General features: G+C 38.0%; 6 protein-coding genes across 25 annotated transcripts; 3 read left to right on the top strand and 3 right to left on the bottom strand.

The window, feature by feature from the left end:
- Window positions 1-11,390: 11,390 nt before the first annotated feature.
- Window positions 11,391-37,759, top strand: STK38 (serine/threonine kinase 38). Its single transcript, XM_081948327.1, has 14 exons — window positions 11,391-11,661; window positions 12,740-12,875; window positions 20,267-20,318; window positions 20,424-20,546; window positions 21,909-21,992; window positions 23,648-23,771; window positions 24,754-24,908; window positions 26,314-26,416; window positions 28,268-28,329; window positions 29,564-29,681; window positions 29,911-30,034; window positions 32,919-33,014; window positions 33,203-33,297; window positions 34,459-37,759. The coding sequence occupies exons 2-14, from the start codon at window positions 12,745-12,747 to the stop codon at window positions 34,587-34,589; spliced, it is 1,398 nt and encodes a 465-aa protein (XP_081804453.1). The 5' UTR covers window positions 11,391-11,661; window positions 12,740-12,744; the 3' UTR covers window positions 34,590-37,759.
- Window positions 37,760-38,281: 522 nt separating this feature from the next.
- Window positions 38,282-58,276, bottom strand: KCTD20 (potassium channel tetramerization domain containing 20). 5 transcript variants are annotated; one of them, XM_081946144.1, is made up of 9 exons: window positions 58,260-58,276; window positions 54,516-54,603; window positions 50,194-50,352; window positions 48,710-48,890; window positions 48,301-48,403; window positions 47,247-47,367; window positions 45,752-45,949; window positions 42,839-42,949; window positions 38,282-41,978 (listed from the first exon to the last, which is right to left on the bottom strand). In XM_081946144.1, exons 3-9 carry the CDS (start codon window positions 50,312-50,314, stop codon window positions 41,686-41,688), a joined length of 1,128 nt encoding a protein of 375 aa, XP_081802270.1. In that variant the 5' UTR covers window positions 50,315-50,352; window positions 54,516-54,603; window positions 58,260-58,276; the 3' UTR covers window positions 38,282-41,685. The 5 variants fall into 5 exon arrangements, with proteins under 5 accessions (XP_081802270.1, XP_081802269.1, XP_081802271.1 ...); XM_081946143.1 differs by lacking the exon at window positions 58,260-58,276 and adding an exon at window positions 57,407-57,519; XM_081946145.1 differs by lacking the exon at window positions 58,260-58,276 and adding an exon at window positions 52,083-52,162 and having other exon boundaries at window positions 54,516-55,056.
- Window positions 58,277-63,924: 5,648 nt separating this feature from the next.
- Window positions 63,925-75,575, top strand: ETV7 (ETS variant transcription factor 7). Of its 3 annotated transcripts, XM_081949472.1 has the most exons (8): window positions 63,925-64,150; window positions 67,399-67,528; window positions 68,401-68,565; window positions 69,142-69,264; window positions 70,900-71,133; window positions 71,405-71,547; window positions 72,308-72,408; window positions 73,670-75,575. In XM_081949472.1, exons 1-8 carry the CDS (start codon window positions 64,145-64,147, stop codon window positions 73,722-73,724), a joined length of 957 nt encoding a protein of 318 aa, XP_081805598.1. In that variant the 5' UTR covers window positions 63,925-64,144; the 3' UTR covers window positions 73,725-75,575. The 3 variants fall into 3 exon arrangements, with proteins under 3 accessions (XP_081805598.1, XP_081805599.1, XP_081805597.1); XM_081949473.1 differs by lacking the exon at window positions 72,308-72,408; XM_081949471.1 differs by lacking the exon at window positions 68,401-68,565.
- A 2,772-nt stretch (window positions 75,576-78,347) lies between these two features.
- On the bottom strand, window positions 78,348-97,585 carry NFYA (nuclear transcription factor Y subunit alpha). 6 transcript variants are annotated; one of them, XM_081947269.1, is made up of 10 exons: window positions 97,454-97,585; window positions 95,232-95,348; window positions 94,313-94,393; window positions 91,360-91,506; window positions 89,792-89,923; window positions 89,507-89,612; window positions 88,393-88,559; window positions 87,289-87,462; window positions 85,552-85,653; window positions 78,348-81,278 (listed from the first exon to the last, which is right to left on the bottom strand). In XM_081947269.1, exons 2-10 carry the CDS (start codon window positions 95,304-95,306, stop codon window positions 81,225-81,227), a joined length of 1,038 nt encoding a protein of 345 aa, XP_081803395.1. In that variant the 5' UTR covers window positions 95,307-95,348; window positions 97,454-97,585; the 3' UTR covers window positions 78,348-81,224. The 6 variants fall into 6 exon arrangements, with proteins under 6 accessions (XP_081803395.1, XP_081803393.1, XP_081803394.1 ...); XM_081947267.1 differs by having other exon boundaries at window positions 94,310-94,393; XM_081947268.1 differs by having other exon boundaries at window positions 94,313-94,396.
- OARD1 (O-acyl-ADP-ribose deacylase 1) lies at window positions 97,550-106,125 on the top strand. 9 transcript variants are annotated; one of them, XM_081947275.1, is made up of 6 exons: window positions 97,695-97,747; window positions 98,509-98,584; window positions 101,498-101,642; window positions 102,671-102,729; window positions 104,104-104,216; window positions 105,078-106,125. In XM_081947275.1, exons 1-6 carry the CDS (start codon window positions 97,731-97,733, stop codon window positions 105,178-105,180), a joined length of 513 nt encoding a protein of 170 aa, XP_081803401.1. In that variant the 5' UTR covers window positions 97,695-97,730; the 3' UTR covers window positions 105,181-106,125. The 9 variants fall into 9 exon arrangements, with proteins under 9 accessions (XP_081803409.1, XP_081803401.1, XP_081803406.1 ...); XM_081947276.1 differs by lacking the exon at window positions 97,695-97,747 and adding an exon at window positions 97,795-97,988; XM_081947277.1 differs by lacking the exon at window positions 97,695-97,747 and adding an exon at window positions 97,795-97,973.
- APOBEC2 (apolipoprotein B mRNA editing enzyme catalytic subunit 2) lies at window positions 105,529-115,235 on the bottom strand. Its single transcript, XM_081947272.1, has 3 exons — window positions 114,924-115,235; window positions 107,993-108,528; window positions 105,529-106,249 (listed from the first exon to the last, which is right to left on the bottom strand). Exons 1-2 carry the CDS (start codon window positions 115,067-115,069, stop codon window positions 107,994-107,996), a joined length of 681 nt encoding a protein of 226 aa, XP_081803398.1. The 5' UTR covers window positions 115,070-115,235; the 3' UTR covers window positions 105,529-106,249; window position 107,993.
- Window positions 115,236-133,427: the final 18,192 nt, after the last annotated feature.

Here is a 133,427-nt window from a genome sequence, read left to right on the forward strand (position 1 = left end):
CTGAGAAATTAGTTCTTGAAATTCAGAATGGAGATTTTGGGGGGGATTATGACAGTTAATGCTAGCTTTAAAGAAATCTAGTCTATGTGGTTGTCAATTCTTACAGAAGGGTTACATATGAACTGTTTTACAGTACTACCAGTTACTATAACCAACTGAACCTCTGGTATACAATTTGGACTAATTTAATTGGGTTTAGGAACCCTATTATATTAAATTGTATATTTGAAAAATCAAGTTTTAAAACCATTTTATTGTCTATCCATTTAATATTTTTTCTGATGGTAATCTATATTTTCATTTGAGCCACTACAATGTACAGAAATGAACAGCAAATACTTTGCGGAGAAGCAAGACATTTTTTGCCCAGCATAGGAATCCAAAACTGGGAATCATTAGGCTTTCATTTTTGCCTGGCTGTTCTTGGTCTAATAGGAATATCACCAGTGGTGGGTTTCAATTTCATTTACTACCGGTTCACTCATGTGTGCAAGCAATGCTTCTGCTCATGCACAGAAGTGTCCAGGTGGGTGAGTGGAGCCTCCCAGCACCGCCACTACCGGTTGTCCGATCCGGGCCGAACCGGGAGCAACCCACCCCTAAATATTACCACATTGTGAAGCATCCATAATTTCTTTAGTACAGAAATTAAAAATGCTGGACAGACCCAGTCTCTGAATCTGGAACTATTTTGATCTTTCCTTGAATGCATTTTCTCAAATATAACAAAAGAGTAGCCATGGCAGTGCATTTGGCCCATGATAGAATGCATGACGTGGTCAGCATCTTCCAGTTTCTCCAGTTGACACGCAGTTGCTCAGATGAATGGAAACATAATTCTTAAAATAATTGCTGTTTTCTTTCAATTCATCTCCATTAAACGAAGGCAATCATAAAGCTGAACAGCAAATTAGATCAGATGTTTTCGACTTGACTTTATCTACTGCTGATTAGTCTGTGAACATGTAACTAGGTAGTTCTTTTTCACAAAGAAAGAATTTATCTTTATGGGTACCCTGGAAACTAAAGAGAAATAACAAAATTAACCATTTTTTTGCAAGTACCAATTTAGCCATTTTTATTTAAAAGTTTTAATTGGTTACAGTTTTTAACCTTTTCAATAAATGGCTTTTATGCCAACAGCTGACAATTGGGCTACAATATTAGAACCCTTAAGTGACGTTAAGAAGCATGATGTCAAGAAATATAAAAAATCCTATGCTACCAGGCCTGGGTTGCAAAATTAAGTTTATCACAAGATATCAAGAAGTTATGTATCCCGTACCCCTTTGCTGTCATCTATAGATTGTCTGGGGTTTGGGAACCCAGATCTGATAGCCCTATCTAAACAAAGGGAAGAAGATGAAGTTATACACATATTAATATTTATTTATTTTGTTTCTTTTTTGCCTCTTTCATTTAATAATCTGAATTTAAAATTTCATCATAAAGTGAACTTATTTACTGTGTGAAGTTAGTTTGCTTAAACATGGTTTACTATGTAAACAATGAGTGGCTACAAATTACGCTATAAACTATGGTTTACAAAGTGTAATAGCTCTCATTTTTCTCTTGCTGTCTCACATTTATTGGTACCTTTAAAAAGAACCCACTCAACTGATCAATATGCAGTGGGCAAGCCTTTGGTGGCTAGAGTCTACATGTTATAGAAGGCTGAGAGGAAGGGGGACTTCTGTGTTGTAATGAGATGGAGAGTGGCTTCTCCTTGTCTCTTGATCTAGGAAGAATAGGGCATTGCTGTTTATGTAATTTAAGTCTCATTGTGGGGCTTACACTATAATTACTCTATTTGTTCATCTCAAAATCATACTACTGATTTTCAATATTATGACAGGGGTCCATAACCCCCAGGCTGCAGCCCACTATCAGACCGTGGCCTATTCAAAACCAGGCCCCATGAGTAGGGGGCTGGCATGCACTTATACAGCTTGGTTCTCTCTCCCCCACCAGGACACCAAGCCACAAAAAGCTGGGGACCAGGGGTGAAATTCAGCAGGTTCTGGAGAACTGTTAGTGGAAACTTTGAGTAGTTCTGCGAACCGGCAAATACCACTTCTGGCTGGCCCCAGAGTGGGGAGGGAATGGGGATTTTGCAGTATCCTTCCCCTGCCATCTCTACCAAGCCAAACCCACAGAACCGGTAGTAAAATATTTGAATTTCACCACTGCTGAGGACCACTGTATTATGACACACCAAAATCTAGTAGCACAAATAATGAGAATGCAAGGGGTATGAAACTCAGAGAATATGGACTGCCTTCCCTTACTCTTAACACATGCCTTATATAGCATTCATTGATACTGATTTTGAAATACATGTCAAAAGGTGTCCAACATTTTTTTCCAGTTAATTTATTTATTAATTTTTTTATTCTCCCTTTCACTCTCACAAGGTGACTCTGGGCAGTTTACAAGTTATAAGAATAACAAGAAGAATAAAATAGAACAAGAATAATTAAAATATGAAAATATGAAAAACTACTCAGATTAACTCATTGTTAAAAACTGTACTAAAAGTACAGTTCTAAACTGTACTAAGTGAGCTAAGAGATGGATGAGATGGGGGTGAAGTCCTTCTTATTCCCATTTGACTGAATTGTGTACTCCATGATTAAAACAAAAAAAAATCACCCATGACTTGTTATTGACTCACTTATTGTACTATTTTATGATCCTATAAAAAACAATATTGCAGTATCAAATATTTGGTAATATTTCAAACTAATGATAGCCTAATGCCTCAATCACTAATAAGGGTATATAAGTATTTTTTTTCCTTCTGGATTGACTGACTTCAGACAAAACACGTATTTCATTTATAAAAGGGCAGGGGGGAAGGTCTTATGGAATATGATGCACAGCACAGCTCATACCTATTGTTCATGAGGCACAGAGTAAGTATAAAAACAGCTCTGAAGAATTATTCTGCAGTGTGGAGCAAGTTCACTGGAGTCTCAGTAGCATCAATAGACTCCATCAGGTCAGCCTGATATACTTCAGTAGAAGACATATATTGGTGAGTATTGATATAAATCATTTACAAAATTCATCAATAAGTGTTTAGTATTCTTTAAAATTTGAACTATTATCTTGTATTGTTCATCAAGACTGTTTTTTGGGGGGGATGCAAATCATTGCATTTGCTTTATGCTTTTTGAAGCATAATTGTTTTATAGGCATCTGTACTTGGTTTTCCTCTACGATATGATCCTTTCCTAATTTGACTATGCCGGCTGGCAATGGGTGCTGAATTTGAAATAAATCTGGGCAGTATTTACATGAGGAAGTCTGTAACCAAGTAAATATATACATTTTTTTAATGAAAGGAATAATAGGAATGTATTTAATAACTGCTTTATTTTGTCTTAAATACCAATAACATATAAATCAAATGTGATGGTTTTGTAATATTGAAGTGATACTGTCATTTATGGTACTAGTGTTACTTGATTGATATACATTAAAGCAATATGAAAGATCAATTACCTTTACCTCTTTTTGATTGATATATATATTTATTCTTATTATTAGTTATTTAAAGATGGCATGTTATAATTGTACTTCAATGATTATAATTTCATCTCATTGAAAAGTTTGCAGGACCGAAAAAAGATTTCCTTGCCAGAAAAGCATCTACAAATGGCAAAAATTATATCCATCTTTTTTCTTGCTTGCTTTGCAACATGTCAAGAAACAGAAAAGTAAGAATTTCATATAGTATTACATAATGTATTTTCTCTTGTTTTGCCTCTTGCATGTGAAATTAACCGTTAAAATGTAATGATACCAGTATTTTACTAGTTAAAATTGTAGAAAAAAAAATTAAAGCAGGAATTTAATGTTATGTTTTTCAAAGTTATTTTTCATTTTAAAATTGGTGACATTTTCTTTTTAAGGCAAAGTTATCCTGTAGCCAGAAAATAGCAAAAATACGGTAAATGTAAGACTCTTCTGGTATTCTGTTAATTCAAGAGAGGATTTGGAGAGCATCAAAATGAATCATAGGTACTGATGCTGAATAATTTGAGTCAGACTGAAAGCTCACATTTAACCTTCTGAATTCAGAACCCAACTAGACGTGATGCATTAAGAGGCTGAGATTTCTAATTCTTCCAGCCATTCTTTCTCAGCTTAGCCCAGCTAACTTCAAAGGGTTGCCATTGTGGGGAAGATAGCAGGAAGGAGCATTATGTAGACCCCTTTGAATTGTACAGAAGCAAAGCTAAAAGTTTCATTTCAACCTAAATGAAACAATCAACAACATACAGTATTTCCATTTGAAATTTTTGGAAGGCCATTAAATGCTTAAGCAAGGAGCTGGATGGAATATGACAGTGATGGTGAACCTTTTCGGCACGAAGTGCCCAAACTGGAATGTGTGGGCATGTGTACGTGTGCCAGAGTGCCGGAAATCCGAAGACCAACTGGCTGGCACGTGCATGTCTGGTTTTTCCTGACATTTTTTGGACCCTTTTCAGGCCATTTTTGGCACAAAATGGCCCGACAAACAGCCTGAAAACAGCCCGATAAACAGTTTGTGTTTTGCCATTTTCAGGCCCTTTTAAGGGCTTTTTCAGGTCATTTTTTGCTTGTTTTTGGCCATTTTCAGGCCATTTTCCATCACTCCAGCGCCTGCGAAGACATAACACACCAGAAATGAGAAGAGTAGCTTGCAATGGCGCATGTGCCCATAGAGAAGGCTCTGCGTGCCACCTCTGGCATGAGGGCCAAAGGTTCGTCATCACGGTAATATGACAACAGAATGCAATGCTGTGTTCTTCTGCGTTCAGTCTTAATCTTTTCATCTTCTTTTGTTAAGAAGTCTGTAGCAGAAAGTGCAAGAGACTGGAAATGTTTTGTCCATTCTAAATATGCTTCTGCTTCTCAAGGTACTGATTTTTCATGTTTCAGTAAAAGAACTGTGACAGAACACCAGCTGCTGAACGACAGAGGTAGAAGCCTTCAAAGTTTAAAGCGACTCATGTGGCTCCATAATGCCATGGGGGGAGTGCATACTGCTAGTGGCCGAGACCTCTCCCAAGCACATGTCCTGCTGACCTCAAAGGAGCAAGATCTCTCAGATCTCTATGACACCATGGATAGAGAAGAAATGCCTGATATGATGGAGCCTTTACTGCTAGAGCTCCTGGGGAGGGACACACCTTTTACCAAAATACCTAAAGTAAATCTCCTGCACTATCTTAAGAATGGAAAAGGCCACCAGTTCCTGCAAGATCTTTCTGATTTATTTCAAATGGAAAGCCAAGATGGCAAAAGAATGTAGATTTCTAACCCCAGCTGCTGTCTCTTTGTCTGTGTCTATTGCATCACCTGAATTATGTACTTATGCACTGAGTTAGGACAGAAATAAAGTTATGCTGTAATTAGACATGCATGTTTCTGCCATTTATTACTTCTTCTCAGTTTTTACAAACAGTAAGGATTAGAATACTTCACATTTCTAATTTAAGACAATGGGCCTACTATGAGAGTTTCCTTCTACTGGTTGCACTCAAGAAAAAGTGAACAGATTTTAAATAAAATTACTGGAATAATCAATTGAATCAAAAATAATTGGAACTACTTCTGTATAAAGAAACCATTGAAATATATTTGTGGAGGAATTACTTTGAATTAATTGGGTGTAATTTTCCAAATTGTTAAAAGTTAAAAAAAATGATATCCAAGAGTTGTTGAGTCTTAGTTCCATGAAAAAAGGCATGATTTTACATGTTCCAATGATAGAAATACTGAATGGAATGTGAAATGACAGGAGAAACAGAACATGTGTTATGTTCACCATTCAAATAAAGATAATATTCAGCTTTCTGGGCTTTCACTCAAATAGGAATTTAGGCTTGTTTTCTCATCTAAGACAAAAGCAACTTATACTTAATGGGAGAGAATCAATTGGGTTTGATTATCAGTCAAGAATAGTGCTTTGCTTAATGTTAATACTGTAGATGCTTCATAACCATTATAACATTTATAACACAAGTAACCTAATTCTGATTAATGTATTGGACGTATATGTGACCAAACTGCTTGCTAGGTCTATTGTGCACGGCAATATTTTTCAGGAGTCTAGCTGAATGGCTATTAGATGGTGTTAAGCATAAATCTGTTTCTTACTTTTAGGACATTGCATATAGTTTTGGCACCTTTTCAGAGAATCTCTTGACATACATCACAATTAGATTAAACATCTGTGTTTCTTTGTGCTAATAATAAAGATTGGGGTTTCTCAGTTTCTAGTTTATTTGGAAATAGACTAATAATGTGCTCCATGGTACTCATCAGAATTTATTTCACATAAACAGAGAAAAATTAACTCTTGGCATTTTATTTTGAGACAAGAAAACATACAAGACCAGTTCCATACATTCTGAAGGACTAATAAAAGGCACGAGCACATAATAAGCTAATATGTCTGAGTAATGCACACTCTACAATTGCTAAAATATATACATCAAGTAAAAATGTATTATTGGTATAGTTCAGTTTTTATGGACAATAAAAATAACACAAAATGTACCTTTATTATAGCTTGCCAAAGTGTCACAAAAAAGCATCTTCAATTTTAAAAAAATTAAGAGATGATACAAAAACAGTGAAGTGGAAAATGAATTCTAGATGTAATTGCTGTGATAGTTCACACTCAGTGAGCTAGTTGAAGATGTTACAGTCGTCAGGTGATACCATTCTGGAATTTTTAAAAAAATCAGGTTTTAACCCTTTGGCTTTTCAACTTTTTGCTGAAGATTGGGTGCAATGTATGGCATGTGTGTAATCCTTCATTTCCAGATAGAAAGGCCTGTCATATCATGAACATGCACATTTTTGGAAGATTTTGCTTGGTCCCTAATAATGGAACTGCCCCTCTATGAAGTTTGGATTTATTTTTCTTCATGCACCAAGAGATCTCTCTATTATTATGCAACCAAAAATATAAATGTTCTGTTATTATACATGTAATAGACAAACTCTATTTAAGTCACATATTTGTCATAAGAAAATGTCAATAAAGATTCTAAGTGGTATTGTGAAATATGTAAACTTACTTGCTCTTTATGTAGAACATATCATAAAAACATTATTCTTCTGTAAATTGAGAAAATAAAGCAAGTTTCAAAAATGTTAATGTGGAATTCCTGTCAAAATGCTCTAAGAAAATGTCTCCTGACAAAAAGGATGAGAGGATGGCTACCCCAGCAACATGTGTGTTTTGTCTTACAGTTATTATAAGCATATTGAACTTTAGGTAGATTTATCCAAAGAATTTTTCATCTAAGTGTTACATTCTATTCAGAATGTCAGCAACTTTGTGGTACCAAAAAGAAACAGAATTAACAGGCATACTTTTACCAGACTAGCTAATAGTAAAACATAGTAAAATAGTAAAACATTTTAAAAGCTTTTTCAAAAAATGACATTACAATTGCATCCTATTTTTTAAGTCTAGTTTAATAGTTACCTGATCGATGGATAAAGTAACTAAACCTTGTTTAAAAATGATCCAGAAGAAGTGCTTTGGATTTCAGGTGAGCACAAGTGCAGCATCTCATTGAAAGCCCATTGGAAGCATTAAGGAAGCCCAACATCTGTGTGAGCTAGAAAGAAAACATGCATCTTGGAATTTGCTGCATTATGTTAAGTCCAAAGTACTTCTTAATTATTTCTGAACTGCACACAACTTAATAATAAATCACTTTATTATTTATAAATGTTTGCTCTGATTAAATAGTTATTTTGATACAGCCAACGTATGATACATGATTCTGCCTTATATGTTATTTATAGTTGTTATATAGAGAAGTTATACTAATATGACCTAGCAGTTAATAACCTGGGGCCAGAATTTCTTTTCTTTACTGATGAGATCCTTGAATTGGATCCATTCATCTACAGATTGGAGAAATCTGCTGTTGTCCATTGAGTCATTTCCTTAAATGTCTATCTTGGAAAGAAAATTACCACATGAAAAAATGATAATTCTATGTTCTTCCAAGGATATCAATCTGTGTTTTAATGAAGTGATATTTTTAAATTCTAAGGTAATAGTCATATTCATCCATTGCAAAAAAATACAATAACAACTAAATGCTGTAGCAAGTTTAAAACTATAGCTTTTTCTATCTGGGCATAATTTTACATCAGGATTCACTGCATATGATATCCACCAATCACTCTTACTAACGTGTGGTGGGTAATTGGAGTTTTTACAGTTTGTGGTAGAATGAGCCATCTGTTAAAATTTAATCCACAGAATGGGTGGGAGTTTCCCACTTCTGCTTTATTGGATTTAATCTTGTTGACCTGTTGACAAACCAAGTGAGTTGAATCTTAACCCATGGATTAAGTGCTGAGGCTTCTCAATGAAAAATAACAGGGTCTGTTATGTGTGGAAATCTTGATCACATACCTATGAAAGTCCAGATGACAGCAAGTATGATGGTATACACTAATTTACATGGTGCTGTTCTATTTTATTTTGCTTTGTTTTGCCTGAGGACAATTCTGCACTGCTCAACTTGTTCTTGAGGACTAGAACAAGCTGTTATGGATCAGGGCTGAAAACAATACATAGCATTAGTGTGCTTTGTGGCTCATTGATTGCTAGAAAGGAACTTTCCCTTCACCTATCAGATGAAAGCAGACTGTAATGTGAACTTTGCTGTACCTATTGCAGCAGTGACTGGGTCTCTAGCACAACTGTACTGGAGATGATTCCTCCGGCTTAAGGCCATGGCAACAATTTTGTGTGATCCATGAGACACAGATTTTAACGTACTTTCCTTCCTCTAGTGGCTACTCCTCAACCCCTGGGGATACTGTGCTCATTGGAGACTGGTCTGTTTGTACTTTTTGGAAGCAAATCTCTGCTGGACACCAGGCACTCTCTGTACTTGAGGGGTAGTGGTAAGAGATGGAAGTACAATGAATAGGTTATGGAAGACTTTTGATAAGATTGACAACGGCATGCATCTTGACTTCCTGGGAACATTGATACCTCTGCAAATTGCTTCCTTGTCAGGTTGTCTGGGATCTGTCCATGGATGGCAAGACACATAACGATCTAAGGCAGCTATTCATAAAATGGCTGGTTGCCATGTAGCAAGTGTCCACCTGGATTACAATCAATTTCGAAGTACACCAAGCACTTTTAAGCTTAGCGGTACTATCGACACAACTCATCCATGCTTTACAATCCTACTATGACAGATCCAAAGGTCTACACCATGTATTCTCCAGAACTGTCCTCCTTTCCCCATTAGGTTATATTTAGTCCAGCTGTCCATGCTGACCTTTTTTCACAGGTGATTCATCATTTGTCTCTAAATGATAAGTTTCATGCATACTAAACTTGCTATATGAGGAAGATACTCAGTAACACAACAATCCAAACATCAGAATTGTAACTTGCATAAGGTTGGAACTTCAACATTAGCCAGGTCCCCTGTTCAGCATCCTCAACATCCACTTCTTCCTTTGACAGTTGTGCCTACACATCCACCACTTCATACAGTAGTGTGATTGGTTGTTTCCCAACATTTCCTGCAAGCTGCTGTCTAGGTCTCACATCAGGGGAAAGAAAAGTGTTTCAGTCATTGCTATACACCAACCTCATTTGGCTAAACCACTTGGTAGTGTTTTCTGAAGTACATGTTTAGTCAGAGAACAGCTGGAGAACGTATCAGAATATATGAAAACTGGAAAACTCAAGTTGCAATTATGGTCTTTCAACCATCTGCAAAAGTATGTTTGGGGAAGAGAGCTGTATAATTGTCCCAAATACTCTGTAATGCTGTGTTCCCACACACACCAGTGGTTGAAAGCAGCCCAGTAGATGGTTTCCTGTGCAAACCAGGTGTCCTCTCAGTCCAACAGTAAAAACCACAATGGCAATCTGCTAGGGCAAATCAGATAAGATGCAAGTCAATGAGCTTGTAGTATTTAAGAGCAGCTGGCTAGATCCCACCCAATAGAGAATAAGGAAGATGACATTAGTGAAGATAAGCAGGCCCTTTGCCTAGGAAATAGAGCCTGAATATATCCCTCAAGGCCATCTTCCTTACCCTCTACATACCTCCTGGCCATAACATTAACATGAAAGCCTTTGAAGTGGCAGATTAACAGTGTTTATCCAAATTTGCCACTTCAGCTTCAGTTCAAAATTTAGGAAGCTGGTTGGCCTTGGCTGGGATGAAAGGAAGACTGTCATGCAGAATTAGGGAGATGCCAGAATGCATGCAAAGGTTAACATGGCTTCTTTTCTGGACACAAGTCTTTGTATTTCCCTCAAGTTTCACCTTTTTACTTTGGGGTTTTTCACAAAATGCATATGGGGGAAATCTCTTGATGAGGCTTTCTTGTGAAATTGTTTAGCTTTCTTTTACCAGACATCATTTTATGCTTTTCCACCATTTCAGCCTGCAGCTTTCTTTTCATAAAATAAATCCAGGGTGTGTGGATGTCGAGTGAGAGTCAAAAAAGTCAAAATGGCAGCCAACCATGAAATTGAAGCCATGCTCTTCTTATCTGTATTACCCTTTCTGGACACTCCAGAACTTTTTAGGGGGGGAAAAGCCACATGAATGAAAACATATGATGTCTTTGTATTTTTAGATGTCCATTTGGAAGGGGGGGGAATAGTTGTATTATTTGTTCTGATTTACAGCATTAAATGCTGCTCATTTGCAAACTTAATAAGGTAGTTAAATTAGGTACTCCTTGGAGATTGCTTCTGATAAGAGACATAACTATAGAACTGCTAGTTCCAGAACTATTGTCCTGAGAATTAAGACAATAATATCTTGTCTGGTTTCCAGATAAAAACTTCACTTCATTCCTATATCCATTTTCATATATTGTATTCCACTCAGTCTCCGGACTGTAGCAATGAATAAGTACCTAACTGCGTGCTCTGCATTTCAGGTTCATTAACTTGATCGGACTTTGCGGCACTTCTGAATTGATAGTGGAGGTTAGAGCCGTCTCCTTAAAATTAGCGACACACACTTTTGAACAACTGTATATGCAAGAACAGACAGATGTTTTCAGCATCGCCATCCTATGTAGAGATGGGAATCACACTTTTAACCTACCAGTTTAACATTACCATTGAGTTTAATAATTGCTAACGCTGCAACTTGGAAACACATTCATATTTACTCGGGAGCAAGTACTGCCCTGGAAAATACATATATATTTATATATATATATAAAAGAAAATCGCCAAATTCTTCATACGCTCAAAAGCGGATTTTATCACAACTTCGCAATAGCCGGAGAGGCAACCGGCGCACGCGCGCCTCTGCACTCGTCTAAACAAATTGAACGACCCCGCCTCCGCCAAGACCCCGGCCAGCCAGCCAGCCAGCCGCGCCTCCCAAAGAAGGCGGAACCTGGAGAGCTTTTGCGCATGCGGATGAGGCCAGGCTTTTGAGCTGGCTCTTGTCCCGTCGCAGGCTCCGGCTTTCTTCAGAGGGGGAGGCGGGGTTAGGCCTCCGGAGCGGCTTTCTGTCTGTCTCTCTCTCACTCTTTCTCTCTCTCTCTCTCGTGTCCGGGGCCTGAGCGGGAATTCATCGGCGAGGCTTCTTCTTTCGATTCCCGGGCTGCCCCATTTGGAAGAGGGCGCTGGTAAGTAACTCTCCTCCCCGCGCCTCCTTGTCCTTCTTCCGTCTTCAGGGTCCACCTTTCTACTTCCCTGAAAAAAAGTTGTGCCCGGCGGGCGAAGACCTCTCCTCCGGTGCCCATCGTGCTGGGCTGGGCTCGTCCCCTTTCTGGTGGCGTGGCCGTATTCGGCGGAAGAAGGGGGGCTCTGCTTCCTCGCCCCCTTTTTCTAGACTGGCTCTGTCGATCTTTAGCGGGTCGCGCACCTGGCGGCTTCCTCCTCTGCTTTCTTTTGTCCGCACCTGCGGTCTTTTGTTTCCTTTCCGGGGAACTTTCTTTTTTCTTTTTTTTTAGGGAGGAAAGCGTACCCGACTCCTTTTATTTGTGCCCAAGTTATGGTTGGCACGCGCAAGACTTTGATTTTTTTGGGAGGGGGATTTAAATGATCTAGGGATGGTTTATTAGGATTCCTACGGTACATGAACAATGGCTGAGTAGCAGCTGCAAATAGTTCAGGAAACTTTTTCGGATGTCAAATCAAGGGGAAAAAAACATGCTAGTGGTTTTTGAATATCCCTTCAAAGACTCTTTTTGGGTCGAACTAAGGAGAAATTTCAACTGCATTCTAAGCAACTGCATACCATTTCTTGTAAAGAGCACTGAAGGTGGTTCCAGATTGGCTAATTATGTTGGCGTGAAAATAGGCACAGGAACTTCACTAAAACTGCTTTTTAAACGTTTTTAAAGTACTGGCAGCTTTGCAACAAATTCTGCTGCCTTTGCTACCTTTAATTTCCAGTAATTTGAGTCATCTTTTACGTGTTGTTTTAAAAGAAAGAAGGAGGGAGCTGAACATTATTTAGTGACATATATACTGCATTTCTTTCTGCCTTGTTTATAACTCGGGTAAAAAAAAAAGAGGAAGTCCAGTGTGTGAAATTATTTTGTAACAATATGGTCTTCTAATGTGCTTCCAGTTTGGATTACTACCTGTTATTGTATTGCATTTCTGTGTGTTCAGTATGAATCTTCCCTTCAATTAAGCATAAAGAATGTAAAGAACCTAGCCTCAAAATCTGTTTATTTTTCTTCCCCTCTTCTAAAGTAATTATGGCAATGACGGGTCCAGCACCTTGTTCATCTATGAGTAACCATACTAAGGAGCGAGTTACAATGACAAAAGTGACATTAGAAAACTTCTACAGTAATCTGATTGCCCAGCATGAAGAAAGAGAAATGAGGTAAAATATTGTTAGATGAATATGGGATACTTTCTTAATTTCAAGATTAAAAACATGAATGCCTCAAGTGCACTGATCTTTTATTATGCTGAACAGTTTTTGTAACATTTCTTTAAAATGCCCAACAGTAAATATTTCTTGACTACCCTACTAGTCTGGCTTATGAAAATGAGTGGAAAGTTTTTCCTAAATTAAAAGCTGTTTCTCTTCCCCTAGCTTAATGTTTTCTTTCTTTTGATTTCAGGGTGTCCAGTATAAGCATAACTTGTGTTGCGAAATATGCTTGGCTTGATTGAGCATGATAATCAAAACCAGCCTTTCTAAGTACATTTTTTGTCTTTCCTGCAAATCTCACCCTTTAAATCATATATTTTTATTTTTTTAAAAAAAACTTTTTTGCTATGGAAGGTCCTTAGCCGCTTTCTGTATTTTTTTAGATAGCTGTCAGAAAATACTTTTTTGTAAATGCATTCCAGTACATGCACATTTTATTTCATTTGCAGTATTTAATACATATCTCAATTTTCAGTTTAGAAGTTATTGCATAAACTAAAGACCATAAAACATTTTTACATGGCACTAGGAACAGAAGAGAAGCACAATATTAAATATAGTAGTTGGGAAAGTAAGTATAGACAATGAAAAGCTCCTTGCGGTGTCACTATGACAGCAGCCCCCAACCTTTTGAGCTCCAGGGACCGGTTCCATGGAAGGCAGTTTTTGGCGTGGTCTTGCACATTGCTTATATCCTGCGCATGCATGCATGGGACTTCACTTGTTTGCATGGCCTGTTTCCTGGTGGACCACAGACCCATGCTGGTCCATAGCCTGGAGATTGGGATCCCCTGCAGTATGATAATGGATGTGATGTTGCTCATCACTTCCTTTACTTCAAAGATGGGGAACAAGGCCAATAAAGAATACTTCCTAGTGACGGGGAAATTCTTAAGGTACATGTGTGCCAGGAGTGGTTTCTGGCTGCTGCTACTGCCGGTTCACTCAGGGATATGCTGTGTGCACTTTGCGCATACGTGCACTTGATGCGCACTATGCATGCATACACAGTATTAAAAAAAAACCTGCACAGAAGCCAAAAACAAGACGCCGAGAGAACTGGTTCGGTGGCATGGCAGGCCAAGTTACTACCTATTTGGCTGAACCGAACCAAACCGGTAGGAACCCTGATGTGTATTGAGCTACTTAAATTAGCTCTATAAATTATTAAAATTAAATTTTATTGGTGGAGGAATAAAAGATTAAGTTTTCAGATTGTGGGGGAGTAGAAGAGAATAATAGTAATTAAGATGCAATGGCTGAGCCTGTTGTCTTATCTCATAAATGGTAATTAAGACCCGGTGAAAAGAAACCAGGAAGAACTATTTCGGATTATTCAGAGCGACTCTGATTTAATTAATCCTCTTGAACTGAGGCTGGGAATTTACAAATTACATTGGATTCTAGAATTCATTTGTAAGTTTGATTAACATAATCAAGAAACTTGATAGAAAGTTAAGATTCTGTGTTTAAAAATGTAAGGTTGCATGCTGTTTATAAAGGAGTTGTAATAAAATGAGATGGCAGTAGAAATATCTATGAAATGATTGAGTGTATAAAATTGTTCTAAATTCCAGGATTTTCAGATTGTTACTGAAATAGTAGACAAAATGTAATGTAATGCAAACATTTCCACATTTTGCTCAAATCTGCTGGACTCTGTTCTTTAAAATGACATATTCTAAACTCTGTTTTTATTATCATGTACTCCATGTTTCTATGCCCCTCGTGACATAATGCTAGTTTCTTTCATAGTTTAAATAACTAAACTGTATTACATTGCACAATACATTAACTAAATGTAGTTTAAATAACTACATTTGCTACCTTTTTTTATAGTCACTTTCTGAGGCAGAGCTCAGATTCACATTGGACTAATGTGAATGCTTTTGAAAGACATATTTTGCACAAATACAGAGTGTGCTAGACATAATGTACAAAGTGATTGAATACTCCAACTAGTTGTAGGTTATATTGCTTATTCCTATACTCTTTCTATATTATTGCTAAATATACTTGAAGACAATGTTGTATGAACAATTGCATTATAACTCCATATGTCATGTTAGCTAGAAGGTTGGGGGAAAGAAGTCCCACACAAAACAAATTTTGGCATCTTAAAACAACTATAACTTTCCAAATACCATCTTAGCAGCTGAATACCATGTGTATTAAGGTCAATGGAAAGAAAACCATTTCCAGTACATAACACATTTTAGTATGCAATAAGCAGACACTTACACCCTCAGCCCCATTCAGTCTTCATCAGTAGCAAAGGAAGCACAAAATAATTATTTTGCCATCATACTTATTCCTGATATACTTTCTGCATTATGTGTTTTCCATTTCTTCAATTTTCTTGTGAGGAAATATTTAATTATATTTACCCCCACCTTGTTATCCTCAATTTTAAAAGAGGCTGACAAACATTAGTTATATAGACAATGAGTTAAAGATGTGTATTCGATGTTGAGGTAGCTATATATTAAAAAGACTTTGTTATAGGAAGTAGAGATGATCAGGTTCTGTCAGCCCTTTGAAGTAATCTGGACAAGAAACACAAACCATGAACCCTAATATACTATATTTATTGTAAGGTGTTACAATGACAGAATCTTGCATGTCTGAAAGCAGTTTACTTTTATTTTCCAGAAAACTAGAGAGAGCCCCTTCTGACATACTTCCCATGCCCCTTTCTTCTGTGGACTAAGATACCTTTTGCATGATCGTTATTTACACTGCAGCTCTTCCTCTTGTCTCCCAATGTTATTCTAATACAACATTACATGTTCTGAATTCTGGTGTAATTTCACTTAGTTCTCCTCTTGGAGGTTAAAGTGATATTGTGGTTAAGATGTTGGAGTGGAGATCCTTATTCTATTCTATTCCACATTCAGCTGAAGCTCAGTAGATAACTTTGGGCTGGCCAGTTTCTCCTAATTCCACCTATATGGTAGAGCTGTTGGGAAAAATTATTGTGTACATTGACTTGAAATCTTCAAAGGAAGATGGAATCGAGACCTAATAAATATGTTCCCATTATGGAAAGACTAAAGTTTTATAGCTGTGTCTTAAGCCACAAAACCTTTCAGTTGTTTTTGTAATAACTCTTGAGTGGGTACTTTCCTCCCCCACCCCCTTCTGCTTCAGTTCAAATGGTAGGTTGACTCTTTTAAAAAGCAAGTATACCTGTAAATAATACAAATAACTTAGCATTCATTTTGCATAGCTAATAGTCTTCAGTGAATGAAACCTTTAACAGTATTTTCTATCTCTTTCCCTCTTTTTCTATTTTGAAGCCAGTAATGAATGAAGTAGCCATCGATCAGGCAGTCTAATATTAGGTTTTTATTGATGGACTAACTTTTGTACCTGGAATGCAGTATTAAAAATTTAAGATGCTCTGTTCAGTCCATTAGTATATGGAAAGTAGATAAGCTATTTTGAATAGGAGACTAAAAGTAACAGCCTAAATTGAAAAGGAGGGTAGTGCATAACTCAATAATGGAAACATTTAAGCCAATGGTTATGCTTATCTTTCAGTTCAGTTATTATGGAATCAGTTTTATTTTTTACGTTATTCACCCAAATAAGTGTATTAATAAGATGAATAAACCAGGATAATGGATCTTTCATTACCTTTTACTAATAATTTGACTTTTCAAGAGTCACCGGGTTGAGATGAGTGACTGTAAAAACTAACTAAATAAATGAAAAAATGAAGAAAAAAAAAAGATCTGTGCATACATACAGATTGTGAAGGTAGAAAGCCTGTAGTTTCTTTGGCAGTTTTCAGAAGTGATTTGTCATTGTCTTCTTGATTTTCTCTCTATGGCTGAGAGAAAAATGATTCGCTTGGAGCTTAAAGTGAGGTACCAAGAGGCTGTTTTGCCAAAGGCAGGACTAGAATGCCCAATCTCCTGGTTTCTAGCTGAATGCCTTAACCATTATACCAATTATCTCAAGTTATATATACGTTGTTTTTTAAACATTTTTCTCCCATTAATCCAATCTGTTGGGTCTTCATAATTCTAAAATCAATTTTACAGCTGATTATCAATCAGTCCAATCCTAATGGTAGATGTCAGAGTAATATTCATCCAATTAATTTTGACTGTGATACGATGCAGACAACAGTGGAGGCTATGCTGTTACACACTTTTTCCTTCCATAACATATCTGCTCTCATGGGGCATACTACAGTACATAGTATACATCTGATGCAAAAGGTAAAGTCTTTGGAAACCTATTTCCATGCTCTCATTTTTTTCCCATTAGATACACTGTAGGGGGTGGGCATTAATATGTGAAATAGTTTTCAGTATATACAAGTACAAAATGGTCTTTCTTTGCAAAGAAGATTCCAATGTTCCATGAATGCTGAGGTGTTTTACTTCACCAGTAAATAACCAAAAAAAAAAGATTTTGGGATTCTGAAGAATAGCTTAATGCAGGGGTGTCCAAACTTGGGAACTTTAAGACTTGTGGACTTCAACTCCCAGAATTCCCCAGCCAGCATGGGTGGGGAATTCTGGCTGGCTGGGGAATTCTGGGAGTTGAAGTCCACAAGTCTTAAAGTTCCCAAGTTTGGACACCCCTGGCTTAATGAAACACAGTGTAGTGTTTTGTTGCTATGAAGGACATACATTGTACAAAGACAATTAGAAGTTCCAGGCTTCTTTTTAATAAATTTTGGAATGGAAAATAACTCATTTCTGAGGGAGACGCTGCATTTATATAAAGCTAATTAGTTCATTCATTCTAGTCAGAAATTGAAAATTATAATGCCAGCTTTCCCTTTAATCACAGTTGTCTATTTACCCACCCTTTCCTTCCTTTTGCTACTTATTGCTGTGATAGAGGTATTTCCTTGATAAGAAATTTCATTGGGGCCCATAATGGAACAGAATACAAAGCTGTGTTTCTACTAAAGGCCTATTCCCACAGGAGAAGAAAATGTGAGGATCCTCTACTGGCTTTATTAGTTTTAAAGGACCATGTCAGATCATATTAGTTTTGCATTACTGAATAGTCTTTTGGAAGTTGGCTGTTCCTTGTCTTTGCAGTTAAACATGGTAGATGTAGTTGTGATGACCTCTGATCACTTAAAGAGGAGGGGGGAGTCAGTAATCTTTTCAGTTAGAAGATCAGTTATGGGGGAAAAGATTTCTTAAAAAGTGGTGGACAATCGTCTTCTGCAGTGTATAGCCAGGCCATTTGTAAGTTGTGAATTAAAGATCTGTAAAAATTGTATGCAATAAATAGCAATAGCACTTAGACTTATATACCGCTTTACAGTGCTTTATAGCCCTCTCTAAGCGGTTTACAGAGTCAGCATATTGCCCCCAACAATTTGAGTCCTCATTCTACTCACCTCGGAAGGATGGAAAGCTAAGTCAGTCTTGAGCCTGGTGAGATTTGAACTGTCAAATATATTTAGCAGATACCTTTTAATTATAACAACTAAGAACGGTTGTAGTTTAACTCAATTTAACTCTTGGGATTGAATTTATCTTTGTCAGCTTGATTCTGGATATATAGCCAGAAAGGGCTATAATTTTCTATTTACTGCTTTTGACCTTCTAGAATTGTAGAGAGCTGGAGGCATTTATATTATAGAGACTTTGCTCTTATTTGCAAGCTGTTTATGAAAATATTTTATGCCCTTTAGTAGTTATATTAAAGGAGCCTGCGTAAATTTACATTTTTTCCTACATAGTTCAGTATTTATATGAAGCCAGTGAATGGAGTCAACAGATGAAAAAGCTAAGTTACAATGATGCTGAAGGTGCCTATGCTCTATTTCTCTTGTCCATCAAGATCAGATGGAACTATACAGATGTTTGAAGGCAGTAATAGGATCAATAAGGCAATAAATTGAAAATCAACAAGTGTTGTGGATTATTTGTTCCTCAATCTAGAGATTATGGAAGTAAGACTGTTCTGACAGTCTTAAGGTTTACTCTGCATTGTCATTGGAGGCTAGTAAATGACAGTGGCACGATCCACTTAATTTTAGCCTTTAAAGAACAGAACTGGATCCCAATTTATTACCAATCCTAGTTCAAAATATTAATTTTAACACATACATCTCTGAAACTCAGATTAATTAAATTAGTACCTTTACCTATATTGTTTGCTAGTGCCAGTGCAAATGTGTTCATATTATCATCAAATGAAACCAGGGTGTTTGATGTTTATAGCAATACACCCCTTTTTTGCAGTAATGTGTTGTATTCTAATGGGTTTTTAAATACTTTGAATCTATACCGAGATCGTTTTTATAAGGATAGGACTATCCTGCTTTTTATAGAAAGAAAGGTAATAGTATAATACAGGTAGTCCTCAATTTACAACAGTTCGTTTACTGACCGTTCAAAGTTACAACACTGAAAAAAGTGACCTATGATAGTTTTTCACACTTATGACCGTTGTAGCATCCCCATGGTCACGAGATTTACATTTGTATGCTTCACAACTTGACTCACATTTATGATGGTTGCAGTGTCCTGGAGTCAGGCCTTTTGAGACCTGACAAGCAAAATCAATGAGGAAACCAGATTCAATTAGTAATTTGTGTTTGTAATTTAACAGCTGCAGTGATTCTCTTAACAAATGTGGCAAGAGAAGTCATAAAATGGGACAAAACTCACTTAACAAATTTCTCACTTAACATAAATTTTTGGACTCAATTGTGATTGTAAGTTGAGGACTGCCTGTATGAGAAGTTTGAATGCTCTTTCAAATTATTCTTTAATTTCTCTTTTGTTTTGTCATACTTACTTTTACTTTTAAAAATTGAGAATTAATGTGGAAGTATATGATGTGTGCTTTTCACATTTACTCTGTAGTATGGTAAAATTATTTTGTGCATTGAGGATCAAATATTAGATGGGGTTTGATATGAAGCTTCTACATTTTCCCTGTTCCCTCAACTATTTGTTTTTTTAAATCACAAACCTGTATTGATCAAAGTAGTAAGATGTTTTATAATTGACTTATATTGGGTTGCATAATATCTAAAACTTGTTTTGCCTGTAATCACATCATTTTTGTACTTTGGTGTGATGTTCTTTAATAAATAAAAAGATAATGACTTAGTTATATATACCAAGCAGAATATTGACAAATAACAGATTCTGAATTTAATTTTTTAATTTAATTCTGAAATTAGATCAGTTTTAGTCCTAATGAAGGAATGTAGTGAAAGTACAAACTCTAAATTCCTCACATTGTTTCTTGTTTCTTCAAATGACTTTGTTCAATATAGAAATTGTATGCATCTAGACAAAGATAGGGATTTCCTAATCCATGGTATTTTTATTTTTTATTTTTAGACAAAAGAAGCTGGAAAAAGTGATGGAAGAAGAAGGCTTAAAAGATGAAGAGGTATTATTGCATGTGCTAAAACTTGTTGGTGATTATGAACCAAAGCTATCACTGTGAATGACTATACTCTAATTGTTGTTGTTTCTTCCTTTAAAAATATATTAGAAAAGACTAAGAAGATCAGCACATGCCCGAAAGGAGACAGAGTTTCTGCGACTGAAAAGAACAAGGCTTGGACTAGAGGATTTTGAGTCTTTAAAAGTAATAGGCAGAGGAGCATTTGGGGAGGTACGATTTTGAGACTAATAATGTTAGAGGAACTAATGATTTGAAGTTTTAGCAAATGGCAGAGCTGTTCCATGTGCTCTGGGCTTGGAAAATAATCAAGGTCATTCCTGACTAGTACTTCGTTGGGGTCTGTACCAGTTCTAAAACCTAAATTGAGAAGCTGAAAAAATATCCTGAAAGAAGACAATGGCAATTTCTTGTCCAAAAATCATGCTGATTTACATAAAAAGATACACAGCTTTCAGTACTCTGCTTTTAGTGCATGTGTTATGATTAGCAGTCAATAATACAGTATGCCTTCTAAAACAATTGGCAAAAAAATCAACTAGGCAATAGTTGATTTTAACATTATTCTATTTTACCAAATGATGTGGAGTTTCATGTTGATCTCCATAATAATCTACTAATTTCTGCATCCTAATATATTCTTTTTTTAAAAAAACTTTTATTTTATTTTAATTAGAAGACAGTAATTGGCTAATTTGAAAATCAGCTAACATCAGTTAGCTTCATTTTTTCAACTGTTTAAAAGTTTTAAATTTATCCACTAGGAAAGCATACTGCTTGCACCTTAGATTGGATTCATACATCATAATATGTTTCTGTTTGGTATTAATTTAGACCAATGAATCCGTCAGTCATAGTGGTTTATAAACCATGTTTTATATCTTGTTATATTGCTTTATTAAACCATTTTAACCATTTGCTTTATTAAACCATTATGCCATGGTTTAGCATAACGAGTGAATGGAGCCTCCTTTTTGTTTTGTTTGAAGTTTCATCATGGTGTTGTAGTCCTGTTACAGATTATTCAAAATCTTTGTTTATCTCTTGGTAATCATGTCCCCAATATTATTTTTTGGAGATAGTTTTGAAGACACTTCTGATTGCATCTGTCCTAGGGAGTGAACACATCTTTGCAATGTAACGCTGCCTCCTCATAACTGTTTTTTTTAAAAAGGAATTGTTTTAAAGTTACAATCATTTTTATAAATCATGTAAACAGCTTCAGGATTTTTACATTGCGAAGTGATACACAAATATTTAAAATAGTACCACCATCCATGTTGGCTAGTGTTCATTATTAGATAGCATTTTTACCGCAATGAAACAGAAGTAGGTAACCCAGTGTCCTAGATTATATTTTGGACATCAAGTTTTATACGTCCTGGAAGTTTTGATTAGGACTTATGGGAGTAGCAGCTGAAAACATGTGGAGGGCACAAGATTTCTTCCTGTTGATACAGATGCATATGCTGTTATAAAGAAAGCGATCAGTTTCTGTCACTATTAACCTTAGCAGAGAAAAACTGAAATATCTAAAATGTATTAACACAAAAACAATTGGTGTCTAACTTCTAGGTGCGGCTTGTTCAGAAGAAAGACACAGGGCATGTATATGCAATGAAAATCCTACGAAAAGCTGACATGCTAGAAAAAGAGCAGGTAAACGCAGTTTTCAAAAGATTTATGCCACCTAATTCTTGCTATTGAAGTTTGGGGGATGAAACATGTTTTTTGATCAAGCCTTTAGACTGGTAATTGGATTTCTTGAATTACCACTCTAAAAATAACTGGAATTGCTGGAAGGTAAGTGATACTTTTCTTGAGGAAACAAAAACAGTCATTTTAGTCACTACATTGACTGAGTATTAATTCTGATATTTTTGGAACTTTACTCTAGCAAAAATGTATGCTTGTAAAGGAGCTCCTCTTGAATTTGTATCCTTTCCATCTTCATTTAGATGCTGTTGAATTTTTAACATTCATTTTACAAAAACTATTTACATGGGAGTAACTCTCATTCAACTTAACTGAACATTTATAGAAATTCTAAAGAAATTGTTCTGAAAGTCATTTTAATTGTGAATAATGAATGAGGGATATGTAAAGAACCAGAGTTGAATGAATAGTGGTTATTTTATACTAATAGCAGTTACACTTACATACCGCTTTACCATGCTTTACAGCCCCGTCTAAGCGGCTTACAGTGTCAGCATATTGTCCCCAACAATCAATTTTATTGACCTCCGAAGGTTGGAAGGCTGAGTCAGCCTTGAGCCCATCAGGATCAAACTGCTGGCAATCAGTAGAAGCAGCCTGCAGTACTGCATTCTAAGTAACTACAAGGCAAATTGACCAATGAAGAACAATTTTAAGTTTATTTCTATGTGTTTATATGTTTCCAGCTAATCATTTCAGCTTTTGATTCTTTAAATAGATACGCCTTTAATGGAAACTACAGTGGGTCACGAATGCAGTAGCCAGGCTTCTGTTGGGTGTCCCTCACTGAAGGCACATAACATCAGTCCTGGCTCATTTCCAACAATCACCCATTGTGTTCCAAACCAAATTCAAAAGTGTCTAACATATAAATACCTTTCCTTTATGTGGGCAGGTCCTAACTATAATGATTCATCATTCTTTAACCAGGAGCTCTGTTTATCTACTAAGGATCTGCTGAAGATGTTGAAGGAGACCCAGCTAGGAGGATATTCTGATCACTTTTAAAATGTAATTTGAAAATGTAATTTGAAAGTCCTTCTGAAAGGACTTACGAATGCAGATTTTCCAACTGCATGTTATTTAAAATATTCTTTGGCTACATCATTAGTATTGATTTTGCAATTTACAGACTACTCTTTGCACAGTGGAAATGCAAGTGATTAACAAAATAAATACTGAATTAACAATGAAAAGAATATCTGCCAGAAATTATGATTCAAAAGTTTAAAAAGACTAATGCTAAAGCAGTGGAGGATAGTGCGGCCCTGCATATATTTTTCTTAATAAGCCAGTCAGTATGGCCAACAGTAGATCATTATTTTTGCTGTAACTCAGCAATATATGAAGGACCACATGCTTCCCATCTAGTCACCAAAGATTTTAATAAGTATATTGTACAGAAAAGTATCTGTATTAGACTATGGTTTGTTATTTTCATGATGGCTTATGTGTCCCAAATGGCAGTCATGCTACTGGGTATTCATAAAAATAATTCATTTTAAAATTATAACAAGTAGAAATGCCTGAATGCCTTTTACAAATATCTGAAAATGGTACCTGTAACTAAACACATTCATTTATATATCCATCTCCAGGTTGGTCATATTCGAGCAGAACGAGACGTTCTAGTGGAGGCAGATAGTTTGTGGGTTGTAAAAATGTTTTATAGCTTTCAAGATAAGCTAAACCTCTATCTTATCATGGAGTTTCTACCTGGAGGTAATTATTCATTGTTGTTTGTTTTTGAATTGTTTACTTTTAAGCTGTTTATTTGAAGCAGTTGGGGATATACATTCTGATATCTGAATTTAGTTCTTGTTAATAGGTGAAAACTCTTTGGAAAAATGAAGTAGTATGTGAGAGTTTTGGCCTGTCAAAAACTTGTTGCTTGTGCTGGAATTCCTACTGAAGTAATGATTGCGCTCCATTTTGCATATTTGCTAGGGGGGGAAGGAAGCGTAATCAAAGCCTGTCAGCTTATTGCTCAACATCTATCTTTTTAGAGTCTTAGCTAAACTTGCAGTTACTAGTTTTCTTAGCTACAAAATAATATGAAGCTTGTTTTAAAAAGAAATAGTAGGAATCAAGAGTATATTCAAAAGTTAATGTTGATATCACAGACAACTATAATTGTGATGGGATGGTTATCCGTAGTAGTGGTATTTTATATATCCTTACTGATAACTTACTTTAAAACAGCATTGATTAGGGTAAAACATCCTGAAGTAATCCGTGGTAGGTTTTTGGAATGTGAAGATATTTTTTGCTCTCTCTCTCTCTCTCTCTCTCTCTCTCTCTCTCTCTCTCTCTCTCTCTCTCTCTCTCTCTCTCTCTCTCTCTCTCTCTCTCTCTCTCTCTCTCTCTCTCCCTCTCTCCATCCCTCCCCCCCCCTCTCTCTCCATCCCTCCCTCTCCCTCTCTCTCCCTCTCCCAAACCCCTATCTCAAGGGGTTTTTTAATGTGGAAAAAATAGGAAGAGGAAGGTATCTTGGATATATTTGCTACTTTGAGTTATTTGTAAAAATAATAAAGTCAGGATGCAAATAAACAAAAAGTAATAGATGAAATTGTTCTAGAGAAAAAAAGATTTTGTAAAGAATACAGAGTACTTTTTATAATATAAACTCAGTTAAATGAAGTGCCGATACTGTGTTTATAAAAGAGGTGAATTAGCTTGCCTTCACTTTCCTTTGTGCATGCAGGTGATATGATGACATTATTAATGAAAAAAGATACCCTTACAGAAGAAGAGACTCAGTTTTACATAGCAGAGACTGTGTTAGCTATAGATTCAATTCATCAGCTGGGTTTTATTCATCGTGACATCAAGCCAGATAATCTTCTCTTGGACAGTAAAGTATGAGTGCTATTTATTGGCTAGCTTTTCTTTAACATTTGCTATTAGAATGCTCTTTTAATTATTTAGATTCATTCTAAATAAAATTATCTAGAATAAAACTAATATTCTAATACAGAATAAAACTATTCTAGGTTTGAAATCTATATACTACTAAAACTCTCATGTCTGCTTGGTTGTTTGTGTAACCTTCAGTTGAGCAAAATGGTGTGTCACAGAGCAACAATTTTTGAATCAATATATCTCAGATGGGTTAACTTAGAGAATGTGGCCAAAATCTGGGACCCATCTGTCCAATAGGATTGAAATTTGGCAATGTTGTGGCCACTTCAGTGCTACCACAGCATTGCACTGCTGTGGCACACGATCAACATTTCCAGCGCTCTTGCCAGCTTCCCATAGGGAAATCCAATGGGGAAACTGGCAGGAAGTTGAAAATCATTCCTGCTCTGACTTTTTTTTTTTGCCTGCCCATGGTTATTCTGTTTCTCTGTTTAGGTAAAGATATATCTCTCAAACGATGACTCAGTGAATCATGTGGTTGTCTACTGGAAGTCTGTTGTTATCACCTGTGACTTAGCTCTTACTTGAAATATTGTAATTGGCACTTGAAATACTGTGCAGGGGGCACAATAAATAAGTAAGGAAAAGATGCAGTTCTGTTAGCTAGTATGCTTTCTTTGGCCTTCAAGAAAGAACATATTGAAATGGGGTTGCTTCTTCGGAGCTTTATGTATAGAAGTGGACTCATGACAACGAAATGATTTTGATTGAAAGCAAACTATGCTTTTGAAATACTTTTTAAACATTCTTCCACAATATCTTAACTAAATACCTGCATTTATAGAACATGTAACATGCATGTTTGCATTCTGTCATAATGGCCCAAGATGCAAGCCAGTTAAAGGGCATTCTGCAGCCTGGGCAATCCTGATCATTCTAATTTTTCTGAAAATGGAAATATATATGGTTTTTCTCAGGGAAGATTCCCGAACAATAATCGGCTGGCCTCTAATAGAGCTTTCTTTTTTATTTATTTTTTAAGTGTTCCTTCTTTTGCATGGTATACACTTCTGTGCACTGTAACAGAAAAAGGATGGATGCCTATCGTGAAATGACACAATGTGATTGAATCCTTGCATGATCCTATTGATTTGATTAAGAATTCCTTGGATGCTTACTTATATTGCATTTTATTTTCCTAATGTATTTAAAGAATTCACCTGATTCTGCATATCTGATTATGTGATTAATATACAAAGAGTGTAGTATACAGAAACTTTCTTTTTTTTAATGTAAAAGTTTATCTAAAAAGAACACCAAATGTGTGATATTTGCTAAGTATTTAGTGTTTGAAGGCTATGCTCTTATTGATTTCTCCTATTTTTGCATTGTTTACTTTCAGGGCCATGTGAAGCTGTCAGACTTTGGTCTTTGCACAGGACTGAAGAAAGCACACAGAACAGAATTCTATAGGAATTTGAGCTATAATCTCCCTAGTGATTTCAGTAAGCCTTTTTATATCGTTTAAACAAAATTGTAATCACCCAAATAATAAGTGCCCTCAAATATTCTTTTGTTCTTATCCACTCTGAGTCTACCTGGTGGTCTATATGTTTAGAAGAGTTTGTTTCCTTTGTGGGTGGCTCTCACATGCTTATTTAATTTTAAGTATTTTTATCTTGCTGTTTAGCAGAAAAGTAAGTTACATAATGTAAGTAACATACAAAACATTTTCTGCTTTCAGGCAGGCTATGTTCAGGCACAATATACACACATAAAAGAAAGATACTGACTAGAAAAGAAAAAAACCAGCAAACCTGAGCATTATTTCATAAAGCTCTTATAAACAGGCATACTGTTACTCTTGCCTGTCATGATATACATGTAGTCATTGGTTAATAACCAGTCACTTAATGACTGTTTAAACTTACAACCCATCCCTAAACTACTTCTGCACAGGTACAGTATAGGTGATACCTTACTCAGTAGTAGTAACTGTGAAAGGGATCTTGGAGTCCTAGTGGACAACCATTTAAATATGAGCCAGCAGTGTGCAGCAGCTGCCAAAAAAGCCAACACAGTTCTAGGCTGCATCAACAGAGGGATAGAATCAAGATCACGTGAAGTGTTAATACCACTTTATAATGCCTTGGTAAGGCCACACTTGGAATACTGCATTCAGTTCTGGTCGCCACGATGTAAAAAAGATGTGGAGACTCTAGAAAGAGTGCAGAGAAGAGCAACAAAGATGATTAGGGGACTGGAGACTAAAACATATGAAGAACGGTTGCAGGAACTGGGTATGTTTAGCTTAAGAGAAAGAAGGACTAGGGGAGACATGATAGCATTATTCCAATATCTCAGAGGTTGCCACAAAGAAGAGGGAGTCAAACTATTCTCCAAAGCACCTGAGGGTAGAACAAGAAGCAATGGGTGGAAACTGATCAAGGAGAGAAGCAACTTAGAACTGAGGAGAAATTTCCTGACAGTGAGAACAATTAATCAGTGGAACAGCTTGCCTCCAGAAGTTGTGAATGCCCCAACACTGGAAGTCTTTAAGAAGATGATGGATAGCTATTTGTCTGAAACGGTATAGGGTTTCCTGCCTAGGCAGGGGGTTGGACTAGAAGACCTCCAAGGTCCCTTCCAACTCTACTATTGTATTGTATTATTGTATTATTGTATTATTGTACTTCTGTCTGATCCCCCCCCCCTCTCAGAATTGCATTTGCAATAAAAAAGATTCTGCTCATTTAAAAGTAATGCTTTGCTGATTGTCTGCTGCATAACAGAACTGGTCTCTGTATAAAAAAAATAAGCATTGCTAGTGTGATTTAAATGTCCTTTATAAAACTTGCTTAGCTTTATCTTATGCCTAAGGACAACCCCATTAAGCTTAGATATTGAAATGCTTTTATCTTGGAATTGTATCTTCAGTTCAGCATGTAGATACCCTTTTAGCAGTAATTGATAAATAAAGCAGGTGAGATGCTGCCTTCCTATAATACTTTTGTGACGTTGGGTAGCTTGTTCAGAATTTATGTACATGTTTTTGACTTCTTGGTGTTTCTAGCTTCAAAATACCTATAATATATATATAATTCTTGTGTATATATATGTATAAAAGAAATATTTATTAATGCTATTCATTTATATACAGCAACTTTCTTCTAGTTTATTCTTCCCATTTTTGGGGAAGGAGAGGAGAGAGAATGTGAGCCATTAGAATTCAGAGCAAATATATAAAAAGACATTAACCATGTTATAAATATTTCTTGTTTTCAGTGTATCAGTATATTAAAACAGTTCAACATGGAAAACATCAATGTCATTTATCTTTGGTTATTTATCTTCAGCTTTTCAGAATATGAACTCCAAAAGAAAAGCAGAAACTTGGAAAAGAAACAGAAGACAATTGGTAGGTAATGTTCTCTGGATAATTATATTATATTGCTTCATTTGAAGGAATACTCTCTGCTGTTCAACCAAGAAAGAAAGAAATTCCTTTAGTGGCTCACATAAGGTTAGTTACAAACAGGACAGTCCTTGGAAATAAGTACGTGATCGTAAATAACACCAAAACAAACAAAAAGGAGATAAGGGAAGAGTGAAGGAAAACAAACTTGGATTCTAGTTGTTAAACCAATTGGAAATAGTTGAAAAGGGAAGTGGAAATGAATGGAACTGGGGGGGGGGGGGGAGACACCCTTTCTGGTATAATTACTTCTTCTGCAATTATTTCTCTGTTCTGTTAGTGCAGGTTAGATAAAGCTCATACATTTATAGAAAGAGTACAGGTGGTAAGCATTGCTAATGTTTGTACTAGACCTGATTCGGGAGTCTGAGAAAATCTTTAGCTGTTCGAGGTAAGGAGGGACTTTCATCTAATCTGTACTCCTCTCCTGTGGAGGAAACTTTTACATATATAGATGATATATAGATGATATAATGCCAGAAAGCAGTGTTGTGACTAGTCTAGAAGATCCTACAAACCCCTTGAGGGCGTTGGAATTTGGAGTAAAATAACCTGCATTCTAATATTATCATATAAAAAGGCTGATATTGATAGAGGACATGGCCCAGTAGCATATTAGATTTTCCTCCATTGATAAATCATACTGTTCCTCACAGGTATTCAGGTCGAGCTTCAGATGTGATTTTTGAAAGATCTGACAAAATGCACAAGTGAAACTTTTTGTCAATTTTTAGTGCTGTAAAGCAAACACATCTTGTCTCAGGATTATGAAATCCTGGAGAAAGGAACAGCTGCTTTAAGGTATTGCAGACAGATGCCAGATATACGTACTTGGGAAAAGCTTTGGGGGATAGAGTGCAAACAACAGCACAGTCTCAATATTTGTTGACATTACACTTGATATTAAGTATTGCAACTGTTAGCCAAACTGACTTAGCAAATAGAAATGCTATGTTTGCATTAATAAATAATTCAGTCTGCAGTAAACTGCTCACCAGAAGTACATTTGTGTTAAATATTGACTTAGAAAGAAAATGCCACCCCATCTCCAAGTTTCACATCCCAAGATTGTTTCAGGGAATTATTACAAAAGCATTATGTCTTGCATAATTTTCTAGTCCTTTATTTACAGATGGAATATTTCTAAAATCATTAAATAAATACTGTTTCATTTCAGGCTTTCTCCACCGTGGGAACGCCAGATTACATTGCTCCAGAGGTCTTCATGCAGACAGGGTACAATAAGCTTTGTGACTGGTGGTCCCTTGGAGTCATAATGTATGAGATGCTAATTGGTAAGGGATAACATAGTAGATCCAAATTAGAGCTATAATATGGTCTTAATCTGCTCCTTGATTTCTAAACAGAATACAACTTGAGGTGTAATGTTATCTTGATCTTTATTTGAAGTTGTAATGTTTAATTTTCAAATGAAATGTATGGAGCTAGGAATTGGTAACCAGTATAGGCTTGCTTCAGTAATAGGCATGCTCACTGATCTAACATTTATAATGTTTTTCTTAGGTTACCCTCCTTTCTGTTCAGAGACGCCTCAAGAAACATACAAGAAAGTAATGAATTGGAAAGAGACTTTAATATTCCCCCCAGAAGTTCCTATTTCTGAGAGAGCCAAAGATCTCATTTTAAGGTACCTAAAACTATAATTGCTAACCTTGAAGTCTTGGAGAGTGTTGAAACTGATATTTTGGTTTTCATTGCACAAACTTTAATATTCAGTCTTCAATGATTTGGGTTGTCGTTTTCTGAAAGTATAAAATTGTGCTTTATACACTATCCCAAGCTGGGCACTGATATTCAAGAGTATAAGTAGAGATGTTCAAGAAATGAAAAAAATAGCTCCGTTTTGAGCTAGAAACAAGCCATGTCATGTTCTAGACATTTTCCTGAACTGTTGGGTAAGCCATGAGGCAGAAATTGAATTTAAAATATTTAGGTTGATCCACATTTTCAGAAGAACAAAATCTGGATTGGAAAGCAAATGTGGCCTGCCAGCAGCCAGCAGAGCTGGCAGCAGAGTCAGACAGTAAGAGGTTGGGGAGGAACATGGGCCAGTCCTGGGGGCTGAGGAAAGCTCAGACGGGGGCTTTGCATCAGAGGCAGAGTGGGAACTAGAAAGCATTGAGGCAGATAAGCCTTTTCCCAGTGTGTGCATGTGCAGAGCTGCCAGAAGACAAGGACAACTAAAAAAAATCTAAAGAAAGCAGGATCAACTTGGGAGTAAAGCCACACCTTGGAGGGGATTGGCCCCTCCCATAGGAAACAAAAGAGGAGTGAACGGGGAGTGGGCTTTTGCAGAAAACAATTGGTTCCTTCGATCATTTCAAGAGAGGAAAGTTCTGTTTGTGATTATAAGAAACTGTGCCAAGTGAGGCCTTGCCCTGTGTTTGGAAACTAATTATCTGGCAGCCAAGCGAGGTAAGGTTCGTGTTGATAAATATTCCTCTGAAAGACTGTTTGCCAAGCCTTGCTGACTGTGAATGAAAGGAATTCACACTCGTGTAAATAAAAGAGGTTTTGCTGGGACCCAGGCTCTGCTTCATGCTTGTTAAGGAAGCCTAGCTCAGAACCGCAAATCTAGCACGGTTGGTGTGCATTGTCCTCTACCTTGCTTCCAGCAGTAATCTGTTGGCCCACCTGCCTTCTTTCCAGCTTCATCATTTCCATCCCTCCCCTCAGCCAATGCTTTCAGCCCCCTCCTCCTACCCCCATCTGGTTCACCTAGCACTTTCCCCTATACTTTGTATTGCATAGAAGCTGGGTGTATTCCAGAACATGCACTCCATTTCCTTCAAGCAAGAGATGTGGTCCATATTCCGCATAAACTGAAAATCCTATATTCAAGAGAGTTGCCTACAATTTGATGCTTTTTAAAATGGTACCTTGCCTTTTCTTTGTTTTTTGACGATGTTCTTTCGTGTTTAATTCTCCACCACCACCCCCAAACAGTGCATAGATTTGGTTGTACCTATGCAATTAACATTTCATGAATAAATGCATGGAATGTATAGCTAACATGGCTACAATCATGATTGTATGTAATATTCAGTCCAGGTGATGGCCTGATTCTGAATACTATTCCTGAGGAACCTGAGTAGGTGGATGCTGTTTCACCTGTGTCTCCACTTGTGGGATTCCCTTAGGTATCCGACTGATTATTAAGGAAGGAAATAGAATACTAGTGCTCTTAATACCTTAGCATAGAATTGTGTTGGGCTGAGTCCACCTTCACCATCCAATGGGGGCTTAAACTGTTTCCTATTTTTTTGAAATGCCAATGTTACAATGAGAAAATATGCATCCTGATCACATTGAATAAAGGGGGGGAGGGGTTGTATTCCTGTGTGTATTACTTTCTAGAAATAGAAAGTTTCGAATCTCTCAAGTGGAAAGGTTGGGGGGTGGGGAGGGACAGTGTTTTTCATACAAAAACAGTATTTAATTAGTATGTTGATTTCGTTCATTTCGTAATTTGATACATCATATCAAAAACGATATTTTCTCGGTACGTTCTCTAGCTCCCTGGAAAGCTGTACGGTCCTGCACTTCCCCCCCCCCCCCCCCGTTTGTTTATAGCAGTAGTGTTAGGGATGTAACCCTCGTCTTGGCTTGGGAATGTATTATAAGCCATGATTGTAACAAATGCATCTGTTACTTTAAATGCTAGAGAGATGTAATTGGATGCTAATTGCTTTAAGCAGCCATATAAGGAGGAAGGAACTATTATGGTCCTTCCCCCCCCCCTCCCCATGGCTACTGATGTTCCTGATTGTTCCTGACTGTTACTATAGGAGCTTTGTATTGGAGAGAAGACCGTGTATTGGATGGTGGCTAGTCTGTAACTAAGTTACCTGTCTACATGGTGAATTGTGAGTTGAGCAACTGTAACTTCAACGAGTTGTAAATAGACTGTATATATTTCAAGACTGCTTATAGTCTGTTTGGAGACTATTTATCCTATTTTTGTTACGCAAGTAAAGCTATTCTTTGTTTTATCTTCGGTGGCTGTGAGTGACTATTCAGCGGCTTATTCGTTACTACATTCTGCTGCTGAACTCTAGTCTCCTAACGAGGATAGACTTAACAAGTAGTATTGTATCAGCACTAGTACTCTATTTTTTTAGGTTATTCAGGCTTGCCTCAGAAACAGTTGTGCTGTCTTGGAATTGGGTGGGTTCCAGCAGGCACTACTGTTGGTTCACTCGTGGGGCGTGGGCGTTTCATGCAGTGCAATAAAAATTGTTCTGCGCATGTGCAGAAGCAAAAAGCAAGATGGCGGCGCCTATGGTGCTGCACGGAGAACCAGTTCAAGGCATGGCAGGCCTGGGTCGCTGCTGGTTCCAGTGGCCCAGGCCGCCAAACCACTATTGGTTCGGCCGAATCAGACCGAACTAGTAGGAACCCACCACTGCTTGGAATGAATATATGTATTTGTCCACTGCAGATACTTTCTTTTCTAGTTAGTAGTTCATATTTAAATACTTCTGAATCCTCCATGGTGTCTTTGTCTCCAGATTTTGCTGTGAATGGGAACATCGAATCGGTGCCCCAGGTGTTGAAGAAATTAAAACAAATCCCTTTTTTGAAGGAGTTGACTGGGAGCATATCAGGTACAGTATTTTCTTCTCAGCTTTTGTTCAGTTTTATAATTGAATCACACAGTAGGAAAAGACTGCGACAACTATGAGTGTGGTCAGGATTGAGTTTCAAAAACGCTCACGATGTATATTCGGTTTGCAGTAGAACAGAATATTTTCCCTTGCAAGACCACTTATTTAACCCTGATTCTCTTTCACAGGGAGAGACCTGCGGCAATTTCCATAGAAATCAAAAGTATTGATGACACATCAAACTTTGATGAATTTCCGGAATCTGATATCCTTAAATCTGCAGGTATATTATTAATCTTTTTGCTTTTATTTTATTTTTAAGTGAGACGCTAGCTTTCACTGATTCTCTCAAGTAATAGCCTTTTCATAGAAAAAAACCACTGCAAATCCTTAGGCTTCTTCACTTAGGAGCAGGGTGGATCTGTGACAGAGACTAGAGTCTCTACTTTGGGGGTGTCATATCTACTCTTAAATTGTATGCAAAGTTTCTCCTCCAGAGACTGAGGATTCTGGGAACATTAGAATGTTCCATTTTTCTTCTGACAAAACAGTAGCTTCATAATACAGTAGTAGATACTATTTCCCATTACAGAAGATTTATTTCCAGGAAATGAGCAGACCAGTTCTGAAATGTCCAGATGGACATTATCAGAAAGAAAATTAGAATGTTGCAGTGAAGGGCTGTCAAACTCCTGGTTTGCATCACGTGCTGGAATGCGTCACGTGCTGGCCATGCCCAGGCCGTTTAGCGAAGGGGGGGGAGTCCTGATACGTCACGTGACACCGCCATGAGGACTTGAGTTTGATACCTCTGTTGTAGCGTTTCTTAGAATTGTATGTTTTGCATATCCCTGCTGTTAATTTTGCCTTAGCTGATGGCAATACTTAGCTGGCCTTGGCTGATCTCAGAAGCTAAGCAGAGATTATCCATATTAATGCCTGGTTACAGTAGATGAATCCCAGAAATGGGAGCTTAAAAAGAAAAAGAAACTCTAAATTTAGAGGTGTTTACTGCAGTCCAGTTTTAATATTACAACTAAAAGAAGGCTAGCCAGGATAGAAGGCTAGTAAGTATGATATAAAGCAGCTGGCATCTTTGTGATCTTAAAGTCTTTTTTCACCTCCTTTTTGATATTTTTTTATACAAAATGCATTGTCATGAATCTCTTTTTCATACATGATTAAATGCTTGAATGTTTTTAAAAAACTAGTTCTCAGAGTTTAAATGGATTTAATTTGTCTCCTCGTTCTTTGACAGGGTTGATGTCATGCTCTTTAATGATCTTCCTTCCTTCCTTCTAGATTTTTAATTCTTTCTTTCTCTTCTTTATAATACATTCAAGCTGAATGACAATATTCTCCCATCTTGCAACTCTCTAATATTCACAATTAATTTCTGTCCTGTATTAAATGGTTTAATATTCTGAATTTTGTTTTTCATCAGTGACCACAGGTAACCATCCAGAAACAGACTACAAGAACAAAGACTGGGTCTTTATCAATTATACCTACAAACGTTTTGAAGGCTTGACTGCTCGAGGGGCAATACCATCCTACATGAAGTCAGGAAAATAACAGCTCTTTGCTAGATGGTTTACTTTTGTCTCGAAACTTTTACCCCGGGGGCTGTGAAAGTTTGAAGAATGCAAAATGACATCTTATGCTCTGTTTACATTACAAGTGATGGAACGGGGAAAATTCCACAAATCGCACTTACGGATGCATTTGCAGATTTTATTAATTAAGCTTTGGTCTTTAGGTAATTTTTTTAAGACTGTTACTTCACCAACAAAGGAAAGAGCAGGCTTTTAATTACGAGTATGATGTGTTCTGTCTTACAAGTGCTGTCTGAAAATACAGCTCAGTTCTAAGGGCTAAGGCATTACAGAAGAGGCAGAGCAGTAATTACTATGGTGAGAGAGCTGATTCTCAGTAGTTTATCCCATAGGATGGCAAGAAATCTCTTTTGCTAAATACTGTATAGGGCTAATCGCATTTTTTTGATAGCTTTTCACTCCAGTAATGGCTTCAAAACCTGCGGCACTTTACTGCTGGTACTAAAATTAGTCATCTGGAAATATTATGCCTTTTAATAAATTTCTGGTATGTATAACATTATGTATTATGTAAGCAATGTTATGAGCAATGGTGGCAATTTCTATAAAACCTGTTTAAAAGAACATTTTTTTTCTATTTGGTAAAAAAAAGCAGATCACTAGTAATAACATTAACACTTTGTAGGCAATATTAAGGAAATAGGAAACAATGTCACCCTTCCTTCCCTTCTTTCAGATTTTTTACATATGAAAGCCAATTCATAGTTACAAAAAGAAGATGATTCTAAGATTTCGAGCTTCTATAGTTTTGTGATGCAAATTACATGAATTCATATTGTTTAATCAAAGTTTCTATTTTGTTGTAGTAGTTGCATCCACTGGGCTCTTTGACACTGTTACGATATCCAGGCAAATCCCAACTCTACACAATGTACATTACTGATCTCTGCCTGTAATTTAATTTTTAAGTATGTAGGATGATTTATTCTCCGTCACGGCACAATTGATTATAAAGAAATATACACGTAATGCATTTGGAAACAGAAAAAGCAAAGAGGATTGACCTGAAAATTATGTCCTAGAATACTTTTAAGTACATTAAATTTTTTAATCAAATATTTGAATACAATTATGAAGCTTTAATATATTCTGGCTCTTTTCTTATAAATTAATAGACAAAGAGCACCTAAAGTATTCTGCTCAAATTCAGGAAGGATATGTCAGTTCCAGGATTATTCAAAAGCCTTTGTTCCTTCTGAAAGATCTGAAGCAGCTTGCAATAATATCAGCCTTTTATATTGACCATAAATCGTTTCATTCTGTTTCATCTGTTCTTACCCACTGGACTTTTAAAAAAACAAACTTTTTTTTACTGTAGCTATATACATGCCATAGGGACGTACATGTTCTCCCAGAGTGCACCATGTGCCTTTTTACCATATAAAGCAGTAATGTAAACTCTTTCTCCTCATCCTTATTTACAATGCCACACATTTTGCTCTCTATCTGAAAGCCTGCTACTCCAAGTAGCTTTCTAGATGGGAATCTACACAAGAAACGTCAGTGAGGAAGAAGCAAATGAAATATTTGCATTTAACTTAAGAGAAGCCTAAAGGGAAGCAAGGTTTGCTTCTGCTTTTAAGTATCTATGTGCCTAAGTTTTACAATTAACCATGTTGGACGTGTCTCATCTGTAATGAGGCTAGGGTTTTGCTTACTTGCTAGATAATGATGGATTTGAAGTTAAATTCTGGTGCTTGCTAAATATTGAAAACATGTAGCATATATAACTGGTGCTTAATAAGCCTTAAATAAAAAAAAGCTGTAGAAAACCCTCAGGGTAACCAAATAGCTTAAGAGATGAGTTGACCAGCCAACAACTTTTCAAAGGGAAGAACATTGCGTTACATTCTGTCTGCATTACAGTAATGTGTTTCTTTTGCATTATGACAATATAGTACATAGTAGTTGTGCAGTGTGATAGATTATGAATGCAAGGATAGTATGCATGTGGGTAAATTGAATTTACAGTACAAGGTTTAATTCTGCTTGTCTTTTGTAATTAGGAAATACCTTAGAGCGATTGTGGGTTTTTTTTTGTTTTTAGTGAAGTTGAATAAAGAATATTGCTATAAGCAAAAGACTAACTCTGAGCTCTGCAATCTGGACAGTGGCCAAGATCTCAGTAGACTGTCCTGATATTATGTAGGGTGCTTGTTTGCCACACTCACAAACAAGGATAGTATATGAACAAGCTTACGAAAATTAAATTGTTTCATTCCTTTAAAAAAAAACACTGCCATTTCCCCTTGCATGGAAGCATTAACATTTGGATTCCAGTGGCATGTTTGGGAACACTAAAGGGTTGTCACCGAATAGATTATATATTTGAATGCATAATGTTGGCACCTAACCCACAGTTTAGAGTGGTCCATATGAACTTGATTCCTTATTTCCTCTCATCTTGACCCCAGCTCCATTGGTATTGATCTCAAAGTGAATTAAAAACGTCCCAGTTAATTAAAATTTAAAAGTATTAAGTTCTAATTTGAAAGGAACCTCATTAAAGCTTAATTGCCATGACTGTCAATGTTATTATGAACTCATAACCATAATCGGGCTGCACTGAAGCGTATAATCCCCATAGGCTGCCACTTTCATATTGCTGGCTCTTGACATCTTGCATAAGCTCATAGTACTTTTTGAAAGTCACTTTTCTAGGATGACACTTCCTTGTTCTAAAGCAATTTTTAGATCTAATTGGCCAAGCAATTTTACTGGTAAATGCAAGTTGCTGTATTTTACTGAGCTGAATTATTAAATAATCACTGATGTATATTTCACATACCCCCAAAACTGCCAAAATTTTGGATTTTGACCTGCTGGGGTATGGGAGAAAATAAAAATCCTGGCTTAAGGTAAAATATAAGCAACACACTGCTGGTTGTGTATGATTCCTAGCAGGTTATACTACACTTAGGTACTGACTAGCCGCTGTGCCTGGGTTCTGCCTTATTTTGGTAGATGACAATTATTTTGTATCTGCATATGGCTGTTCCTAAATGCAATGTACAATTTAGTACACTTTGTATGTGATTTGTTGGTTTTATTTGGAGACCAATTCTATGTGGAACAACCTTTGCATTCTGAAATGTATAAAATTCATTTTCAATAAATGTAGTTTTGCTATTTCTTGTGGTGGTTTTCTGAATTTGAAAAGTTACTAAAAGTTGTTTCATTGTAACTTATGATCAGTATGTGACTACATGTATTTTTGTTCAGCCTATTTTTCAAATGCATTTGATGCACAACTTTATTCCAGTTACTAAATTTATATACGTGCAAAAAAAAAATCAACAAATAATTTAGGAAAGGGAGACAGGAAGAAAAGAATACATGGCATCAGGATGTTGATTAAAGGGAAACTATAGTTGTCCATACACCGGTAAACCTTTTTTGTTACAATGAGAGTGAGGGAATTTATAGAGGCATATTGTGTAAACCATTTTGATTATAACCAAATCTGGTTCACATGTGATGGAAATTATACGGCAGCATTTAGACTTTGTAACATCAATGGTAGATATATTGTACTTTGTTTCTATGTGCACCCCTAGGTGGAGCCTATTAAGTGAGTATAGATACACATATATGCAATTTCTACTGATGCTCCATGGTTGAGAAGGCATAAAAAGAAAAGTCATAGGAAAATAGATTAAAAAGTACTTTAATAAAGTCTATGAAGAAGTATATAAAATAACTTTTACAAAAAACACTGAAACAGCATGATCTTGTAAATGCTAAGCATTGAATTAAATTATAAACTAAATCACAATAATAAACTAATAAGGTTGTGATTACTCCTGAATTGAAATTTTCCATTTGCTCAAATGCAATGGGAGGAGAAAAGAAAAACTTGCATCAATTAAGAAATATTTTTTTAGAATAAATCTGTGTGAAAAACTTTTGAACTGTACTGCCTCTAATGCTCACTCTACTGATCGGAGTGGTTCTACAAGAAATGCCGCTGGCCTTTGCATACGAAATAGGTGATTATTCAGTTCACTGGGATACAATGAGCCTAAACTTCACAGACCTGAATTTGTCATTGTTTTAATTAAAAAGTTACTTTTTTATTTTATCTATCCAGTGAGTTAATTTCAGGTATGGTCTGTACCCACTGAAACCATGATTTTCCTAACATTGTGCTTTGGATCTGGGTGCAATGGCACAATCATTGCTTTTTATCTGCTATAGCAATTTTTTTCTTGGTCCAAAAAAGCTATGGCCTCCAGATGTTGCTGAACCAGATGTTTCTGCACCCTTCATCAATCATACTTTCTGGGACACTGTAGCCCATCAACATGTAAATACCATGGAGTACATAAGATATCTTAACCAAATTTGCATTACTCGCTTTGGAAAATTGGGAAAAAATGTCAATCAATTTAGAAGTTGCCAAATTTAAAACAAATTTGTCTAGATGATTGGCCTCCAAGAAAATATTTAATCTTAGCTAATTGTACTCCATATTCAAACTTAGTTTATAATGTGGCTTGCATAAGATTTTGCACTCACTGGTCCCAATATTGATTACGGCATCTATTTCTAGGTACCAGAGTTTAAAAAAGATTTAGATAAACTGATTCAGAAAGGGAAATTAGAATTAGCAGCGGATTAGAAACCAAGTCTTATTACAAAAGAGGATTTAGGAATTAGGAATGCTTAGCTGTGGAAAAAAAAGAAAAGGAGGCAGGGAGGTATGACAATATTCTTGTACCTGAAGGAATACTGTACCTGAATGAAAAGGACAAGACTGGTTCTCCATCATTCCAGAGTGCAAGACGCTCTATAATCATTTCAAATTGTAAGAAGGCAAATTATAATTGAACGGAAAGAAAAAAAAAACTTTTCCCCTTAATATTAACTTTGGCATTTATTATTAGAAGTGGGGATCTCCTTACTGTTCTGACAGTATACAGATGGTATTCAGCCGGTTTGGACCAGTTCACCCAAACTGGTATCGCCGAACTGCCAAAACATCCCTTGTAGCCTCGTTTTTGACACCGTACATGCATGTACAACGTGCGCGAGCAAAGCGCATGCTTAGAAGGCTGCACGCATGCGTGGAAGGCGCATGCACAACGTGGGCCTGCACGCTCACAGTTGCAAACCAGTGGTAAACCTAAGTGAATCCCACCGCTGGTTCTGACTATAAATGTCAAGTTTTATCATGGCTTGATTTGATACATGAATTCAATTTTAATCATTAAAAGGTTTTATTATTTATTGCCCAACCAGAATCCCAATGAAATGAGTTGTTAATGGGGGGAGGGGATCACAAAAACTCATCATTTTTGTGAATTGCGGAATACAAATCTGAGGAGCCCTGCGATATATAATTTTCTACTGATCCTACTGATTATGTTTCCCAATCGATTATTTCAAGGGCCAGCCTCAAGCAGCCTGATTGTCCCACGATGCTGAGACAGCTATTGTGTTTCCCCAAAAATAAGACAGGGTCTTATTTTCTTTTCAACCTCGAAATAAGTGCTTGGCCTTATTTTCAGGGGAGTCTTATTATTTTTGAGGTGCAAGAGGCATGGTCACCTCATGGCTGCTGCTGTGTTGCAATATGTTCAGGGAGGACTTATTTTCAGGGTGGGCTTACTTTAGCGCATGCGCTCAAAAGCCTGGCTGGGCTTATTATCCAGGGAAGTCTTATTTTTGGGAAAACAGGGTAGGAAACTTACTCCTGCAATTGATCTTAGCCAAAATGCTGAGAAGTGATGACAAAGCTGACATCCTTGCTAGTATCAAAGATCAGTATCTTTAGCCTAGAGGACGGATTATAGGGAACAACCACAAAGTGTTTTCCAGACTCGAGACTCAAATGATAGCTGCTGTAGCTGCTCTTCCTGCAAGAGTCACTTTCTTAAAAAAACGCTGTGGAATACTTCCACAAGAAAGTTCTTTCCATTCAAGAAATGCTGCTTTGCAGCCTTTGCTTTGAGGGGAGGGAATGTTCAGCCATCTTCGTTCCTCCAGTGTTACTGCTTGAATGTTTGAGCCCAAGATTACGCATTATTTTCTGCAAGTGGTACTTTCTTTTGTATCCCAGTAGCTTATTTCCAGTAAGTAAGCACAACTCAGGCATATGTGTAAAGTAGCACTGGTTGTTTCCTTGCAAATAATTTGAGTGGTTCATTGGTCATCCACAGATTCTAATTTCTCCCTGTTGGTGCTTACCTTGTTAAGTGTGTCTGATCTTCTTTTCCGAGCTGTTATGTCAATATTAGGAAACTGAACAGAAAGGTGACAAAAGTGCATGCATCATAGGTGTGATGTTTGTCTATAAATATCTACTTCAGCCAGGTAATGGAGGATGAAGGGTTACCAAACACATTGCTATGATACTGATAATGACTGTAATACCACAATGGAATCCTTTATGATATGGTACCTTTTAAAACTGAGTCTGTGTACACTAATGTTAATGAAGACTTTAACACATTTTTTTATGTTGCATTCCTTCCAATTCAATGGAACATCAAACAGCTCAACGTAGACTTTATCACTTGAGGCACAAATGACCAGCGTCAAACTATGCCACTTCTAATATTTTACACAAAGTTTTTCGAGAAAAAGCTCTAATGCTGGGAAAGCAGGAAGGAAAAGAGAAGAGGAGGGCAACCATCAGCAAGATGGATGGGCAGTTGCAGGGGCATTGGGAGTGCACTGTTGGAAGACTTGAACAAACAAATTTGGGACGGAGAAAATCTAAGTGGTAGGAATCAAAAATGACTTGATGTCACATAATCAATCCTTTCAATTCAAGTGAGTTGAAAATAGGTTCTCATTCTTTCAGTTCCAATGCAATTATTTAGCCACAGGGATAAATGTTAGCTCAATCCTCAGATTTCCAATCCTCCTAAGAGAATGCTTGGGACCCTCAAGAAGCAAATTTGTTTTTTTAAAAAAAGTCCTCTGGGCTTGAAGAGACTATATTTGGAAACTATAGCAACCGTGACAAGAAAATTCGGCTCTGAGTTGGGCATTAAGTCCCCACCCAAAAGCTCAAGGAAGTCCATTTGAGAGCCATTTGTGCTGCTTAATTAATCTGCCCCTTCATTAGCATCCATTTGAGAGAGTGGTGCGTTTAATCGATCAAGCTCGTCTACCTGGGGAGGGTGATGCAACATAACCTCTTGGTCTTCTGCTATGTCTTCACCTGCCATTACAAGGTTTGTTAGAGATTTGCTTCTAACACACTGGAAATCAACATGCCGACTTTTTCCTTCTTCCTTTTCCCAAGACATCTGGATGAATGGACGTTGAACATAGTTGTAGATAACTTCAGAGCGCCCTCCAGGCCTCTTTTTCACTTTCTCCTTACAAGTGGGGTAACCTGAAACGCAGTTAAAAGGTAAAAGTAAAGGTTCCCCTCTCACATACAGTAGGTGCTAGTCGTTCCTGACCCTAAGGGGCGGTGCTCATCTCCATTCCTAAGCCGAAGAGTCAGCACTATCCGGAGACGTCTCTGTGGTCATGTGGCCGGCATGACTAAACGTCGAAGGTGCACAGAATGTAGTTACCATCAAGGGTGGTCCCTATTTTTCTACTTGCATTTTTACGTGCTTTTGAACTGCCGAACTTTCTGATTGACAAGCTCAGCGTCTTAGCCACTGAGCCACTGCATGCCTTTGAAACACAGTTATTCAGGTATAATTATCCTCCCAAACTCCCCCCGGCCAATTCCCATCCCTATGTGTAAGCTTAATTATTTCTTCAAGTAATAAATATTCCTAAAAGGATAATATCCTAAAAAGGAGGCCATTTGGCCTGGGAGGACTGATCCCAAGACATCTTGAGGCTTAAAAAGACTGACACAAAGAAGAGACTTTCTCAGCACTGAAAATATAAATGGAACTGATTCATGTGTTCAGTACACAAAATTGAACTATATGTCTAGCTTGGCCTTGAGTCAGGTTGCTGCTGCTAATTTCAGAAGGGAGGAGCAGACTTTAAATAACATCCACCCACTCCACCCTCATGGAAAACTTCAGAAATAGGCAAGGAATGTTAAGGGTTTGTCAGGAACTGACTGGGTGGGTCATTCCAAAGACCTCAGCAAAATGTATCATTTAAGGAATCAGCAAAACTACGTAGGGCTAACTAATAAAAACAGTAAATAGATGTTTTGAAAAGGAAAGTGCAGCTGCTTTCCTTTTTTAACAGTTTGTATTACTTAGAAAACACTTTACATACCTTCAATGCCAATTCTTATGTTTTTGAGGCCTCGTTCTTTCAAAACAGTTTTTGCAACATCCCGATTCTCAATGTACTTGAAGAATCTGTAGAGTTTAGAACTATACAGAACTTGGAGGTGAGAAAAAAAGCCACATTAATTAATGAACATGAGTACAACAGCTATTCTTAAATTTGCTGAGACAAACAATAATTGGGCAACTTTTTATCAAAAATTTTCAAAAATAGTTGAAAATACAGGTGATTTTCAAAGACCCTATACCTGGGATGGCGAACCTATGGCATGCGTTCAGCCTTTTTTAAAGCCATTTTTCGCCCTCCCTAGGCTCCAGATGCTTTATAGGAGCCTGGGGAGAGGAAAACAGCTTCCCCGCCCCCCGGAGGCTCTCCGGAGGCTTCAGCTTCTTTCTTGAAGCCTCCGGAGCGCAAAAAACCAGCCCTATGGGCAAACCGGAAGTTCGGGAACAGACTTCCAGTTTGTTCGTAGGGTTGATTTAAGCCTTCAGGAGACTTCCTTGAAGGCTCTGAAGCACTAAAAACGACCCTACAAGCAAACCGGAAGTCACTTCCAGTTGGCTCGTAGAGTCATCTTTAGTCCTCCGGAGCCTTAAGGGAAGCCTCTTGAAGGTCCCTGAGGATTCCGGAGGGCCTCTGGGGGGGGCGGGGGAGACTTTTTTCGCCCTTCCCAGACTCCTATAAAGCCTTTGGAGCCTGGGGAGGGTGAAAAAAGCATGCAAAAAATGGGGGGAGCGCCTGTCATGAGCGCATGCACACTGGAGGGGATTGCGCATTGCATTATGGGTGCAGCATGCCCACGCATGACCCCTTGCGCTGCCGCCGCTTATGGCACGTGAGCCAAAAAGGGTTTGCCATTGCTGCCCTATACTAACAAGGAAGACTGGCAGCTTCATAATGTCAAAAGGCTATTTGTTCCCTTGCTCTTATTTCTGTAAAAGCAGAAATGTTTACTTCTTTCCCTTAAATTAGGAAGTTCCTGCTTTTCTCAGAAAAGTCTTGCTGTGGTTCAGCAGCCACAATGTGATTTATTTTCCCTGGAGCAAATTCTTGCCTCAACCTCCTTCTGCTCTGCCAACAATACTGCCGCCCTGATGAAGTTTCTCTCTCATTCCCTTCCCATTCCGTTGATTTTGCATCTTGCTCATGGAGCTTGTTATAGCCTTTAGTTTGTGAATGTTTTACTTAGAATTTATCTTTTTTTTAATTCTCCAAAGTGGTTTAAGCATCTTATTTGTCATCTTGTTTTTCAAGCTGCTAGTGTTCTACGGGAACTCTCATCCCTCACTCACCATCCATCATTCAATGGGTTAGTAACTTTCTGCCAAGGTCACATCTGGAAAGGCATCTGAACAGATGCCACTACTATGTCTTTGCTACCCTGCTGTTTCCTTTGCAATGCAATGTAGACACTGTCAGGGTTCCAAGTAACACCCCCAACTTTCAGATTCGGGTTAATGTCAGGGTTCCAAGGAACACCCCCAACAAAAGAAGAATCGGAGGCTTGAGTTTCCTCAAAGTTCCACTTTATTAGAGATGTCATATTGGCACATCTGGAAAAACCCGAATCTGAAAGTTCCCAGGTTTTCCCCACCCAACAAAAAGTTCAAGTCCCTGCCCAGCCTCTACATGTCCATCACATGATCCAATCAGGCACTATCCAAAACTGGAGATGCCTCCCAGTCACGTCATTGCAGCTGCACAGGCAAGGTGGCCTTGACTCTCTGAGAAAAGAATGTTATTTTGACTATATATCACCCCTACTCTAAATAATCCCCCTTCCCATTTTCCCCACAGTAGAAAATGGGGCAGGCCTGAAGGCCCAAATTTAAAAGATGGCTTCCAGGTCTGACAGACATGGCACCATATCCACTAAAAGCCTATGAAGTTTTTCAATGCATTGATTTATATATTCATATTTCTTCATTGCTCCACTCGGGTATGGCTTTTTATTATTTATTTGCATCCAATAGGCAAGAGGCACCTTCTTCCTCTTATTTCCTCACAACAACAACCCTGTAATGTGGGCTAGACTGAGAGAGAATGACTGGGCCAAAGACACCTAGCTGGCCTTCATGGATAAGGCAGCACTTGAACTTACAATCTCCTACTTTCTAGCCTGGTGCTTTGTTCGGTTGATTGGTTCATATGCTACCCATCTCCCTGTCTGATTGTAAGGCATTTCATACTCATATCACTTTTATTATCATATTTTATAAAGCATTTAAAATACCAGTGCAGAAACTTCAGGAAGCACTGCATTTTTCCCATGGAAAAATACTGCTGTTAAAAGAAACATTGTAATATTCCTGTAGCAAGGAAATATCTATCACCCAAGCAATTAATAAACTAAAATTGCACATTTATTTCAAGGATTCTATTAGTAATTTATAATGGTATATGGCAGTGATGGCTAACCTTTTTGGCCCAGAGTGTTGAAAGCGCATGCGTGCACCAACACCCATAATGCAATGCGGGTACAACCCCACGTGCGTGCCCGCCCGTGCATGTGTACACGCCTGTGTGCATCCCGACCCCCCCGCATGCACACGTGACTCCCCCCGCACATGCCCCTGCATGTGCGTCCTGCCCCCCCATGCATGCATGCGCATCTCTCAAATGTGCCCCAGCCCCCTAGCATTCGCAGCAGACCCAAAAACACATGCCATAGGTTCACCATCACTGGTATATGGACTTAAACATACAGTTTTACATTCAGCAGTGTAGTATGTCACAATCAATATGATTTTTATATACTTAAATGTATATTGGGATGCACAGACCCGTGGAAATTGATATTTGCACAAGACACTAACAGAGATTTTCTTTATAAAAGCGCAATATTATTTTTACTTTAAAATGTATTTTATGTAACATTTAAAAATATTTAAAACTTACTTTGTGAATATTCTTCTCCCATTGGAGGTGGATAATCTTCATCCCAGTCCACTATGTCTTCATCCGTTAATACGACAATATGACATTCACGCTCTCCTTTTTTAGCACTACTAACCATTATTGGCAGGATTAACTCTTCCAAATAGCCATCAAACTGCTTATGAGCCCCATCATTGGACAGTTCATGCAATAATGCACCTAAGGAAATAAGATATATGGCTTTCCTGAATATGGCTGAATGTTATACATCTAACTCTATCAATCGCATACCATATCACAGCGATGGCGAACCTTTTTTGGCTCGCGTGCCACAAGTGGGGGGAGCGCACGGGGGTCATGTGCGGGCGTGCCGCACCCATAATGCAATGCGCGACCCCCCAGTGCGCATGTGCACACAATGCACGCCCCCCTCATTTTTACATGCTTTTTTCGCCCTCCCCAGGCTCCAGAGGCTTTATAGGAGCCTGGGGAGGGCGAAAAGAGCCTCCCCCGCCCCCCCCGGAGGCCCTCCGGAGGCTTCAGGGACCATCCGGAGGCTTCCCTGAAGCCTTCGGAACGCTTAAAACGACCCCCCGAGCAGAGTTTTCCGTTTGCTCGGAGGGTGGTTTTAAGCACTCCGAAGGTGTCCGGGAAGCTTCTGGACGGTCCCCTGAAGCCTCCGGGGGGGCGGGGGAGGCTCTTTTCACTCTCCCCAGGCTGCTATAAAGCCTCTGGAGCCTGGGGAGGGTGGAAAATGGCTTTTAAAAAGGTGAACTCAGCTGGCCAGTGCGTGCATGTGCGCTGGCCAGCTGACAGGGCAGTGCCTCGCGTGCCCTGACAAATGGCTCCGCGTGCCACCTGTGGCACGCGTGCCATAGGCTCGCCATCACTGCCATATCATCTCAACAGCAAGATCTAGCACAAAATCTAAAAGCATATAAATGTATAAGGAATTGATACATTTCTCCCTTAGGCAAGTGTTCCTTACTTTAAATCTCTCCAAAAGGGACTGGGCTTTAATTTTCAAAATGCTGGCCAGTATGATCAATGGACCATGATGGAGATAAGATTCTGGAACTGAAGATAGCATATCTGGAGAGCATTTGTGTGGGGAAGGCCGTTATAAATGCTGTTAAAGGTAAAGGTTTCCCTTGCACATATGTGCTAGTCGTTCCCAATTCTAGTGGGCAGTGCTCATCTCCGTTTCAAAGCCAAAGAGCCAGCGCTGTCCGAAGATGTCTCCATGGTCATGTGGCCGGCATGACTAAATGCCAAAGGCACTTGGAACGCTGTTACATTCCCACCAAAGGTGGTCCCTATTTTTCTACTTGCATTTTTTATATGCTTTTGAACTGCCAGGTTGGCAGAAGCTGGGACAAGTAACGGGACCTCACCCCATTACGTGACACTAGGGATTCGAACTGCCGAACTGCCGAACTGCTGACCTTTCTGATCAACAAGCTCAGCGTCTTAGCCACTGAGCCACCGCGTTCCTTATAAATGCTGTTATACTTACTTAAATCTTGACACTTGATTGTGTTGAAATCAAAATTGATGCAAAGATAGTCACAAGTGTCTCTGAGATCAGGAATAGAAATTCCATCAGGACAGTGAATGATTCCAGTTTTGTAATAATCCTGAAATGTCAAGGGATAAAATATTATTATTAATACATTTCTCCATCAAAAACATTCAAAATAGCATGCACAGGCAATCAGTCATCTACTGATAGTTTAGGCATATTGTTATGCTTTACATACAGTTGGTAGATAATGGCAATTGTTTTTTATATTATTTTTAAAAGCTGACCATTAATAGGATTATATTCTTCCTTCTCCCTGAATAATAAATACAGAATAAATCATTTGATAAAAATGTGAGATTATATATGTGTGTATGTCTGTGTGTGTGTGTGCGCGCACACATATCATGTTCAACTTTGACTTTGTGTTTGCTAGATGAGTTGAATTCTACTCCCAGAATTCCAAGTCTTTTTTCCTATGTGAATTTGGGATTCAAAGCCCAATATATCATGGGCAGCAATTCATCTAATGTATTAGGAGCAGACAGATCCAGGTTCAGGTTTGCTCTTAACCACTGTAACTCACTGAGTGATTTTGGATCAGTTACTCTACCTCAGCCTAACCTACCTAATAGGGTTGGTTTTGTGGAAATAAAATGTACCAAGATCCCTAAGCAATTTTGTGAGCTCTTAGAGCAGGGGTGTCCAAACCTGGCAACTTTAAGACTTGTGGACTTCAACTCCCAGAATTCCCTAGCCAGCAGAGCTAGCAGAGCTGGCTGGGGAATTCTGGGAGTTGAAGTCCACAAGTCTTAAAGTTGCCAAGTTTGGACACCCCTGTCTTAGAGGGAAGATATAAATTATTTGTTAGATATAAATCTATCAAATAAAATGATATGGACTCCCTTAAATGGAGAAAAATGAAAGAGAAAATGAAGTCTAAATAGAATAAAATATACTTATCAAGAAAATCAGAATTCCCTTAAAGTTGAAAGCAAGAATAGGAACTTTACAAATAGGAGAAATAGCTCTGCTTCTGCATCCTCACCAGCACAATCCGAAAAACAGCAGAACTGATGCCTTCTGCAATTTCATATTCACCCTTTTCATTTGGACGCGTAAAGTTATATTCTCGTCCTGGTCCAAACATTCTGCAAAGCAGAAAGAACTTAAGGTAGGTAGATCAGATTAAGACCACTTAAGCAAAGAATAATATCTATATTAGCAAGCTGTTATTGGGGACTATCGTGAAAATTATCTAGCTCTTACAAAGTTTTTATTTTTTGAAGCCTAGAAATTGTGATTGAATTGCTAACACTGAATAGAAAAACTAGATCTAAGCACTTGATATAATTTTACACATACCATTCAGAATCCTGCTTAGTCTGGCCATACCTCTACGATAGGAAAGCATGTCAAACAGCTTCTGGAATTCTTTAGATCTCGGAGTCACTTACCTTCCCAACATTGTATCAGGATGGGCTATGAAAATTTGTGGGTTTACAACAAATCTTGCTCCATCTACAATAAGAGTCACTTTCTCTGGGGCTTGGAGTTGTGGACTATTGCTCATGTTGTTAGGACTGTTCCCAGACTGTTCTTGTGTACTGTAGTAGCCTGGATTTCGTTTGCTCCCTCCTGGGAAGAAAATAATAATATTGACATATTCAAAGCCATTAGAACATAGAGAACTTGCTGGGTGAAAAGCAGATCTGAGCTGTTCTTCTAAAGAACCAGATATGAGCAGCATCTGAATAATTGGCATCAACGATTAGATTTAAAAAGTTCACCTATAACTCAAAGTGATTGTTTTATTTATATCCTACCTTTATTATTTTTATAAATAACAAGGCGGAAAGAATACCCAATTACACCTTCCTCCTCCTATTTCCCCACAATTGCAACATTGTGAGGTGGGTTAGGCTGAGAGAGAGCTAGAGAGCTGAGAGAGAGTTACCCAGCTGACTTTTATAGCTAAGACAAACTAAAACTAAAACTCAATCTCTGGCTTTCTAACCTGATGCCTTAATTACTAGACCAAACTGGTTAACGAGGTTAATTATATTTAATACATGTTTTTTCTTTCAACAACCCTGTTATCCCCTGCATCAGGGTGGAGTTGGGGTGACTGAATGGAGCTGAGCATTTACTGGCCAGATGCCCTTCCTTATGCCTATGTGGAGCTCACAGTAGATATGTTCTCTTTGTGTCCAGAGAGATAAATATCTCCCACTACCTAGGACTGAAATCACAGCCTCCTGATTTTGAGGCGGAGTTCAATCTCTATCCACCATTGAGCTCAACCTCATCCATCAAACTATATTTAATACATTGATTGTGGGTTAATACAGAAATGCCCCAATGTCATAAGAAAAAGCATCACTGGTTTAGAATACCTATAGGCAGATTATTCTAGATGAATTAATATAAAACAATGCAAAATTGTTCCACACTTTCTTCTTATGATATAAAAAAGATGGAAGAGTCCAGATGGAGATTGTGAATGGCTCAATCTTTGGTACAGTTCATGTCCTAGGCAGGTTGATTACATAATAAACGTATTGTGTTTAAGGATCTGTAGTAGTTTGATCAGACAGAAGACTGATTCACACTCTGCATTCATGTGTCTATAGTTATCTGAATTTTCACACAGCTGGTATGAATGTATCTAGGGATAGAACTGCAATCTCTTTGTTTTCACACTTGGCTCATTTTATTTGATTACAATTTATCTATTTAGGTTTTACCCTATCCAGAAGAGACAAATATAACCTAATGGGCTATGCACACCTCAGTGCATTTTATTCACAGTATGGTAACAACTGGTTAAAAATTCTGTGGAAATGCAGCCATTAATAACTTGATCCCAAAGAGCTACGCAAGACCACGTTTTGTGGTACATTTTAATTTTTTCTTTAAAAAAACCTGGTTTTGTCCTTACCATGATTTCTGCACAAAGGAAACATGTTAATGCTGTAACTGCCCTGCTTCACACTGCCTTTGTCCTGATCATGGGTTGAAGAAGCTAAATTCTCAAGCTCTTGATTACTCAATTTCTCCATTCCACCGGCATGACTAATATTCAGCTGGAAAAGCAGTCCTACAGGAAAGAAAGAAAAAAAAAAAGATCTACATCACCACAAAATCTCTCGGTCTATTCTTTCTTCGAGCAACATGCTTAAGGCCATAGGCATCCCCTGGAGGTCCTTCGGCATGCTTTGCTAATACAAAAGAGGTAGAAAATATATGAAGATGCAGTATAGACCCTAGAATCTCATATCACCCATAAAAACAAAGACAAGGTGCCAAAGTCTCTTAGCGATCATATATGTGTGATATGTTCCTACTCACTTTCTCTGCCTTCATTCCACTATCCAAATTTTAACAGCAGCTCATGGCTTCCAACAATAGATGGCCAAAATCATCAACTAATAAAACAAGAACTTAGACTGTGGTCTCAGCAGCATATTCTTTTCTCAGCTTGACTCAATTTGGTGCCCATGAAATATGTTTAGCCTGCACAAGGTACAGTATATGTGGAAACTGGAAGGCAGCAAGCTGGGGAAGCCTCTCTAATCACTTCACCATGCGGACTATGACTTCATATGACTTTTTTCCTCTTAGAATTTCAATATTTTTCTTTCATACTTGGCCTTGACATTTACCAAAACATTTTACAAAGATCTAGCTCTCTGAAGAAAACTCTAATGTTGTGCAAGGGGCTAGAAAGAGAAGAAAAGGATGGCTAGCAACAATGTGGACAGTCTGTGTTACATTGATACTGAGTGCATCATTGGAAGATCTGAAAGATCATCCTAGAGAAAATCTATCCATGTGGTTGCTAGGAGTCAGCAGTGACGTGGTGGCATCTAATCAATCAAACAAGCAGGTACCTATGAACATTGATTTCATACAAGATCTTGTTCTACGTACACACATGAATGGGGAGAAGAACATCAATGCAGTGGCTCATATGTTCAGGTAGTGAAAATATCTATTCTGCTAGATGTGTTCTTATTGGAAAGCTTACCGGCAGATTCTCAACAGTTTACACACAGCAAACTAAACAAGAGACATGGACACTAGTATTCAGATTTGCATACCTTCCAAAAGAAAGTGACTTTTGTGAAGCAGCCTCATTAATCTTATGTCCCTGGCTGTTTGAAGAAATAGCACATGGGAATAATAAATATCTAAATTAAATAAATGCAAATCAATTCCCTTTTTTGTGATGAATTCACTTTTCTGTTACATATAATGCTGCCTATACCTTCTTAGCCCAAGTCCTTGGCTCTAAGAAATCAAAATGGCAAACAGTGTCTTTTGGGGAGATAGGTGGCTTGAGTTAGTTTTGACTCTTAACAAGAAGATTTTAGAAATGACTTGCCATTGCCAACTTCTTAGGGCTGAGAGTGGGTGACTGACCCAAGGTCACACAACTGGCTTTGTACTGAAAGCAGGACTATAACTCACAATCAACCAGTTTCTAGCCTGGTGCTTTAATCATCACACTAAACTGACTCTTTTAACTAGAACACCAAATAACATCTAAGTTTCTAAGTTAGCAGCTTTAAAAAAAAGTGCAATACTGTTAAACAATATTTAAGATCATACCGTAAATCTAATGAAATATCTATTTGTTTTTCCAATCCTCCAGTTAACCATTTTTATTAGCAACCTAAAACTGCCCTATTGACATACTCACATTTAAAAATAAATCCAGTTCTGTAAATAGTATCACGAGACAGTAGCTGACATATGAATGTGTTTAATTTCTTTTCTCAACACAGCACATTTCACTGCATGACTCAGAAACAACATGCAACTTACATAGATTTTGGTCCAGGGATTTGCCTTTCTGGCTCTTCATCTTCCTACTTAAAATCATGGCTTAAGTATGGCTTAACCAGCTACAGAAATTGAGAGATATTTTTTGTCAATGAAACCCTAATATTGCTTGATGAAGTTCCAACAAACCCAAAATTTTCATTTTTTTTGCAACTTGACTTAAGGAAGATATGTGCTTAATGTATTTTGGAATTCTACTTATGATTAACATATTACATTCAGTCTTTATATGTATACTTTGTACCCGTGATGGAGAACCTATGGCACACGTGCCAGAGGTGGCACACAGAGCCCTCTCTGTGGGCACATGTGACGTTGCCAGCTGCTCGTCCAGGTTCCATTGCACGCATGCCAGCCAGCTGCTCTCTTCCGGGTTCCGGTGTGCGTGTGCATACCGGCCAGCTGGTCTTCATGCCGGAGCTCCAGAACCTGGAAGAGAGCAGCTGGCCGGTGCACATGCGCACAGCGGCCAGCTACTTTTCTGGGTTCTGTCATGCGCATGCATGACAGACAGCTGTTCTCTTCGGGTTCTGGTGCTCTGGTGCATGCATGCCCGCGCACACACACACACTCCAGTTTCGGCACTCGGTGCCTAAAAGGTTAACCACCACTGCTATATACAATAGTGCCGGATTTCGCGCATAATGCCAAACCTTGATCAATTATGGTTTATTGAACCACAATTGCTATGTTTGAACAACAAGCTGAACCAAAATCACATCAAGGCATGTGGCAACTTAGTTTGAACAATGTGTACAGGGAAATGGTTGCTAGGTCTGTGCGTGCTTCCAAAAATGATTTGAAGGAAATGCTTTGGAACATGCAGAGGCCTGGAAAAAAAATGCAGGTATTTCAAAATATCTACTATTAAAGTTAATACAACGGCATTTGGGAGAGGAGGCGGGGGGGGGGGGAGGCTGCATAGAACTCTGGAAAAAATCATTTTGCTTTATTTCTGAAGTATATACAGTTCTAAGTTCTACCATAAAAACTGAATGCGATTTGTTTTGCCCTCTCACGATATACTTTCTCCCAATATGGAAATATTAAAGGCATGCTCGTGTTTCATTATGAAATATTACATTTCTATCAGGATATGTTTCTAACCACTACAGAATTGGTTCCAGAGCTCAGTGCTTCTGTTTTGAATAGTTTTCAGATTGACAAGGATTCAGGAGATATTTTTTTAAAAAAGAATCACCTTCCAGCTTTCCTGACGGAGACAGGCAAGAAAAAAACAACACAGGGTCTGGCATTGTTTTTGCTTCTCTTATTTGGAGAATAAGAGGGTATTAGTAGAGAAAATTGGAGAGGGTAATAAATTGGTGATGAACTTACATATCCTTAGATCAATGGTGGGTTTCAAAATTTTTTAGAACCTCTTCTGTATGTGTGGCCTGCTTTGTGGGAGTGGCTTGCAGCCATGTGACTGGGTGGGCGTTGCTTGCCAGCCATGTGACTGGGTGGGCGTTGCTTACCAGCCATGTGACTGGGTGGGCGTTGCTTGCCAGCCATGTGACTGGGTGGGTGTGGCCAACTTGTAAAATGTGGTGAAACTCACTTAACAATGCTCTTGCTTAGCAACCAAAATGTTGGCTCAGAAACTCTGGCATTTGAAGCACGCAAGTCTTAAAGCTGTCAAGTTACAAGACCCTTGCACCCTAACCCTTTAGAAAAAAAAACCCTAAGGGTGTTCAAACTTGACAGCTTTTAAGACTTGTGGACTTCAACTCCCAGAATTCCTCCTCCAGTCATGTTGGCTCAGGAACTCTGGCATTGAAGTGTGCAAGTCTTAAAGCTGTCAAGTTACAAGACCCTTGCACCCCTAACCTTTTAGAAAAAAAACCCAGGGATGTTCAAACTTGACAGTTTTAAGGTTTAGATAGGACTCTTAGAGGCAGGCGGGGCGATTGGTGAGCCTGCCAATCAGTGAGTGTCGGGCGGGGCAAGCATGGTGCAGACGGGCGGGGAGAGGGAGCTGGAACCGGTTCTAAATGGCACGGTAGATTTGTGGAACCTCTTCTGTAGAAGGTTAGAACTGGCAGGAACCCACCCCTGGACCAGGGAGGCTCCATCCTTTTCAACCCAAGAAAGCCATTTACATCTCGTTCTTCCAAGAAGGTCCCTCTAGAGCACGGGTGTCAAACTTGTCACCATCGCGTGACGTATCACGACATTTTTCCATTCGCAGAGTGGGCGTGGCCTGCATGTGACGCATCCGGCCCGTGGGCCGACAGTTTGACACCCCTGCGCCTAGAGACCAGGACTGTTTATATTAGAAAAAGGTTTTCTTGGTGCACTAAGATTTCTTTATAATGATTTTATTAAACATTACAACTAAAAAGATAAAAACTAACACAAACTAAAAGAAACCCTGCAAGAATAAAAAGAAAGAAATAGAAATGCAAAGCTCACCTAACTATAGAAAGAAAAGTAAGCAATTCAGGCCACTGTATAATGGATGGATAATGGCTGCTCTTCTAGCCTTCTAGCATCATTCACTCTGCAACCACAGAAGCAAAGAAGATGATTCCTTTTGTTCTCCTGGTATTTTCCATACTGTTGATATATAATTAGAAGGAAGAGCCCTACCAAACCACCAACTCTTCCAGAACAACATTAAAACTTAAACAGCAACAGCTATGGACAGGTGAATTAAAAAAACATCCGGAGAAAACTTTTTTTGCTTCAAGCAACTTGTAGCATGGCAAACATATTTCCAGACGTGTAATGCTTTTTTCATATTTATTTGGAAGACAAGAAGGTTTGAGGAATAGTCATTTTTCACCAAGAAAGTTTTAATTGTCAGAAAGCAGAAATTATTAACTTCCTCTTTTTCAGAAGACTAGATGGAAATTTTTGAGCATTGAAAATAACTTGGAAAGCGTGAATGTTTCCCCTTCTGCCACATTAATGTATTAGGAGAGGTGTAGCATGCAGCTCCCATTTGATCCTCAAAGATTTACCTATAGGGAATCCAAATCACAAAACAGCAAGAAAATGCTTTTATTTGAGAAATGGGAGTGGGCTATGAAGTGAATATCTTAAATCTATTTATTGGGATAAGTGATCAATTGTTGCAATTTTTAATGTAAATATCACTGCAGAGTGGCAATGTTCTCAGCCAAACTAGCATGTGAAATCCAAGTTTGAGGTGGCAGCTGTAAGGGCTTCAAAATCCTCTGTAGTATACTACTAGAAAATCCTTTACAGACATTATTTACAAATGTAATAACAGCAATTTAGAATTCATTTTTAGAATATGCAAAATCATATGCTAAAAAAAATCTAAGGAGTCATGGAAAATGAAATGGGAATGTCTAGTACGTGAATATCAATAGAAGACTATCTTGGCATTTATTTATTATTCATGATTTACATAGACACTGGGGATTTAAAACTACATTAGTGCAGCACAAAATATCACTGTATTTAATATGCACTCGCCGGTGGGTCTTTTCCTGGAAGAAACTAATGGGTCCAACTGATGATTAGAGATGTGGTACTCTAGATCCTGATTCATATGTTACAGTGACGTGTGATACTGCATTTCCTTTTGTACAGAAAATATTTTACTTAACAGTGAGACTAGATCAGCTCCAAATCTATTCCAACCATTTAATCTAATGATTCTATAAAAAAAGATGACTCTCCAGCCTCTGCTTGAGCACATCTAATAAAAGAAAAACCATCTTTGTATTTTAACAACAAAACAAAACAAAACCCAACACTGATTTTCCACGCCTGTTCTATAACTAAAACATCATATGGCAATGTTCTATCATTTTGTGGAGTAAAAACTAGATTCACCAAAAGTGATGTTGTGTCTGCTCTGTTCAAATGTGTAATTAATGACCTGGATGACACAGGGGAGGTAAGACTGTTTTAGGAAAAAGTGCAAAATTCTTGATCTCATCAATTCAGAAGACACTTGAGGCAAGGATAGGCAATTATGACAGCTTTATGACCTGTGGACTTCAACTCCCAGAATTCCAGAGCCAGTCCTGTTCAGACAGGAATTCTGGGACTTGAAGTCCTCAGGTTGTAAAGTTGCCATACCTAGTTGTCCACCCTTGCATTAAAGATTAAATCTATTACCTGTTAACCAGGACCTGAGGCATAGTTCTTCTCAGGTGGGAGAAAGCAGAGTAATGTGCCAAGCACGACATTTTTAATGTTTCCTTTCAATTTTGTTGAATTTGGACTCTGAAACCTGATTCATCGTTTTGATTCTGATTTATTTCTCAGATTTCACAGCACCAAGCAATTTGGGAATATGGTACACTTAGTTTATCACAACACAGCAGATTTCGCTACTATTCCTTAGTCTGCATTGACAATTTAAAAAAAAAACAGATTACTTTTGATTTTTAAAATGCTTAACTTTTGTTTTGCCAGATTAGTTTATGTTCACATAACAGAAAAGACACATATTTTAAAATATCCCCACATAATTTACATTAATGTAAATCAATTGTTAAAATAGTGTTGGAAAACCTCCGTCTTAAATTATATTTGTTCACTGCTAGAAAAAAACAACAACCTAATATCCAAAGCAGTTTATCTGAATATCGGATGAATAACACCGCCAAATTGACAAGATAATTCGCCCTAGAAAAATGAATGAGCCCCTTTGAATCCGAATATAGTATCCCCCCCCCCCCTGCATCTCGGAATTACGTGAGAGTAAATCTCTATGGAGACGACCATGAAAAGAAGAACGATACCAGTAAAGCTGCAATGTACGATATCATTAACCTTGGGAAGGGCTTTCTTTCTTCATGGAGGAGCATCGCCCTGGAAGAAGGGATGCCATTGCTGAGTCCAGACTCTGCCCAACCCCGGGAATCTTTTAAGGAGGGATCGCAAGAAAAACGAACTCAAGATCCTTGCTCGCTTGGAGCTTCTCCTTGAAGCCCCCCACCCCACCCCTGCAAAGCCCCCACCCCCTTGCAAGAAACATTGCAAGATAATCCCTCCCACCGAGAACCATGGGCATTTCCCCCCCCCCCCCCCGCCACTATAACTTATTTATTTTTTCTTTTTGATGGCCGCTTTCAACCGTCCTGGGGAGATTTCTACCTTGTGATATTTAGCCTTTCCGCCGATACTTTTTCCATGCCTCAATTACGTAATGCGATCGAGCTTTTAAAGAGCAGAAATCTCAAAAAGATTGAGAAACACTTTCCTTTCCTTTCAGGCCGCAATTAAATATATGCATGGGAAACTTTGGTCTGATAGACATTCATTTCTATGCTGGACTATACAGAAAAATGCAGAGGCCATTATTTGCATGGTCTACTTACCGACATTCACCGAAGGATCCCTGTTAATGAATCAGCGCTGCAGCTTGGAAATCTACTTTTAATAACAATGTGGATAAATCCAAGCGGCGGAAGAGCTGATATATCCCCACCCCTTCTAAATCCAAACGATTATTCATGAGCATTATTTCAAATTAAGAGTCCCTGCCCAGTAAAAGAAAAGAAGAGAGAATATGCTCATACTTGTACGGTAAGCACCTTTGCTCTGGGAATACTGCCCTGCAAAGGATGTGAGTTCAAACTGCATGCCTTAAAAATCGCAATAACCACTGTTGTAGTTATTAATTTTTATTTTTATTTGTTAAATTAGTGCTTTTTATGCCCCCTATTTCCCTTACAAGGAGGATTTTTTTTCCTAATTGTTCAATATGTTCAATATATTTTAATAATTTATTATTTCATAAATATATTATTAAATATATTTAACAATGATAAAATATTTTATTCCCTAATTATATATTGCTCTATTAATCCATTATTGCCCCTCTCTAACTGAGGGGTTCCCAGTGTTTCTCAATCTTGACAAGTTTAAGATCAGTGGACTTCAACGCCCAGAATTCCCAAGCTAATATGACATTTTCAGGGAGTAGATTCACTAATAAAGTTGCCACTTCTAATTCTGATTCTGGTGTGCCTCTGCAAGCCACATACATAGTGAAATAGGTATTTGGAGAACTACAGTAAGAGTCCTTCACTCCTCTGCTTGCAACAGAATACCTTATGGCAACAGAATACCTTATGACACCAGACTTGAAATTTTGGGCTTAGACAATTTAGAACATTGCTGTCTCCGATTTAAACGTAGTACATAAAATTATATGCTACAATGTCCTACCTGTCAATGAATACTTCCCTTCAACCACAACAACACACGAACTGACAAGAGATACAAACTTATGGTAAATCACTCCAAACTTGATTGCAGAAAATACGACTTCAGTAACAGAATTGTCAATGTCTGGAATGCACTACCTGACAATGTAGTTTCTTCCCCAAACCCTCAAAACTTTAACCTTAGACTGTCTACTGTTGACTTCACCCCATTCCTAAGAGGTCTTTAAGGGGCATGCATAAGCGCACCAGAGTGCCTACTGTTAGATTGGGTAATGGATAGGCACACACAGGTTTAATGGTAACAACAGCTCTTTATTAACAAGTGAGAACAATCCAGCGAAGGTTGAGTCTGACAGCAGCCCTTTTATAGGAAGCTGTCAGATCCTTCAACCAATAGGATTAAACCTCTGTTCCCACCGGAACAGAGGACCTTGGTGGAAATCACTGCAGTTAGTACAAGTATCTAACACCACTCCCCTCTTAGATGGGACAATCCTACTGGTAACATAGTCACGCAGGTAGGTGGGCTTTTGGGTAGCTCTGCCTGACCTGCGCAGTTCAGTAGGAGGGGTTTCCTTGGACAGGTCGGACAGACCTGTTTGCTCCGCAGCTCCGCTTGGTAAAAGCTCCTGGAACCTTTCACAGGCCACTGCTGGAGCTTCTAGAGCCGGTTCGCTCGGAGCTTGCTGCGGGCCTACAACAAAACCAGATAAGTTTCCCGGTACCCTCGGGCTTGAGCTGACTGTGGAAGGAGTGAGTGTTTGCTCCATTTGGGTAGGGCTTTGGCTAACTCGTGCAGGAGTTACCTCTGGTTGTCTAAGAGTGGAGTTGGAGAGGCAGCCACGGAGTTGGTCAATATGCCTTCTCCAATTCCTACCATCCTTGAGCTCTAGGAGGTAAGAGCTAGGGCCGGAGATGCCTATCACTGTCTGGAATCCACAGAGTTCCCCCGGCGTAGTTGTGGGCGTACACCGAATCCCCTATGCTAAAAGTCAGAATCTTGCTTGTGGAGTCTGGGGGTGATGAGGCAGAATAATTGGGGTGTAGCCGGTGACCCATGAGAAGCTCGGAGGGGCTTTTCCCAGTAGTGGCACTGGGTGTGATGTGCTGAATTAGCAAGTAATGGTCAATCTGATCACCCGGGCCCATCCTAGAGAGGGCCTCTTTTGCAGATCTCACTATTCTCTCCACCTGAACATTGGACGCTGGATGGAATGGCGCGACCAGGGAATGCCTGATTCCCTGATCTACTAGGAAGGTCTCAAATTGCATGGCCGTGAATTGGGGCCCGTTGTCAGAGACCAAGATGTCGGGCAGGCCGTGCGTGGAGAAAAGTCTCCGTAGTACCTTGATGACCGCTTCTGCCGTTGTGGAGGTCATCAGGACTACCTCTAACCACTTCAAGTAAGCGTCCACAACTACTAAGAATGACTGGCTATGAACTGGGCCAGCAAAGCCAATGTGCACCCTAGACCAGGGTGGATGAGGTCGCTCCCACTTAGCGGGTGCCTCTGGGGAAGCTGGTTTGGACTCCTGGCACGGTGTGCAGGTAGCCACCCATTCTTCGGTTTCCCTGTCCATGTTAGGCCACCACACATAACTCCTAGCCAAAGACTTCATCCTGACAATTCCAGGATGCCCTACATGTAAGGCCTCTAATACTGCAATGCGCAGTTTGGGTGGAACAACACTCAGGTCCCCTCGCAATAGACAGCCATTTACCACCGATAACTCATCGCGTTTAGCAAAATACATTTTAAAATCAGCTCCAATAGGCCCCTTGGGCCACTCACTCCACACCCAGTTCAAAATTTGCTTGATTGTGGAGTCCTTCGCAGAGTGATGGGCAACGTCAGTGGATGAGACAGGCCCAGTCTCCAGGCAGGCAATAAGGAGGACTGGCGTCTCGGGGATAGGGTCAGCAAGAAGTTCAGGCAGTGGGCAACGGCTGAGAGCGTCAGCATGCCCCAAAGTGGAGCCAGGTCGGTGGATGAGGCGGTAGGAGTAGGCAGCAAGGAAAATGGTCCATCTTGTCATGCGGGGTGATAAAGACACTGGGGTAGGTCGGTCCCCAGCCAGTAAGCCCAACAACAGCTTGTGGTCTGTAATCAGTTCGAAGTCCCGCCCATAAAGGTACTCGTGGAACCTTTTTACTCCAGCCACAGCAGCCAAAGCCTCATGGTCCATCTGGCTGTAGTTCTGCTCTGTGGCGGATAAGGTCCTGGAATAAAATGCAATAGGGGCTTCGGTGCCGTTGGGCATATGGTGGTTGAGGACGGCGTCGATGCCGAACAGTGAAGCGTTGCAGGTCAGCACCAACAGCAGGGTCTGGCTGTATTGGACGAGGAAAGAATCCGCCGACAGGAGTCGTTTTTACCGTGGCAAATGCAGCAGCCTCGGCTTTTCCCCAGGACCACTTCGCGTTCTTAGCAGGAGACGGTGTAGGGGCTTAGCAACGGTGGCTTTCTTTTCTCGGTTTGATTGAGAGGTGTGGGGGCGTCCTGAATTGCTTTGATTTGGTGGTCAGGTGAATCCCAGAGCCGTTGATTAGGTACCCTAGGAATTCAACCCTTCGCACGTTAATTTGGCATTTCTCCTTTTTGAGACGGAGGACTTTGTCTCTAATTCGAGCCAAAACTGTTCGTACACATTTTAAAAGTTGGGCCTAGGTAGCTTCTCTCCTTGGTTAGTTTCCATCCATTGTTTCTTCTCTTGCCTTTTGGTGCTTTGGAAAATAGTTTAACCCCCTCGTCTTTGTAGGAGCCTCTCAGATATTGGAACATTGCTCTCATGTCACCCCTAGTTCTTCTTTTCACTAGACTAGACATGCCCAATTCCTGTAACAGTTCTTCCTACGTTTTAGCCTCCAGCCCCCTGATCATTCTTGTTACTCTTCTCTGCACTCTTTCCAGAGTCTCAATGTCTTTTTTATATTTGGTGACTAGAACTGTATGCAGTAGTCCAAGTGTGGTCTTACTAAGGCTTGTAAAGTGGTAGTAGAATTTCACATGATCTTGATTCTGTCTGTCCCTCTATTAATGCAGCCTAGGTATTACCATAAACACATTAAAGAGCCTTTGAGAAGACTATGTAGTGTTTTCAGTTCACAGTTTCATCCCAGCTTGTGTTGTGTCCGCCGGTGGCCTGCGGAACTGGCAGCAGAGTCGGACAGTGAGGAGGTTGGGGAGGAACATGGGCCAGTCCTGGAGTTTGGGGAAGACTCAGACGAGGGCTCTGCATCAGAGGCAGAGAGGGGGGCTGGGCCATCTGGGAGTTATGTGCTGCCTCCAGAGCCTCAAGAGTCAGACATCAGCAAGGCAGAGGAACAGAAGGAATCTGTTCCCAGTGTGCGCATGCGCAGAGCTGCCAGAAGGCAAGAGCAGTTAAGACAAAAGGGGCAACTCGGGAGTAAGGCTTGGAGATGATTGGCCCCTCCCATAAGACATAAAGGAGGAACAAAGGCACGTGAGCCTTTGCAGGAAGCAACTTTGTTCGTTCTGATCAGTTTAAACTCTGAAGCTCTATTTTTACTCTGCGCTCCATGTGGCCTTGCAAAGCTAATTGGCAATTAGGTCTTTGGCAGTGTTTCAAGGGAGATAAAGGTGGGTACTTATCAGCCTTATCCCGAAAGACTGTGGCAGACTTCTGTCAGACTCTTCACAAACTATTTGTGACTCATTACGGGCTGTGAATGAACATAATTCACAGCTGTTGAAATAAAAAGAGGGGTTTTGGGACTAAGCATGTGATTTTTACTGTCTCAGGAAGCCTAGGTCAGAACAGTTTGTAAGTTGAGGACTGCATGTATTGAGGACTCATCAGAGCCTAAGGTTTGGGTCCCATAGAATAAATTAACTCTATCTGATGTGTCCTCGGTAAGAGGAGATCAGTCACATAGTGCTTGCCTCCTGGTGACTCGTAAACCCGAAAACACTTCATGGAATATGCACTGTGTAATAAAGAAATACACCTATTTGGAGGTAAGGTCTAAGAGCTTGATGGGGGGTGGACTATATATGGCATTCTTAGGAAACACAAAGGTATTTAATACAGAGATCTCAAGCTTTAAAGTGAACAGAAAGTGAAAGAAAATAAAAAGACCAGGAATAGCATACATAAGTCATTGTACCATGCCTGCCATCTTATAAATGTTGACATACTGTATCCCTGTGATCATTGAATATTTTTCTCCCCCCCCCCCTTGACATTTTTGGGGTTAGTGGGTACATTTGAAATTTATTTTATTTTTTATTTTATTTATTGAATGCATATGCTGCCCTTCTCACTGTCAAGGGACCCTGGTTGAGAAAACATCTTAAATGTTGGATACATCATTTCCTTTCATCAGACTGTTTTTTTTTTTCATGGTTCAGAAGAGTTTCCTATTTACCATCTTTATTCTGCTACTGTTATGTACATAAAAAGATTAAAGCTGGAATAAGCAAAGGCTGTTCCCTTTGAGATTCTTCATGCTAACATCCACAGCTTTATTTTCAGTGGTGCTGGAAAATCCTGTTCCTCTTGATAAATATACTGTACACATATAATGTAAATTGTTGCCTGTTGTTTGTTGTTGTTGCCGTCTATTTTTCTTGCTTTTTATCCTGGTTTTGCCAGTTAACTCTGTTTGACATTGGCTGGGTGTTTAATAAATAAAGATCAGGCTAGTTATTTTGCTAGCCAAACTGAGTGGCTTCCGTGTTTGCTCTGATCTGGGTAGAGAGAATGACTGAAAATATGCTGGATACAAACTAAACTGGAAATTCCCCTCAGTAATTTCCAGCAATAAGCGTGAGTACCAATGGCTGGTCACAAACTAGTGAAATTACTTCCTGCTATCCATTGTTCCTCACAAGGTCTTCTCTACTAGCTCAATTTACTTTTATTTTCCAAAGAAAGCCTTGAGTTTTAGTCACCTACAATATTTATCTTCTGTTTCTGAGGCTTAATTATGGTGCGTTTAACTAGATTTAGTTTTGCCCTAGCCTCACCTATTTAAAAAGTGAAACGGACTTGGCACACACCCCCAGCCAGAAAAAGTTGTGCAGGCCTGCCTGCCCTAGACTGAAGAAGACTCTGACCTGGTTGGCTATCATGGAGTTTTGTTTACATAACTTCGGGGAAGAAGTAAAACACAATTTCCCCCCCCCCCTCCATTTTTAACACTTCTCAGGAATACTGCGATGCACGATTGGCATACAAGTTATTTAAATTGTTTTGTCTGTATGACTCTGAACGTAAAGTGGCCGTGCGCCAGCGGTTTGTTCAGAGGCACCAGGTGATATTGCAAATGTTCCTTGGAATTAAATACGACAAATATTAGCACGCCGGCTTGGTTTGACTCCAAGCCATAAACCAACGTTTGGGGGGGGGGGGGAGCGATTAGCTTTCCCGCAAGAGGGGGGGCTCTTTCGTCCCGCAAGGTTTCGCTTGGGCTCTCCTGCCTCGAGGCAGTGAGTGGCCCTAGTTTTGAGAGTGCGAAATCCCAACCCCGTCCTATCGAGCGGGCACGTGAGGTCAACCCAACCCCGTCTGGACTGGGTTTACGAGAGGGAAAAGGCGTCGTCGGAGTGCAGTGCGGGTCTTTGAAAACGCCGCCAATCCCGCGGGCGGTTCGCCAAGGGGCGGAATAAACCAGCACTGAGGCGACACACACACACAGAGAGAGAGATACTCAGAAGTTGCTCCGAGCGCGGACGGCGGTTGTGTGGCGGGCCAAGCTCCAGCACCTTTCGGAGCCGCCTTTCGTTTTCGTTTTCCGGAAGGACAGCGAACACCGCCTGGGCTGAAAGAAGAAGGCTGGTGGGGAATTAGATTGGCTTTTGGGCGCATCCGGACCCATCACCGGCCCCGCGGTTGCCTCCCCTCCCCTCGACTCTCCTTGTAATGCAGGTAAGGACCTGGGGAGAGCAGCAGGCGCTCTGATCCCTCGATCTTCCTTGCTCCCCCTGCCCTGCCCCAGCGCTCTCGATTCCCTTTTTTCACGTCCTCTCGCCCACTGTTCATCCATGCCTGCCGAGATCTGACCCACCCAGGCGGCGTTTTCGCCAGGCGGCTTCCCTGATCTCCACATGCCTCTCCTTCATACGGTCTGGAAACACGGGATGCATAAATTGAGGCGTTTGGAGGAGGGCAGCGTCTCTGAGTGCTTCCCTCGCTTCGGAAAGTGTTGGGGTTCTCTGGACTGAATCCACGGAAAGCTTTTCTCTGGTGGTTCAAAAGCAAATCGTTTCAAAATGGACAAAGTCCGGAATTCCCCAGATTTTTCGCAAGAAAAGTTAAGCAACCAGCTAAGACACTGAGCTTGCCGATCGGCAGTTCGGATCCATAGCACAGGTTTCTGCGCGAGAAGGGGGTTGGACTAGATGACCTCCATGGTCTCTTCCAACTCTTGTTACTGTTTGTTGGCCAAAATTAATTCGGGCGTGAGTGAATGAAGCTCTTTCAAATGGGAAAATAGGGGATCGCTTATTCTAAGGCTCGATTCATGCAAGCAATGCTTAAAGGCTTTTCTTTTTTAACCTGGGCTGTATCCTTCCCTTTATCTTTAAACTCTGAGGTGGAAAGTGGAAGAGAGCTATTTTAAGCCTACATTTTCAACCAGCCTTCCTTAACCTGGGGTCTTCGGTTGTGCTGCAGTGTGATTCCCATTCAGCATTGCTTCAGGGCATGTTTATTTATTCACTTATTCATTCAACCAATCAAGTTCTATAGCTGCCAATCTCAAATAAGTATTCAAGGCTTTTAGAAAGGCTGAAAGAGTCTGGATCATCCTCAGTTCTGAAAGAAGAATGATCCAGAGCAGGGGTCTCCAACCTTGGCAATTTTAAGCATGGAGGACTTCAACTTCAACTCCCCAAAGTTGCCAACGTTGGAGACTTCTGATTTAGAGGGCAGGAGCTATGGCAGAAGGCAAATCTCTTAGGAATGCTGCAAGCCAGCATTCCTTAACCCATGGGATTCATAACATGCCATTGTTGGGAAATATGGGTACTGTACTTTAACACAAGCAATAGTGCCTGATTGGGAAAATTTACTTCCGATAAGGGTAACCTTATTCCCTCCTTGTATTTCCCATTCTTTTCCCATTTAGCCCTCTGCTTTACACCAGCGTTTTTCAGATTTGGCAACTTTAAGATGTGTGGACTTCAACTCCCAGAATTCCGCGGCCAGCAAATGGAGTTGAACCTCTGCACATCTTAAAGTTGCCATGTCTGAAAAACGCTGGTCTAGAAGGTCATGTGTGTTATGCATTCCTGTATGAGAAGCTGTAGAAGCCTTATCTTTTGTAAGTCAAAATACATTTCTCCACACTCAGAGAAGGAGGACAGCTGAACACCATCTATGGGAATACTTGTTTAAACCATTGTTGTGTACACTGACATGGAATGCTACTCTTTCTTTTCCAAGAAAGATCTTTGGAAATCATTTACTTATTTAAAGGCAGGTTGCACGAATTAATATACTGCTTGGCATTACGGAGCAATTTACAGTCAAATTAAAAGTGGGTACATGTATAAATATAGATATATAAAACATCAAACCAGTAAAAGTGACACCTCTTATGCTATACACCTCTTATGCTATACCATTATAAGTACTAAAAATATTTTTTAAAAACAAGCTATCAGAACAAAACTGAAATGAAAAGGATGTAGGGATCTTTCACTTTCGTTTTCTTTATCGCCTGGTGTTTAAGAATGAATCTGAAACTTTTGTTTATGTCAATCTGAATAAGATATGCATGCAATGGTAAAAGAATTGCAGCTGCAAAATCAACAGTGGTTCTTGTGATACGATGAAGAATAAACATAATTTGTTTATTATGGAATGTACATTCAGGAATTAAGAGTTTGCTTCAGCAAATACTTGGTGAACTCTGCTCTTAAGTACAGTACCTAAACTTAGGTATTTATTAATTTGTGAATTTTAACAATCTGCAGCTGCTTTCTTTCCAGATTCCAGTAGTGTCTGCAGAGTGTGGGCAAATAAATTAAGATGGTGGTTTTAATGGTGAGATGTGACACAAAAATCAGTGGCGCTTTCATCTCACCATCATAGCCATCTTGCCTCCGCCTCCCCCCCCCCCCCATGCCCTGCACATGCCTCTGCTAGGTAGGTGTGTGTTTGTGTTTGTTTAACTTCCCATACTCAACAATCTTGGGATTTAGCAGTGATCACCCTTGCAAACACTAATCAACTCCAGTTTACGTTACCTGAGAGCTCACTTCATATGCTTAATCTCAGCTCCTAATTTCTACAGAGAGAGAGAGAGAGAGATAGAGATCCCAATTTACAGAGTTCTCAATTTACAGCAATGTATAATATATATCATGGGCTTCGTTTAAAAAGATACACATAAACAGTTTAATGTAGACAGGGGTGTCAAACTCGATTTCATTGAGGGTTGCATCAGGTTGTATTTGACTTTGTTGGGCCAAGGTGGGCGTGGCCAGCTCAACATCGCTTGGGAGTGTCGTGAGCACCTGTGGTGGCCCTAGCGCTCTGCCAGCAACGTCTGTTTTGGGCTGCGATTGCGTCCTGCAATCCTCTGCCAGTGAAAATGGAGCTTGGGAGCCAATTTCACTAGCCAATTTGTCCAGCAGATCTCTCTCTGTCTCCCTCCCTCCCTCTCTCTCTTTCTCACCCTTGCCCTTTCCCCTCCCCCTCTCTTTCTCTTGTCTTGCTTGCCATTGTAGTCACCCCAATTGCATATCTCTCCTTGATAAACACAGTTTCATTAAACCACAGTCTTCAAAAATGGTTCTAGTGATGCCCAACAACTTTTTCTTAATTACTTAATGCTTCTCCCCTTTTATATGTCTGCAGCTTTTATCTCATCTTTTTTTCTGTGTAGTTGATCCATTTTATCCACATAGCAATTCTAGGGTATACTTTAGCTTTGGAGACAATTGTTAATCCAAGTTTTCCCACAAAGAGTAGGGACAATTTTTCACCTGGGTCTCTCTCCTGCCTATTCAGCAGACTTTCTGCTGAAGCGTATTGGTTCTAGTTACATTATAAACATTTTCCTTCATAGATTCTTATCCAGCTTCTAGGCAGTGCAGAGTAACAGAAGAGGCACTGGGGAAATACATCTGAGTTCCTATACAGTTTCAGTGTCTTTCTCCTCCCTTAAGGTTGAAGTGACAGCTGGCTCTTTGACTCCTGTGGCCACATCATCTTTGCCCTTACAATTGCACTCCACTTCGAAGACGTCAGTAAAGTCGCTCTATGATGGACAAATCTGCACATTGCCAGGCCGACTAAGTGAGTAGAAGAGGTCTTATTTAAGGCAGCTTTTCAAAGGTGGTCCCTTAAAGCTTTGGATATGTGCTCTACGGGCTTCTCTAGGCAGGGCCACCAAATTGTAGTTTTAATGTGACACTAACAGAAGGATGGTGTGTGTGTGTGTGTGTATGTGTATGTATATGTGTATGTATGTATGTGTGTGTGTGAGTGTGTGTGTGTATATATATATATATATATATATATATATATATATATATATATATATATATATATATGCGCTGTATATTCTGATTATCTGTATTAAATGAGTTTATTTTTATTTTGATTACATTTAAATTAAATCTAATTTAAATTTTAGCTTGGTTCTCCTACTTTGTGGCGTGCAGTTCTGCTATACCGTTTGCAGTTAAGAAATCTTGGCTTAGAAAGTGTTACCTGCCCCTAACGTAAGGACAACACTATACAGATTAGTTGTCTTCTGCAACTCCAGTATTCCCCAGCTGTAGTCATAGTCCAGCACATCATGAGTTGCAGTCTATCAGATCAGGCAAAAAATTGCCTGCAGTTGGTGGGATTGTAGGCTGATACATCTTGTAGACATCTGGTTGAGGAAACAAGGAGTAGATAATCAGTTAGTTGGACCTCGTGTAAGGTTGCTTCCTATGACAGAGAATATTCTTTTTTTTAAAAAAAATCTCCTTTTGAAAAGTTATTATCCTATCTTTAAAATCTATGGAGAGTGTTATTTGTTGGAGTGAATGAATTCTAATAATAATTGCTGAGATGCCCTTTATTTGTTTTTTTGAGACATTTTATGCTTCTTCCAAAAGAAGGGCAAAAAACTGACTAGGTAGATATGTTAATTTACATGTAACCTGGTTTGATTTCAGGAATCCAACCCTTTCTATGGAGCAAAGATGATGTGATTCATTGGCTAAGATGGGCTGAAAAAGAATACTCACTCAGGAAATCTGATGATAGTAACTTTGAAATGAATGGAAAAGCACTTTGCATTCTCACCAAGGAAGATTTCAAATTTCGGGCTCCTAATTCAGGTTAGAGGTGTTGCCCTCCTTGGTCAAGGCTTTCTGTGTTTGCATTCTTATCTTGGAATTATCCCACGTAGCAAGTATAAATGAGGAATAATTCAAAGACTATGAGATGCATGAAGTCTCTAATGTCCTTTGAAATAGATTTGCCTTCCAAATTGTGTTTTATTATTGACAATAACTTATTGGTTGAACCAAAGCCCATGGATCCAGCATCTTTACAATGTGATAGATGCCTGATGGAAAGAACCAGGTAGTGGCTGTTTGATCATGCTTATATTAATGCATTTTTTTTCAAATTGTGCTTCCTTGGGGCAGGAGGTAAAGTAATTCAAATTAAATGTGCTGATTGCATTGCAAGTTTTAACATAAAATTTCAGATTCCCACAAACGTGTGCAACAAAACTATATTTCTGGTTTGCAAACATTAGAAATTCCCCAAGTTGAAATAGTTGAAATAGTCCTTTTGAAATAAACAGTAAATGGAGGGGGTGAAAGTACTCAAAAATTGCATCATTTTTGTCATCAGTTTGTATTGATACCAATGGAGAGGGATTGGCATTTGTGTTTCTTTTCTCACAGGAGATGTATTATATGAATTACTCCAATACATAAAGACCCAGAGAAGAGCCCTTGTGTGTAGCCCTCTCTTTAACATTTCCTTTTGGGATATAGACCATAACCTGACTCAGAACACTGCAGAAGGTGAGTGCTGTGGAACAATGGTTATATGCATCATGCTAGATAAACTTTGGCTCACATTTTGGGCCAGTATCTACAGTATACAGGAGAATACACAGGCAAAAATCCATACTGATCCTCCAGAGCAGGGGTCTCCAACCTTGACAATTTTAAGACTTGTGGACTTCAACTCCCAGAGTTCCTCAGCCAGCAAAGCTGGGAGTTGAAGTCCACAAGTCTTAAAGTTGCCAAGGTTGGAGATCCCTGCTCCAGAGGGTTCCATATAAAGTCTTCAGCACCTCATTTCCTAAATTAGGAATTACCTCTTCCTGAGATCTTGCAATGTTAATGCTCGAGCTTATTGGTTACCATACTGGTTACCACTACTTACCATTGCTGACGAAATTGAGTCAGTCCAACTTGCTTCTGGTCATTTCTTCATTTATTTTCTTCTATCTTTTCCAACATTATAAATTTCACAAGGGAACGGATACTTTGCATAATGTACTCAAAATATTATCTGAGCCTGGTTGTGCCTCAGGTGGAACTCTGGATTGATGTATTCATTGAGCCATTTGCTTGTATTCTTTATCTAAGTTATTCTTATTTTATATATATATTTTTATTGTTTTTACATTTAAAACAATGCAATGCCGCGGAGTCGGGGTGATCATATATTCACATTATGTACAGCTGGTTTCAACCATTAACAGTCATTCTACTTAATACATGGTCTGTCCTTCTGTTCGATCACAATATATACATTTGTTCCAGTCTTGTCATCTTAACTTATACCAATCATAAAATCTATTCCATACCTCGAAATATTCTGATTCCCCTTTATTTTTAAGTTCCAAAGTGAGCCTATCTGCTTCTGCACAGGCCAACACTTTTCTGATTATATCTAGCTCTGATGGTGTATTTTCTTTTTTCCAATGCTGTGCATAGGTTATGCACGCTGCAGTCAGTATATGTATAATTAGTTTATCTAAGTTATTCTTAGGAGTCTTCTCCAACTAGAGCAGCTTATGGGAGGTTAACTATAGTTCTGTAGGCAAAGCATTCCTTCACATAATTTTCTAATTTAAAGATATGACTCAAAAGGAAAAAAAAAAAACGGTTGGGGAGTTCAGATGAAAATCAACTTAGTGATCTTTAGAGCAAAGCCCCAGGAAGTGGCTCCTGCTATACTGCTATGTCTTTTCCCTTGATACATCAGTTAGGATGGCATTAGCTTAAGCAAACCAGTATTCTGACTCAGTCAGTTGAATCTATCTGTCTCTCTGCTGCCTGTCTGCCTACAGTAAAGTTTAGGTAAATAAATAATGAATTTGTATGGATCACTATCATAAACATTTACAAAATATTCAATTATTGGTCTTGGCACAAATAACCTGGGACAGAGATTTCTTCCTATAAAAGAAATATATGACCAAACAGACTTCAAAGATGAGCATGTTCATAGCAAAACAACCACAGCTAATGTATCTAACTGCAGTACCTTTTGTTACATCAATTTCCAGTTGATTAGGTATAGACCTGCCTTTCCCAACCTGGTATTTTTCAGATTGTTACACTGTACTTAGTGAGCTCCAGATTGAAGAGGGCTGGCTTAGAAAATGTCAAAAGCTCTGTTTTGTATCTGGTCTTCTCTCACAGGTACCAAGTGCAATTTAAAAGATTCCACAGATAAGGCCCCTGCATTGCCTTTGGAATATCCAACAATCTTCACTAGTCCTGCAGGTTACTCAGACTCATCTCAGTCTTCTGCCAAGACACCCTGTACTCCTGGGATGACACCTCTTGCTTGTAGCAACCCAGAGATCAGCCATTGTGGAAACATTTGCTCTTTTCCTGTAAAATCTGCTGCTCCAGTCAGCGGGAAAATATCAGGTAAGGGTAAGGTTACCCAGATGGTATTCTTTTGCTATTCAGTTGACAGGAATGCTTACCTGTTCTTGTACATCAAGAGCATTTGCTGCCCTCTCCTCACTGGTTAACAGCATAGATTTCGAAGCATGGGAATCCAACTTTATTCACTACTCAGCTATGGTCACTTGCAAATGCATCCTACAGCTGTCTTTAACAGTGGTGCAGTGTAGCAGGAACTAACCCATGTTATTCTGTCTTGAACAACATTTCTCTCAATGTAACTAATTCTCAGACTGTAGGTTACTTTTGGATTACATCTATCGGCTCCTCTCTGATAGCCAGTATGAATCATTTATCAAGTGGGAAGACAAAGAAACCAACATCTTTCGGGTTGTAGATCCCAATGGCCTTGCTGGACTCTGGGGTAATCACAAGGTACTAAATAAGGCGATCCTTCTAAACTCCATAAGTAGGGATACATTTCTGTTCAGATGCACTGATTAGGACTAGCACTCTCAGGCTACCTGGAGGGCACCAATTTGTACATCTTCTATAGTCCCCATGTTCTTTGGAGATAATTTAACAAAGTTATATTCCCAAGGTGCAGGTAAATGTGCCTCTTCATTTGCCATAACCTTGGCCAGACTTCCTAAAAGTAGAGCTGGGAGTAGAGCTATCCTGATCTCATAATGAACTATTATAATAACAGATTAAATGGGAGCACAGGAGATGATTTGATACAGTCTGGGACAAGGGGAGTACTTGCATGTATTTATTATACAGTATGTCTGCCTTGACTTTCCTATAGGAATTCAAGGCAGCATGCACCGGCACTCCTCATTTAATCGTCAAAACAATTTGGCATAATAAGTTGGGCCGAAATATTACGACTGGCCAGAGTCAGCTAGCAATTGAATGGGGATTTAAATCTGGGTTTCCTAGGTCTTAGTTTGCTGTCTTATCATTGCACCAGAGTACTTCCCTTTTACATTCTTTTAATTCTAAATTAATTCATAAAGCTAGTACTTTAACTATATGTAAAACAAGGTATTTATGTTTGGTTACACAATTCCCATCCCATCTCCACTGAAAGAGATGCATGCAGGCTTCCTGACAACTCTTTTCTAATTCAAATTAGTAATTAGGCAAGAGAAAGCAAACTGATGTTATAATCATAATTTTAAACAATTTTCAGAACCGAAGAAATATGACATATGAGAAGATGTCAAGAGCGTTGAGGCATTATTATAAACTCAACATCATCAAAAAGGAAACTGGACAGAAATTATTATTCAGGTGAGGTCAGGATGTATCCCTGAGCCTTCCCTGAGCATTTCCTCTCCCACAGTCCTTGTTCAGTAGGCGCTCTCTGCAACTTTACTTAAGAGAAACAGAGTAAAAATTCTTGTCTCAAATGGTTTGTTCATTAAATGATTGAGATGTGTAAACGGCCAGGTTTCCTGTTTGAATGACCCTATTGATACCAGAAATGAGAAGATGATACAAATCTTTTATTATGTAGATTAAGCTTATGAAACCTATTCGGAATTGAAAACAGTGGCAAAGGAGTAAAAAGAAAGGATAACTCCTGGAAGCTTTCACTCAACAGGAATCTTTCAGGAACAGCCACACACCCAAAATACAGCGCAAGAAAAACACAGCACAAAAATCAGCCCATAAATTAAATGTAAGAAAGGATTCTAAACTGTATCTAGTTCCACATTTCAAAGGATAGCTATTTTCTTTCAATCTCCAACCTTTCTCTGGGTTGAGTTGCTTTTCCTTTCCTAATAAAAAGCCAGACTGAAGAGATCTCTCTTCTCTGGGAATGTAAAGCAAAAATACAAAAAAAAAAGGGTGGGTGGGAAACAGGATTTCCCCATCTTATTTCTAAAGCTCTTCTGATGGGGAGAACCTTCCTACCCGTGCTTGGTTGCTCAGAGTTCATGTTTTTCAGGCCTTGCTGATTTTTGCCCAAAGGGTTGAGTCAAAGGATTAACAATATCTGTTATCTTGATAGGAAAGATGTGATATGTTTTTATGTTGATATTTTTCCTGGTTGCCATGAGCTGCCTAGGAATACCGAGCAAGATGGGTGGCTAAATAAATTTCATAATTAAATAATCTTGATTGACAGGTGTCGATATATAACCTAACTTTTATGTATTTTGGGGGGGGGGGATGTTTTTTCCTCCTTCATTACAACTTCATCCTTTGAATCTTGGAAATTCTGGACCATAATCCCTTGTCAACAAAATGAATTACAATTGCATTTTAATATGACAAATATGTTTTGAAGTTCTATGCAAATAGAACTAGAAGCACATTTTTTATTTTAAAGTATCTTTTCATATAAGAAATCAAGGATATTAGCATATCATTGTTTGCCTTCCTGCATGAACATAAATATTTTAATAGATACGATCAATCCCTTTTCGTTCCTAGATTATGTGTTGTGTATATCTCTGTATGTATTACTGAAAGGAGCCGGGAGGGATAGAATGGGTATTGGATTATCAGGGGGAAAAAGTTGATTTTTTTAAATGCTTAATTCCAGATTCCTAAAAGTTCCTGGAGAAATAAAACAATACACAGCCAGTAAATTGGAGTAGCTGAACAATGAAGAGCAGAAAGGAGAAGACTCAAAAATTTTACCAGAAATCTCACTGTTGCCAATTTTGCCATGCTGTAGTGGCATCAAGAGCTTGTATTAATCAGCAGGAAAATATTTGATTTCTATATGAAGACAAAAAACAAAAAAGGCCTTGGGGAATTGTGCATCCTGTAAATGAAATGCAAAGAACTAATCCATTGGACTTCTGCTGTCAAATGTAATAGAAGCAAAACAAAGTTTAAAAACTGAATCCGCAAATCAGTTCTTGTTCCTCTGTCAGACATGTTGCTATAGAATTTCTTAGGTATTCTTAAAGATGCTCTCCTACCCATATAAAAATACTTCATGGGAAATTAAGCAGTTTTTCATCTGGAAAAACAACAAAAAGGCTCATATATTTGCAATGATCGTTGTTACAGAATGCTTTGAGAATAACAGAGTTGGAAGGGACTTTGGAGGTCTTCTGGTTCCAACTCCATGCTCTAGCAGGAAACCTATAGCATTTTGGACAAATGCGTGTCTAATCTCTTCTTAAAAACCTCCACTCCTGGAGCACCCACAATTTCTGGAGCAAGCCAGTGATTAATTGTTCTGACAGGGAAATTCTCCTTAATGCTAAGTTGGATCTCTCTTAGTTAAGCTTTTATCCATTACTTCTTGCCTTGCCCTCAGGTGCTTTGCAAAATAGGTTGACCCCCCCCTTCTCTGTGACAACTCCTCAAATATTGGAAGACCGTGATCATGCCACCCCTAGTTCTACTCTTCATTAGACTAGATATTCCAAATTATCACAACCATTCATTGTATGCTTTACCTTTCAGTTCCCTAATCATCTTTGTTGTTCTTTGCACTTTTTCTGGCATCTTTTTTGTGCAGTGGCTACCAAAACTAGAGGCAGTGTTCCAAGTATGGTCTTACAGTATAAAGTGGTATTAATACCTCATGTGATTTTGGTACTATCCCTCTGTTGATGCAACCTGGCTTTATTGCAACTGTAGCATACTTCTGGCTCATTCTTAAGTGATTGACTCTTAGATCCATCTCACTTGGAGCACAACAGGTGAGAGGATGCTACAGAATACAAGATCTCTTACTCTGTAGTGGGTTTCTTCAGAAGAAAAGGCTGTGGGAGTGATTTATGGGAGCACATTTGTTGCCAGCTTCCCCATTGAGTTTGCCTGTGAGAAGCTGGTAAGAAATGTTGCAAATGGCGATCTCATGACTATGGGTTGTTGCCAAGTTTCAATCGTGAACTGGGCACCTGAATGTCCAGAATGCAATCCTATGACTGTGAGGATTTCACCACAGTTGAAACTTTGTGGACTAGTCGTAAGTCCTCATTCGGTGTTGTCATAATTTTGATCTGTTGCTGAATTAGTGGTGGACTACTACTATTGTGAATGAAGCCACTGTATGTGCTTCAACCATTAGACTGGGCTGAAATCTCTCCGATATAGGGCATGACATGAGTAGATAACAGTCTACTACAAGTGAAAGTGAAGGCATTCTCATTATGTACCAAAAGCATGAGTGAATGAAGCCACTGTGTGTGCTTCAACAATTATTAAAATAAACCATGCCTTATGTGAATCCAGATAACGACTTGCTTGGTAATATTTAATCGCTATCAAAAGTCAGCTATGGGATTCATTTGACTTCCATTCTGCTTTCTTTTAAAAATGGAAATAATTTTCTTCTTAGAATTAATACAACCTGAAATTTACAAACCTAAGTGTTAATTGCTTCCTGTTAAGTTTTGCTTGATTCTTCCAGCAACCATTTTCTGATTGCTGGCATTTCATTGCTGTTAGTACTACTACTAGTAAAGGGAAGGAAAGCCTGCAACAAACCCTCCCCCCCTTGATCTGTAAAGTAATAAATTTGATTTGGGACAGTGTTACCTTTTTTCCCAGGCAGTCCACTCTAGGTCACTGGGAGAAAGAAGGTAAATGAATTAATCACCTATAACAAATAATCTTTTGGTGCTGCTTTCGCAGGTAAAAGTTTGCCATTTCTTACAGATACTGTAAGCTGTTTGATAATCTCATCAAATCGCTGAGTGCTTTTAGAGATCAAAATCAAAGTAATTAATTATATTTAATAAAGTGTTTATCTTGTTCTATGAAGTTTCTATTTTGTTTATGTTTTATAAGAGATAAAAGGCATTTGCGGTAAAATATTTTTATTTGTATGCTATGCTGCTGAGTTGTTGCTAGATCTTCATTTTCTTCATTCCTTAACCATTTTGCAGCCAGTCTTGCAATCCCTCACTCCTTTCCCCACCCAGCAGCAGCCATTTACTTGCCTGCTGGGAAGGGGGAAGGGAAGAAGGAACTCCCATGAACCCTTCCTGGTCATGCCACCTCCCACCCTCCCACACCTTTGCCCCCCTCCACTTGCCTTCCCTAACCCATGCAACACCTGTTGCATACCCCATGTATCTTCCATGATCCATGCGGCTCATTTTGGGGACCCCAGTGTGTGCCTTCTCAATCCAGACCCCCAAATGCCTTCCCTTGCTCTATAGCACCTTCCCCTTGCCCTGCATACCTTCCCCAACCCTTCCCCTGTTCCCTGACCCATGCAGCACCTCCATTCTGATCCATGCTACTCCCATGTGCTTTCCCTCACCCTGTAGCACCCCATGCACCCATCCCCAACACACTCCCCGATCCCTGTGATGGCTCTTGGGCACTTGCATGCATTTCACAACCTGTGCTGTCCCCATGCACTGTCTCTGATTTGCACAGCACCTCTTGCTCACTCCCAAGGATGTTTCTCAACTGTTTCCCCCACAGGCCATTGCTAACTGATAAGGTACCTCTCTCACACAGACCTTCATGCACCTATCTTGACCTATTTTTCCTCCATGTAGCTAACATGACCCTCAGAGCACCTAACACCCCCACCCCAACATCCTTCCTGACCTATGCTACTCACCTATCTGCTCTTCCCAACCCGCATGCCATCTCTGGCAAATTTCCTTCACATCCTTCCCAACACATCTCCATGCAGCAACACCTCTAGCATATCCCCACATTTCTAAATGCACCCCTCACTTCCTTCCCCACTTCACAGCACCTGGTGAATAAACTGGTACATTTACTGAAGGTTTTTTTACCCTCAAATGTCCTGCTGTTGTGCAGGACATTTGAGTGGCATTAGCATCTGGGGAGACAAGGGGGCAAATGACATGCATATCATGACATCAGCCTGCACATGATGCAATTTATGTATAAGTATCAGATGTCATAAGTGCATAAGCACCATTTGCATCATAACATGTGCATCATCACCATAGCCATGATTGTGCAGTGGTTATAATGCAGTACTGCAGGCTATTTCTGCTGACTACTGGCAACCAGCAGTTCGAATCCCACCAGCTCCAGGCAAACTCAGCCTTCCATCCTTCCAGTGTTTGTAAAATGAGGACCCAGATTGTGGGGGCAATATGTTGACTCTGTAAACCGCTTAGAGAGGGTTGTAAAGCACTGTGAAGCGGTATATGTCTGTTATTGCTATTATGACATTGCTACAACTTGTTAGACACACTAAGTGCCAAGCTGAATTATGTGCAAATCCTTCACTTCAAAACCAAATCTTTTAAAATTCTAAAATCCAGCTGATAACATTTTCTTTAAAAAATTACATAGTATTGAAAATAATTATATTGATTTTTGAGATACATTAGACTAGGTTGCAAAAGTTTACAAAATCCTTATACCTTCATAATTGAAGCATTTTTCAAGCAGTTAGAGGTGCAAGTAAAGACAAATTCCATTATAATGGGCTGCTGAAAGTAGCAGAAACTAACAGATGAGCTACAACAGGGGTGTCAAACTCATGGCATCGTCACGTGCCGTATCACAACTTTCCGTCCCCTTTGCTAAACTGGGCATGGGCGCGGGCAGCGTGTGACATCTGGCCTGTGGGCCACGAGTTTGACAGCCCTGAACTACAGTATTGACAATTCCCCCCAAAATACAAGTTATGATATACTTGTGATTTAAAAAGAGCAGCTATTATTCTCTCAGAGTAGATGTTACAGATCAATAAGTGGCAGAAGTCCAGACAACCTGCCCAATTTGTTACCTAATATCTGCTTAATTATCTAATAACTATGTAAATGCATTTCTGGAATACTGTACAGTATAAAATGTCCTGCCATTTTTCTATGTTAAAAGGTTCCATACAGTAGTAAACACCCAAGATGTTGAGATCTTGATTGTAATTGTGATTAAGATTAGGAAATGTCCAAAGAATAATGAATCCAGATTAATTTATACAAATTTCCATGAATTAAATTCAAAAAGGGGGGAAATTGTAAGCTTTCTTTAAAGCCAAAGTAAATTGTAGTTTAAATTCTAGTATAAGAAAGTTTATGGATCAAAGGATTGAATCAGCAGAGTAAAATGCAAGACAGTTGTTTAATCAGGTAAGGAGGTAACTACTGGACACTTAATGTAATTATGCAGTAAAAATGCATAGCTTTTATAACTTACTGCTGAGAAAATGTTTCTACAACTTCAAACTTTTAAAGGATATTTCTAGCTGTTCAGAACTGCTGAGTATCCCTGTAATTCCAGATAAAATGTGAATGCAATGAAAGTAATCAACAACATATTTTATAAACATTTTATTGGTTTAATAGTGTACACAGTACTTACAGTTGTATCTATTAAAGACAAAATACACTTCAAAATGCAGAATAAAAAATTATAAACTTTTGAACTATATACAAACTTTGCATTACAATTTCACAAACATCAATGCCCCAGCTCCATTCACAACCAGAAAGAAAAGAAAAATAAAAGGTTTTTTACATGCAAAATTTTGGAAAAAGCATCACTTGGGGGTTATCTATTCCCTCCCTAAGTATCAAGCCACTTTATATGGGCTCAACATTCCAGTGCTTTCTAATTCAAAAGAAGAATTCATACATTCCTTAAAACCACTATATCTTTATCCTTAAGTCTACTTCCAGTTAAGCATGTCATGGTCTCTCTTTTCACTTCTAATTAAGAGTTTGCATTTGGTATTTCTTTACTTTTAATTTTTGCTTGAGAACAAAACATTTTGCATCATCTTGTAGTTTGAGATTCCCAAGAGTAAAAAATAGTTTGCAATGTATTTGTCTTACACACATGAAATCTAAGCCATTGGAATAATAGATTCTATCAGGTAATTTACACCATTACAGAAAAAAACTAACTATAGAAATTTTCTAAAGACTAAAATTAAATAGGTTTCTGCTTCATCTACATACAGATATCACAAAGACCATTTTTATTTCTATTTTTAATAAATGTAAAGGTTGCAATGGCTAGATAGTTTTAAGTTGCAAATGTATTGTTATGTTTTAAATGTACATAAGAATTAGGGGAACCTTGATCCTCTGAATACCCCAATATGCAGTATTAAAATGACATCTGAAAAAAGGAATTTATGGGAAGAAAAATCCCTAAACCAAACAATACAGTATCTTCCCCTCACTCAGCATTATCTCAAAATGCATCAGTGCTTTTAATATTTACAGCAATCTTCCAAACCTGATGTTCTACAGATACTTTGGGATCAATCCCAAGAATTCCCAGAAAGCATAGCCTTTGGGAATTGTCAATGGGAATTATAGAAGCAATGGACCTAACACATCCAGAATATAAAAGATGTAGGAAGGCCAATATACAGCAATAGTAGAAAAGAAAATCCATTTCCCACCCACAAAGCATTCATTGTTCCTTCACTAATACCATCACTTAAATACCAACCAGATATTTGTTATTTAAAACAGTGAAGAGAAATGCTACATGCTGAAGCAGCCAGCTGAAAAATAAGACAATAACAAAATACCCAGTATACTGAAAATATAAAGATCAGAAAGACTGAAGGAAACACGTGTATAAATACATAAGCTACAATGCACACTTAAACAGGACTTTACAGATATCAAATGAAACAAATCCCTTTAAAATTTAGTCCACACCCAACTTTAAGTTGCAATTTGTTAAAACTAATTCCAAAGGTTTACCAGCTTATTAAATATGTTATTTGATTATTATTTTTTGTAACAATAAATTGCATTTACACTCTCTCTTCATCCCCTTTAAACTTGCTTATATTTCAAGTAATAAAGGAATTTTGTGAAGGCAGATTTCTCCAAGCTACAACAAAATTTAAGTGAGGACCAATGTCTACTTTTTCCAGTAAGGAACAACTTCTTCCAAAATCACAAAAATGTATCGGTCAATTACTAGAACACTTTTTGTATTCACTGCTCACTGCTGTTTTTCATAACAGACCAACTCCAGTATTCCTCCATTCTCAGATTTGCTGAGCAACATACAAAAACAGACCTCTCAGCAGTTACCAGAATAATTAATGGAAGCGGTATGTGCCAGTATGAATCTCAGATTTGATGTCAAAATCTGAATGATAAAGTGAGATTGTAAAAAACAATCATGGTTTTGCAGTTTTGTGTAAGAATAAAACATAAAACTTGGTCATTCAGGACCAAGAGAAAGAAAAAGCTGTTCACAAGAGGAAATAATAGATTTTGAATTGTTACATTTACAAAGTACATTATATATACAATTTGAAAGGGGAGTTTATATTTTCAAATCCAAAGCAGTCTGAACTTTGACAGGATATACAGAGTTTTGATTTGGTTACATGAATGATATGGTCCTTCCATATTGTAGGATGTTCACAGTTAAGTATTGCATCTTATCTTTTGATCACAGAAAATCAATGGGTCCAGGCAAAGGACTACTTTGCATAACTGGAGACATTCACAACCTGCATGACCAGGTTCTAAGGGAGCAAGTTAATGAACTTTAACTGTCAAAAGCACAATTCAGCCACAAAACTCTTTCCTAGCCATAAAATCAGATACCCCCTCCCCCAATAGCCATTCCGAGATGAGATTAATTTTGTTCCAGATAGATATATGATAGACACTATTTCAAGGTCAACTTTCGGCATCTTGTCAAGATTTTATGAGAGCTTATGCTTCAACAATAGAAAGTTATGCTGCTAGAAAGTAATAAAAATCCTAATAAAAAGCGGCATCTGTGCGAGACTTAAAAAAAAAATCACATTGAGAAACAACATGTCAGCTCTGGCTGTTTCAAACATTAGTATTTCTGTGTGATTCAAACCTCTTAATTTCCAAATGGTATAGCTGTCCTATAACAAGTCAGTTATTGCTATTGTTATCAAGCTTGGCCATTGTCCTGCCAAGAATGTTAAAGGCCTCCTGAGCCAGACTTTCAATCCGAGGTCTGAGAAAGGTGAATGGACACTCCATTAGTACCTCAGTTGATTGAATCCATTGCATTTAGAAGCTAAACAAATGACTCACTGCGAGTGTATTATTTGTTCTGATAAAGAACAAGGTTGTAGCAAATTTTCTCCTTCAGAAGTTGATTTGATAGAAAGGAGAGGGAACAATTGCAGAGACACAAGATGTTTGTCCAGATGTTTTGTATTTTGTTGGTTGTTAGGATACTCTAATCATCTGTGTCATAGCTTCTTCACTTCCCTGGCCAGAATCCTGTATATGTATATAAAAAAAGTTTTTGTAATCTCTATTATCTATTTCATAGTCTCTAAACATAAACACATTATTAAAAGGTAGACATTATGTTGCTATAGTACAACTCAGGAATAAATGAAACTTGCTTGAAGGAGACTATCTGGAGAAGGCTTTATTATACAGTTTATACTTGGAATGTAGTACTCACACTAATACAGCTAAATCTTAGCTTACTAGATAGATAGTACAGGTGAACTACGTTCCCTCTAAGGTGCGCGGCTGCGCTAGCGCGCAGGTGGCAAGAAAACACCGCGCAGCAGTTTTCAACTGCCGCGCAGTGATTTCTATTGCCACAGGCTTTGGAAGCTGGGGAGGTCCTTTGCAGGCAGCTAGAACGGGCCGCCTGCAAAGGACTTCCCCAGACTTGCTTTGAGGAGCACGGGGCGACTGAGGCTAGTTGTGAAGCCCCAAAGCCCCCACCGCCACCGGAAGAACTGCTGCCACCTCCTCCTCCTCCTCCTCTAACAGGCAGCACTGCCGGATTTGCCGCCCGGCGCTGTGGCTGAGATGAAGCCGGCAAAGCTCCAGCCGGCATCTCCGCGCGTGGCAGCGGCGCCTCCCCTCTGCTCGGAGCACCTGAGCTCAGCGCTGGGTTATCCCTGCCTGCCCCCTCCTCCTCCTCCGCCGTGCTTTTGAAGAGCCATGAGGCTGCGGGAGACAGTAGGAAGGCGGGGAGGGAGCAGGGGGAAAAAAAGCCTCATGGTTCTTCAAAAGCACGGAGGAGGAGGAGCGGGCACGGGTTACCCAGCGCTGAGCTCAGGAGCAAATCTGGTGGTGCTGTTGGAGGAGGAGGAGGTAGCAGCAGTTATTCTGGTGGCAACTCGTCGGCAACTTCAGCAGCAGCCCTGCCCACAATGAAGAAAGCAGAGATGGAGCAGATCCACGCAGATGACGTCGCTGCAACATGACTGGAGGAGGAATTCTGGGAGTTGAAGTCCACAAGTGTTAAAGCTGTCAGGTTTGAAGAGCTCTGCATTTTTTTTCTAGGGGTGGAAGGGTCTTGTAACTTGACAGCTTTAAGACTTCCATGCTTCAAATGCCAGAGTTCCTGAGCCAACAGGACTGGAGGAGAAATTCTGGGAGTTGAAGTCCACAAATCTTAAAGCTGTCAGGTTTGAAGACCCCTGGGGTTTTTTTTCCCTAAAGGGTTAGGGGTGCAAGGGTCTTGTAACTTGACAGCTTTAAGAGTTGCGTGCTTCAAATGCCAGAGTTTCTGAGCCAACATTTTGGTTGCTAAGCAGGAGCGTTGTTAAGTGATACTGATATTATATAACACTTTGAATTAAGCGGGTACCTTGAAGAAACGTAACTTTGAGTTTCAAATAATACTGATTTCGTTGTTGTCTTAGGTGACATCTGTGAAAAAAATTCGGGTGCTCAGGCATGAAAATGTGCCGCTCAAACACTATACTTTTCTGCTCACATCGAAAAAAAATTAGAGGGAACATTGCAGGTGAAACTCGAAAAATTAGAATATCGTGTAAAAGTTCATTTATTTCAGTAATGCAACTTAAAAGGTGAAACTAATATATGAGATAAGACTCATTACATGCAAAGGAAGATAGTTCAAGCCGTGATGTGTCATAATTGTGATGATTATGGCGTACAGCTCATGAAAACCCCAAATCCATTATCTCAGAAAAGCACCAAAAACTTGTTCGATGACAGTGGGATTACTGTGCTTGATTGGCCTCTCCATTCTTCCTCCATACTCTGGGTCCTTGGTTTCCAAATGAGATGCAAAAGTTGCTCTCATCAGAAAAGAAGACTTTGGACCACTGAGCAACACGACTTTGGACCACTGTGCTTCATTAAGACCAGGGTCAACGCAGCCGTCTACCAGGAGATTTTAGAGCACTTCATGCTTCCTTCTGCAGATGAGATTTATGGGGATGCTGACTTCATTTTCCAGCTGCCCACACTGCCAAAAGCACCAAAACCTGGTTCAATGACTGTTGGATTACTGTGCTTGATTGGCCAGCAAACTCGCCTGATCTGAACCCCATAGAGAATCTATGGGGCATTGCCAAGAGGAAGATGAGAGACATGAGACCGAACAATGCAGAAGAGCTGAAGGCTGCTATTGAAGCATCCTGGTCTTCCATAACACCTCAGCAGTGCCACAGGCTGATAGCTTCCATGCCATGCCGCATTGAGGCAATAATTGCTGCAAAAGGGGCCCAAACCAAGTACTGAGTACATATGCATGCTTATACTTTTCAGAGGTCCAATATTGTTCTATGTACAATCCTTGATTTATTGATTGCATGTAATATTCTAATTTTCTAAGGTGGTGGATTCGGGGTTTTCATGAGCTGTACGCCATAATCATCACAATTATGATAAATCACGTCTTGAACTATCTTGCTTTGCATGTAATGAGTCTTAGCTCATTATTAGTTTCACCTTTTAAGTTGCATTACTGAAATAAATGAACTTTTGCACAATATTCTAATTTTTCGAGTTTCACCTCTACATACCGTATTTTTCAGAGTATGAGACACACTACTCCACACAAAAAAGGTGGGTGGAAATGTCTGTGCGTCTTATACAGTGAATATTGCGATGGGGAGGGGTTTGGTGCGGTGCCAATCAGCTATTCTAGGCAGATCACCACAAACAGGTGGTGGCAAATGGGCCGCAATGGCAAACAGGCAGAAGAGGCTTTTTTTTCTTGTTAATGTGCATCTTATACTCTGAAAAATATGGTATTTCAATATCTATCAAAGTAGGATACAGTATTGGATGTTTAAGGGATGGCCAATTGGCAGAATGTAGGCAGTATCTGTCTCCAACTCCCCAGGATAGATTCTGCTCCCCTTAGATTTCCCTTAGGGTACTATAATGTTTATATAAACAATATTATATACAGAGGTGACACTATGCTGCAATACATTTGTTTAGCCAGCTGCCATGTCATTCTAATTATAGAATGGCAGGCTTGTACTTTAGATTCCTGCACACAAGGCAGCATCCTTCAGTGGATAATTCTAATTTGCTTCTGAATTATGAAATGTAGAAAAGAAGGCAATATCAGTGTTTTGCAGAAAACTCACTAAGGAAACTACAGTATCAGACTGAAGAATGGCTTATTATGAGGGTAGATGTTTAAGGGTTTTAATTCTCAAAAAAGGTATTACTTGTTTGCTATTCTGAAAATATCATTAAAAACAGCTTTCCAAGCAAAATAGGAAATGCAATATTTAATTTGCTTTAGTATGAAATGAAAATTAGAGTTGGATCTTCTGTACCTACAATCTCTCTTATGAATGAGTATGAACAGAAGCACCATCATCTTTCCACATCATAAGATATAGTTTGAAGAGTTATTTCAGCTGATGACTGCTGACATCTTCTGACATGTCTACTTAACACAATTAAACCCAATGAGCAGGGGGCGAAATGTCATGTGGATGGAACAGTTACTTTCGAATATGCCACTCTTGAAGTTGAGGGCTAAGGAGATGAGAAGAACTGAAGGCCCTGAAAAGATCAATGGGCAAACAGGCTGGCATGTAAGCCATACGAAGAAAAAGGAGAGACGGGTGAGATGCACTGTCCAACTCTCCTTTTTAAGACCTCTCTAGATTTGTTATGGAATTGCCCAGACTGTAATCTACCAAAAATGGCTCAGCTAAATTCCTGAACCCTAAAGTAATGGCTTCAGATGTGAAAAAAACCCTATTTGTTTATGCCTGTCTCTTATGTTTTAAGACCATTCAACCTCTCAAAGTTTATGATTCCTAATGTAAATTTTAAAATATGTAAATAAAAATAAATAAGAAGAATTACTGTGACTAACAGAAATTTTAAACTGTTCTATAAAGCAAAGCAAAGCAGATCATCCCCACAATTAAGTAAGATTTCTGTCAAAACCAATTGCTAAATAAATACCAGTGGTACTATTTTTGAAACTATCTATACTATAATGTACTAACAATATAAACTTTATTTTATTTAACAATTTAAACATATATAAGAAAACACGCCCCCACACACTCATGCTCACCTGGATAATGACTGTTTTCTGAGATGTATCACTTAAGTGTTCCATAGTTTTTTAATAACCGAGCTAGGTGAAAATGTCAAAGTGACAAAGTTTGCATGCTTTGTAAAGTGAGAAAAAAAACTAACAAGAATTCAGAATTTATTTCTGGTTAATGCTAAAGTTGTAATTGGGAAGCACCTACCCATGAAGATCAACTTAAGTTAGTAAATAAATTTCATTTACCTCCATATGAGGGCTATCTTTTTCTTTTGGAGAAAAGAAGCGTCCCCCTTCTCCTCGTTTCCTTGCCATTGCATGCCGATGTCGGGATTCATGAAGATATTTCTGTATATACAATTACAAAATTGTAGAGATGAAAGCACACCTTATGTAATGCTAGAATATATATATATCCTCAGTATCATCTAGTCTGAAAGAAGAAATTCCCCCCAAATCTAATGTTGAGGCCTCACAGACCTAAACAACATGAATTTAATTAACCTATTCCACTAACTTTAAGTAGCATTTTTTACAACTAGGCTGGATTTATGTCAAGAGGTAAAAACAAAAGCCCATTTGGTCTTTGCATGTACTGTCCAACATTGCCTTTTCAGTAAGGAAATCTCAGATGCTTCATAAAGGAAAACACTATGTTTAGGGGTCAAATGTACATTTGATCAAATGAAAAACCATCAAAATATATCAACATTTATATTTTTTGATCAAACAACTGAATTCTGCTTTAAAATAAAGATGATTTGTTACAGATTTTTTTATGGCTACTGTTTTTTATCCTCCCAGCTCTCACAATGATAAAAGAAGGAATATCTGGGAACTGCCATCTTTCTAACAAATGTGCACTGATTCCCGACACAAATCATCGAACAGGAAAGTTGGGACCTGAAGACTTATACAGGCTGCCTGTAGAAGTAGATACTCACAAGATCTTGGGCCTGGAATCTAGCTGGAGTAACTGCTAAATATTACTTCAACTAAGAATAAGACAATATTTGGAGTGACCTGCAAGTTAACCTGGAGTGCAACAAAGTGAAAAAGGAAATGTGGGCATGTCTGTAGAGCTTCTTCACTTCTTTCAATATTTGACCACTGAGGTATTTTATCTAATTCAATCCCTGGGCATCCCTTGGAGAAAGAATAAAGAAGACGACTGCTCAAAGATCGGAGAAAAAGAAAGAATTATGATCTTTTGGGGTTATTTGTTTGGCTAGAAAGATTAGAGAAACAAAAAAGAATGGAAAGAATACAAAACATATGGAAACTGTTACATAGCTAATAATTTTCAGCTTTATTCTTTTAATATTCAGAACCTATCTCTCTTTGTTCATGGAGTCAGATTGTATTATGTAACTCTCCCTTGTATAATAACCAAGCCTCCATATTGCCTCATATAATTAAAGTTTCAAAGACTGCTTACTTCTTTTTCCAGGATAACATTCATTTATACATCTAGCTCATTTATTGCACTGTCAAGTCTGTATTTCTTAACAAGAGATAGTCAAAATTTATACCACTGTCCTAAACAAATTTGTATCACTGTTTAAACAAGGCGTTAGTATTAATGTGTTGAACTCCTGGTAAAAGTGCATTGTATTCCACATGTAAAATTATATGATCTTCTCTCATCCTTCTATGATCGGCTAAGAACTTTTTCTGTAATTTTCAACTAACATTTATTTTAACTCATTACAGTCTGCAATTTCTACGAATAAAAAAAAAAACATAGGCAATCTACTAGTGATTTGCCAAGAAAGACTTTGAAACCATTAATCTATTTCTATTCATTAAACAAAAAGGCATCTGTTTATACTGTAAATATGGTATCCTTTTGAGTCCAATATGGTTCATTATATAATGATTAGGAAAATACTTCTACAGATGGGATGTTACTGAGCAATCATAATGATATATATTATTTATCTTCTGTGTCTCATGGTTTGTAATAGCAACTGATAATCTTACCCGCCTCTCTTTAGGTATTTTTCCTTCTGCTTCTAATTTGGCTCTTGCTTGTCTTCTCTTCAAAATCCGGTGATACTGTTTTGCATTTACGTACAGAGGCTCTTCCTCCAACATCTCAGCTCCAGGCAAAGGTATTCTTTGGATAGCTGGCACGGTTCCACCACCTGGCACCATCTACATCAAAGCAGAGAAATGCACTGATTAAACTGTTTTTCACCAAGAAGCATAGAAAGACAAAGTAGGAGTGGGAAATGAACACAACCAACTCCTAGAATTCAACTCACTTCCTGAAAAAAATATTCTCAAAAGTCTGCAGCAAATCTCATAGAAATTAACATAAAAGCACCTGTACTTTGAATCTATTACCTCAACTATATTCCAAATATGCAAAATCAAAAGAAATTTCTTTAAAAATAAAAAAGTGAATGGATATCAAGTTAAAAAGAAATGATCTAGTTTAGAAATCAAGCTGGCAACCTTTTTGGTGTTGTGGCTCATGAATGTTTCTGAGAAGGGGCTTTGCAATCATTCAAAAGTACTTATTCACATATATCACACATACTAATAAAACATCCCATCATTGGGGTGGACAGAAATTTCATTATTCTATATACTCATGGATAGTTTGAGAATTTTGGGTGCCAAAATGGACCTAAAATTGACTTTGGCTTATCCATGGATGGATTTACATCAATGCAAACAATGCTACTTTTCTAAAGTATTACATTTCTCATATATACTCACATATAAGCTCATCCACCGATAAGCCAAGCTTCAAATTTTGAACAAAAATATCATCAAAAAATGGGCAATCCACATATATCACCTACCCACATTTTTCATGATATTTTGGTTAAAAATTTTAAGTTCAGCTTATCAATGAATGAGCTAATATAGTATTTTCCTGTTCAATGATGGTAGTATACATCTTGTTTGTTTCTCCTGCTGGCAAGATTCAGGAAAATTAGTGGTTGTAAGCAACTTTGCTGGGACAAAAGCCATGAGAAAAAATAGGCAATGTTCCTGGAGGGCACAAAGTTTGCCCATTTGTGGTACACAATAATACACAATAATAGAAGGGGGAGTATAGAATGCAATACATACCATGACCATTCCACCAGAGTTAACCACATTTCCAGCAACAGGCAGAGTCACTGTTACCGTCCCTTGTCCACTGCTAGTTGTATTGGTGTTGGCTCCAGTCTGAACAATCTGTGCTCCAGCCAAACTGGCTGCTGGGATGGTGATCATGCCTGTAACAGGGACTGTAACTTTAAACAGAACAGAACGCATAAAAAAATAAGGAACAAATTTAGTCCCATTTCAAATGTTATTCCCTCATTCTGAGCCATGCTTATGGATGTTTTTTAAACATTATTTTTTTACTGAGATCTAAAATGACCTATCCCCATGTGAGTTAAGCATATATTTCTAAACAAAGCTAAACCAGCATGAAATTCAAGATTTTTGCTAAATACTTTATTGCTAAGGCAATAAATGTTAAAATATAACAGATAACTTACTTTTCACTTGTTGCTAATTGAACTGTATCATTTCCACAAAGGTATAATAATGTCCACTAAGCTTTATATAGGCTTAAATAAACTCATGGAACAGAATGCTACAGACAGGAAGTGCTATAGGGCTTTCCAGTTCTATGGGAATGCATTTCTGAATATTAGCTATTGGGAACAGGGATGTCTGTTATCTTACACATGTCAGCAGAAAATTCATACTATATGTTATCTTCTAGTAGAATTAAGATTGCATAGTATTTTAGATTAGGCTCTTTGAGGTGAAATGCAAATGCAGCATCTGTCGACGTCTGTTAAAACAGAAACATCTTTATCTTGAACAGATGCTGCTGACAAATGCATATATACATACTCCTAAGAAAGTAATATGGTAAAACATGAAACTGAAGAAAGAGAACAATATAGCTCTGAGGTAATCAGGAAATAGTATGTAAATCAGATGTCAGTATGAAAACACTGGTGCACTGGGGAAGGGAGCACTCTCTAGTACTCCCCTCTAGCAGGAGACAGGAAAACTACCAGAAGAACAGACACAGCTCTTGTTAAAAGGCACACTATAGAGAGGCTGACAAGCACTATATACAACTTATTAGCTAGCCACTCATGTTCCAGAAATTTAAAAAATGCACGTAATTCTGAAACAGTTAATATTTCTTAGAAAATGGTTTAGCACATAGAATTACCTTGTTGAAGAATTGTTCCATCAGCATTAACTGGTTGATAGACAATTGTCTGACCCTCTGCTGTCTGTGCTACCTGTTGACCTTGGACTGCAATCTGTGGCTGTGTCTGCAGAAGCAAGCGTCACACAAAATTAAAACAGTGAGTAATATAAAACTATTATACCTTGAATTTCCCATGGTTTCACATAAAACACTATTCCAAAAATCATTTTTCCTGCATGTTACATTGACCTTCTTCCCTTTAATTGACCCCTCTCCAACTTCTTCCCCCTTATAATATGCTACCTGTGTTTGGCCAGCTGTTACTGCTGTCTGTGGCTGCTGGATGATGATTTGCTGTGTCTGGCCCTGCTGGCCCTGAACTTGTACCGCTTGTCCACCTTGAATCTGAATCTGACTAGGCTGGACCAACTGAATCTGTGGACATATAAAATAGAGTAAGATGCTGTTAACTACTATTCCTAATCATGGCTTTAATTGATTATTCTGAGATGAATTGTTAACCAAACAAAGCTAGAGGGAAATTATGCACATTAAATAACAAAAGCAATGTTGAAGAGTGAGTTTGCTGCACCGCTATACATATTTTCTGTAGCAAGAGCATTAAAAAACAAGAATAGGAGGGAAAATCCTTTGCAACTCCTAGGAAACATTCTTCACAATTCAAAAGAATATGAAATATTAAGCAAGAAGTGTTTAAACATATAGTATTAGCTCTTCTTCATCAATTAGGGGAGTATTCTTGCACAATGTTCAATATGACCCCAATTAATAACATTACACTGAGTATGTAATGAAGATTACAGAGAATTTCATCATTCTGAAGCAGCGCATTATATTTATTTTTATAATGTTTTTCTTTTAAAGAGGAAGGCTAGGCAACTAACACAAGTGACATAACCAAGTATTCCAGCAACATCTGGAGAATTACAGATCCACCATCAGTACTAATTATTTTGGGAAGCACCAATTGGATTAAGTTGAGAGGCCCTATAGATACTGCTTTACTTACAACTGTAATGGAGCCTGGGATGTCTGTCATAAGTCATTATAGTCATATGTTGAAGCACCCACTTGACAAACCAAATTTTATGATTGGTCACGTGATTGGTTGGTTTAAGCATGTAAGCAGTTGTAAGCATGGCCGAGGAACACTGCAACTGGCTATAAAAGTGTGCTAAGTTCCCAAGGGCCTGAAATGAAATCATGATTATGCTGTCATCAGAACTCTGGAACTGGGTCATCAGTATTTTTGAGGGGATTGTGAAAACTTTTTAAGGATTGGTAAAAAACTGATTGTTAAGCAAGGCCTACCTATATTACAATAAAAATGGTAAATGTTTCTTCCTCTGAAATGGATTTTCTTCTTGTTTTGACACACAAACATTATTTTGTTTCATAGAGTAAAAATGTAAGACATTTCTTCACAGAAATGTAATACTTAAAAAAAGAATCAAACTAATTTATTGGCATAATGTACATTTACCAGCAAAAAGAACATACAGGCTGAGTTCCTGTGCATTCAGATACTGAATCTTAAAATTCCAGTTGAGGGGGAAAGCAACAAGTCACGGTTACAACAGTTTGAGCTTCCTTGTATTTTCCTAGGCAGAGGAATATTTTTTGGTATTTTCCTAGACAGAGCTGGTTTATCTAGAAATGTATTCATTTGAACCCACTCAAACTAATTAATTTGACCCCTCATGTAACAGAACTTTTTCCAAATTGCTGAATCAATCTGAATCTAGCAATTTGTTTATTTAGTCTTTAAATTGATTTTGGAAAATCAATTTGATTGAAAACTGATTTAATATTGTTTAACACTAATTTGTACATCATTTGGGGACACTGACCTGCTGAAGTCCTTGTGATCCTGAAACCGGAACTTGCATAATAGTTTGACCCTGGCTTCCAGGTACAGCCTGTACCATAATTGGTTGACCAGTTGATGTGATTAACTGGCCTCCACTCACTTGTACCATCAGTGGCTGACCTTGGACCTAATGAATGGGAAAAGAAGAGAACAACAATGAAACACAAGCTCAGATAAGCAATTAGGTTCAGGCACCAAAATTTTGTATGTAGAAGTTCTGCAGAAAATCATTATCATCATAATATACCATCAAAAACAATATCGGCCTATTCCAGGTTGCTGAAAAGGCCTGGATAGTTGAATAAAAATGTCAAATCAAGTCTAAATATCTGATGATTGTGTGACCAAACATAATAATATAAAAATATGAAGGAATAATAAGAAATACAAATATATAAAAGTACAAAGGAATGACATTATTAAGAAATGAAACAATAAAATGTAAAATGTGACTGGAATTAAAGATAAATAAATTTGCACAGATTTGAGCAATTTGAAGAATTTGAGGCAAGGAAACTTGAAAAATAAGAAAATCAAAGCAAATCAGGAGAACTGCAGAGACTACAGAGCTGAAACAAAGAATCATGCCACTATAGAGAAGATCAAGTGATATGACAATGGAATAATTCAATTCCAACATAACTTGCAGTTTAGAGCAAATCAGCATTAATTCTACAAAACTCTTGAAAGTAGGAAAGGACTGACTACAAATAATAAAAAGCCTGACAAAGCGATCCAAACATTTGGGACAAGTTTGTGGGACAACAATAGGAATCACAATAGGAATGCACATGGGCCAAGCAAGTTTAACTCCATGGATTCTCACTAAAGTCATTGACAAAACCACTCTTGACAGTTTTGGAACCATCAGATAATGAAAAATGGCTAACAACTGGAAGGCCATTTCTAATTGAGAAGGAGAAAGAGAAGGAAAAGGAAAATGACCCTGAAAATTGCAGAGTTAAGACCCATAAATAGCTAGTCCTGAACATACAATAATTTTGATCATTTGAAGTTACAATGGCACTGAAAAAATTGACTTATGACCATTGCAGGGTCATGTGATTGCCATTTGTGATCTTCCCAGCAGGCTTCTGATAAGCAAAATCAATGGAGAAAATCAGATTTGTTTAATGACACTGTGATTCAGTTAACAACTGCAATAATTCACATAACAACCAAGGCTAAAAAGGTCGCATATTTGAGCACAACTCACTTAACTGTTTTGAATGCACAGGATGCAAACAGACCACCTTTTGCAACATCTCAAAGCAGCCACATGTTTTTCTAAGACTGAATCCAAGGAACTGCATACTATATCGTGTCCTATTAATGAGGTACCAAGAAGTAGCAGTATCTTTTAAAGATAGGCTGCTAAATTTAATGAAACTAAAATATTTTTATGAATACAGGTAGCACTTGACTTACAGCCATTTGTTTAGTGACTGTTCAGTTACAATGGCACTGAAAAGACTGACTTATGATTGTTTTTCACACTTACAACTATAGCAGCATCCTCATCGTCATGTGTTCAAAATTAGGATGCTTGGCAACTGGCATGTATTTATGACGGTTGCAGTATCCCAGGATCCTGTGATCACCTTTTACGACCTTCTAACAAGCAAAGTCACTGGGGAAGCCAGATTCATTTAACCATATTATTAGTTTAACAATGGCAGTGAGTGACTTAACTACTGAGGTAGGAAAGGTTGTAAAATGGAGCAAAACTCACTTAACATCTGTCTTGGTTAACAACAGAAATTTTAAGTCAAGGTCTACATGTATGTGCACTTGTAACTAACAGACATATTTGGGACTCGAAATGGAAGTCCAAAAACAAAATAAAATATGAATGTCTTCTGAAGGCTTTTTATGTGACTTAGGCCAGGCCAAATAAAAACTCTTTCAAAACACTGGATTTTAATTTTCATAGTTACCAAATTATGGATTTGAAATTGAACACATATGGATAATTCTAGGCTGGAAAAGGCTAACAAAATAAGAAATAGAAGAGCTAAAAAGGAACATAGTGTAAAATTCAATACGATGCAAATAAACTTTTATCAACTTTATTTTATTATTTATTAAATAAAATACTGAATATTTTGAAAAGCGTAGTAAAACAAACAAACAAAAAACCACAAAAAAATTCTAAACAAGAAAAAAGATACCTTTGATGACATCAAAAGATGGATGTTAATGTGCTTTATAACACTAATCCTTAAAAGAGCAGAGGAAACGGAAAGTAATAGTAGTCTCGTCTTATTTAACAAATGATAGGAGTCTTCACATGACATTTACCATTTCAGGAGAACACAAATTAGGATTTGAAATCTTTCTTCTCCGGTATTTTAATATTTTAAGCTAACATATTTATTGATTTTTGTCCTAAACATAATCTATTGATTAAATCTCTCAAACAAAATTTCTTTTTTTTCCTTTTTTGCAAATCTCACTAGTAAAAGGGAAAACAACCCCTCAAATATATAATTTTAAGTATTCTTTATTAAAAAGACTTTTTGAAGAGTGGCAAACCCACAATCTCCCTCCCACCCAGCATATCATTCCTATTTTTAAAATCTGTAGTAATAAGAAGTTTCAGATAAGTCAGTTTGCGACATGCATTTTTAACTGGATCCATTTCAACATTTAAAAAGTTAATTTGACTGTTATCTGCTATGGTTAGAATGAACTATTACCCATACATATACATATAGTTCATACATTGAATCTTTTGATTCAGAGCCAGCATGAGAATTGGTTTGAGAAGCTTATTCCATCCTATTTAGGGACATGAGATGTTACTTGTAATTAAAACTGCCATTATTTTTCTGTTTCCATTTCAAGCCCCAGTGCAAACACAGCATTGAACATGCAGTGATAGTGTGATTCATGCAGTGCTCACACAAAAACAACAGATAGATCACCACTACCTGGAGGGTCTGAACTTGCTGGCCTGAGGCAGATGCCACCTGAGTCTCAGTCTGCAACTGGACAGCAGTCACACCACCCTGCTGCTGGGAACAGGAACAGGAAGAGCTTGAAACTTGGCAGGAGGAAATGCTCAAGACAAGATTTAAAAAAAAAAACTGCCAGAAGAGACAACCAGCCCTACAAGGAGGAATGAGCAAGTCCAAATCTAATGTGGTAGCCTACCAATGTTTAATCCGCATATTATTCTCTGGTCAAAAAGAAGCAAATTACTCCCTTTCTCAGTGCAAAGTTTGGAAGTTCTAAATAAGGACAGAAAAGAAACAGATGGCTGACTTGTGGCTTCTGAAAGGAAGAAATCTGAACACACTGATATTGTATTGTGCCTAAATCAGTGTTAGCCTTGCACTGTGATCTCTCAGAAAAAAAACACTGAAATTTAAGAAACATAGACAAGATAACAAAAAAACCAACAACAACCTCAGTATAAGCATAACCTAATTCATATTGATCCAAGAGATCTCTAACTTTATACGTAGTACTGTAGTTAAGTATTAAATTATCTTATGCAAACATCACCTACAAACAAATTGTTACATTAGTGTTAGAGCTGGCCAAGAAATAGACATACCATTTACTTTTCACAATTATGTTTTAATGTACAGAGATTAAATGTGCCCTTGTAAGGCTATGCAAACTATATGGAAGTACAATTCATTTTGGCAGAAATTCTGGCAGAAGTATCCTCTGTGCACATATATGGGCAAAAACACTGGGGAGGGGCATGATTGCTTTTACACTCAAAGAAGTGATGCTTCTTTTGGAGCAAAAACATTTTGCACAGTTCTAACAATGAGTATGGGCACTTAAAACTGTTACAAACCAACATACTGAAATGTGAATTACAAATAACTGTCACACCTGTTGCTGTATTTGTCCAGCCTGCACAACTATCTGTTCTGTTGAGCTACTGCTGTTTGTAGTGTACTGCTCCATAGTTTTCTGTATCAATTCTTTATCCAATCTTCAATCAGAAATCTAAAAGAAAACATAGAACATTGTCAGTACGTATTGAGTGCAAATGGGAACCCTAAAATAACGAAGTTGGTCCACCTGCAACATAATAAAATGATAATATAGGTATTGCTGCATTTATTATTCAATTTATACCTTGGTTATCCTCTTAGGAATTCAAGAATGCACAGGGTTTTAACTCATTTTAACCCCCATCCTCTTGGATAGGAATTTATAATTGTCAACAACAAACATCTGATAGTTCAATTTTGTACTCAACAGCTCTAGGTATATTGGCCTGCCTTTCCCAACCATCTTAGATGAAGATATGATTGCTATAAATTAGGTGATTATCTGCAGGGAATTAGGATTGGCGAAGACTGAAGTAGTGGAAGTACCTCCAACAAATCCAAGCATGATGTAGATTGAAACTAGCAGGAGTGGGACCACAATGGTCAGGTAAATAACATTCAAATATTTACATCTTCTGATTAATTTTGCAGGACATTGCCAGTGTTAACTTAGTCAAGAAATTAAAATTGTTTTTCATCAAATGTATTTGTACAAGACACAGTGTTTCAGCAAATCCTACTGATAAGTTGAAATCAGAATGAGTCTGACTTCCTTCTAAATTCAGTTGTGGGCCAACGAGGAGACAAGCAGGCTATGATTGTGATATTTTGTATTAATGAGTGGAACAACTTCCCTCCAGAAATTGTGGTGCTGCAACACTAGAGGTTTTTATGAAAAGATTGGACAGCCATTTGTCTGAAATGGCATAGGGTTTTTGCTTGACCACAGGGTTGGATTAGAAGACTTTCAAGATCCTTTCCAACTGTTATTGTTACTACTAAATTCTACCCTTTTTGTTTTCAGCAGAAAAATGATGCACATTTATCAAACCTCAGAGATAGCCAATTGAAAACTATTGTACTTTAGCCTTACATTTGGAATATCACCTTCCTTTCTCTATTTTAAGTACATGTTAAGCATACTTGCATATAAACAGTAGTTAATTTAATTAGCTTTTTTTTAAAAAAGCAGCCAGTAATACAACCCTTTCCCTTTCTGCAAATTCTAGACTGGGACACAAAGCATGGTCTCTGTAAGCTTTTATGTTCAATGGTATAATATATAAACAAACACAGAACATAATGAAACCACAAAACCAAAACAAATCTATTATTCCCTAACATTGAATTTAAGAAATCTTATATAGTATCCCCCCTTTGTCATCTGGAATTGTTAAAAGCCACTAAATCATTTTGTACAGGAAGTACATAAAAAGATTTCACACGCAAAAAATAGACTAAATCGCCATAAGGTTATTCTAACACGAGAGAAGAAAACATGCCTTAACTCCACCGTTTTATTGAAATGCTCTTCTTTCGGGCTGCCGGTCAGCCTATGCAATGTACATTTGTAGAAGGATATGCGAGCAGTTTATAACGGGCATAAGCAGCAGTGGCTTTCATCTGAGGCAGATTATTTTAGTATAATTGTAACCCGATAGGTAAGGAAAACCCCTTTGTTTTGTGTCATGGGAAAAAGCAGCTATGAAGAGGCCTTCTCGGCTACAATATCGGTCTCGATCGAAGGCGTATTTTTTAGAGGCAAATATTTGGCAGAGCGGCTGACGGAGAAACGCAGCGCTCTGAGCTCCGCAGTGTTCGGTTACAGTCCGTGCCCTGAAAGGCGTGGGAGCAAAACTGAGGTCCAGGGCCAGAGGCCGCCAAACACAGGATGGCGAGCCCCTTACAAAGGCCACTGAAAGCCGCCCCGTGAAGCCACCGGAGGAAACGCCCCACGGGCTTTCTCTCGTTCCCTTCCTCCAGGGAAGGCCACACAAAGGCATCTCCGAAGGTCCTCCGGCCGCCCCGCGGGGACCGGGCCGAGCAACACCGGACTAGCTAACCCTATTCGCCCCAAACAGTGACATCCCGGTTCCTACGTCAGCCACCCATCCCACTTCGATGCGGGTTCCGGGCGCCAACGGGCCACAGCCACTCGCTGCCCCAGCGCTCGCCCAGCCCTAGCCCGCGCGCGGCCTTCTGACTGGCCACTCGGCCCCGCCAATCCCGGCTCTTGGGCCGGCGCTCGGGGGCTCCATATTGGCTGCTCGAACTCACCGTGCCTTGCTCCCCCGGTTCGGGTCCCGCTCTGATTGGCTCCGCCACCGGTCCCCGAAACCCAATCAGCGCCTCCACTCAGCCACCGCGCAAAATGGCGCCCAACCCCCGAAGTCCAACAAAGAGAAGGCGAGGGTGCCCTCGCGCAGGCGCGGTAGAAAAGTTCCTCCCGCGGATGCTTGCGCTGGTTTAAAACTGCACGCATGCGTTGGCTTCTTTCGAACTGACGGGTGCCTTTGGACCGTTTCTGTTCCCTTTCAACTCCTCCATTCTCGAGATGGCTTTTCTACGCATGTGCGGGACAATTTTTTTTTCCAGAAGCTTTTTTTCAATGACACTTCACGGATCCCCTTTTTTCTATAACGCATGCTCTCGGCCGGTGCCATAGAGTTCTCTTCCTAGGGAGGTCCCTAGGAAGGCTGACATTTTGTATGTTTTGTTTAAGGGGCTCCCAAAGACAGTTGCCATAACAGAACATAGAACTTAGTGGGAGGCGAAGCTGGTTGCTGCCGTTGTATATGTAGGCTGGTGGCCGGTGTGGTTCTTTTTTTTTCTTTCTTTCGCCATTGCTGGCTTAGAGAGTTCGTGGGCGGGGGCGGGCTAAGGAAAAAGACGTCATGCCTTCGAGGCGCCTCGTGGGGCAGCCGCCCGCCCTTTGGGGTAACTTCGCCGGCTGTCTGTGTTGTTGTGGCCCTGTGTAGGCCTTTTCATATGAGAAGGCTAAGAATGTCCTAAAAAGTCTCAGAATAATTTTTTTGGGGGGTGGGGAGGTTATCGCTACGTAAGTAGTGCCCTAATTCGTATTTGATAATTTGGATTTACAGCAATTCTATATATTACATATATTAATATAATATATGACATAATATATTATATTATTATATTAATATATTAATATAAGAATATATATATATATATATATATATATATATATATATATATATATATATATATATATATATATATATATATATATATATATATATATATATAAATATAATATGTCATTTCTCTTTGCTTTTCCTGCCATGAATATGAAAATCATTATTTTTTAGTCCTTGTAGCTGGAAAAAAAAACCTGTGACCCACCCAGTTATGGCTAGTACCCGGATTTCTGGAAACGAAGAAAGGGTTTGTAGTGGACTTTAAAAAAAAATTTATTGCAATTTTTGAAATCCAAAATTTGTTTTATTTCTCAACAAAAATTAGCTGGTCTCTTTAAAAAAAACCATCTGGCTATGGAGGATTGATTTTAGGCTTTGGTTTGTGCAGGAAAAAATAATCCTAAATCATATTTGTAAAACTTGGAATTATTTTTTCCATAGGTTTCACTTCATCTTAATATGCTAGCAATATAGTTCTGCCAAATAGGTTATAATACAGTCAATTTTCAGAACTACTTTTTATATTTTATCCATCCTTTAATAATACATTCTGCAGTGTTTAAGTCAATGCTGTTGGTAGTTCTGCCTTTTTCTCACCCAGCCACCTCTTTCTTAGAAAGACTGATCGCTCAAGTGTAAAAACATTGTAGTAAAAAAAAAAAACTTGCAACTGAAGGAGAAGTACCCAGATATAATGGCTGACTCTTTGTTTTCTTCCTTTTTAATAGATTCATAAAAAGTTGATCCTATATCATTTGGCAATTTCCCAAGATAGTATGTCTGTGGAGATTCTCAGTCATCCAGGTCATGGTTGTCCCAAAGGTGCTTTTTTTTGCCTCTTGAAAAAAAGCATCTTTGGGATGCCAAAGCAGTAGTTAGAAAGCTATAAAGTGTAATATGAATCAGTAGCTCTTCCTGTTCTGCTAAAAATTTCAAAGTTACTCTATACCAATAAAGTTTATAAATGAGAAAAAGCATTATAGTAAGAATGTATTTGGAATTTGAAGAATAATTTTGTGATTGATGCACTCAGAATGGATAATATACAAAATTTTCCTTTTAACAAAATGGCTACATTCATCTAAGAACAAAAACTCTCCCAAATAATTTCCCCTTTGCAGGTTGCAAAGAGGAAATAATTATACAAGTTTGCTTGCGTTTTTACCTTCTGCAGTGTTATTGATTATATTATAAAACAAACCATTAAACTAACTCAATTTAAATCATGTATAATTTACTTGAAGGTAATTAGAACTTGCATATAGTTCATTGGACCTATTGAAATTTTGGCATGACAATTTTATAGTATTGATTCAGAAAATGAAGGTTTAAGAATTGTTAATCACAGGTAATATGCCTTTAATCTGGTACCTTTCTGTCATTAAGACAGACATTTTTCTAAAGTTCTGCAGTAAGAGACATGTACCTTTGGAATGAATAGAAGAGTTTTCCACCATCCTAATGTTTAGCGTATACATGATTTGTTGATTATTAGCATGGAATACTTAAATTGATTTTACATTACAGAATAAGAGTTCCCAGAATAGATTGCAGCATGATTCTATATAAGAAGTTTCCCAATATCTCAAAATCTATTTTTATATAGCATAAAGCCTTAGATCTCAGTAGCATGAGATAAAATAATTACCTCCTTAAAGATTTATAATTATGATTATCCTGATACATTTTCAGTGATGTATGCTTTCTTAGTGGAAACACACCAGATTCTGCTATTTAGAAAAGTATAGTAAAAAATTAAGTGGCACTCTAAAGTACTGGTGGCATAATTCTCCATTTTATAAATTCCCCAACTGTGATTCAGAGTCCACAAATACCTTAACTCAGCAACTGTAGAAATTTGTTTCTAAAATAAGTTAACCAGTTGTGCCTGTTTTAACTATAGTTGACGGTAGTCAGTGTAATGATTCCACTGAAGGCTTTAATAAAATGATTGCTTAATTCAGTGGAAGTTCCTTTTGAAGAGAATTATGATCATGATTCAGAACAAAAATTTAAAATGTTAGCTTTCCTAATACAAATTTAAAAATAAGGCAGTTGAAGAAATTAAAATAAAACAAGTCAATAATCCAAAACGTATAGAGCTGTCAACAGATGATCAGTCAGATAAGCCGACATTAAAATAAAGCCAGTGGAACAGCTTGTCTTTGGAAGTTGTAGGAGCTTCATTCCTTGAGACTTTCAAGAAGAGATTGGGCTGCCATTCATCAGAAATGGTGTAGGGTCCTCCCCCCTGCGGGGGGTTTGGACTAGATGATCTATAAGATCCCTTTCAATTCTGTTAATCTGTAAGCCAATTTAGTATTGTATCGCTACCTGATATAATACAAAACTTAGTATTGTATCACTACCTGATACTAGTAACACTACCTGATACTGTAGTTTCTTCCCCAAACCCCCAAAATTTTAACCTTAGACTGTCTACTGTTGACCTCACCCCATTCCTAAGAGGTCTTTAAGGGGCGTGCATAAGCGCACCAGTGTGCCTATTGTCCTTGTCCTAATATTCCCTTGTATTCGTATTCATTTCATGTATTCATAATCATGTCTATATTTATATTAGTTATCTAATGCATACTTGACAAAATAAATAAATAAAATAAGTACCAAATCTCCACAAAGAGGAGGATCCTGAATCTAGGTGTTAGACTTTAGAAGAATCTCTCCTGTTTCTTTGCACAATGTACAGCTACAAAAGGAGAAAAAGGGCATTAATATTTGTGTGGATATATACCAGGAAAAGCGATACTTTGGATATTAGAGAAAACAACATTGAACTTATTATTGTAGGAAATCAAGAAAACGGCTGAGAAGGTGGCAGTGGCAAGTGAGTGTAGTACTGTTGCCCAGAAAACTAAATGAAATCACCAGGAGTTAAGCTCAGTTTATGGATGCTGGCAGCATATGTTACTGAAGGCATAATACATATTTTTCTTGGAAATACATTCTATTTCATTATTTTGGGCATATCTCAAAAGAAGTCATTTTATATAGTCAGAAATTTAGTAAATACATGTTAAAATCTCTTTATGTGTAGCAGTCAGCAGCTTAAACTGTGATATTATCTTTATATATTGTCTTACATTTTGCATTTCTGGAATTTTATCTCATATATTGAGTCTTCTCTTTCATTTTCACCCAGATTAAATATGTGCAGGGAGATCTTTTTACTTGTCCAGAAACGGATTCCTTGGCTCACTGTATTAGTGAGGATTGTCATATGAGTGCTGGCATAGCTGCTATTTTTAAGAAGAAGTTTGGTGGTGTTCAGGAACTTTTGAACCAACGTAAGTAAAGGGCCAAGGTAGACCAGTTTATAGAACCACAGAATCTACTACTATACAGTAAAAGTGAGTGTTATGCAAATAGATTTCTTCAGATGGCAGATAGTTTTTTTTTCCTGTTCTGCTCCACTAATACTTTTATAATGTGCTGCAGATGGAGTTTTTTGAGTGGGGAAACTCCTAGACTAACTTTTGAGGGCATTTAGTAGTCAGGGACAATGGTCCCTTCTTATTTCATTGTTTCCATTAGAAAATATTTAAAACAAGTATAAACATAGTTGAGAATAACAAAAATAATACAATTATTAAATAATATTCAGGATACATCAGTTAAGCTTGCCCCAGAAGAGGTTTAACTTTCTGTAGCTATATGACTCTTTCAAATAGAGCTATTAGTTGTCGTCATATTGTATGCCCCTGCCTTGGGAGACAGGCAGCCAGGAGTTCATTACTTTTTTTAAAAAAGTATCTAAATAAGGCCTGTGTTAGCAACAACAACAACAACAGATTAATAGAACCACTAGGTGATTGAAGAGCTTACTTTGTGTGTTAGCTCTATGTCTGGGACTTTGGAGACTATTGATGGGGCAGGAATTTTATCAGTACATTATAGTTTTTAAATGTGTCCCATATGTAGACTATTAATACACTTGTTACCAGTTTATTCAGTTGTACTATAGTATAGTATAATTTTACTGTAGTATAATGTGAAATTGTAACTTGGTTGGAAAGGTTAGAAATATGACAGTGATATTACCTCAACATTTTAGAACAAATCTTATATAAGCACTTATCTAATTTTTACCTACACTTGATTAAGTGTAGTTCATCTGTATCTCATTGAATCCTATGCTGTAATGTTTCACATATAGTCAATTTATATATTTTTAGTTTCTTTCTAAAAATACATGAGAGTAGGGGATAACCATAGTGGTTTCTTACGTGTTTGTTACGATAGTTTTGAAAAATAATAAACGTATTTTCAGTACTATGGAGATTAACTGATTTTTCTAAAAAAAAATCTAACATAGACAAGAAGACTGGAGATGTGGCTATTCTGAAGAGAGAAACTAGATACATATATTACTTGGTATGTCATTCGGCACGTTATTGATATTTATTCTACAGATAAATATACGATTTATGCATCAAGAATTATGATTGGCAAAAGTTAAACATCCTCTCCATTGAGAAACATTGCTTAGATTTTTAATAGTTTCTCTGAAGGAATTGCTATACAAATGCAATGTTTGTGGGATGAGAGATAAGCCATGGTGGTACAGTGGTTAGAATGCAGTAGAATCCTTCTGAGGTCAATAAAATGAGGACTCAGATTGTTGGGGGTAATATGCTGACTGTAAACTGTCTAGAGGGGGCTGCAAAGCATTATGAAGCAGTATATAAGTCTAACTGCTATTGCTATTATTATCTAATAAGTTTTCAATTGACATCAGATAATCACGGTTTTCCCAACTGGTATTTTAAAATTCTGTCAGGCGATGGAATTCAGTGTCAGTATGATTGTATAACACAAAATAATTTATTTCTCTCTTTTTTAAAATGACCTTGAGATTTCACCACAAAATGTCAATATTTGTCCAGGATTCTTGACAAATGATTTCTATCTTAGGAATCAAATTTAAAGAGCAAATAATCCATATTTTTATCGTTTTAAACCTCACAGACAAATATTTTCATAAGTCTACATATGACAATTTATTTTTAACATATTTAAAGTTATAATGATGTAATTAAATCACTGATTTCCAGTTTGCAGGCACACATTTTTTCAGGATTAGAACTTAAGTCTCCAATTAAAAATAAATTAAAGCATGCCTTTTTTGTTTTGTTTTCCAGGTTAATTATGTAAGATAGTATATTCTTGTGATCTGTCTTTCATTGGCTTAAATAAAGGCTTCCAACATTTCCCCTTAATATTAACCACTATATCATGGGTCCCCAAACCCCGGTCCATGGACTGGCACTGGGCCACGGCACGCCAGAAACCAGGTCGTGCAAACAAGTAAAACCCCATCTGCAGGATGCAGGCAACATGTGAAATCACGCCCCCTGTAGTCTGTGGAAAAAACCTCTCCATGGTACCAATCTTTGGTGCCCAAAAGTTTGGGGCTGATACATAATCAATGAAAACTTGAGGATCATTATATGACTCTTTACCAATGCAGTCCTGTTACAGTAATTAATTTATTAATTTCATAAACATTAATTTAAAAGATTTAAAATCTAATACATGACCTTAATATATTAGTTAACTGCAATCCTTTGTATGTTTATTCAGAAGCAAAGTGTGTTGGGTTTATTCCTGGGTTAAGGCTGCAGTTTGAAACATGTTTTTCAAGAATTTCCCACTGAATTGACTGAGATTTCTAAGTAGACATATAGCATGCAACATAAAAGGAATCAAATCTAAAATGTTTCTAATCTACATTTTACCACTTTTTAGATCTCAAAGAACAAATATTTTCATAAACCTACATATGACAATTTACGGAAGAGTTTAGAAGCTATGAAAATCCATTGTCTGAAAAATGCAGTAATTCACATTTCTATGCCAAAGTAAGCTCATGTTTATACTATAAAGTTACCATACTATATTTACACATTAACACATAAAATAGTTTTTCAGTAATTGAAAATCTACTTTTTTATTTATATTCAAATATTTTGGATATTTTATTTATATTCAAATATTTTATAAAGGCTCTAAAGCCTTTAAGTTCAAAAGAACTGGAAGAGCTGCTGACTTTTTAGATTAAGCACATTCAGAATATATTTTTGTATATTTAAAGCAAAAGACCTGTTTTCATTAAATTTGAAGGTGTTATTAAATGGGAGATACTACACTACTTTTCAAGGATATGTATGTATCATGTATGTATGTATATGTGTGTGTGTATGTATGTATATGTATATATATATCCTTAAAAGTATTATCTTCCATTTAATAACACCTTCAAATTTAAAATTAAAATTGTTGAACTGAAAACATACTCAGAGCGTCACACTTCTATAGCTTGAAAAATGTGACCTAAAATGAAGCTGCTTGTTAGATGGTCAAAATTATGGATGAGTTTCTAAAAAAATCTAGATTTTAGTTTAGTGATATATCTAATAAGCTAGTGAATGATTTTTAGTTTCTTAGAATGTTACACACACACATTTTTGTGAGCCACAAGACTTTTTTTCTACGTGTGAGCTAATATTAATAATCATGGGATGTTTCTTTTAGGTAAATCAATAAGTGTGACAATTGAGATATTTGGTATGTGATTAGTATTGTATCATATTTGCATCTAATATGTTGGTTTGAACTAATCCTTTTTTTGGCACTGCATATATGCTTCCTATAAATCATGGTGAAATAAATGTTTCAAAGAAAGTACCCCAAAAAGACACCTTGTATCCTCTATATTTCAGGATTGGTTGCGGACTTGACCGCCTGGACTGGAAGAAAGTTTCAACAATGCTTGAAGAAGTATTTGAAGATACAAATATTCATATTACAGTTTATACTCTTTAATTCCTAGTATAATTGTCTTTTCTCTTTGTTGTTATATCCTTGTATCTTAGCTGGCATAGGCTGATAGAATTATCTTCATTCCAGTATCCACAATTCTTTAAGTCATCTTCTGCTCTATTCAATTTTTTTTTAAGTCAAAATGTACATTCTAGTGTTCAGAAACTTTGAATAACTATTGCCTATTTAGCAATTGGAAGATGTTAAGAAAAACACTGATAAAACTGAAAAATTTTGATCTAGATTGGCAATCATGTGGAAGAGATTAGAATAAGGTGGAAAGTTATGTTTCAGTTAAAGTTTACAAAAAAATCAGATGTTCACATATATAAATAAAAGAGCTTTTCCAAATACGAGTTTTAAGTATTTATGCTTTTGAAATACTGCAGTATATCAATTACAGATGTAAAATTATTCCTGTACACCCAGGTCCATTGTTGAAATGTATAGGGGTGCTATTTAAACATTCCATGAACAATTTCATACACATCATAGATTGCTGGATCAGATTTGTTTAGGTGGTTTCTTTAACAGGGTACATACACAAATTACTTCTCATTGATTAACAGAGACCAAAATTTTTAATAATATATATGCTAATCAGTTCACAAGTGCAAAAATATTTCTACCTCCCTCCACCAATACTTTGTGAATGGTCACTGTCAATAAAATAATTAGTAATCTCTTTCCCTATTATATTTCCCTTTGATTTCTCCTACTATTCATTGCATATTAAAAAAATTAAATGTTAAAAATACACAATTGTTAAATTTATTTTTTGAAGTTTCTTTGGATGGGACTTTTCTAAACTTATAAGTGATAGAACTTTGACTCTGTTATTTGCCGTTTATGTTTTTTCTTCTATGTGAATAACAGCATTGCAGGTTTATGTATTTTAAAAAATCAAATCCCTACATGCACCATAATAAATGTATTTTTAGTCTATCAGCAAGCAGTGCGTCAGCTAGAGACTTCTGGTGTTTCCTGTTTCAAAGCAGCCCTGGAAAACTGAGTTGAGAGTCCCAAATGTTAAGAGTATATCATGCTTGTTGCTCCATGGGATTTTTTTTTCCTGGAGAGACAGAAAAAGAGACAAAGTGGTTTTGTCAGCAATATGGTGTTTTATTTCTTGCAAAATAGGAGAACTAATATAAACATTCCTTATTTTGCAGGAGGTTTGATTTCTTCACTGTTCTAAAATCATAAAATCCATTTGGCACCTTTTATATAGCTAGAGATACTTTCATAATAGCTTCTTCAAATCTCTCTTGATAATTTTATAGAGATTGAGATTTTTGCCATATGTAGGATATGAGATAGGCAGCAAATAAATTTCCTAAACAAACAAACTAACTAATTTAATGGTATACTTTTAAGATTCCAGGTTAGTTTTATTGTAATTACGGTATGTGCTTGTTTTAGTTGATTAAAATATTCTAAAATATTATTTATGTTCTTTTTTTATACTCTGATTCAAATTGATGTGATTTGCAGCATGGAATTTGTACTGCCGAAAATGCAGCACCACTTGAAAAATGCTTCACTATAATAGATTGTTATATTTCTGTTTAAATAGCGTAGCAGATGGATTAGGGAGAAAGACCTAGTTAAGTGTTAGGGCAAGGGTGTCAAACTTTCTGCATCACATTGCTATCACGTGATGTTTTGCAACGTTTTTTACCTTTGCGGAGCTGGGGTGGGCGTGGCCTGTGTGATGCATCTGGCCCACAACCAGTTTTTTCACCCCTGGGTTAGAGCATTCCTTTGCATCCAGAAATATTGTGTTTCAATTCCACTAAAGTATCACTCCCTGAAACGTTAGCAGCTGCAACTGTTGAATTAGATCAGTGTTTTTCAAAATTGGCAGCTTTACAATGGGTGCTGTTAAGTCCACACCTTAAAGGTGCCAAGTTTGAAAAAAGCTGAATTACAATAGATAGATCATACGTTTGGCTTCTTGTGAGACTGATTCCTATATTAATTTGCCATTTCCACCAATCAGTTTTTCTAACTGACATAATATAGATACATGGAGCCATTGCCATATGGAAGTGAGAATGAAGATAGAATGGATTCCTTGGGATCCAGATTCTAGAAGCACTCTGGAAAAACAAACTGATCTGTGATCTCTGATTGGAACAGAGACAATCTCGTAAAGAGGCAATAAAGAGATGGGGTTGTCTTTTAAAAAAGTGGGGCAACTCTGTATTTTGCGTATCTTTCACCAAAGAAGTAGGATCACCGCTCTTCCATGGTTGACTGAAAATCAGGAAAGAAATACTGCTGCCATGTAAAATCTGTGTTAAAAATTGGGGAATTACAATATATAGCTAGAGATTAGTGAAACACGCAGATTAGAATTCTAATCTAGAGGCCTATTTGAGCTATGGAATGTTGCTATTTTCGTGCATAATCCAGTCTGAGGGAATGCTGCTGTAGCTGAAAGCAATTTTGGAAATCACTCAATTTCTTTTTTACTTTTGTGCCTTTTCAGCCTCTAGTGTTCTAGGTTTGATATACATAAAGATTTGAATTCTTGATACTTATTCTGGGGTCAGACTTTAGTTAAATGTTTCTTGATTAACCTACTGCCAGGACATTTATTTCCCCCTGCTGTCTCCTGAATAAATAATTGACGGGTTCTTCAATGTGCCAGCGGTTGATAAAATAGAATTCAATATGCCTCTGCAGTGAAATGCAGAGATTTGTGCTCTAATCTGCCCAAAGCTGCTATGTTAAAAACCAAAATTAAGTTTATGGTGGTCTAAAAAAGTACCCTAAACAGGGAAATTTCAAAATCACACTTATCACTAACCTCAGTGCAAAAGTTCACCAAGCTTTTCATCATAAAATTGGAAGTTTTCTTGAATGTCTTCCCAGGGTGTAAATGCCTTTGCTTCTTCCTCCTGCTCTACAAAGTTTTGCCAGACATACTCAAAATCTTGAGGTTTCATGATCCTCAATTTACAACCAGCTGTTTTCATTTTCTTCAAAGCAGCTTGCATGTCAGGTTCCTCCCACATGAATAGACGACCTACTGCAATGGAGAGATGTAGGTTCTTATTCTTCTGAAGTGCTTTAGCTATCCGATCAGCACAGCCTACACAGGGGCTACAACTGGCGTACCAGGTGACACTGTAGCGCAAGCCAGACTCACACTTGGGCAAGATGGTATTGAAGAAGGCATCTTCTGCATGGGCTGCTGCGTGTTCATCTTCCAGATAGCCCCGTAAGATTTTGGACTCCTTGCCCTGAATCTCTATGATGTAGCAGAGGAAGGTCTTGTTTCTTCCTGAACTGTATTCAACATTCTTGAACTGGAAATTGAAAAAGCAGGCTGGAAGCCGTTCCCTGGAGAGAGGAGTGAAAGTATCAGTGTGGATACAGAGGTTATATAACTGCTTATACGGTTTCGATTTTATCGAGATAATTTTATGACAACACTATTATTCCCCAAAGTACACAAGTGGGAAGTAACTTGACATTAGCTATTTCCCATTTACAGCTTATGCATAAGAAACCTCACCAATAAGTATTCTGGAGCTATGGAATAGGAATTGCTAGGAATTTGCTTTGAATTGGAAAAAATAAAGAGAGATGAATCACACAATATCACAACTATTACCAGCTTTTTGTTGTTTTTTAGAGCAAACCCCCCCCCCCCCGCTAGTTCTGTCTAATTGTATTGGGCAACATTTCTCACCTAGATAAATATATATATATATATAGTTTCAATTCAGTAGTTTAATTTATTGGGATTTAAACTGAAAAGTTGTACAAAGGGTAGGCTGTGTGCTATGTGCTGTTTTTGTATTCTATTGGAGATATATATCCAATTAAAAGCATAATTTACATTTTGTTCATTTTCTTATTTTCTTTTAGAATGGTTACTAGAGAAGTATGTAATTATTCTACATTTTTGTTATCTAAAGCCAGTAGCCAATAAGCGCTTTACTCACATTTTCTTTTCTTTTCTACCAGTTTTCACCTCAGAATAGATTTGTTTTAACTCATACACATTACTCAGTCAATATTATTTTATATAAAAGAATAAAATCAATAAAGCACAAATAGTTCTTATTTTACTGGAAATGGGTGACTTAATTCTTGAGTCCTTGAAAATAAACTTTCCAAAATCTTTAGCATTCTTCTTTAATTGCAATGTACTTTAAATGTCTTTTATACCAGAAGCCTTGTGGAAAATAAATGTAAATCACATAATGTCTTTCTTTATTATTCTTTTAAAGATTCCCAAGCGCGCATTCAGCCAGTGTGTGAATGTGTGAGAATACTACAGAATATTTTCAATGGTAAATTGCTAGGAAAGGAAAATGCTTAATTTTCCTGTCCTGTCTTTTTTCCCAGTGCCCCAAGTGACAACATTAACAATACTAAGTAGCCTAGCTGTTGCAGTGTAAGATGATGGTGTAGAAACAGTATGATTTTGCTTCCAAAACATTTATATGTCTTTTTCTGCAGATCTGTAGCAATGGCAATGGATAAGATATTTGTTTGGCTTTTTCATTGCAGAGACTCTCCAATGCCCCCTTCCCTTCTACTCCAGTCCAGTCCAATTAAAAGATTTAGGAGGAAAGCAAAGCAGTTTTCATAACACAACACATGTATTCGTAAACTTTGGATGCATGCATGTCTCCCTTATAATGATCATTGCCAGGAAATTCAGCTGTCAGCACCTGTTCACTTATCCTGATTTGTTAGGCAGTAGATCTATATTGCTGCTAAGTATGAGATACACCGATTTTAAATTAACCTCTCTGTTCTGTACAATACTGATGTACAATTTATATATGCTGTTGGAAAGTTAAAGTTAGAAAACTTTAAGTCTTTAATTTGAAAAAAAAAAGTTTATCCCTGTTATTATTTCCCCTCTGGGTTCCAACTAGGAAACTTTTATACTACACATTTTTGATAGTGTGCTCACTATTAATGAATAGTGAAGTAGTTTCCTCATTTTTATTGATCCTAGGAATTACAGGTAGCTCTCGACTTTTATAACAGTTTATTTAGTGACCGTTCAAGTTACAACAGCTCTGAAAAAATGACCCTTTTTCACACTTAAGAATATTGCAGAATCCTGTTGGTCATGTGATCAAAATTTGGATGCTTGGGAATTGACTCACATTTATGACCGTTGCCATGTCCAGGAATCATGTGATCACCTTTTCCAACTTTCTGACAAGCAAAGTCAATGGGGAAGCCAGATTCACTTAACAACTGTGTTATTAAATTAATAACTGTGGTGATTCAGTTAACAGCTGTGGCAAGAAAAGTCATAAAATGGGGCAAAATTCACTTAACAAATGTCTCAGCAACAGAAATTTTGGACTCAATTGTGGTCATAAGCAGAGGACAAGCTGTATATCCATATGTTATTAGACAAATGTTTTCAGTCATTTCAATATGATTATATGAAGGGTGCGTCCTGAAAATAATTGAGTCTTCCATTCCATAAAAATCTTTCTTTTTTTTCTTTTTTTAAAAAGAAAGGATAGATTTTTGTTTTGGCGAAATGAAATTTCAATAAAGTAAATGGCCAGGTTACTCTATTTTTTGACAGACAAAACAGAAAATCTTGTGATATTTTAAGATTAAAAAAATTATTACCTCGTTAGATTTTCTGAACTACAGTACAATGTAGTTTCATTTCCATATGGAAATAAAATAAAGAAGCCCAAAAGGTGATGGTGGCTATGCACAAGAGAGTTATTAGGCATCACATTAGCATTCTTGTACTAGTGAATGGATTGGTCTTTATTTAATCTGTATTAAAGAATTTTGAACCTCTTACTTCTAAATTAGTTCTTTTATGAAGAGTTATATTTTTAACATTCTTCTGCCTGAGGAGAGCCATCTACTATACCCAGCGATCAGGATAGGATGCTATTCCTGCTAAGTTGCTTACATCTTAAAACTGGTTATAAAGGAAACTGGTTTTTAAAAAATCATTATGGATTTCAGGTTTTGGCAACTATGCTGACCAGGGGTATGTCTGGGTACCATAGCAATTTTCATTATCCTTGATTGGTGGACTTTCCTGCTTCTTACCCCTCTCATTCATGCTGAAAATCAAGCACCAATTACTCTCTTTTTAGTGGATATCTTTGGGAATGTGTTGTGGACTGATTATCATTTGGGCTAGAAGGGCAAAATGCTAGAACTATTGCCAGTTTCACCTGGTTAAAGTGTGATGAGGGCAGGTTGAGGATGGCATCATGTTTACCTGGCAGTGGAGATAACATAATCATGAACTGGTTCTAACTGCTTAATTTTGGCTGCAGAACAATGTAGTATAAACGAAAGCTCCATATATCTCAAGAAATGTACATGGCTACCTGTAGGATAAATTATCGTGTTGAAAAATGGAGCAAGGAATAATCTTCATTGTAAAAACTGATCAGGCCATAGGACACACAATTCCAGAGATACATCGGTTTGGGGCAGAGTTAAAAGAAACTTTGGCAAGAAAGCAAACTTGTAATCTAGTGATTGTAGCTGAAATGTTTCAATTGCCAGGGATAATTAGGCAGCACTGTTATTCTTAAGGTTTTTAATTCCTCATTAGCTAAATGTCTTTTTTCATCAGGCTAATATGTAAATAATTGAAAGTATAACTTAATTTTGTGGCCACGAGGGTGATGTAAATCGTAGGATAATACTGTTTTATGGATGAAACGTTTAAATTAAACCTGACGAAGAAAACTGGCATCTTATTGAAGATGTAAAGAAATTTAACAACATTACAAAAGTAGGCTACTAATGTTTCTTTTATTTTAAATAAGACTCAATCTATTAAATGAAAGTAATTTGACACAGACTCCTTAACTAAAATGTTAGGTCTGGGATAAAATTCCAATATATAATAATGCTAATCTAATCCATGATGACAATGTTGCGATGATGAAGCCGATAATGAGAAAGATCTCACCATATGTATATAACCTTTAGCTTCTTGGAGATAACATGGAATATAAATATCAATAAATTAAACATTATGCTTTCCTTAATCCCTAAGGTACATATTTTCTAATTTGCTTTTCTAGCTGTCTAAACAGAACTGCCAGAATTACAGACTCTGCCTTCCATGAACCTATTTAATTTGGGGCCTGTCACTCAGTCCAACTCACCTCACAGATTGGTTAGAATAGAATATTATAGAATAGAATAGAATGGAATGGAATAGAATAGAATAGAATAGAATAACATAGTTGGAAGGGACCTTGGAGGTCTTCTAGTCCAACCCCCTGCTTAGGCAGGAAATCCTACACCACTTCAGACAAATGATTATCTAATCTCTTCTTAAAAACTTCGTGTTGGAGCATTTACAACTTCTGGAGGCAAGTTGTTCCACTGATTAATTGTTCTGTCAGGAAATTTCTTCTTAGTTCTAAATTGCTTCTCTCCATAATTAGTTTCCACCCATTGCTTCTTGTTTCTACCCTCAGGTGCTTTGAAGAAAAGTTTGACTCCCTCTTCTTTATGGCAACCCGTGAGTTGTTGTGAGAAATAGGAGGGAGGAGTAAATAAATAAATGATCCTACATAGGATCCTACTCCTAAATTTGAGTCACATCTGCTTTCAGGTGATGGGCGGCACTTGGATTTGAATGACATGATGGGGAGTCATACACCAAAAAGACTTATTGAGGTCAAACCAGAGATTAAATATGATTTATTCCACTCAGAGATAAGCTTAAAATTATATATTTAAGTAATGTTATATATATTAATAAATATTAATGAGTATCCTTTGGTCACACATTTGATAATTTTTGTTATGATTGAAATTACAGTGTGACAACTTTTGACAGTCTCTGGGTGCCATTGCCTACACAGAGAGAGGGGGGGGGAGTGAGTGAGTGAGTGAGTCTTGGTCTTTCATTTAGTACTTCTTTTCTTTGCATTGCATTCTTTGCATATTACTTTAGGCAGCAGTTCCTGTAGGAAAGAATACCTCCAAAGGGTTAGAAGAAGGAGCCTTGAGGGCTTTGTACTTGTCCTAGTCTTTTTAATCTTGTACTTTGGTTCAGCTACCGGAAAATCAAATAGCTTTGATTCAACTGACCAGAAGCAATGCCCAAAGGCATTTTTGAACCATGAATTGGGATTATTTTATAAGGACTCTAGTGCAGGGCTGCCCAACCTTGGCAACTTTGAGACTTGTGGACTTCAACCATTGCTGGCTGGAGAATTCTGGGGGATGAAATCCAAAAATTGTAAAGTTGCCAAGGTTGGATACCCCTGCTTTAGTTTATAATCTTACTTAGTTCAGTGGGATTTATTGCCTAAAGGATGGAGCATTTGCTTACATTCTTACTGTAGTTTCAAATAATACAATACTCTCAGCAGCAACACTGACATTTATAAATTGGCCCAAATTACCTTGTTGCTATTTTTGCCATTAGACAAAGGAATGACTAAAAGTTAGCAATTGCTCCACCCTGGCATGGCTTAATGGGCTAGGCTAGAAAAATTAATGCCTATCATAAGAACGGAACCTTAGAGAGTTTTCATCTAGCATTTGTCCATAGATTTGGATAATAGCAAAGTATAGTCTCGGGATTTCAGTGCACGCTTCACTTACTTTTCATAGGTCACATGTATTACTAAAAAAACAAATGGCACAGACAGACCATGATCCCAGCTGACAATGACTTGACAATACATACTGTATCTAGATTCATCACTGACATTTATGGTAATTCTGGTTTTTTTTTTAATGTACAAAATGAAAGCCAAACTGCCCCAGCTGAGGTTCCAACATGCCATCCAGGAGATTGTAAGATTTGAAATCCAACAAAATTGTGTGGTATTTAGTTGATAAAAGTGATAAACCAGTTAGTTGATTTTTGATTAAACATGTGCCATCAAGTCAGATTTGAGTCTTAACAACTACACAAGTTGAGTTTGTCCGGGAAATATGATTACAGTAGTTAGTTGGCAAAAGCACCAAGATAATGCTACATGCTTGATTCTGAAATCATATCAATATTTAATTCAATTATAATTTTAATTCAATTATATTTAATAACCTATACTAAACCTTAACACATTTTATTTTTTTCTTTGATTCCCCCCCCCCCTCTATAAATGATTGCAGAAAAGAATTCCTGATATAGAATGATCACTCAGGCTAGGTTTGTTTGTTTTTTAAATGTATTTCTCTTATCTCAATCCTTTCAGAGTTATCCAATGAACTTACTTACCACTCACTGCTGCAATTAGGCCTTTCTGTTTATCTGATTTTAAATACCTCCAAATAAACAAGCAGTTTTTATTTTTTCCAAGGAATGAATTTAGCCTTAAGTTTTTCCAGTTCTACCTTTTCCCTTTACCTATCAGTGCTTTTTAACAGAGTTTTTGATGTGGAAAAATGCATGCTTTTAAGCAGTCTCATAGGCTTCGCAAAGCAATACTGTACTGCTAAGTCATAGATAAGAGTTATTTTCCTTTTTTCTTTCATTTGCAAAGGGAGAATAATCATTTCAGTACCACACATGATCATACTAAAATAAGTGGCTTTGCTCCAGATATTATATCCAGCCTGGCTGGATATAATTTAAGTCTCTCCCCATTTTATTGCAGGACTCAGATACAACCTGATTTCATTATTAACAGCAAAATCCTCACATGTGAGACGGCCATTTCTTTTTAAAGAAACCTGCAAATACGCCAGTTCCTAAGCAAGGAGTTGCTCCTGTCAACATGGCGATGAAATAGTGCTCTTACCCTGTGACAATTTCAAAGGGTGGCAATTCCTCCGGTTCCTTTGGCTTTTCCCCCTCTGCGGATTCCTCTGCAGTTTCTGCAGTTTCTGCATTTTCAGGCTTTTCGCCATTCTGGGCTACTGGAGGTTGTTCCTGCTTCTCAGCCATCCTGTTCTACTGTACCAAAGACCACAGCAGTGGCCAAGAACTGGGCACAGGCTTCAGAAGCAGAAATGGAGCAGGGAGGGAGACAGAGAGCAGTTCTGGCAGTTCTCAGGAGCTATATATGGAATGGGAGCAGTGGCAGAGATGGGAATAGGCTAGGATGACCCCCAGCACTCTCAGATATCACCTCCTTCACTTTTAACTCTGGTCTGAGACATTCTTTTGCTCCCCATTTATTTTAAATATGAAGTGATGAGTGGAGCGTGGGTGGATTAGGTAATGGAGGGATGCAAAAGTAACCTATTTATCCATAGCCATGACAGAAATCTGACACGGTGCAGAAGAGCTGGCCACTCTCCTATGCTCTTGGACTTACTGAGATGCCTTCTTCCTGCCCTTGAGGGACCACCTTCCAGAGGTGCCAGAAAGAGGCAGGTAGCTTTGTTAAAAAGAATTCTCCTGATATTATTAGGTGGAACTGAAATAAAATGTCAGAGGGTTGGTTTTTTTTTATTCAAACCTGAATTTTGTTCCTGACATGAAAGTGACAGCTTTAAAATGCTTTACTTCCTAGGCAGATGTATTGAAAAGCACAGACTGAAAATATTTCAGGTGAAAGTATTGCACTATTATCTGAACCTAATTGATTTCAGTTTTCCTCACCTCCTTAGGCAGCTGACAGAAATCACGTTGGACACAGTTTGACTTTCATTGAAGATTTAAGAATGCTATTATAAAAGCCGCCTAATACTCAGCTGGCTTTTTCCTTTGTGACTTACAGTCAATCTGGCAGTGTGAATATTATGCTCAGCTGGAATTCCAAGTTAAGGGACCAGCACCAACTGCTATTATCTTGAGGCAAGATATTAAAATCAGAAAAAGAATGTGCAAATGAATGTGGAAATGTGAAAAATCTAACTAGATGAGGTATGAAATGGATTCCGCTTGAGATATGGGATGGGATGTGCCATGGACTCTGCAGCTGGTTTGTAAGAAGTAAAAAGTTCCTTCTCTAAACTGTAGTTGGTGCTGGAGCAAGGAAATGAAAGTGCCCTGATTTTTCTTATTAGGGGATTTAAGAAATATACTGCTTATTCATTATTCATATTCACTCAGCCAGATTATTTTGCAGATAATTGTATTGCTGAGGCATGCAATGTAGAAGCTAAAGTATGGCAGAAAATTTTGTACTTTGAACTTTTACAACATTTTTTTTAAAAAAATGTATTATTATAGTATCAAAACTGCTTAGATGGTTGACATACTGTTCTACATTGATACATCCCATGATTCTCAATTATTTCTGATAAATACCAATAGAAAGGCATCTATAAAAATGCAATCTGAAAAAAATAAGCACACAACAAAGCACTCAACAAGCATATTTGTAAAACGTATACATTTGCAAATATATATTAGCCACATTGACAATTAGAATCTGTGTAATTTACAAAAATAATATGTGATGTGAATTTAAAAATAGTCAGTGGTGGGTTCCTGCCAGTTCTAACCTCTTCTATAGAAGAGGTTCCACAAATCTACAGTGCCATTTAGAACCGGTTCCAGCTCCCTCCCCCCGCCTGTCCGCACATCATCAAGATGAAGAGCGAGAGGAGGAATTCTGGGAGTTGAAGTCCACAAGTCTTAAAGCTATCAAGTTTGAACACCCCTGGGGTTTTTTTTCTAAAGGGTTAGGGGTGCAAGGGTCTTGTAACTTGACAGATTTAAGACTTGCGTGCTTCAAATGCCAGAGTTTCTGAGTCAACATTTTGGTTGCTAAGCAAGAGCGTTGTTAAGTGAGTTTCACCACATTTTACAAATTGACCATGCCCACCCAGTCACACGGCTGCCAAGCCACTCCCACTCGGTCACATGGCTCACAAGCCACTCCCACCCAGTCACATGGACGGCAAGCTATTCCCACCCAGTCACATGGCCGGCAAGCCACTCCACAAAGCAGGCCATACCTACAGAAGATGTTCTAAAAAAAATTGAAACCCACCACTGAAAATAGTGATGTTTTTTTGCACTTCGGCTTATGAAAGATGAGGCACTTTTTTTGCTGGTTCTTTTACCCTCTGCAGCTCTTTCAGAATTGAATATTTGAAAACAATATCCAGAATGGTTGTGAATATTAGCACAAGTGGCTATATTAGAGAGAACAGTGAAATACCCTGACTTGTAAAATTAAAAGTAGATTTTTAAAAACAAAGCTTATTCTCAAAATAACCCGGTAAGCCTTTGTAAGTGCATTTCAGTCTACCTAACTCAACTTTTTCTTATCTAAATGAAATGTTTTATTTTTGTTTTCTTCAGTTCTGTTTAATGCAGTACTTACAAAATGATTGCCAGTGTTCAACCTTCAGAATTATTTAGCAGAATTTCCATTGTATCAGTACTGATGAACAGGTAGTAACAGGACTTGATTATTGGAATGTATACAACAGTCATGGTGCATTTGATAAACTGCATTCTGGTGTGGGTTTTGTTATAAAAATTGGCTAATTAAGAACAGCTGCTAGATATATACCAGTAGATAGCAACCATATATCTATATTGCCATGTAACCCAATCAAGGTCCATGTTGGACCATAACTCCAAACCAGGTAGCTGGGGTCAGTGGTTGTAGCATATATCTAAAGGCCACCCTTTGATTTCATCTTATTAGGGAAGTGTTTGTTTTTTTTAAATAGTATGAAATACTTTTGGCACAAAGTTTTATTGTTTTTTCTCGCTCAGTGTTAACTTATGTTTAAATTCCAGTATCCCAAACCTATGACTGTCACATTTGACATTTTACAGAGGAATTATAGGGATGGGAATCCTGAGCTGCTGAGTGATACGCTTCCCCTCCCCTTCTTGTGTCTCTCTGGCCCGCTTTATTTTTGGAAACTCTTGACTGCTGGATTAATCAGGGTCCCATCATTCTTACTGCTTTAACTTTCACTGGAGCCAGCCAAGCCTTGCAGTTCAATGTTCAGCTTTAATCTTATCTCTGGAATGTAGATCTGGGCTAGAGGTTTTTCTCTCCTCAGCTGCTGCTGAACTCCTTCTAGGGCTGAACCCGGCACTTGTACGGAGAGACCACCAAGGGCTCTGCGTAGACCAGCCACAGATGTTACGTAGGGGTGCTTTGCTTTGCAGATCAAACGGTTTATTTGATTCTATACATACACAAAGCTATGTTTATTTGCAGACATTAAAGGGTGCATGTGTACACATACCCCCACACCCAATCTATTAGAAATAGAAAGAAAGCATTGCAAAACAAAAGAATGTTGACCAGGAACCTAAACTACTTTACTGAAATAGAAACAGTCCATGTTACAGATTTACATTTCATCTCTTTTTGCCCCTACTGGCAGGTGATTCATCTTATGCCTGATAAAAAAAGAGACCTCGCCCATTGTGTAAGAAAGTATGTTCTCTTCCCCAAACCAGAATGGGGAAAGAATAACAAGAAGAACAGTGGTGGGATTCAAATTTTTTTTATCACCGGTTCTATAGGTGTGGCTTGGTGGGCATGGCAGAGGAAGGATACTGTAAAATTTCCATTCCCACTCCACTCCAGGGGAAGGATACTATAAAATCTCAATTTCCACCCCAATCCAGGGGAAGATTACTGCAAAATCCCCATTCCCTCCCGGTCAGCTGGGACTCGAGAGGCAGAGAATAGATGGGGGGTAGGGCCAGTCAAAGATGGTATTTACCATTTCTCCGAACTACTCAAAATTTCCGCTAATGGTTCTCCAGAACTGGTCAGAACCTGCTGAATACCATCTCTGAAGAAGAACCCTGGATTTTTCTAATCCAGTTATAATTAAGAAAGTCTCCTGATTGAAGATGTGGAAAAGTGTCACATGTCATTGTTAGCCACAGTTTGATCCAATGTGAGGCAACTGTCTATGAAAACCTTAGGGAAATGAGTGTTCTCAGTAGGCTCTACAAGACATTTGTTAAAGTAGTGTGATCCTTATGCAAAACTATTTTCTGTAAACTGGCATTCTCCAGATGTGATGGACTTCAATTCCCATAATCCTTTACAAGTCATTTGCTGTGCTAGATAGGGATTATGGAAGCTGAAGTCTAGATGTCTAGAGCTAAAGGCCATAGAAACAGTTGATAAAACTTTTTTTTCTAGCACATACATATGGGACAATATACTTAGATGTTCCATTTTCTGAATATGCATAGCATCCACATTGGATGACTTATTAGTTTTGTATAATAATTGGGAACTCTATTTTATGTTAAGGTTGCTCTGTTATATAAGTAAATAGAGTTTAAAAAGAATGGTTGCAACGAGTTTCTATAACATACCTTTGACATTCTCATTTTTTAATTTCATTGTTTTTATAAAAGCAATTTGACATGAGTCACTTTTTCTATGACAGTTCAAATGTCATCCTGACACACGTCTAATAAAGTTATGTCCAATATTATTCAGTACTTCCCTGCCAAAATTGTCCTGCAATCTGTCAAGTTTATTAAAAAACAATGCAGGGATTCTTGTTCTTTTATTATGTTCAAACATATTAAATCAGTAACAATCTTAATTTCTACCACTTATGAGACTGGTCAATCACAATTTGTGAACTAGTCTTAACTGCACCCACTGTGATTAAAGCTAGCTTTTATCTCATTGTCTTATAAATATTGTGCAGCAGACAAAATTGCCTCAGCTCTATCCATTGACAGCTCTCCCTAAAATTATGTTTGGGTTTAGGATCTTTTGTCGATCAATTGTTTAAGGGATGCTTTGTTGGATTGCATGCCTATATTACCATAGCTTTGCTGGAAGTCCAGCAAACTATCTAGGTTGTTTTCTAATTATAAAGAACTCTGAAGAGCAACAGTCTCATCGGTACAGGATCAGAAAATATTTAGCTGGCCAAAGGCAAAAGTGAAATAAGACACTGTATGGTGCAGACATGAGGTGTGCTCTTTAGAATAAAAGGGACAGCTGGTTATCAGAATAAAACATATCCCTGGATATGTTGTCTGGCAATAATTCCAAAGCTTCACTGTCCCTTCCTGTGTAACTATTGCAAAGCAATAAACAATGAATTAGTAAATAATAAAGGGGGGGGGATTACCTTTGTTTTTCCAGCTTTGTAGGCCATAGCATCTCTCTACCCCACTCCTAATTCTTGAGAATTTTTCCAGGAGTGTCAGTGATAGATTGATGAGATTTCATAGCTTTCTCTACATTTGCTCCCTATTGTAGAACCATGCTCAGCATGGAGTAGCAGCAGCAGGGGGAAAAAATCCAAGGAGAGAAATGCTCATGTCATATGATAGCTTGCATTGTGTTTCTAGAATTAGTTGGATTTTTTTCCCTACTGATCAGCATCCTTAATAAGATTTTCAGAATGCAAGTACATCTGTAGGAGAGGACATGAGTTAATTCAGTGGAGTCTATTGCAATAGATATGCTTGAATAATCTAATAGCTAGGTATATTTTGTAAATGGGCATAAATTTAGACAACCCATTTACTTTATGATCAATCAAAGAGTTCTGGGACATAAATCTTCACTAGGCTTCACTATGGGACATGATAATGGGAAGTAGCAATTTACCATTCATCATACTTCCCATTCCTGCTTGCTTTGAGATTTCCATAGCAAAAGTCTCAGAAGATAAATGCTGTTGCATAGAACAAAAAAAAAGATAAATATTATAACTACATAATTTTTAAAAAGTTGTTTAAAATATATCATTTGTGTCTCTGTACATGTAACAATGTATTAGCGTTTTCCATTTTGTATACGGAGTAGGTATGAAATTGGCTGTGCTTCCAAGAGTGCTTTTGTTCTAGCCATGCCCACTTTCTCCTAGTTATATGCAAACTTCCTTTTCTTTCTATCTTGTAGCATAATAGTTTTGCCTACAAAATATTCTAAATTTTATTCCTGGACTATCCAAGCAATGTTGGAAAAGCTCTTGCTTGAAATTTTAGTAAGAAAGTGCCTCTGTTTAGACCAGTGTTTTTCAGCTTTGGCCACGTTAGGATATGTGAACTTCAACGCCCAGAATTCCCCATGGAGTTGAAGTTCACTCATTTTGAAGTGGTCAAGGTTGAAAAACACTGCCCTAAGTCTTTGCAAAAGATAATAAAAAATAATGTTTTTGTCATGAGGAATAACTGTGTTTTCTTCAAGTCACTAGATGGTGCTGTATGTTTTTAAATCATAAGCTCATGAAGCAGTACAGATACAAAGATGGTGCACTGAAGGATTATCATACAACCTATTTGCAACTCCTTAAAACAGCCACTCATTTTCCTGGAATAATGTGGGGGCTGCTATCTGCAGCTGCAGGACATTATGGGAAAAGATATTCCTGGTTTCAGGAAGAACAAACTGGTGTTAGAGGTATTTGCCACAACCTCCAAAGCAGATTTTTCCTTCTGATTCAAAAGCCATGCACACATGCACTGCAATCGAAAGACATCCACAATACTGTATAAACACCATAAAAACAGTAAAGCAACACAACCAAAACAGCACACTGCAAACAATAAAGAGAGAAAATGAAGGTGGGAAGAATGAAATCAGAACAACTTTTTTAAAAGCTTCCAAAATCTCAACAAGGAATGGGCTAGTCCGATCTCAACCAAGAGTTTGTTCCACAAAATCAGTACTGTCATGGGGAAACAATGCCTGTTTGTTTTAGACTCCTGGAACTTTAAAAATGTGAATTTTTACGTTTCTCTGAGGTAATTAACTGTCTGGTCCTGATTGGAATAATTGATTCTGCAGTTAGCCAGGTGCCAAGCTATAAAAGGGATTACAAGTTAACATCGGCTCCTTAAATTGTACCCAGAAACCAATGTACGGTTTGTTATATGCTCCCAATGACTGATGCCGAAAAACATGTTGATGTTGTTTTAGTCAGCTGTCCCATGATCCGTGCAATTGTGAAAAATAGCTAAGTTAGAAAACAACATTAAAAAAAAAACCTCTGTCAAGGTAATGCCTCCATTAGAAGAAGGCACAACCTTTAGCTAGCTTTTGAGTTATTCAACTCTTTGCCAGGCTGGCATGAAATAAAATATAAGGAAGGAGGGGGAGAGCAGAGCATGGTATTGAAGCCCCTAAATTCACAGTTTATAATGGAAATGCAAGAACAATTGTGTTCATGTAGGCTTACGCTGCAATCTTATGTTACCTTGGAATAAAGCTCATGGAATTCAGAGGGATTATTTTAAATAAGCTTAAAGATTCCCTTGGATGCTGAAAAGATTTCAGGGTATATCAAGGGCTTCTGGAACAAAGAAGGAATAATAAATCTTCTTTTGCCTTTTCAAAATACAAAATCTACAGACTTTGACTCCAGCACTGAACTGAACTTCTGTATTGGAAATCTCTCTCTCTCTCTCTCTCTCTCTCTCTCTCTCTCTCTCTCTCTCTCTCTCTCTCTCTCCCTCCCTCCCTCCCTCCCTCCCTCCCTCCCTCCCTCTCCCTCCCCCTCCCTCCCTCTCCCTCCCCCTCCCTCTCCCTCTCTCCCTCTCTCCCTCTCTCCCTCTCCCCCCTTACTTTGCAGTAGCAAAAAGGCTATTTTACTGAAAATTACTCCTGCTCTAGTCCAAACATTTGAATCTTTGCATGCATTTTATGAGATGGAAACCCAACTACAGCTTTGTGGCTTATGGCACCACCCACTTACTGCTTTGGCAAAATCACGGTTGTCTGAGCAACTGACTCCACCTTGGCTCTGCAATCTCTTTCAGAACTCAGGGCCAAGTTGTGCTATCCTTTGCACGTGTCCCATTTTTTCCCTTCTGGAATTGTCCCCCTTCTGCTTTGCCAAGATAATTGAGGTGGGAACATGTGGAAATCAGGGTGCTGGTATTCGGAAGAACAGAATTGCTCAGGATATTGTATCTGTGCTAGAACCTTTTCACCTTTGTGATAACCTGGGACTGAGGGAGTGGAGTGGGGAATGTAGAATTACTTGCCAGGTTTTCTTATGTGTGTCATCACTATTATGATTTACAACAATTGCTAAATTACACCCTGGAGAAACAATAATCCTAAAGTTTGCCCTTCTAGGAAGGATATGTCTCCTTTTCAAAGTTTTCTTTTCCTCCCTCTTAAATATTAGATCATGTGCAGTGATTGCAATTAGATGCTTGTTTAGATGGAGCCATTGAATCTGACACTTAAAGAGGGTGATCCTTTTCCTGGAATTTCAGTCTTGTAAAAAATACTTTTAACCCTTCAGAGGTACGGGATAGGCATCTATGCATTGCATATCCCAAATTACCTTTCCTCTTTGACTCTTGATCAATGCATAAACTCACAGGAAGTGTATACAGCAGTCTGGCATATGGATAAACCCACCCACACCAGATGAGGTGACAATATTAAAAACCTTTCTAGTTCTCAATTCAGTGTAGTTATTAATTAATCCAACAGAGAAACGTCTGAACTGATAAATTAAAATAAAAGATATTTTATAAAAGGGAATTGATTAAATATGCCATGGTTTTCAATCAGTATGAACCAATCTTGGATTACCTTTACCCAGGGATATCCCAAGACTTCTGGCTTTTATACTTCATAAAGGCAAAGAAATTTTATCCTACGTGAAAGGTTTTTTTTTTAAATACCTTCCAAGAAGAGGAAGCAAAATACTACTTAATGTCTTGGATGATTTGATTTGGTGTCTTCCAGGTGTTTCCTACCATGTCAAGCATAAGGCTGAGTCACAGAAATTCACTCTGGAATGAGGATTAAGATTTTGATCTGGCCATGTCTGAGCACACAATATAGGTAGTTCAACTAGTGGGCAGGGGAACCTTGATCTGTCATATCCTTTGCCCCAGTTCAACCTGTAGAAATCAATCTTTATTCTCAATGTAATTCAGTCCAAAGATTGTTTTTTTATTTTTAGGGGCTTGTTGTTTTTTATTATGTCACCTTTGAGTTGAGCTCATATCTTGATGAGCTAGTTCCTTTGCATAATATAAATGAGGGTTGCTATAGCTTCTGGATTTTTTTAACTTCCAAATCAGCCTTACATCACTGGATTTCCCAGCTAGTCCTTCATCAAAACACTAGCCAAGATAGATCCTTTTCAACTTTGCAGAACCAGCTAAATTGTACTTTATGTAGGTAAACAACTTGAATATTCAGTTGGATAAATGAAGTCCACTTGCTTGCACTTAGATGTTGAAAATGGATAAAGTATTTCAGTATTTGGATGTATTTTTCTGTCAGCCTTCTTGGATTCCTCTATACCTCACTACTTTAGAAAACCATTCTTGTTTGGAGATAGGATGTTGCTACTATAGGATGTTGTGTAGTGGGTGGTCATCTGAAAGAATCAAGGGGACATAGTTTGAAAAAATATTGTTTTTAGCTATAGCTAATAGGCATACACTTAATTTGATTCAAGGTTTTGCGCAAAGGTAATATTCTGGTCAAATCAAGAGGTCAAAAACACTTGCAAGAAATAATTCCCTGATTCAGTTGGAAATTATACTTTTATGTCAGACTCTGGCAAGTATGTCTAGGTTTGAAGAAAAATAGGTTACCTTTGAGAATTCTTCCAATGGCACTCTGTGTGTACAGTAAACCTAATTGCTAGAGGAATAAAAGTGATATTGAAAAGGAAACAAGTGTGACTTTTCCATACAAGACTGTGAATACATCAAATCTTCCCATTTACACTGCTGTTTACTGGGTCTTGGTGTAACAATTTCATAGGGCATTTGTCTAAGGAAAATAATGTTATCCGGGCCATCATTTCTTCCTAGGCTATTCCCTTGGTTAAACTGGGTATTAAACTTCTCAATGACTCCTTTGCTCTTTTCTGGTACATTTAAACAACAACAAAAATTAGATTTATTTTTCCTCTGAAAAATTTTTCACATTCCAGAGCAGACTGAAAGCATAGCTGATGTCTAGCTAAAGATTTATAATAGAGGCATCAATATTAGCTATACATTAAAAAAGATTCTTACTGGCTTAAGTTTATGAGCTCCAAATATCAGAGTCTGCTTCGTTTAGGAAAAATGGAACTCCTTGGCGAAACAACTGCTCAGTTGCTAAAGCTATCCAAGTTGTTCCACACCAAATATGAAGAATTGATGCAGAAAAGAAAGTCAGAAATTTGTGGCTAATATCCTCTTTACAATACAATAATACAATAGTAGAGTTGGAAGGGACCTTGGAGGTCTTCTAGTCCAACCCCCTGCCTAGGCAGGAAACCCTATACCTTTTCAGACATATGGCTATCCAACATCTTCTTAAAGACTTCCAGTGTTTGGGCATTCACAACTTCTGGAGGCAAGCTGTTCCACTGATTAATTGTTCTAACTGTCAGGAAATTTCTCCTCAGTTCTAAGTTGCTTCTCTCCTTGATTAGTTTCCACCCATTGCTTCTTGTTCTACCCTCAGGTGCCTTGGAGAATAGTTTGACTCCCTCTTCTTTGTGGCAACCCCTGAGATATTGAAACACTGCTATCATGTCTCCCCTAGTTCTTCTTTCTCTTAAGCTAAACATACCCAGTTCCTGCAACCGTTCTTCATATGTTTTAGTCTCCAGTCCCCTAATCATCTTTGTTGCTCTTCTCTGCACTCTTTCTAGAGTCTCCACATCTTTTTTACATCGTGGCGACCAAAACTGAATGCAGTATTCCAAGTGTGGCCTTACCAAGGCATTATAAAGTGGTATTAACACTTCACGTGATCTTGATTCTATCCCTTTGTTTATGCAGCCTAGAACTGTGTTGGCTTTTTTGGCAGCTGCTGCACACTGCTGGCTCATATTTAAATGGTTGTCCACTAGGACTCCAAGATCCCTTTCACAGTTATTACTACTGAGCAGTAACTGTGAAAGGATCTTGGAGTCCTAGTGGACAACCATTTAAATTTTTCTTTAAGTCAAACTTCCAAAATAAGCTTCATTCTAGTTAAATGTAACTTGGAGCAATGATGTTACAGTATGGCACTGCTGAAATTTTATCTGTAGATAGTTCAAACAGACAGAATACAAAACAGTAGAAGAAATTTAAGGATTTGGTTGCTTTAGTACCTTGCTGCTCATTTCTTCATATTACTGGGATTTGCTTTATATCCCAAAGCTTATTACTCTTTGTCTTGAACACATCATTGAATGATTTAATAAACATTCTAAACAACCCAAGGCACCTGCAATAAACAGTATCCATCATTCTGAGATTTACTATAACTAACTCTATCTTCCAAGATATATATATAACTGGAGATGATATCCTCATTAAGTGAAGATATTAGTTGTACTACAGAATCTACCTCTGGGGGAGTAAAACAATGGCAACTTCTCTGAGTCTGATCCTGTATATATGTTTTGTTAAACGTAAGTCCTGCTGCATATTCTGTTTTAGAAAAATTGTCTTCGAGGAAGTCAAAAAGTGAACAGACCATTTCATCCCATACTTTCTTACAGTAGTCCAAGCAATGGGAATACTTTATGGGGTTAACACCATATTTTCTTTAGTCTTTCACACCAGATTCTGAGGTGGAAATTTTGCATTGACAGGATCCATGAACAAGCTGGTTACCAACCATGAACTTGCTAGAAAGGTATATACATATACACATTTAAGTGAATCTTCAAGCTTGCTTCCTTTTTCCTTGCAAAGGTAGTTATCCTTTTTATTTTTGAAGCAGATTATTGAACTGAGGCATTGTTATATGATGTTCCTAAGTGGTTTACAGTTATGTGTTTTTATAAAGAAACCTGCTCCCAGTTGTCTATTCCTGATGTTTGTTGCTTGGACAGCTGAATCTAGGAAGGTGGCATTGGATTGGAAACATCAGCTAAGCTGGTCCCTATAGTTACTAAGATCCTGGCCATTTGAAAAATAATTTGGAAAAAAAGCTCTGGACTTTTAGGGCCATCTGTTAGTTGACTTCTGGGATCACCTGTTGCTTATTTCTACTGACAGTGGCTCAGCAGTGGCTAAGTAACCGTATACAGTATTTCTTTAAATACTCTGCTCGTATTCCTATGTTTATAGCAGTATCAGCCCTGAATATGCAATTCAAACAGGCCTGTGCTCTAACAAACCTAGATGCATAAACATCTGAGCAATTGGATGTGCAGTTTAATTACTAATGTTCTTTCCTCATAGCCTTCATTAACCAAATGCACTTGGGAACACCTCTTCACCAAAGTTAGTACAAGCCATTTGAATACACAGTAACATTACAGATGTAGGTTAAATGCAAATAAAAGCTAGATATCAATTTCCATTAGGGATTTGCCAGCAATGTAAGGAGCATTAAAACTTCTTCACTTTGTCTATAGATGGTTATTTCATTTTTTATGGCCTTAAAGCAGAGCTGATGTGTCCAGATGGAATTTAGTACTATTGCGATTGCAAAGAATTAGTGTGATGTTTTATGATGCTCAAACAGCACTGAATAAAATTATTTGGTGGAAGTCATTTGTTTTAAGGAGCAGATGCTCAGCTCACGGGATTACCCAGAATTTTCTGGAAGTGCTATTAACTAACTGCTTTTAGCTGTCTCTTCAAATAGGAAAACATATGAATTAAGTCAAGAACTGGAATTGTGATGCTATGCGCCTGATGCAAGAGGCTTTCAGCAAACATTTTCTTCAAAAATTTATTTACTTATTAGGTCTGTATGCTGCCTTTGTAACTCACAAATTCCACTGGCTGGCAGCAATAACAAAAGAAAATACAGATATCAATGGAAAGAAATAAAATGTCCAGAGTAAAAAAATATAAAACCAAGCAATGAATTAGACACAGATGGCAACATCTCATTAATCTCCCATGCTCTGCAGAAGAGCTCAGTTTTAGTTACCTACCATAAAGGGCTAATCTAGTTCTGGATGAGGTTACTCTGAAATATAGGGGGATTACCAAAAAGCAGCCCCTTACACGTCACAAAAATGGGACACCATGAACAGTTTTTTGAGGAGGGACCTCAGAAGAATAGACTCGTCTTGGAGAAGGATATCTGCATGTGCCAAAACATCCAGCCATAAATGGCTTTAGGGATTGTGCAGGTAAATTATTCAGATTGTTCGGATTGTGCAGGTAAATTATTGGCTGCCAGTGCAGTGCTCACTATACAGATATGCATCCAGCAATAAGCGTTCATCGAGAAAGCTGCTGCATTCTGCACACCTTCTGGATGATCTTCAAAGGCAGCCCCAGAGAGAGAGCATCTAAACTTCAGGGATAAAAGGCAGCTTTTGGATGGATGTGTGGAGAGATGGAAGTGGAATGGTTCGCAAAGACGGAAATGTATGGAGAGGCAATAGCGAATACATACTGGTACTGACTCAATTGAATTTGCTTTACTTTTTCTCTTTATTTCCTGCCTTTATTTTCTTTTGTCCATGATTTTTTTTTACCACTTTTCTGCATTTTTCATAATGTTGCTTTCCCCAAAAGAGCATAGATAGGGTGATGGGGATATATGTACCGTATTTTTCAGAGTATAAGAGGCACTCTTTTCCTCCAAAAAAGAGGGAGAAAATCTGTGTGGATCTTATATACTGAATACAGCATTTTTGGCCTCCCAAAACCCCAACCCCTTCACAAACATGGACGTGCAGAAGGTTTGGGAAGCCTGCAAAATGCGAAACCTTTAAAAAAAATTTACTTCAAAATCTTGGTGCGTCTTATACTCTGAAAAATATGGTACATACATAGAATATATTAGTGGGTAGTCTAGCCAGTCAATAACAAGATGTTTTCATGGTGCAGACTGAGGCATCCTTTGCCTTCCCAGCTACCATCTAACTGCTAAAAGGAAGATTTAAAAAAAATCCCCAATTTCTCTTTGGCCCTTCTGCTAATGGATTCTATTAGAAAGTGGCTTCACCAATCAGCATTGCCACATTATCAGTATTTTCCTTGGAGTTTTGATAGTGATTTCTAAAAATATTTATTTTGTGCAGTGCCTACAGAAATATCTTGGAATGTGCCTTTTTATTTTTAATCTCCAGGTGTCTGAGATTGGAGCCACAGATGGAGTAACTGGATTGGCCTCCTTTTGTAGGGGATGCTCGGCCTAGAGCAGGGTTTCTCCAGCTCACCAAGGTTAAGGTGTGGATTTCAAGTCCTAGAATTCCACAGCCAGCATGGGGGATTCTGGGAGCTGAAGTCCACACATCTTAAAAGTTGCTGAACTTGAGAAACCCTGCACTAGACTTTCAACTTGGTGCCAAAAGCTAGAAGAGAGGCCCTATCCTGAAGAGGCTGGTGCAGGTTAAAATATATAGAGAGAAATAAAAGGAGATAAAAAAAAACATTTTGAATTCATCCTGGCGGTTGAGAGTTGGTATGGATGCTGGAGTGGAAGATCTGCTGCACTTGTGCCAGCTGAGGATTTGAAGGAAATGAAACAGATTGCAGGAAATAAGACACAGGTCATCTCCTTCTTGCCACCTCTTCTTAATTTAGGAATCCCTAGTAAAAAAGTGATCAATTCCACTATAAGCCGTGCAGGGTGGAGTCTGAGGGCCTTTCCGATTGTTGATTCTCTTCTCTATGGCCATTCTCCCTTTTGTTAGCTCTCATCCGGTTTCCTTTCTATTACCCAGGACAGATAACTGCTTGCTTATGAAGCAGAAAACCAGGAGCAAAGATGGTTCTGGACTGAAATATCCCTACTCCAATGTTGGCTTCATTGACAAGACCGTGTGTGCAAACTTTTCATTTATCGTATCATCCCTTTGACAATGTGGAGAGGCAATATTCACATTAGGAGGCTCAGCAGGGTAGACAGCTGCACTTTTTATGAGGGCCGTTTGTCTTTCATTACAATTTAACCTTTCTCCGAACAAAGGGGGAAAGAGCCTGTGGTAGCAGGTGCGGCTGGAAGCATTCTTTCTGAGTCCCTTTCTATAGGCCACTGGCCAATCTGCCAGCAGGCAGGGCATTAAGAATAGATGATGATCTCATAATTCAAGGACTAGGTATAAACTAAGAGTGCTAGAAGAACTACATTGCTTCATTCATCCTCGAGGTTAGTAGATTGCAAGGTAGAACCGAAGGGCTTCTTGCTAAGAGTTGTATGATGGGAACCTTATTCAGCAAAAGGAATATTTTAGGGCACGGAAACACCCCTTTAGTAACAATACTATTGTTCAATATTGCTGTGTCAGTAGAAAGTTCATATATTGACTGTCCTCTTTCATTTAGTTAGCTGAACTATTTTCACCCATCTTTAGTGGTTCTTCCATGATGTCGTCTATACATTTTTATAGGAGGCTAAACTTGGGCAACTCTTTTGTCTCTGTCAGAGGAAAATATTTCACCCTGAACTAGATGAGGTCTTAGATCGCGGCTTTTCCAAACAGCATTATCTTTAAGGTGCGAAAAAAAATATCCCGGAAAACATATTCTAATGAAAAACAAGCTTTAATACAAAAATAAGAAATAAAGAAATAAAACAAATCTATCTAATTGTTACATTTTGGCAGAAAACAGTTTGTCTACCAGCTTCCTGGCAGATGGACAAAGATCAAAAGGGAAGAAAGCTCTGGAATGTGTAATGAGCAGGCGCAGTACATCATTGCTGATAAGACCTTATGACCTGCGCAGTAACTCATCAGTAATTATTCAGTTCAGCTATTCAGTTCAGGCTAGCAAACATTTAACACAGTGACAGTCTCATTAACAAAGGATTGCTGCCCTCTTTCCTTATAACTGAGATATCCAACATAGTGCTTGGCAACAGACAGCCCCTATCCTATCTGATTTCCCCCAACCTATAATTTCAAAATGGAGGTCAATCAAACATCATTTTCCAACTTGAGTTTTATTTTTTAAGAAATGTTTTAAAGAAGCCTCTGAATTTCACAGGTGTCTAGAGGCATTTTACAATAAATTCTGGAAGGGGTTAGGCAGTGAGGCTTAAAGCAAGCACTTCGATACAACTAATTTGCTCCACATTTTCTTGAATTACAGTAAAATGCTTGTTTCAAGCCCCTTAGAACTATGTACACCGCCTGCCACCTTTGAAGCACTGGAGCAAATGATCTTTTCCACCAGCATCAAGGTTTCAGTGTGGAGAAACTTGCGTTTTTGACTGAAGGAGACAAGACACTTCAAATTGGATTTTTGTAGGAATTGACACGGAAGTGTCTTCTTGACGTGGAGCTGTGCAGCTTTCCGTGGCCACGAGCAGGTAGGCAGAGGGCAAAGCATTAAAAGTATACAAAATTATGTGGAATAAACATTCTGTGGCCAATCACTTCCAATTGCATGAGCTCTGAAGAAAACATGTTTTAAAATGTGTTTATTTTCAAAATTATTCTAGAGATAATCATTCCCTTGGTCAATTCTTTGGTGAACATACTGGCAGAAAGTGTCCATCCTACAGCACCACTGCTTCAGTGAGGAAGAAACATTTATAGAAGGGAACAAGAGACTTGTTTTTAGTTCCATTTCTCTCTATATATAGGACACAAAATTTTGAGTTTTGTTTATTGAAATACAATCCATGCAAAATATTTCAAGGAAAAAGTACATTCCAAGGAGTTGGTTTTACTCCAAATTGAGAAATATTTTTCCTTATTGCAATATCTGTAAAACATATTTGCTTTCTGGAAATTAAGTGTTTTGTCATGCTTGGTAGCATGCAGTAGGTTTTCAAAATTCCGAATTCTATTTTCTAATTCAAAGTATTTTGAGACTTCTGTTTTAAAAGTGTGTGTAAAGTTTCCTTTCCTGCCTGAAAATAGGAGAGGTATACTTTACATATTTGGAAAAATGCTTCCAAATGTTTAATCCTGTGCAGAGCAGAAGCCCAAAACTCGGGGGGAGGGGGAGGGAAGGAATGAAGGTCCTCAGATCCAAAAGGGGGCTCTCTGTAGTAAATAGCTGCAATGTCACTGAGACCTAGTGTGACTATGGATGTTCAGATTGCAAAATCCCCAAGAGTTCTTTGAACAGCTGCAGACACAGAGCTAAATAGCTTCCATAGGAATTACTATAATAAGCCAACAGTCAAAACCAGTGACTTTTAAATTTTCAAGTATTTAACACTCTTTTTGTTGTTGTTTTATATGTTCAAACAGATTGCAAACCAAGATAATAAAATATTATAACAAATACATTGATGGTTTTTCAGCAACAGGATTTGGGCAATGAGTGGAGCTGTGGGAAGTCCAGTTTCCATTGCTCCCAGTATGTTTGGCAAATAGCGATGGAAACTGGAGTCAAACATTCATTTGGAGGGCCCAATATTGTCTTCTTCATACTATGCAAAATCGGGTATAACGTAATTTGGTTTTTTGGGGGGGGAAGGATCCTGTGCATAATAGATAAATGATACACTACTGTTATCTTATAATAATACATACACTTGCTTGAAACCAAGCTAATTTTTGTTGTCATGCAATGAATGCTCACCATAAGATGATGACGACCTCCATTTTTTGAAAAGTGCACAATTAAGCAATTCCTTACATATGTGATAAATAAGCCTATTAGAATTCATCAGGCCAATTAATCTTCAGCAAGAGTGGACAGCAAAGGTGCTCAATTTGCCCCCTCCTTCCCACTTTGGATAATACTTTTAGAGCCTTTCCAAATGTCCTTGTGAACTGTAATTTTCAATGTGGAAGCAAATAATTGCTATATTTAATTAGGTTTAATAACAGCTACGCAAAACATTTCTGCTTTGATCCATCCTAAGCTTGTATGTAGATGAAATATCCCACCCTGAGACTGAACACTTGGCCAGCTGCTGTGGGTGCCGACAAGAGATTTTTTTGTGAATGGGCTGCACTTTGTACTCAAAATTGAAACAATAAAGAAAACTGCTTGAGGGATTTTTTTTATTTGAAATTGAAATGAATTGAAATACAGCTTTCTGTCCTTGCCTTGCTTTTTTGAAATATGGGTCACTGGCGTGCCATTTAAAGGCCAGGAATGGCCCTCAGCTCCAAAAGGGATGCCCCCCCCCTCCAGACTGTATCAGATTGCAATCTAAGTCCTCCTTTCAATTTTCCATTTCAAACATTATAGCTATATAAGTTAACTGACTTTTTCCTTCATTAACTTCTGGTCATTTCCAATTCCCTTTAATTGTCTATGCTCATCAGACTGTTGACATGGAAAATACAATCTTAAACTTTAGAAACAGAAAAACAGGAAGGGACATTGCATATTCAAGCTGCTACATCCAATCCTGGATATAGCATTATCAATACCTTTTATGGCATACACACTCCAGTGTGATGACTGTAGGTCATAAGATACCTTTCAGAGCACCTGCACTTTTCAATGATTTTCTTAAAAACAAGAGCACATTCAAATATAATTTAGAGTTCTCTGCTCAAAGAATAGAGAAGCATATGAATAAACGCGTTTTATTTTA

This window comes from Natrix helvetica (genome assembly GCF_964273705.1).
Source record: "Natrix helvetica genome assembly, chromosome: 3".
In the NCBI taxonomy this organism is placed as follows: Eukaryota; Metazoa; Chordata; class Lepidosauria; order Squamata; family Natricidae; genus Natrix; species Natrix helvetica.

Excerpts from the sequence above, each read along its gene's own strand:
- STK38 (XM_081948327.1), top strand. The coding sequence starts at position 12,745 with ATGGCAATGACGGGTCCAGCACCTTGTTCATCTATGAGTAACCATACT. Across the intron at positions 29,682-29,910 it reads AATGTATGAGATGCTAATTG|GTTACCCTCCTTTCTGTTCA; the intron begins GTAAGGGATAAC and ends TGTTTTTCTTAG. Across the intron at positions 33,015-33,202 it reads GTTGACTGGGAGCATATCAG|GGAGAGACCTGCGGCAATTT; the intron begins GTACAGTATTTT and ends TCTCTTTCACAG.
- OARD1 (XM_081947275.1), top strand. Across the intron at positions 98,585-101,497 it reads TTTCTGGAAACGAAGAAAGG|ATTAAATATGTGCAGGGAGA; the intron begins GTTTGTAGTGGA and ends ATTTTCACCCAG. Across the intron at positions 104,217-105,077 it reads ATTCACATTTCTATGCCAAA|GATTGGTTGCGGACTTGACC; the intron begins GTAAGCTCATGT and ends TCTATATTTCAG.
- KCTD20 (XM_081946144.1), bottom strand. The coding sequence starts at position 50,314 with ATGGAGAAATTGAGTAATCAAGAGCTTGAGAATTTAGCTTCTTCAACC. Across the intron at positions 42,950-45,751 it reads GGGAGAAGAATATTCACAAA|TTCTGTATAGTTCTAAACTC; the intron begins GTAAGTTTTAAA and ends CTCACCTCCAAG. Across the intron at positions 41,979-42,838 it reads CATAAGAATTGGCATTGAAG|GTTACCCCACTTGTAAGGAG; the intron begins GTATGTAAAGTG and ends ACTGCGTTTCAG.
- NFYA (XM_081947266.1), bottom strand. The coding sequence starts at position 95,306 with ATGGAGCAGTACACTACAAACAGCAGTAGCTCAACAGAACAGATAGTT. Across the intron at positions 91,507-94,309 it reads AAGTTCAGACCCTCCAGGTA|GTCCAAGGTCAGCCACTGAT; the intron begins GTGGTGATCTAT and ends CCCATTCATTAG. Across the intron at positions 89,924-91,359 it reads GATCACAAGGACTTCAGCAG|ATTCAGTTGGTCCAGCCTAG; the intron begins GTCAGTGTCCCC and ends ATATGTCCACAG.
- APOBEC2 (XM_081947272.1), bottom strand. The coding sequence starts at position 115,069 with ATGGCTGAGAAGCAGGAACAACCTCCAGTAGCCCAGAATGGCGAAAAG. Across the intron at positions 108,529-114,923 it reads CCCTTTGAAATTGTCACAGG|GGAACGGCTTCCAGCCTGCT; the intron begins GTAAGAGCACTA and ends TCCTCTCTCCAG.
- ETV7 (XM_081949472.1), top strand. Across the intron at positions 67,529-68,400 it reads CACATTGCCAGGCCGACTAA|GAATCCAACCCTTTCTATGG; the intron begins GTGAGTAGAAGA and ends GTTTGATTTCAG. Across the intron at positions 72,409-73,669 it reads GGACAGAAATTATTATTCAG|ATTCCTAAAAGTTCCTGGAG; the intron begins GTGAGGTCAGGA and ends GCTTAATTCCAG.